General features: G+C 35.7%; 4 protein-coding genes and 1 long non-coding RNA gene across 5 annotated transcripts; 4 read left to right on the top strand and 1 right to left on the bottom strand.

The window, feature by feature from the left end:
* The first annotated feature begins 666 nt into the window (after window positions 1–666).
* Window positions 667–12,183, top strand: LOC132548945 (uncharacterized). The gene is made up of 8 exons (XM_060212848.1): window positions 667–756; window positions 3,921–4,122; window positions 5,169–5,204; window positions 7,640–8,332; window positions 8,445–8,660; window positions 9,730–10,056; window positions 10,953–11,285; window positions 11,943–12,183. The coding sequence occupies exons 1-8, from the start codon at window positions 718–720 to the stop codon at window positions 12,098–12,100; spliced, it is 2,004 nt and encodes a 667-aa protein (XP_060068831.1). The 5' UTR covers window positions 667–717; the 3' UTR covers window positions 12,101–12,183.
* A 3,754-nt stretch (window positions 12,184–15,937) lies between these two features.
* On the bottom strand, window positions 15,938–25,560 carry LOC132548944 (uncharacterized). The gene is made up of 8 exons (XM_060212847.1): window positions 25,537–25,560; window positions 21,896–22,216; window positions 20,461–20,680; window positions 19,801–19,923; window positions 19,392–19,517; window positions 17,969–18,091; window positions 16,589–16,690; window positions 15,938–16,260 (listed from the first exon to the last, which is right to left on the bottom strand). The coding sequence occupies exons 1-8, from the start codon at window positions 25,558–25,560 to the stop codon at window positions 15,938–15,940; spliced, it is 1,362 nt and encodes a 453-aa protein (XP_060068830.1).
* Window positions 25,561–41,762: 16,202 nt separating this feature from the next.
* On the top strand, window positions 41,763–89,649 carry LOC132548943 (myosin-7-like). The gene is made up of 38 exons (XM_060212846.1): window positions 41,763–41,796; window positions 42,132–42,247; window positions 48,880–48,969; window positions 50,292–50,378; window positions 50,798–50,894; window positions 51,257–51,444; window positions 52,893–53,009; window positions 54,790–54,963; window positions 55,680–55,802; window positions 56,455–56,655; window positions 57,447–57,629; window positions 58,993–59,099; window positions 59,485–59,648; window positions 60,281–60,513; window positions 61,090–61,254; window positions 62,231–62,380; window positions 63,055–63,201; window positions 63,737–63,928; window positions 64,179–64,325; window positions 64,622–64,795; window positions 65,846–65,925; window positions 66,824–66,935; window positions 67,352–67,507; window positions 67,645–67,875; window positions 68,191–68,331; window positions 71,262–71,412; window positions 72,151–72,316; window positions 75,471–75,594; window positions 76,118–76,282; window positions 77,254–77,457; window positions 78,068–78,247; window positions 79,025–79,069; window positions 80,678–80,772; window positions 81,453–81,564; window positions 82,635–82,750; window positions 84,223–84,312; window positions 84,485–84,757; window positions 88,400–89,649. The coding sequence occupies exons 1-38, from the start codon at window positions 41,763–41,765 to the stop codon at window positions 88,659–88,661; spliced, it is 5,592 nt and encodes a 1,863-aa protein (XP_060068829.1). The 3' UTR covers window positions 88,662–89,649.
* A 4,945-nt stretch (window positions 89,650–94,594) lies between these two features.
* LOC132548937 (aldehyde dehydrogenase, mitochondrial-like) lies at window positions 94,595–119,551 on the top strand. The gene is made up of 14 exons (XM_060212842.1): window positions 94,595–94,718; window positions 105,712–105,816; window positions 107,577–107,717; window positions 107,901–108,027; window positions 109,666–109,727; window positions 110,235–110,363; window positions 111,404–111,517; window positions 111,633–111,705; window positions 113,878–114,062; window positions 115,301–115,465; window positions 116,216–116,373; window positions 116,978–117,052; window positions 117,376–117,415; window positions 117,695–119,551. The coding sequence occupies exons 1-14, from the start codon at window positions 94,668–94,670 to the stop codon at window positions 117,725–117,727; spliced, it is 1,458 nt and encodes a 485-aa protein (XP_060068825.1). The 5' UTR covers window positions 94,595–94,667; the 3' UTR covers window positions 117,728–119,551.
* Window positions 119,552–121,746: 2,195 nt separating this feature from the next.
* Window positions 121,747–124,202, top strand: LOC132549028 (uncharacterized). The gene is made up of 2 exons (XR_009554164.1): window positions 121,747–121,814; window positions 123,604–124,202. It is a non-coding gene; the product is annotated as an uncharacterized LOC132549028 (long non-coding RNA).
* The last annotated feature ends 1,834 nt before the right edge of the window (window positions 124,203–126,036 follow it).

The raw sequence follows: 126,036 nt of genomic DNA, 5'->3' as shown, positions 1-126,036 counted from the left end.
TGCATGTTTATTTGAATCAACAATTCCTTTATTTCTTTCATTTTCTCATTCCTTTCATAGCCATTATTCGCAAGTGATCTATACTATTTTAACCATGATTTCTAGAATATCATCTACAAGCCATTCAATGTAAATTTTTATTCTATTTGATGTAAATTTAGAGACTCGATACGATATTTGATGAATGTGGTAGAGAATGAATATGATGTTTGCTGTAAATATAGAAACTGCTTATTATATTTGACGTAGACATAGAGGCTGTTATGATGTATAGAGACAGTTTGGTGTAGAAATAAGCCTGTATATAGTATTTAACTATTGTATGTAGTGAATGAATATGAGGGCTATTTCAGGTATTAGAGATGAGGCTATATATGATTTACATACTCAGTTGGTATGTTTGATTGGTTTATCATTCATTTCATATTTTTTTTTATATAACAGGCCTATCTTGTTTTACACATTGTCTCGAATTTTCTGTGAATAGTTCTTTCCGGACACTCGATTGGAAACAGATGACCACTGCCAGAAGGGGAACACACGGTGTACACCAGATTAACGGTTTAATATAATTCATAAAAACATAATCTTGGAGACGATCACTTGTCCAGAGGCTGTGATCAGTGGGGCGTGACGCTGACCACTGCACTGACTGCCTCCCTAAGGAACTACAGACACACAGATGGCCTCAACTAAGTATATAGACTGACCAACGTCATGGTCAAATCGGATGTAACGAACGATGTCTTCCCGATGGTAAGTAGTCATATGTTGAATAACAATTTTTCTTGAATTGAATTTAAGTGTTACGTTTAAAAGAATGTTTTTCTTAACATCAAATTTACGTCAAAGTATATTTTACATTAAAGTTCAAACATGATTTAGCCGATACACCGGGTATTAGTTTGAGGGGGCGCAATCGGAAGCAAACTGCATGAGTCAACAAAACTAAATTTACATGCTTTATAATATCAATATAAAAAGGAACGCAACATTTTTCTTGTTTTCAAATTGGGTTGTCAAAACAGAAATAATTTGAAATCAAAACGACAGACATGTTACATTATATATTCGTTACTTTCACATTCATTTCTACTAACTACACATTATATTTTCTTTATTAAGATATTATCCATTAATGCGAATGATTGCCAGTGTTGCTTTCAGCAGACCATTGCGCCACACATTTCTAATTTCCTTATTATGTCCCTTTAATTAGGGATTTGAATTGATTAGAGTTCATGGCTTGATACAAGAATTTAAATCTTCTCCGTTTGTTGGATTTATCGTTCCTATAATAGTACGTGTGATGAAGTTGATTTCCTCTCCCGTCACCTGTCATGCCCAAGGACGCAACTACGACATCCCTACATTCTTTATAACGACCTTGGCTATCCGAGGTTTAACTAAAGCTCCGCTTATTATTGATTAGGTGCTGGAATCAACCATAACTAATATTATCTATCAATGTATATATTCTATATCTACCTGGAAGCTTATTATCATTATTGTTTCTCGGATTTTACTTATACAATGACGGCCTTTCGGCGGACGATTTCTGCTGGAAGCTAGCGAGCCTGCATACATGTATTATTGAACTGTATTAGAGATGTGTCAGTAGACCCGAGGGGCACAGTGCCTGGTCAAGCGTGCAAATTGTATTTCAAACGATTTTATTGATACCATCGATAAAAGTTTATGTAACTTTTGTGATTTTTCTTCCCATTCAAATGTGGAATATATGTATATGTACATGATTTTTATATAATACATTACAAAATGATGTACTGGGCCAAGTTCTCAAACAAAGCCAAAACATAATGATAATGTAACGCTCGACGTTTTACTTCATTCTTGTTGAATTCGAGAAGAATGTTTAAGGCAACGTAATGTCCATTTTAACACAGTATTAAGTATATGTACGAAGGCTGAATGATAAGGTAGCAGTAAACAGTTAATTTGCATTTTTCCTGAAATTATTTGTCATGTTTGAGATATACAGGTATAGCAGATAGGTTATGAAAAATACATCATTACATGTATATATATTTATAAACTGTATAACAATTACATTAACAGTAGAGAGATGAAATTTGTGTAAAAAAAAATTCCTCTGATTTCTGACATTTGATTGTCATGGTTACCTACTGAAAAAATGCTAAAAATGCAAAAATACTGCTAATTCCAATCCAACACTACAACTTTCTAGGAGAAATTTAATTCTAATCACCTATCTTACAATCAACAACACTGTCATGGTAACAAAGTACTTACATTTCAGCAAATTCCAACTCGGAAATTCTTCATAACATGACCACATGTAAACACTATGAAAATTTCACTTCCTGTAAAGCTAGTTTTTGGTGCGTAGACACAGATTCGAGACTGCCCAAATAGTAATCTCCAACACAAAGCTAAAATATTATCCTGAAAAAAATGAAACCCCACATTGTCCACTTTAACATGACAGGACCAATTTTAGCAAGGATTTTTTTTTCATTTTTAATTAAAACCTTTATAATGGGGTAATCTAATGAGCAAAAAAATCACCCATGGCCACACCGAGAAACTGTGTACTGCTACCTAAGATGTGAGCCTTGTATTGAAGACGTTAAGCAGGGATGTCCTTTTTTACGGCTGTATCCCTGAAGACTGGTATCATTTGGTCAGTTAATGTTGAAGATGTAGCACTCTAAAGTAAATAAGGCAAGTGACTTTTATCAAAATTGACGAAATCGCTAAAAGATAAGCGATTGAATATTTGTATGAGAAAGGTCCAATACCTAAGAATACCCATACTGATATGATAGCAGTTTAGCCTAACAGGCAAAACCGTAGAGGTCACGCCCGTCTTGGAAGGTCTGTCACTGTTGCAACCCCAGAAATGGTCAACAGAGTCCACGATATTGTTATGACTGACAGGCGAGTTACAGATATATAACCAGTACAGTTTGGATTTCACTGGAAAGAGTACATTCCATTCTTAGGGAAGATCGTGCAATGAGAAAGCCCTCACTCATTGGGTACCAAGACTTCTGACAGTTCATCAATAGCACACCAGGTAGATTTTGTCGCGAGCTAATATAAACTTTTAGAGGCAATTCCTGTTAACTTTTTGCAGAGGTTTGTGACTATGGATGAAACATAGGCCCATCATTTCACCCAAGAGGCCAAACAATAAGATAAAAATGAAAAGCATTCTGGTTCATTCCCGTCAAAGAAGGCAAAGACTGTCCATTAGCTTGAAAGGTTATGGTCGCGGTTTTCTGTGATGCTGATGGTATTCTGATAGTCTACAAAAGAGACAAACAATCAATTGCACATACCATGCATCACTTCTTAGACAGTTAAGAGAAAAGGTTAAACTCAAGCGCCTCGGAAAACGCAGTAAAGGTGTATTGTTCCACCAGAACAATGACCCTGTTCACAAGTATGTCATTGCCATGTCTGACATTAACAATTGTGGTTTTAAATTGATTGGGCATCCGCCTTATTCGCATGATCTCTTTCCATCAGACTTGCATCTATATCAAAAATTGAAAAATACAATTTCCGGTACCAACTTTCGGTCAGATGATGACGTCATGCATGCATTTGAGGACTCTCTGAACGGCCAAGAAAAAGTCTTCTTTAAAAGAGGCATTGAGGCCCTTAAACATCGCTGGCAGAAGTGTATAGATACTTTAGTGGATTATAATGAAAAGTAATGCAATATGTCCGCCAAAAGTCAAACCTTACATACGAGGCTCACAACTGATCTATAAGCCCTCTTATAACTGTTACAGCACTAAATACATATATCAATGTTAACAACATACCTGATATCAGTTTTAGTATGGGTTGATATGGTAAAAACGAGTACTGATAGAGAAACAAATGATAACCGAAACTAATATACTATGTGTATTTCTGTTCTACAGGACATATGGGGGAAATGTGACACGCATAATGTGACGACATCACAAACACAGCTTCCGGTCAGTGGGTGGAAAAGAGCCTTCCGGAAGCCACAGAACAAATTCCGGTGGTACATCATCATCGGAATCAGCGTTCTCATCACATTGTTGGTCGTGGTTGTCATCGCTCTGGCTATTCATTTCACAAACAACACCGACAGTCCAGGTTGGTTTAATTAACAACTTACCTACCAACCTGCTTCTTTTTTTATAAATGCAGATCATATCTATAGCACAAATCTCTCCACCTGGTTAAACATAAATTACAAACACCTCATGTGAAATGGCTCGCGTCACCACTAACAAGCACGTTCCGACTAACGATACAAAAACGTACAGAATTAGCTTCTTCCCATTTGTGAAGGGTTCTTACACTTAATGTAGTATTAATTATAATAATACCGAAATTCATTGAAATAGAGTCATAAATAGCCGAGACATGTATGTACTTTAAATTCATTCCAATATGTGTTTATACCGATTTGCCTAGCACACCAATATGGGTTATTGTTTGGCCAATACTTTGATAGAGGTGTGCTAGAGTCGCATCGGATACTACAAACATCGCACTCGGAAGACTAGTAAAGATTCAGCTTGGTGAAAGTTGGATCACAAGTCAGGAGGGAAGCCTTTGCGAGTTTCTAATCAATGAACTGTTAAGATTTCAAAGACCGTACCCCGAATCATAATTCCGAAGTGGTTGGGAAAGAGAACTCCTCTCATGTTGAAGCAATGGGCTTGTTCCGAATCGAGATAAAGGGACCCTGAGATGACCCTTATGTCAGACCATATACACTAGACAAAAACGTGTTATAACCTTCGGTCGGTTTGTACCTTGTTAGAGCTAGCGTACCTTAGAAGTGTAGCCGAGTCCACCTGAACTAAGCTGCTTTTTGCTGTAAATTATTCGCAATCAAGTGTACACGACACACGACATGTCGACTTGATTCACCGGACTGTAAAGTTCCGCAGTAATCGTCGGCACGCACCACACCTTTATATTATCTTAATGACTGTTAATACAGAAGAGAAGAATGATTCTATGTCTGTGAACTGTTCAGATTCCAGCGAGATGAAGGTACATAATTTATGTTGTTTAAGTGTATATTGTAGGTTTATCATGATACGAAATTTTCAACAACACTTTTAAATAAATAATTACGTGAACACAATGATATATGTATGACATTGGATGTATGTTATATTTTGTAGAGAGCCTTGCTGCTGCACCCATCAGAGATGGAGACGGTACGTTTACCATATATCTGATCTATTCTGTTCCATGCGTGTACCTCGACAAATTGAAGTCGTGATGTTCAACAATACCGAGTGTTATACACATTAACATGAACAAAATCGTGTTCAATTCTTTTTACTTTCACTTTCCATACAGATTAAATGATTAGATAAATGGGGAGACATTGTTAGGTTTATCCAGTCTCTGTCAACAATAGGGAGACCATATTATGTTTATCTAGTATCTGTCAACAATAGGGAGACCATATTATGTTTATCTAGTATCTGTCAACATGAGGGAGACAATGTTAGGTTTATCTAGTCTCTATCAACATTAGGGAGACAATGTTAGGTTTATCTAGTCTCTGTCAACAATAGGGAGACCATATTATGTTTATCTAGTCTCTGTCAACATGAGGTAGACAATGTTAGGTTTATCCAGTCTCTGTCAACAATAGGGAGACCATATTATGTTTATCTAGTATGTTAGGTTTGTCTAGTCATCAACATGAGGTAGACAAAGTAAGGTTTATCTAGTCTCTATCAACATTAGGTTAGGTTTATCCAGTCTCTGTCAACATTAGAGAGACAATGTTAAGGTTATCCAGTCTGTCTACATGAGGAAGACAATGTTAGGTTTGTCTCGTCTCTGTCTACATGAGGGAGACAATTTTAGGTTTATCTAGTCTCTATCAACATGAGGTAGACAAAGTAAGGTTTATCTAGTCTCTATCAACATTAGGGAGACAATGTTAGGTTTATCTAGTCTCTTTTAACATTAAGGAGACAATGTTAGGTTTATCTAGTCTCTGTCAACAATAGGGAGACAATGTTAGGTTTGTCTAGTCTCTATCAACATGAGGTAGACAAAGTAAGGTTTATCTAGTCTCTATCAACATTAGGGAGACAATGTTAGGTTTATCTAGTCTCTGTCAACAATAGGGAGACAATGTTAGGTTTATCCAGTCTCTGTCAACATTAGAGAGACAGTAAGGTTTATCAAACATTAGTAAGGTTTATCTAGTCTCTGTCAGCATTAGGAAGACAGTAAGGTTTATCTAGTCTCTGTCAACATTAGGGAGACAGTAAGGTTTATCTAGTCTCTGTCAGCATTAGGAAGACAGTAAGGTTTATCTAGTCTCTGTCAACATTAGGGAGACAGTAAGGTTTATCTAGTCTCTGTCAACATTAGGGAGACAAGGTTAGGTTTATCTAGTCTCTATCAACATTAGGGAGACAATGTTAGGTTTATCTAGTCTCTGTCAACAATAGGGAGACAATGTTAGGTTTGTCTAGTCTCTATCAACATGAGGTAGACAAAGTAAGGTTTATCTAGTCTCTATCAACATTAGGGAGACAATGTTAGGTTTATCCAGTCTCTGTCAACATTAGAGAGACAATGTTAAGTTTATCCAGTCTGTCTACATGTGTTAGGTTTGTCTCGTCTCTGTCTACATGAGGGAGACAATTGTAGGTTTATCTAGTCTCTATCAACATGAGGTAGACAAAGTAAGGTTTATCTAGTCTCTATCAACATTAGGGAGACAATGTTAGGTTTATCTAGTCTCTTTCAACATTAGGGAGACAATGTTAGGTTTATCTAGTCTCTGTCAACATAAGGGAGACAATGTTCGGTTTATCTAGTCTCTATCAACATGAGGTAGACAAAGTAAGGTTTATCTAGTCTATATCAACATGAGGGAGACAATGTTAGGTTTATCTAGTCTCTGTCAACATTAGGGAGACAATGTTAGGTTTATCCAGTCTCTGTCAACATTAGAGAGACAATGTTAAGTTTATCCAGTCTGTCTACATGAGGAAGACAATGTTAGGTTTGTCTCGTCTCTGTCTACATGAGGGAGACAATTTTAGGTTTATCTAGTCTCTATCAACATGAGGTAGACAAAGTAAGGTTTATCTAGTCTCTATCAACGTGAGACAATGTTAGGTTTATCTAGTCTCTTTTAACATTAAGGAGACAATTCTAGGTTGACCTAATCTCTATAAATATCAGAGAGACACATTTCGGTTTATTCAGACTCTGTTAAAATTTAGAAGATAATTCTAGCTGTATGTACTCTCCATTACCATGTGTTCTGATATCACGTGCTGTTATTTCGGACGTTGATTTACTGACGACTACTGAGATATCTACACCAAATGTATGTTTGTTTGACAGATAATGGCGGATGTCAATGTAAATGCCATAAATTTTGTGACGTTTATATACATTATCAAATTTATTTCTGCAATTTGTATTTCTATAAGAATAATACTGCTGTATGAATGAATCTTAATTACTACAAGAGGGGGCATGGTTAACCTTACCTTATGACTGTGTCCTATTGTACGGTTGTGGTGTCTGTCCTTCCATGTCCTTGCTGTAAAGAGTACTTCCTACCGTTAGATTGCTGTAAAGTGTATGTCCTACAATGTGATTGTTGTAGAGTGTACGTCCTACTTTGTGGTTGTTGTAGAGTGTACGTCCTACTCTGTGGCTGTTGTAGAGTGTCTGTCCTACAATGTGATTGTTGTAGAGTGTACGTCCTACTCTGTGGTTGTTGTAGATTGTACGTCCTACTCTGTGGTTGTTGTAGATTGTCTGTCCTACAATGTGATTGCTGTAAAGTGTCTGTCCTACAATGTGGTTGTTGTAGAGTGTCTGTCCTACTCTGTGGTTGTTGTAGAGTGTCTGTCCTACTCTGTGGTTGTTGTAGAGTGTACGTCCTACTCTGTGGTTGTTGTAGATTGTACGTCCTACTCTGTGGTTGTTGTAGAGTGTACGTCCTACTCTGTGGTTGTTGTAGAGTGTACGTCCTACTCTGTGGTTGTTGTAGATTGTACGTCCTACTCTGTGGTTGTTGTAGAGTGTCTGTCCTACTCTGTGGTTGTTGTAGATTGTACGTCCTACTCTGTGGTTGTTGTAGATTGTACGTCCTACTCTGTGGTTGTTGTAGAGTGTCTGTCCTACTCTGTGGTTGTTGTAGAGTGTACGTCCTACTCTGTGGTTGTTGTAGAGTGTACGTCCTACTCTGTGGTTGTTGTAGATTGTCTGTCCTACTCTGTGGTTGTTGTAGAGTGTATGTCCTACTCTGTGGTTGTTGTAGAGTATCTGTCCTACTCTGTGGTTGTTGTAAAGTGTACGTCCTACTCTGTGTGTTGTTGTAGAGTTTCTGTTTTAGAAAGAAAACTAGCATATTAATTATATATTACACATGAACGTGATGTAAAATAATTACTTTTAACCAACAGATTCAAGGCTTACTGACCAATCGACTTCAGGTACAGCGTCGATGATGTCGCCCACAACAACATCAAGTGAAAATGTAACAGACGTCATGCAACATACTTCGAGTGCACCGACGGCTAGCACAATCAACAGTACGTCTCCAGAACCAAATGGCATCACATCTTTTGATCCAGCAACGCCGAACAATATGTCTGGTATCACTTCTCCGTCCAGCCCAAGTACGTCTTTTTACACCTACAAAGTACACTGGCATTATAAAAGATATACGTTGTGCCAGATAGGAAACACGACGAAAATACTAAGATAATCCATATAATTACTTGCCATTAGTCCAAACCTTGTACAATCGTTTGTAAAAGAGCGGTTGACACCAAGGGAATATCAAGTCTGTAGATATAAACGTTCTATTGACATTGTCACAAAGCATCCCATTGGTACACGTGTACTTAAAAATCTGTGGGATGCCATCGCTATTCTTGTCTATTTGAGAAGAATACACACATACTATATACCACTTCAGATAACCTATGAAAGATCGTATTGACATTGAGACAGACTAGGTCTGCTAACTTTGGTGTTGCTACAGAAGACATAAAGTCCTAATAGAAAGCTAACCCAATACAACTGTACAACTCGCACCCAATATCTATACGTCTACTCTTCCAGATTTTGTAAAAGCCGTGAAATCAAATTAAAACCATACCTATAAATGAGATACTAAGGTAACTTCGAAGCGTATAATCGAGTTATTTAGCTTTAAAGAGGTGGTATTCCTTACTGTCTGTGAAACAACTGAGCAAGACTTGGACTGATGACCGTTATCTGGTAACTATTCATAGTCTTTCCCCTGTCGTGGTTCGCTTTCGCCTTTTCGTCCGATCCATGGTACATTGCCGGTGATACACCAAGATCCAAAGATTCGTTTAGAGCTGCTATTTCATCAGGTCAAACCGTGAAGCTCCTAAAAAATTACAACGGAGTAAACTGGCTCGGATGACTATGCTTTTCGTCCAAGCGACTGCAACTGTTTGGAGTTTTTAGTGGAGAGGGAGGGACCTTCGCGAAAAGACTATTGCCAGAATAAGGAGACATATATGTCTAATGTATTGGTACCGGTACCATCTTACTATTAGACACAGACGGAATCTATTGATCAATGAACCAATATATATTGTCTAGGACAATCCCCCCTGTCGAGGAAAGCATCCTTTACGTATAGTACGATATTTCAGTAATTTCAAACCAACAGATAAATCCGCAACTACCCAGATGTGATCTTAATTTCAGGGTTAACCTTGGTGGCCTCCGACCTTACCGTCGAGAATAAGAAATTAACCTTGACCTGTGAGGCTATGAATATGGACGGATGGAGTGACCTTTACATTCTACGTCATGGCAACGATAATCCCAGGACTGTTGGTACAGTAAAGGCAGGATTTCAGTACCCATCTGTGTCTATCCTGGACGCAGATTTCAGTTCCCAAATTTCATACAAGGACGATGCTATCGTTTTTGTGTTGGAGTCCGACATTCCCTACTGTTCCAAGGAGGCCAATTATACGTGCATTGTCAGGGCACTTCCGGGGACCTTCACAGCAGTCACAGAGGTCAAAGGTAAATATTTCAATATATCAGTCATACAACTGTTAACGTAATACGAAGGCGATTGTGCAAGATCTGTATCTGATGTTATGTGGAATTAAATGCTATATTGGCTAATCTACAAACATTTTAAAACACTGGTCATGTGCTCTATTTATTATTCTGTAGACAATGAATATCTCACGACACTGACCACTGATTCTATTTGTTATACTTTCTGTGTAAAATAAATATTCTGAAACACTGCCATATATTCCGTTTGTTATGCTGTATTAAGATAGAAGTAGTATTTTGGAATCTTCCACATTTTGAATTAAAGTTTTTTGTTTTGTCAACTATGTAAAAACGCACGCAAATATGGAACCAAATCTTCCGCAGAGAAATGAATGATGCACTTGCAGTACAATGGCAATTTCATAACGGTTTCTAGATAAGCTTTATAAATCCTAAAATCGTAGTCACGTATAAACAACATCTTTAATGCAATGGTTAGATAACTTGAATTAATAAAACAAACAAATTAATACACACGTTGAAATAAAGATATTCCATGTGCCCTTCGGAATACATCTATAATATACGTCGAGTGTATGCGGGTGTACTCAAGACAGTTACGTGATATGAGATATGTTGAAAATTCTTCGCACGCACAATTCCAAGGGAGGTAACCACTGTAAAAACGATACCAATCATTTCTTGATAGTACTGCACTATTTTATCATTTAAATAATTTGAATACACATATAACATTTCGGATGGAAACATTACTCGGGATATAATTGTGATGCATTTAAATAACTGCAAAGTTTTATTTGATCCTTTCTCTAATTCTTGTGAATGAAATACGGTTCAAGTCACAGAGTCGCGATGTTCCACGTCGAATGTTTCTTGTTTGTCTTACATTTCAGTAAAACAAATAGAACCTACGATTAGTGTACCCAAGTCGGTTATTGCGGAGAGGAATATAACATTGCAGTGCTCTGCCGACATCCATGGACAAAGAGGCAACCTCAGGTGGAAAATTCGTCCCCCTGGCATGCAGTCTTTCTATGACTTAAATACTACTCCTGTCACGTCACAAAAGTTTTCAAACTGCTCAACATCCATCAACAGCACCTTAATATTCCTCCCGAAAGCCTCCGACAATGGATCACACTTCCGGTGCGTCATTGAAGGAGCTGACGGTGCAATAGACAATGCTGATTACCCTAAAACGGATGTAGAGTTCCACGTCATCCCGGGTAAGTAAAAAGATAAGAAGTTAGAAAGACGATAACGGAATTGTATGAATAAGTAAGCATGTCAGGTGGGGCACTGCTAAATCTGCTGACCACTTGATTAATTGGCGGCGTTATGTCTTTGCAGCAGGTCATGCAGCACGGAGACTGCATTTTTGAATTAGTGGCAGTATTCAATAGCAAACTAGAAAGTTATCGGACAATCTATTTTAATGGTAAACATATGCCGATTTATCAAACCATAAACTGTCAATTGTCTGATTGTGTTCATGTGACGGCGAACTAAACACATACATACATTACTTACGAATTTAGTACTGTAGCCCTAAATAGGATTTTTTTCGCACAAAATTCAAACGGGAGTAATTCCATGAATTACATGCATTATAAATATATTAAACAAAACGGAATTTTACTCTCGAAGGACCTAGATATTTTCACCGTGGTATTATCACGTGTCCGTGTAATGTCGTAGATAATTATAGTAGATAGGAGGTTATTGATCAGTTTTGCAGAAGGCAGATCTTGACATTTCAGTGTTAGGACACTTTTAGTTGACCATTGATTGGCCATAATTTACGAACTTTCTACCTTTATTCATTACGGTTTAATTCCTTTCACTTTGCGTTCAGTGTATTAAAACTTGTTTCTCTTTCCCAGCAACGTTCTGTGATGATAAACCTGCGTACACCATTCACACACATCCCTACTCGCCATGTAATCTCGTCATCTACTGTTTCCAGACCGGCCCACTCGTGTACGAAATTAACTGTGATCCGGGCACCTGCTATGACAAAGAAAGGACGAAATGTGTCTAATCACTTGCAATGTGATCGGAAAGGGTTGTGCTTTCTGTATTTCTGGAGTTTTACAACAACAGAGAACCTTTGATTTCAGCGCTTTACAGAGAATGCAGTCAATGAAATGAAATCCAATTTTTGTGTATCCTAAACTAGTCCCCAAGATTTTTGTGTTTTTACTGACACTAACGTTTGATCAGGAACGTGAACTGGTGAAAGGTTCCTATTGTAACACAAGAACACATACCCGTGCACTTCAAAGCAAAGTCTATTATTTGTTGTTCAATCGTGGTACTGGGTCTAGAATTTAGTCATGTCTAACTTCTAGAATTACCTGTATCACTATCTAGACTTTTTCTGTCAGTTCATATATTGTTTGCATTTTTCTTTTACTTTTTCTCCAGTCATTTTGATGTGGTCCTTAAAATTTCAGGTGTTTGGCGCCGAAGTACATGGATCAAGCTATTTCACACCTAAATTTATAGCAATCACTACTATCCTAAAAGGGAATTCGTGTGAAACATCACAACGTGAAATGTGTGGCAACTTACGCAAACTTTATATAATAAATCAATTAAATATCAAAATGAAACATTTTCGCTTTCATTGTCGTAGGTAACATGTATATGGAATGGTTATATGAAGTATGGAATGTCAGATCTGGTCATAGTGACCAGGTATGGAATGTCAGATCTGGTCATATTGACCAGGTATGAAATGTCAGATCTGGTCATAGTGACCAGGTATGGAATGTCAACTCTAATCATAGTGACCAGGTATGGAATGTCAGATCTGGTCATAGTGACCAGGTATGAATGTCAGATCTTGTCATAGTGACCAGGTATGAATGTCAGATCTGATCATAGTGACCAGGTATGGAATGTCAACTCTGATCATAGTGACCAGGTATGGAATGTCAACTCTGATCATAGTGACCACGTATGGAATGTCAACTCTGATCATAGTGACCAGGTATGGAATGTCAGACCTGGTCATAGTGACCAGGTATGGAATATCAGACCTGGTCATAGTGACAAGGTATGGAATGTCAGATCTGGTCATAGTGACCAGGTATGGAATGTCAGATCTGGTCATAGTGACCAGGTATGGAATGTCATATCTGGTCATAGTGACCAGGTATGGAATGTCAGATCTGGGCATATTGACCAGGTATGGAATGTCAGATCTTGTCATAGTGACAAGGGTCATAGTGACATAGTGACCAGGTATGGAATGTCAGACCTGGTCATAGTGACCAGGTATGGAATATCAGACCTGGTCATAGTGACCAGGTATGGAATGTCAGATCTGGTCATAGTGACCTCGTATGGAATGTCAACTCTGGTCATAGTGACCAGGTATGGAATGTCATATCTGGTCATAGTGACCAGGTATGGAATGTCAACTCTGATCATAGTGACCAGGTATGGAATGTCAGATCTGGTCATAGTGACCTCGTATGGAATGTCAACTCTGGTCATAGTGACCAGGTATGGAATGTCAGATCTGGTCATAGTGACCAGGTATGGAATGTCATATCTGGTCATAGTGACCAGGTATGGAATGTCAGATCTGGGCATATTGACCAGGTATGGAATGTCAGATCTGGGCATATTGACCAGGTATGGAATGTCAGATCTTGTCATAGTGACCAGGTATGGAATGTCAGATCTGGGCATATTGACCAGGTATGGAATGTCAGATCTTGTCATAGTGACCAGGTATGGAATGTCAAATCTTGTCATAGAGACCAGGTATGGAATGTCAGATCTGATCATAGTGACCAGGTATGGAATGTCAGATCTGGTCATAGTGACCAGGTATGGAATGTCATATCTGGTCATAGTGACCAGGTATGAATGTCAACTCTGATCATAGTGACCAGGTATGGAATGTCAGATCTGGTCATAGTGACCAGGTATGGAATGTCAGATCTGGTCATAGTGACCAGGTATGGAATGTCAGATCTGGTCATAGTGACCAGGTATGGAATGTCAGATCTGGTCATAGTGACCAGGTATGGAATGTCAACTCTAATCATAGTGACCAGGTCTGGAATGTCAGATCTGGTCATAGTGACCAGGTATGGAATGTCAACTCTAATCATAGTGACCAGGTATGGAATGTCAGATCTGGTCATAGTGACCAGGTATGGAATGTCAGATCTGGTCATAGTGACCAGGTATGGAATGTCAACTCTAATCATAGTGACCAGGTATGGAATGTCAGATCTGGTCATAGTGACCAGGTATGGAATGTCAACTCTAATCATAGTGACCAGGTATGGAATGTCAGATCTGGTCATAGTGACCAGGTATGGAATGTCAGATCTGGTCAAGTGACTGGAATCATATAGTGACCAGGTATGGAATGTCAGATCTGGTCATAGTGACCAGGTATGGAATGTCAGATCTGGTCATAGTGACCAGGTATGGAATGTCAACTCTAATCATAGTGACCAGGTATGGAATGTCAGATCTGGTCATAGTGACCAGGTATGGAATGTCAACTCTAATCATAGTGACCAGGTATGGAATGTCAGATCTGGTCATAGTGACCAGGTATGGAATGTCAGACCTGGTCATAGTGACCAGGTATGGAATGTCAGATCTGGGCATATTGACCAGGTATGGAATGTCAGACCTGGTCATAGTGACCAGGTATGGAATGTCAGATCTGGTCATAGTGACCAGGTATGGAATGTCAGAATGTCATAGTGACCAGGTATGGAATGTCATCATAGTGACCAGGTATGGAATGTCAACTCTGGTCATAGTGACCAGGTATGGAATGTCAGATCTGGTCATAGTGACCAGGTATGGAATGTCATATCTGGTCATAGTGACCAGGTATGGAATGTCAGATCTGGTCATAGTGACCAGGTATGGAATGTCAGATCTGGTCATAGTGACCAGGTATGGAATGTCAGATCTGGTCATAGTGACCAGGTATGGAATGTCAGATCTGGTCATAGTGACCAGGTATGGAATGTCAGATCTGGTCATAGTGACCAGGTATGGAATGTCAGATCTGGTCATAGTGACCAGGTATGGAATGTCAGATCTGGTCATAGTGACCAGGTATGGAATGTCAGATCTGGTCATAGTGACCAGGTATGGAAGGTCAGATCTGGGCATAGTGACCAGGTATGGAATGTCAGATCTTGTCATAGTGACCAGGTATGGAATGTCATAGTGACCAGGTATGAATGTCAGATCTTGTCATAGTGACCAGGTATGGAATGTCAGACCTGGTCATAGTGACCAGGTATGGAATGTCAACTCTAATCATAGTGACCAGGTATGGAATGTCAACTCTGATCATAGTGACCAGGTATGGAATGTCAGATCTGGTCATAGTGACCAGGTATGGAATGTCAGATCTGGTCATAGTGACCAGGTATGAATGTCAGATCTGGTCATAGTGACCAGGTATGGAATGTCAGATCTGGTCATAGTGACCAGGTATGGAATGTCAGATCTGGTCATAGTGACCAGGTATGGAATGTCAGATCTTGTCATAGTGACCAGGTATGGAATGTCAACTCTGATCATAGTGACCAGGTATGGAATGTCAGACCTGGTCATAGTGACTAGGTATGGAATATCAGACCTAGTCATAGTGACCAGGTATGGAATGTCAGATCTGGGCATATTGACCAGGTATGAATGTCAGATCTGGTCATAGTGACCAGGTATGGAAAGTCAAACCTGGTCATAGAGAGCACACGTCATAATATTTAGTCTACCTCTTTACACTTTTACCGCCTTTAGAACAATGATATATTTCGATACTCTTGAACCACAAATCCCTTCTCATATCTTTAGCTATCAGTGTGTCACTCCTTGATTTTCCTCAATAGGAATACCCAATACCATACGACACTGGACTATGGACAACTGTTTCCGGTAAATCTTGTCTTTCAACATTGTTGTTTAGTCCATCTTCTGGAATGCGCTGTTCTTCAGCTCTACAGCATAAAGTCTTATTATACCTTTGCAGATGTCTATTCTTAACAAATTGTTTGATGTTGACCAAAATTAAGATGGCGATAGCTATAGATATGAGAATAAGCCACATCACAATGACCGCGTCAGAATTTAGATTGTGCTTTCTATTGTCGTAAGGAGTAGCGTTCTCCAGTCGGACATTTCTGGTATAATCCACGCCAAAAAGTGCTGCAAAACAACAAAATGTCAGTAAACTCTTGAAGCTTACAGAACTTAAATATGTTATCTGGCCTCATACAATTCTACAGACATAAAATATATCAATTACGGATAGCTTTACTATTGCTTCATTTCACTCCTCTCAATAATAGTATCCTTACCCTTCATAAAATGTGATACAGATAACCATAATAAGATGATAATAGGATGATTTGTTATCATGCTGCTATGACCAAGACATGTGACAAACTCATCAACAATATTCAGACATATATAACAACTTCCATGAATATGTAAGCAGATATAGACTGAATACATAATGTTAACTTTTACTTACGAGACTTCAATCCTAGTGACAGTCCCTTACATTGGTAAGAACCAGGGGAGTTGAAACAAGTTCCCTGAGTGCAGGCGGAGGAGTTCAGGCATTCATCAATGTCTGACAGAAAAAATATATTCTTTAAAGTTTCGATAACTTGATTCAAATGAAAGCTTTCTAAATTGCTTGTACCGACTAATCTATTGTTATAGCTAGGTATACTACAAGAATTTTCCGAGTGGCAACGAATATGTCATTCGGATAAAAAAGAAAAGAAACCACCAATGTGTGGACAAAGTTTGAAGTAAAGAGTGAAAAAACAAATAAAAGAAAGTACACAGAAAATAAGGTCAGGTCCCAATTGCTCAACTGTTATAGTTAACAAGTGGTCAACGAAAAAAATTATAGTTGCCATTGAAAAAAAAAGAATTTAAATGTGACAGCCAGGGTCAGGTGTTGTGGAAAGTCTGTTCCATAGAGACATTTTTACCCGTAAATACAGTGATTCCCATTGAAATGAGATCGTACAACAACCCTGAAAGTTCTTCCTATAATCTACATCAAATAACTTCCTCAAACCCATGTTTTTTTTAACTGTTCCCGCCAACAGTCAATCAAACCATCTTATCAGAAGCCATCACCGAAATATCAATATTGGAAATAAATCCTAGAATATTGAACAAACTACGACAAGTAAACACTATTGGTGGGAAGCAGAAATGTTCATTTTACTCTGAGAGTGGATAAAGATCACACACAATCAATGCAATCCATATATCAATATAGGGATGGAAAAAAACACTCGACAGCGTGGGATAAAGGATTGTACAAAAGACACACAGGTGATTGAACAGCATCAAACAACTGTTTTGTCCTTCTTGAACTCATCGGGGATGCTTTCAGTCAAAATTTAAGTTAATTTTTAAACACTTTTAAACAAATCATATGGATTTCATTCAGAAATCTGATTACAGTAATCGGTGGAACTGGAAATGAAAAAGTTTTTGTGAAGCTTAAATAAAGAGCAGAGGAGACAAATACATCTAACATGAGAATGATATGAAAGATCAATCCATTGTCGTATGGAATAAAAAAAGTTTAAAAAGTTCAAATACAAATATTTATTACTGTTTGCCGCTATCATGCCAGCTTTGCTGTGTGAATCACTGGAAAATTATATCAGAAACGACGAAACAGACCCATATAGTCACATCTGTTCTCAAAGGTGATGTATTGTTCTACCATTTAAATGTATATTTGAATACCTATCATTTTTAACCATTTTTTGGTCATTTTTCTTTAAGAAAACTTAGGTTGCTGTTAAACGCGTAAAGAAATGTAGTAAACAGAACTAAGTAAAGCTAATGGTAAATTAGTCTGGGCATTAATAGTTTTTACCCAGACATGAATGGAGGTTGTCCGAGAGCTGATAGCCTTCCCAGCAGGAACACACCATCCCTCCATCCGTATTGGTACAATTGTGTTCACAGAATCCATTCTTCATCAGGCACTCATTGAAATCTGAAACATCATGTGAAATATCACGCACACTTTAAAGAGTAAACGCAATTTAATACTAACAGGCATAAATTTTAATTACCGCACATTGTAGCTTACATTTGTACATATCTGTCCTGTTACATCCTTGTTCTTAATCACAAATTATGAGTCGTTTAAATCAAATGGAACTGGAGATTACTCATGGCCAAAAAAAATGAAGAGGACCATGGGCCTTAACAGTCATCTAATTATAAAGACCTTTACATTATAGTGACCCAATGGGCCTGAATTGCTCACCTGTTCTACAGCTTACAAAGAAGACTTTGTCCTTTCATCAAGTCAATTTCTACAAACTTTAGATTCCATTCCTCATTCATACTACACAAATATGTTAACCCAACACCTTCTGCTTGTTGAAAAAGAAAATTTTCATTTCTCAATTTCTCAACACATTTAACTCCGATGACTTTGAATGTGGATCAATGTCAGTGATTTGAATCATTTGGTAGTCCTTCATCCAATTTTGTTACAGAACAGCTATAAATAGCCTGGACCTTTGGTTATTAAAATTTTTTTCAAGAACTTTATGCACTTGACCTCTCTAAACTTAAAAGTGGGTCAAGGTCATTCATACCAGCATGCTCCAGGAGCATTATCAGCACCATTGGACTTTTAGTTACCAAGTATTGAGAGGAAGTCATTTAAAGATTCATTTTAAAAAATTTGGTAGCCCTTTATCTCAGCATGCTACAGGCACAATATCATGAAGAGGTTGTTCAAAGATTTTAATTTGTTTATCCCCTGTGACCTGCAAAGTGGTTAAAAGTCATTTATTTGAACAAACTTGGAAGCCCTTCAATTCATTATGCATGCTACAAAACTGATATCAATACCCATGGTCTTTTGCTTATAAACATTTGACCTCTGTGACTTTGGAAGTGTTTCAAGGTCATTCACTTGAGTGAACATTGTAGCCACTCATCTAAGCATGTTGCAGGCTCAATATCAGCACCAAGTGCCTTTCGATTATTGTTACCCTGAATGTGGTTAAAGTTATTCATTTGAATGCATTTGATGGCCCTTTATTCCAGCGTGTTACCGGCCTAATATCAGTACCCTGTATCCTTTGGTTATTGAGAAGAAGCGACTTGAATGAAATTTTACACAATGCGCATAGAGGCTAGACTGGAAAATTCCCGGTACAACTGGCCTTTAGGTAAAGCCAAGACAGGAACTTCGCCTACAAATGTTGCCTTTAAGTATTTCTGAGACTGGAATATTACCTGCACAACTTGCCCTCTGATAAAGCCTGAAAGCTTACCTATACAGCTGCCATCAAACTGTTTCTCGTAGCCGAAATCACAGTCACAGACATACCCTCCGAAAGTGTTACGACAGGCAGCATTAGGCGGACAGGAGAATGTGTTAGTGACACACTCATCTACGTCTGTTAACACATAAATGTACCTGTACAGACCACATTATGGCATACCTGAATGCTAAGGGTTCAACGATAAACTAGTTTAATTTCAGTTTACGATTGTACAGACAAGTTAAAACTTTGCTCTATAACTTTCAATGAAAACCAAGTTACGGCTATTGTTGTTTAGAGAAAAAGCAAGTTTGTGTTTACTTAAACAGCAAGTTATAACCGTATTTAAATAAAAGTAAAATTGAAATTCTATTCCTTTGGTTTAGTATATGGTGTATTTATTCTTGTGGTGTCATACCTGTGGGTAATGGTCCTATGGGTCCTGTGGCTCCCACTGGTCCTACAACACCTTGGACTCCCTGGGGACCTGTGGACCCGATTTCGCCCGTCATACCTGTGGCACCTGTCCTCCCCGGAATTCCTGATTGGTTCATATGACATGTATACAAATTCAAACAAAATTGTTATAATAAACTATGGCATACCAGGATGACTGAGTGACAGTCTAGTTAAGTGTTGGAACCATCAAAAGGTCGGGAGTTCCAATAAACAATCACAAATCTGTTCGTTTTTGTTGGGTTCTTGTTTTCACCATTTATCGCTATACTGAGAGAAAGAGAAACAAAGGGAAGTAACTCTGGGAGATCAGAATGGTTTTGACCACATCTAGTTTTCAAACACGATTTAGTAAAGAGCTGCAATAAAAGAAACAGATATTGGTACTTTAATCTAGTGGTAGCTACATAATATTTGCATTAAAGAACAAACTAACATGCAAATACACTTATTAAAGCCAAACATCTCTTTAGTGTAAAAAAATCTTGTTTTTACGTTAATGAATATGTGAATGTTTCTATTTTAAGTATATTTAGAAGTATGAACTGTTTTGATAAACATGACAATCTGAGTGTTCTAATAAATCCCCCAGCAAGACTAACAAGCTTGAGCAAAAACTTACGTATGTCCATCTCGACTTTAAAAGAAGGGACGATGAAGAAACTGGTAAAGATCAGGTCCACAACACTATTGACAACTGGTGTGACGGCATGATTGGCCGAAAACCCAAACTTCATTCCAGAAAAGGGACTCGCATAGTCAAACGGGATACCTCCAGGAGATTGTTCAAATGTCAGACCTATGTATGATCCTTGTGGTACGTAAAAGTAGTCAGGAACAATCTGAAAGACAAAACATTGTAATCTATAACAGGTATATAAAGTGAGTATATGTAGTTTTTAACATTTTGCAGTTATTATTGAAATGTGTCAAGTGTTGATATACATGTATATTCTGGCATGACACTTGTAAAGACGAGGAATAACTGATAGCATGTGACTGAAACAGCCAAAGAATCGTTATTCCCCATGAAAACCTCTTTTAAAGACATATAACTGACAAATCCCTTTCACACATCTCTATGCGATACTATTGTAAACAACAATAACAACAGAACACCCCTCATAATTTATAGCCGATCTGACGTAGTTGACAGTTCGGTTTGTATAAAAGTAGAGGTGAGGTTCCCACTCTGTTTAGAAGGAATCATTACAAAATCTAAAGTTGTGATAACTTGCTGTTGTGCAGATAATACCATCTCAACAGTCTTTAACAATGCTTGATAGCTGTGATCTCTTTGACAGAAATGGAAGCGAAAGAGCAAAAACAAAAACAGATAACTTTCAAATGAATTCATTAATCACCTCTTTTACCTAAAACAAGTCAAATGGCTTTAGATTTTTCCTGAATGACATGTTCTAAGGATTTAGTGCCACAGCAGGAGAGCCGTAAATGTATCCAGAGACCCTTCTATCTTAAATATATGTCAACCATAAAGTTAAAATATCCTGACCTTAAGAACAGTTTGAATGTATTGAAAAATGTACAGTTTAACTTATATTCATGTTGTCCGCTTCTGTGAGACTGATTTACATGAAATTCCATGTCCCTTTGTCTCTGTCTCCGTGTAATTTTGTAACTTTTCGTCTTGTCAATATATATTTTGTCAAACTTAATAGGGAGAGGGCTTAACATCAGTTGGAAAACTTGTGCCCAATCACATTGTAATTGTTACAATAAAATATGTTTAAATCAAAATTCAGAATGAACAGGAAGTCCTATGGGCCTAAACGGTAAAAATGGTACATAGTAGTACTTAATCTGTAGTGATAATGGGAACAAATGTTTCAAAAAGTTTTGAATTTTAGCAGCAACTCTGAAAAAGATATCAACACAAACTAACCCGACCAATAGCAACAGTAGGTCAGGCTATCTCTCAAACATTTCAGGCAAGTTTGAGCTGGACCCCACTGGTAAAGCTTAACAATATCAAAGCTGTTGAATGTAGTGTTTATTGTAGGATATCTGGAAGTGACAAATTGGAGCTATCTTCTCACCGATATATTTTGTTGTCCATTGGCTAAGGTAATGCGATGGCTATATAGCAGTCTAAATTGCACTGATGTGATTTTCTCCCAGATCCCAAAATATACAAAATCAGTTGGTCCAAGATTGGCGTCCGCAGCATAGGTATGAAGCTGACTGATGGTACCCGAGGGTAGGGCTGTCATCAGATCGATGTAGGTCTTCTTCTGGAATCCATTCACATTCCTCGGGATGACGTCATTTCCATAAAATTCAATGTAGCTGTAGCTATTAGTAACCAGTAACGTGTCTAACAGCACAGACATCCATAGTAGTAAAGCAAACCCATGGTTCTGAAATTAAACAATAGGGCCTATAGCATGTTTCACTCCTATCAGTATTACCAGTTTTCTCGCAGAACAATTTGGTAGCTATTTAGCACCAACCAAAGTTGGCATTCCCTAACCTGAGTTGTCGTTTCTTGAAAATCTCTACTCTGTGTTGTCGTTTCATTATATAATGATATTGATAGGCTTTAGCACCAACTCTAACCTAAGTTGTCGTTTCTTGGAAATCCCTACCCAGTGTTGTAATTCATTATATAAACAGAGATTGATAAGTTTTAGCACCAACTCTAACCTAAGTTGTTGTTTCTTGTCAATCCCTACCCAGTGTTGTCGTTCATTATATAACTGAGATTGATAGGTTTAGCACCAACCCTAACCTAAGTTGTTGTTTCTTGTCAATCCCTACCCAGTGTTGTCGTTCATTATATAACTGAGATTGATAGGTTTAGCACCAACCCTAACCTAAGTTGTTGTTTTTTGTAAATCCCTACCAAGTGTTGTCGTTCATTATATAAAAGAGATTGATAGTTGTTGTTTCTTAACAATCCCTACCCTGTGTTGTTGTTAATTTTACATGTAATATAAGTCAGGCAGTGCCTGGATAGTGCAAAGCTTATATATTACAATGACATTCTCTAAAAGTACTTAGAAAAATAAAACACCCAGAAATGCTGATAACTGGTTAGTACTTCTAGAAATTGAAGACTTTGTCACGCTTCAGTGAATTATTGATCATTTTGTTGTGTGTGATCATGTGACATTATCGTATTGGTTTGCATGATAAACCAGGTACATGGAAAGGAAATAAAGAAAGATTAATTCCGGCCTATTTCATTGGTGTAAAACCATATTCAAGTTAAGTGAAAATTAAAAGTAAGTCAAATGAATTCCGAAAAGTGAGAGGTCTTTCTTCATGATATGAATTTTCAGTGCGGACAAAAAAGTTTACACTTCTTGGAATTGATTTTCATGTAGATTTGCATAAGATTCCTAACATCAATTTTGACAAAAAAAACTTATTAAGTTTAAAGCTATTATTAAAAATTGGAATAAGAGAAATCTTAACCCAATAGTGAGAATTAGTATAATTAAATCATTATTAATATCACATTTAAATCACCTTTTCATTTCTTTACCATGCGAAGATATGAATTTCATGAAATAGCTTAATACAATTATTTTTAATCTCTTAAGGAATGGTAAAACTGATAGAATTAAAAGAGATGCAATAATTAAAAACTATTTAGAGGGTGGGCTTAAAATAGTCAATCTGATTTCTTTTATAGAATCTTTAAAAATAGTTTGGATACGAAGGATTTTTAGATCAGAAGGGAAATGGTTAGAAATCTAAAAATCTCAGGTAGATCTACAAGTTTGGACTTATTCTGGTAGTGAATACTTCAAACAAATTCTGAGTAATTATAAAAAACATGTTTAGGAAAGATGTTTTCAAAGCTTGGTACAAACTTGGGACACGAGAAAATCAGTACAAAAAAATAAACTTTCTGTACTTAAATCACCTTTATGGTGTAATAAGAATATAATTCTTGGTAAAAAACAGTGTTTTTCGAAAAATGGTTTAAGAAAGGGATTACAATAATTAATGATCTAGTTAAGGGCATTACATCCTGTTCTTTATATTCCTTTGAGGAATTCTGTGATTTGCATGGTAACATATCCAATTATCTCCAATACCATGGCTGTTAAAAAGTATTAGGACTTATCTTAAAAATTATGACATTTTAAACAAACCTCTACCTTAACCAATCATACCGTTAGACCTAGAACTCATTTAGAAAAAGAGAAAGGGATGTCAGGACTTCTATAGCATACTTAGTAGACATAACACCACTATTACTGAGCAAAGTAAATGGGAAACATTCAATTTTAATAATGATATATTGGAAAAAATATTCTCCCTTCCGTTCAGGACAACTAACAATAAAAAATTTCAATGTTTACAGTTTTGTATAAACCATCACATATTAACTACTAACTCTTGTATTTACAAGATAGGTCTTACAAATAATCCTCACCGTACTTTTTTTATGACAGAAAGGGAGACAATTACTCACCTTTTATAGAAATGCAATGAGGTATAAAAGTTACTAACAAGTTTTGAAACACTATTAGAAGATGTTACTATTAACTTTTCTGTAAATAAACAAACAATAACTTAATATATATGATATATGAACAAACAGGTCTTTACAACAGAATAGATGCTGAAATTATTTTACTTATTAAACAATGTATAAAACCAGATGTTTTAATAATTCCCAAAATGTTATGGTATTAGCTAACCAGATCAAGGAATACTTTAAAGTCTAAAAATATATTACTTATGGTAAAGGAGAAGACTATCTTAAAAAATTTAATAATAAATGCAAGAAATCGATGAAACTTGTTGAGCTCGCCTAAATTTTAATAATTTTATTTTTTTTTATTATTATTTTTGTCTTGTACTATACTTCTTATGAAGATAATCTGAAAGTCTGACCACTCACTATCTTCTCGCTTCCACCCCCCCTCTCTCCCTCTCTTTCTCACCGCTTCCCCCTCCCCCTCTCTCTTTCTCCCCGCTTCCCCCCTCCCCCTCTCTCTTTCTCCCTGCTCCCCTCCCTTCCCCTATTTCTCTTTATTCTCTTTCTCTCCCTCTCTCTATCACTCTATCTCTCACCCTATATGTATGTATTTTATTTGTCTTCTTGTGGTACATATGGATAAACAAGTTACTATAGGTGAAAGTGTGTGTGTGTGTGTGTGTGTATGAGCTGTAATAGTTTGATGAGAGGACATATATGTATTGTAGATGATAATAACATGCACTAGAGATACGAGGATGTATGGTAATGAAGGTGATTATAATGACAATGAGGTGAACAGGGATGACAGGCATGTCGTCTGATTATGTCTTTGAAGACGAATTGGTGGATGGATGATGGATGGATGTCTTGTTTTCTACACTTGTATCAAAATCTTTCAAAAATGAAAAAAAAAAATTAAAAAAAAATCCTACATGGTATTTGTATTCCCTTTTTTTATCATTATCTTTATATAATTCCTGTTTTCTTTGTGTGAAGACTTCGTCAAAGATACGACTGAGGAATACTGGCGTCTGCTGAACACTGATAACAAACAATTAGTTACAAAAGTAGATATCTGGATATACAATTGTAGCAAAAATACTATTATACGGAAGTTTATCGCTATTTAATAGCACAATAATTACTTCACATGTCTTCAAAAAAGAGACTGACTCCTGTGGCGTAACAGCTTCTACAATTTGTAAGAATTCATTCTATTAACATTTTTTCGGTACATACCTGTCGAAATGTTGATATCGTCATTATGTTTACTTTGAATACCCACGTCAAAATGGCGCAGGTGCCCGAGCAAAGCTGGTCAGAATTTTACAACCGCATATACCTGTCATGCACGTGTTTTTCGCGCGGATTTCAACATATCATCACGACACTTCCAATGTTATGTAGACTTGTTGAAATGTCTGTTAATACAATATTATGTAAACGTGATTTCTTAACTACTTTGCATATCAAATTTTTTTATTAATACCGGACGTGGCAGACATTTGGGATAGTTCTGCACATTTTACAGACTGCCCTCAACAAGTTAACCATTATGTTGGGTCTTTTCTACTCAGACTTCTCAATTAATCACATGTGCCTTCCAGTGGTGATATGGTTTATGGATCTAGACGAAGGCAAGACATTCACTCTTGAAAGCTGACAACATGATACAATTTATTTACACTTAGCTAATTGCAGATACATGTAATTAAATAGTCGTCTAGTGGCTGATATATATATAGAGAGATTTTAAATTGTAAACTGTACGTTTTCTCCTGTCGGAAAGTTCATGACCTTGTTTTTAGCTTAAACTTAGTACATTGCTTCTAAAATAAGCATGAGGTTGGACACAAGTTATGACAACTTAAGGAAGCCCTCTCAACAGTCAGTTCGACAATGTGACAGCAACAATAGACATATATGTACAATTTTATACGATAGAATGAATTTCGGAATCAGAAGAGTGAAGGAAGAGACATGATGAAAGTGCAGGGAAGTGACAAGAATATCATACAGCAATTCTTATCATGTACAACAGCATATATCGCACAGTAATATATCTGCCTGGCTCCTACTAGCTACATATTCTAATAACTTCCTTTATTCAAATGGTCCATGTAAATGTTCATGCCTTCCTCTAATGTATGTTCCCGCTCCTATTAGGTACCTTTTCAGTGTGCAAGACAGACAAAGAATATACGTGACATCAGTTATGGTACAAAAATTTACTTATGACACGATTTTCTAGAAAAGGTCGCGATACGATTGGGTAGGTTGAATAGAAAGACATTGAATGAAAGGATAAAATGTACCCTTGTTACATGTAGAGTCGCCGGGTGCATGGTTTATTGGTTGTCAACGTTCCATTTAAATTTGTCCAGGACATTATTTATGTACTTTTTAATACAAGTACTTCATTAATTCCTACTGGGCTTGCTATGAAGCACATTTCAGAAATGAAAATAGAATGTGTGCGCTGGAAGTTGAATTTTATACATGACATGATATGATTTGGTAGTTAAATACTTGTGAATAGAAATAAAAAGATACAAAAATAAAACACACACACAATAAAATAAAAAGAACAAAACAAAAACGTTTAGCATAAGAAAAAACAGAAAAAACAAACAAAAACTGCAAAAACAAATACGAAAAACAAAACTAAATTTTGGTGTTTGGATCTCGGCTGAGCGTCGAACCTCATGAACAAAGACTGTCGTCATTTACACATAAAAATATGACGTCACCAATAAACGCTGACGTCATGAAAGGCGGTGCACAAATCTGCTATTTGCAGACGAAAATCAAAAAGAACTTACAGGTAATCAGAAATTGTACAAGTCGTGATACATTTGTTTCAGCATGTTTGTACCACTGACGTGTATATCGTGTATATATCTGTCTAGGAATTTTGATGACATTCGTTCTATGATGAGTACTGTAGAATCCATTTCACTCATTATTATTTCTGGTGTTTAGTGAAACTTTTCTTGTTTGAATGTTCTTAGTAGACATTTACTTCGACACGAGAAGCAGAAATAACTTTGGTATGCTCACATCATAGCTTCATTTCCTGTCAATGAGAGATTCCGATTAAAAACGTGAGCAGAAGGAATTGATCGTCGCCATCCCTCTAGACTTCGGAGGGTCCCAGTTTCGAACCCCGTCGTAGCCATGCATTGATCCGCTCTTGTTGCAAAATCGTGCATTTGGCCACAGAAATCGGACTTCAGTATGTGAAATGTAGGAACGTATTACTTGACACTCGAGCCATGTGATACCGTGTAGTAATTATCTACAATACACGTCCGGTTCATGTGATGTGACAAACCTTGAATAAGCCTTTGCATGACTGGCATGAGTCATCGCCTGTGACTGGCTACAGGCGGTGTTGTTGTTTATCAAAACTTAATTGTGTTTGTCAGTAGTGTGTTCAGGCCATGTTTGGCTCATTGCTAACCTCAAGTTAAATTTGGCACTGTAATCTTATCATCCAGTCACGCTTGTAACTGTCTGCAAGATGTTTTGTATCGCATATATCATATTTAAGTCTTTGCAAGAATTGCTGATGATGAAAGTTGGCAGAGATCATTATTATACTGTAATGTCTGGGCCATGTATAATATTTTGCATTAAGGCCTCTTATCTGGGAATCTGCAACACTTTTGCTTGTAAACAGTTCTGGTTTGAAAGTTATGCACCATGCAGTAAGTTACTTTGAAAGGCTAAGGGTAGAACCATATCAACAAATTTGTCAAAATGAGTTCAAATCTGGCACATGAAGCCTTTTAAAGTCTTTTGAAAAAAATAGAATGATAATATTACAAGCATGCTTAATTTTAAAAATTATCTAGCATCTCAATAATCTAAAGATAATTAATTTATTTAGACTTCTGGTGTATACACTCAGCATCAAAGAGTTGAAATAAGAGTAATTAGACAGAGATCAAGGTTCATGGTTCTTGACGTCCTTGTAAGCATACAAGGTTTTTTATTGACACATCTTGATACTTCTTCATTTGGACTTCGTGGTGTAACACTGGGATTGGTAAAAAATAATTTGTATGTACTTAAAAATGGATAAAAGGCTGTTTGGGTATTTAGACCAATGTTTATTTAGTCTTGATTTAAAACAGGTAAGGAAAGGTGTCTCAAGTACATTGTTTGGTAGAGAATCCCATGTGTTTACAACTCTATTTCAGAATGCATGACCACTGATATCAGTCCTAAATCTGTTTTTGTATATATTTTTTCATCATTTCTCCATGTGTTTTGATTATGCAGTGCAGACAAAACCCACTGGTTTATTAGATCTATAGTGTTGAAATTTTTATAAGCTTCTGTCATGTTAGTCCATAATCTTTTAAACTCAAGTGTTGGTAGACCTAATTTCTATTCATTGAGGGTGCGAGGGATCTTGTTCTGATGGAACTAACTTGGTTGCACATCTGAGAACTTTCTTTCAAACAAACTTGCCTTTTTGGAGCATTGGTGACTGTTCAGTGGTAGTAGTTTCAAAGAATGGGTGCACATGTGATTTATAAAATGATAAAAACTTACAGCTGAATGTTTTAATTATGCAAATGATTAATGAAAAGCCTACATAAAAAGTTTAGTCATGACTTTTTTCAAAGAGCAGTTTATCCATGACATTTTATCCCTTTAAGATGATGCTACCACTCCAACTTGTAAATGGAGGATGTGGGTTTGATTTGATTTTTAACATCCTATTAAAAACTGTACGGTCATATAAGGATGACCTACGTTGTATGTGAGGTGAGTGCAAATTGGGTATGAGGTATCCTTTGGTGAAGTTATCGCAGTGTTCTAAGGAAAATGTTAATCTCTTGAGACAGAGCAAGAGCTGAGGGTCCTGGAACCCAAAGATGGAAATGCAAAAGATTGAAAATCCCCTTCCTTATATACTGATAAGGAAACTTTAACCAAATTAGCAACCTTGATGAAGTGACTTAATGTTAAATAAAGTGGAGGTGTGGTCTTCTGGTAGTGAAAGGTCAATGTCCACTTGGGAAAAGTCGGATAATAATGTTAACATTTCAATCCAAATAACTTTGAATTATCTTCGGTCAGGAAATGAAATGTCACAATAAAAATACTGCAGTTTGATTTCTGAGAAGTGGAACCCAAAACAGGGTTTTTAAGGTTTGTAATATTACTATTACTTAATAATTAATCTTGACTAATTTTCAGAGAGAAAAAAAAAATGTGTTAAGATTAAAAAGAAAATAAAAAATTGAAAAGAAAATTAAAGATCAAGAGGCCCAAAATCTTGATATTTAACTGTATGTTTAGACAGAAATACCAGATGTCAAATAAGTTGAACATAACCATACAAAGAAACTTTTTCGAAATAATTCATTTGCAAGAGGACACAGGTGTGATTAAGAGCTATCAACAGTGTAATAGCCACGCATATAAAAGCTGCCCTCATACTCATGTTCATTGCTGTTGGATGAAAAACAGATGGCAGGTTATTAAGGCTTGCTGGACCTCTTGTTTTATAAAGGATGCTGCTGATATATAATAGGTATATGATTGAATATGATTAAATACAGGTGGTCAAGATTTTTTTATGAATTTGTTATGTGAGTTTTGAAGGTGCAATATGTTTTGAGACAGAAGAATTACGCACATACACATGTACACAGGTTTCTCAGTTCAGTCTCATTACATTATATTTCAATTTCTGCTCAAGTTCGCTTGATTCAAATGTTCATAAATTTGATCATATTAAATTTGATTTGAGCATATGAATACATCCTTTACAGATTCTGTAAGGAAAGAGAACTCTTATACATGTATGCTGCTAAACTTTAAATAAAGATTTGCAGAACATAAATTTATAAAGATAATGGTGTAAAATAACAATTGTAAAATAGATCAAAATGTGATGTGGTAATTTTTATCAGAACGGATTTGTTTTTCACATTTTGATATCTCAATAAGGCGTACAATGCTAGATAAAAGATATCCTAATCTGGGCTGTGAATAGAACTTTGCGTCTCCGATAGAAAAGACCAAGGAAATGGTAACTTCATTCGGTTCGATGCTAATTCGGATGGACCTAGGATCGAGCCCAAGTCTGACTATGCATTTCCCCGCTTCTGTTACAGGTGTAAACTACACTGGAACATCATTGTAGTGGTATTTTGTGGAAATTGCGCCAAATGGTCGACTTTCTGGTTGACAATATCTTCATGAGCTGAGGTGGTAAGATCAAATCAGATAGGTCCATAAATGGCATAGTAGCAAATTCAACGAAGTTTTTAACTCATGACTGTGTCTCTACCTTTGGTGACTTGTTTTTATTATAATATGAGGTTGCATTTACCCAAGGGTTCATCACAACAGGTCACAAAGACATTGCCAATTCCATCAGATTCACTATTAGATTTGCCGATGACTTCCCGTCATTAACATTATCATATATATACATTAATATGATGTAGAACGTGACTGGTACATAACCCCACACATCCCATTCACCTGTTGTCAAACATATTCTCGCGTCGTTTGATGGAGCAGAAAGACTCCTGGTCCTTTTTTATTTATCTGGTAAAACATACATTGTATTACATACATACACATACATGTATTGTAAAACAATTCATGTTTTAACCAGGATAACACAGTAAAGTCAGTGGACTTATTTCCACTGTGGTCCTTAACATAAAAAATTACAAAACAGCACTGGATACAAATATTATAACATAAAGTTAAACTATTCCTAGAATATAATGTTTATAAAATAAACTAAAATTATGTTAAATAAAAGTGGCAAGAACATTATAATATCACAGAAAACAAAACATTCTTCATGCATTGTCCTGTAAAAAACGTCGAACACGGTTTTGAAAGTTTCGTTTGTTATTAGCTGCACGAATGTCTGCAGGAAGCTAGTTCCAGGACTTGTCTCCATTAAAATAAAATGTTTTAGAAACGTGACCTTTACAAGAAGGCACATCAAAATTCAATGTACCGTTTTCGGTACCATAATTATGTCGGTCACAGACCTTTCTAAACTTAGATGACATATAACTTGGGCACGTTGAATGAAATACATTGTACATGTGGTTAAGACATGATTGTTTTGCTCTGTTTTCAACATTCAATATCTTCAAACTGGATAAGAGATTTTGGTTTACACTTTCTCTAGGACCAAGGTTACAAATAAACGTACACATCTATTTGGGGCAACCTGTAGCTGAGGCCTCGTCTTTTAGGTAGTAAGACGCAGGAAATGGGGACAAGTAAATTCCTCACGTTCAACAGATATATTTAGAACATGTAAGGTTTACTCGAGCAACACCAACTGAGAGAAAAATAAGTGTTCTGGCTCCACAAGTTGTTCATCCCTCGTTTACAAATAACATGACAATTACATTATTTCAGTGAATAAGATATGTTCAAGGTCTGAAAGCAAAAATGATTTCCAAAACTGACGGATTCAATCTGAGTTTTGTTCAGAATGTAGCTTATATGGTTTTGATATTATTTAAATTCAGGGTGTTTTATTTCGTCATTGAAAGGCTGTAATAGTGGACGTAAAACCCATTGAACATATGTATAAATAGAAGTAAAAGTTGTCTGTGATTATGATGTTTGGTAATTATCTTTTTTATGCCTGGCTTCACGACAAGGGGAGTTTTGTCTGTTCTTCGTCTTCGTGACGAATACTCGCGATATACCCGTTTAGAGTGTGGCAGAGTCGTTTTTGTTATTGATAATCTCTCCATTTGGTTTGTTGATCTCTCTGTATAGTTGACATACCAGGAACGCTTGTCTTTGATCTTACATTAGGCAACCAGAATAACTTCGGATTTGTTTTTTTGACCGATGTTTTTCTCATTTATGTATTTTGAGTTTCGGGTTTGTTTACGGTCGTTAGCTATTAAGCTATGAAGTATTGAAAAATTATCGGTATTCCAATTTTAGTAAGTTTTTATTCCATTTTTCAAGTTTGTTTTTGCTTGTTACAAAGTATCAATCACGACGGACATAAAGTGTTGTAACTAAGCCTATCAGTGCAAGTGTTGGCGCCGATGTCGTAAATATATTTTTACTGACACTACAAAAATAACACTAAAGCTTTATAAAGATTCAAATTTAAAAGGCTCAATAGATTGATGTGTTCATTGAAGTTTTATATATTTACTTCTTACCTATTACAGCGAGAAATATATTGTCGTAAAATATTTTTGTTCTGCTCGACCATTTTGTGGCAGTCAATGTTTACCGATATCCAAGATGGAGGGCACTGTCTGAACAAGTTTTGATGTACGCATTCTTGTGCGGATTTGATTGTTTGATTTGTAAGTATTACTGATTCACTTCCTTCTAAGTATTCTCTCTTGGTACTGCTATTTTAAGAAAGAGAATAATTCAATCTCCGAGAGCAGAAGTAACCTTTGAAGGCGTTAAACGTTAAATTCCACGATGATCGAAGATGAAACCCGTAATTCTACGGCAGATGTACTCATGCATCTTTGATGATCATCCAACGGTACTGTAGAGTATAAATACCATGGTGTCCGAGAGTTATCTGTCTGTATATGCCTTCATATTTTGCCCCTTTTTTATTCAACCTAAGTAAAGCTTGTATCGAGAAAAGAAATCGCTACCCATAATGTTATACTATATAATAGTCTTCGTAGGGATTCACAGCTCCTGCAGTGTTTACGATTGTTCTACTCAGGGACTTGATGGAAAGGGATTATTTACAGCGTCCCCTATAAAAGTAAAAGGATAAAAAACTGTTTAAGTGTGTTTGTGTGTGAGCTTCAATGAGGTGGGGGATATATGTGCCATGGATTTCTTAGGTGTAGTGTATTGTACTACTGCTACATAGAGGATTTTCTGTTGTTTGATTGTCTGTGGAAAGAAAGAGTTTTCGTCTATGTGATGGGGTGAACATGTCTAGTTCTTGGATCAGCTGGGGTGAAGATACAAGGAAGGTTTATTGCAACTATATAGGCTGCACCCTGAGTGTTTGTAGTGTCGGCCATTTAAGTTGATGTAGTGTCTGTGATGAACTGGTATTGTGATTTTTGTTGTCGACATAACATGCTGCTCTGCATTGTACAACATTGAGGTATATCAGCTCTAATACTGGTGTGGAAGTTGGGAGTATGTCGTCTTATTAGCTTTGGCTAGTGGGAATTTCCCTTTAGTCAATGTGGTGGAGTGTCCGGCTAGAGACTGAAAGGTTGCTACTTCGAACCCTGGTAAATACTAGCTGCAATATACTGGTCAGTTAGAGAGAATTTATCTTTGGCTCGATGGTTTAGCTTTAGACTAGTAAGCAAGGGGTTCTGTGTTGGAATCTTAGCAGAGGCATTGAAATAAATAAAGACTTCTGTTACATTGGCACCCATGTAGGAACTTGGGAATAATACTGATCATTGTCCCTCAGACGTCATTGTAGCCCCTGGAAACTTGAGGATGAGTTCCTTCCTGAAACGAGAATATGAAACCCTGGTAAATACTAGCAGTAAAGCCCTACTCAGGGAAAGAGAACTTTTCTGAAAAGTGTACTCCTCTGAGAAGTAAAAAGAAATACACTATTTTCACGATGATTTTTTAAACATGTGATTTTAGAAAAAGATTAAAAGTAAAAAAATCATTATGTTGCTGCACTACTTTTTCCAGTAATTCAATTCCACATATAATTTTTAACTATATCCTCTGTTATTTACATTTTCTTTAAATAAAATTTCGTCTGACATTACAAAGTAAAAGTATTATATTTGGATATTATGAAAAAATCATGTGAAAATGCTAACATTACATTTCATTTAACAGGCTTTAATCTCCACAACAACCAAAAAATTAAGCCATCACAAAATGTAGTCCACGAGTGAAATTCTTCAAAACGTCATAAAAAACACCTGTCTTCAACTTAGAAGTATAACTGCAGATGCCAAAGTATATGAAAAGACAAAAGTCCAAAATATTATGCTGGAATTCATTTTATATTTAATTATGTCTTACTTCCGGTCAAAACACCAGTGGAGTACATCCTAACACTGGATCTGTTGAATGTCAAACTAGTAAGCTAGGTTCAAAACCTAGCACAGGCAATGAAATACATTATGACCTTTTTTGCAGTTGAGAATCTTCCTTGGAGATTTTTAATCAGTGTGAAATTGGTGTTTAAGGGTATTTTGTTTATTCTTATCATTATTTTTCTTGCAGACCCCCAAATGTAAAACTCTGTAAATTTAACAGAACATAGGACACGTTCCTGCCCTAGCTGGAATCAAACCATACTCTCCACTCATCCACAGTTCTATCAAGTGAGCAAAATAAGCATTCTCTGTCTGACAGCTGAGTGACAGAAACATTATTTAAAATATAGTTGTATTTACATGCCATACCTATACTACTCTATAAATCTCAATCTGAAACCACATCACTGCACTCTGTGGGATTCTGTTAGTGTCAGCTTCAGAAGAACGAGTAAAAATACTATTCTGTCAAGTGACCCATCAGGCATCTCTAAGTGATTGAGAGACTTCATTTGATGTCAAACACTATGACAATATGCACACATATTTGTCCAGAATTGAGAAAGGACTTTGACAATATGTTTACAATACCTGTTAAGTTTTTGGCTGTTTTGATCGTTGATATAATTTACTGCTCACACAAATTGTTCTGATGTCTAAGGAGCTTTAAACATTGTGTACAATGTGAAGTCATTTATCATCACGGAAAATATGTAAAAACAGAACTGTTACTGTCTTAAATATTGGAAAGATCCACTGAGAATATTAGATGGTTGTGTGTTGTATACCATATTTTATGAGTATTACAGAATGTGGGTATTTTCGTGAGTGTGAAAAAATGATAGAATGTTAATCTCGAAATAAGTTACCTAAGATATTGTCATTTATGAAGTATTATATGAAACATCAGTTACTAAGTCTCATAAATTAGAAGTAAAAAAACTATTAATAACATATGTGTATTATTTGTGAAACAAAATAAAAATGTATTTTATGATGTAACAGACACCGATAATCAACTTCACAAGAAAGACATTGTTGTTCTAAGTGAAGTGAGACAGTCATCATGTTGACTAAACCAATATACAGATACTACTTCAGTTTTGCAAATATTCGGTACTTATTGGCTACTTTTGAAAAATCAGATCTATAGTGATCTCATTGTGTCACTCATAATCGATATCTTAATCTTCAGTTGATTCCTATTACAAATTAACTAGAAATATTTTTTTCTAAATGTACATATTAACAGAGTGAATATGGCCCCATGGCTAGTGTACACTCACCTGAACATATGGAGCCCAGATACAATTTAGTTGTGATGATGTTCTCTTATGATACAGAAACAGCAGTGATATTACACTTTTGTATGTCATATATATCTTACAGACTTGATAAAGAATGTGTAAATTCCTATGTTGTATGATAAATCCTTGTTTCTAGGGAGAAACACATTCACTGTATATCTGGCTGGCGAAATTCATATCATACCAGATTATAATGTGATAATCCTACATAATGAGCAAGAATTTAAGTTATAGAGTTCAATTCTGTATAGCCATGTATAATCCCATTTAAAAGGCACGGTAGAGTGAAAACAGTCTGTCAAATGATTATGTGTCTAGTTATTGTTTATAAATATCTCTTATATACAAATTTTAACTTTTATGTAATTAGATGTCTATAACCTTTTTGTTTTGTTTTGTTTTTATCTATATAAACAAACAAAAGAAAATGCAATAAAACAATATTATGTGAGCGGAACTGTTAAGATTAATTACTTCAAACCAAGTTAAACACCTTTATACTGGTGTTTAACACATATCTTTCCTGCCTATACATGTATAATGTATTAACTACATTCTGGTATTAAAAGTTTTAGATTCATTAAAATTAAAAGCTTTACGAATACTTAATTCCTGTTGTCAGAGTGTGTAAAGCTTTGATAGCTTGCATTGACAAAATGAAGAAAATCTCTTCTAGAACGGAAACATAAAAAGACAAATATACCCATTGTTTTTGTCATTGATATTGAATAATATTTTGTTTGTTAATACAACTATGTTCCTGTATATGATTAAGAAAGTATTCATGGCTCAGATATTTCAAAAGCATGAATGTAAATTGGCTCCTGGGTAGATAATATATTGTCAGTAATCTGTCTCACAGCTGGCAGTAGTGGTAATCCCTCTTGGATTTGTTACTAATTAAGAGTGGTATTAGGTCTTGTTATTTGGGAATCATTTCACTGTGTGGCATTTATTTACAAATTTGACCACACAACATTTTGGAATGTGTTACAGTTAGAACGACTAAGAAATTAGGGTCTGTTTGGAGACATTATAAGTCTTTGGAATGACTGATGCATTTATTGACTACGTAATCCTGAGATGAAGTCACAACTGGGGATCTGGAGATGTTTCCAAATTTTAAATCAAACTTATCACATTGATATAAGTGTTTTATGACTATGTGATACACCTTTGAATGAAGAAGTATGAGCTGTTAAAAGTGAGAGGATTATATCATTGATTTAGACAACATGTATAATTCCTTACACAGGACAAGGTAGGTTCCTATACATGGATTGCTGTGGAAATTGTAGTTGTCTGTGATCTTGTGTAGGTCTATTAAAGTGTTTTTTATTCAACATATGAGGAAAATTATCGGTGAAACAGAATGTCACACACATGGTGGAAGAAATGAGCCACAGGAATTATGTGTGGAATTTACATCTACTTTGTATATCCTCCCTTATCATGTGAGTTACATGGAAAGTACCACTATCATTTGTAATTATCTTGCACCTTGCAATTGGTTGAATTCAAAAACTGCTTGTAATAACTGTCAGTATAGACTGATCAAAGGAAGAAATTACTGGGGGTGGGGATGGGGGTGGGGGTTGGGATGGGGGATGGGGGTGTGGGATGGGGGTGGGGGTTGGGATGGGGGATGGGGGTGTGGGATGGGGATGTGGGTGAGGATGGGGGTGGGGATGGGGATGGGGGTTGGGATGGGGGTGGGGGTTGGGATGGGGATGGGGGTGGGAATGGGGATGGGGGTAGGAACCATGATATGCAGATCTACATAGGGAGGACATGTAAATATCACTTCATTATTAATTTGGTTGCAATGGATGCAGCAGATTTAGTTGAACTTCCCACACAAGTCCCTTGTTAAAGGAGATTCCCACTTAATTTCTTTTTTAAATGAGGTTCCAACTGAAGTCCCTTCTTAGGGGAAGCTCCCACATAATTTCCCTGCTAAGGTGGTTCCCACACAAGTCCCCTTTTAAAGGAGGTTCCCACATAAGTCTTCTTTTAAAGGTTCTCTTCTTAGGGGAGGTTTCAAAATAATTCCCCTACGAAGGAGGTTCCTACATAAGTTCCCGCTTAAAGTTGATCTCCTCTTTGAGGAAGATCCCAAATGAATTCCATCCTACTTTCTTACATAGGTTTCCCACATAAGTAAGTCCCCTTTATCAATGGATTTGCTTCATTTTAGATCATTTGTTGACAACTTTATCAAAAACAAATGTCAGTTTTTACATAGACGTTGGTTTTATGACCATCACTATAGACCGATCTTATACCGACTCAGTGTTTACACTTTGATGATCTGATTGTCACTGAAGAAGAATGTCAACATCATTTTATTGTTGTGTAGTATTTGAAGATCTCCTGTTAAAGTCCGGTAAATCTCAGCTCATTTCTCGTTTGCCAGTTACACATAGTTTTATAGCAGCCTTTCAGGACATAGTTTTTTTCTCTCACTAAAAGGATTAGGACTTGAACAAGTGCTGGTTTCTGATTGAATTAACTAAGGCATGATTACCCAATCACATACTTGAGTTTAAACTGAATTTCAACTGTGGCATACATTTTTCATGTTCATGTACTGATATGCACTGTATGTAGTACATTATGATGTACAAGAGCTGGCACAATATAACAGATTACTGTCTGCACAGATTGAGGTATAGTGAAAGTAGAAAACGCGTACAATCTTGGCCAAGTGTTTGTAGGAAACATCAGTACATTCATCCAGATGTGGTAAATTTAAGCTTTCCTCTACATACCTTTTATAGACAGAGATCTTTATCAAGGAAATCTCGGATTCCATCAGTGTACAAGTACTACCAGTAAGTTTGATTCTTGTGTTAGTTGTAACTGTGTATTTATATAATTATTGATTTTTTTTCCTTACTTGATCGGTTAACATTCATGATCAGAAACTAGTCTTCTATAATAAAGATTACATTAATGACTTTTGTAAGTGTTACAAGGTATTTGTAAACTGTGGAAAACTATTGATTAATTTTAGTGACTTCCAAAACTTTATTGATAATGTACATGTACATTATGTCAAAGTCACTTTCACTTCTCTTCAGATCTCCACAGAGTCTTTATTTACTTGTGTATGGTACAGCTGGTGTGTATGATACAGCTGGTGTGTATGGTACCGCTGGTGTGTATGATACAGCTGCAGCTGGTGTGTTTGATACAGCTGGTGTGTATGGTACAGCTGGTGTGTATGATACAGCTGGTGTGTATGGTACCGCTGGTGTGTATGATACAGCTGCAGCTGGTGTGTTTCATACAGCTGGTGTGTATGGTACAGCTGGTGTGTATGGTAGAGCTGGTGTGTATGATACAGCTGGTGTGTATGATACAGCTGGTGTGTATGGTACCGCTGGTGTGTATGGTACCGCTGGTGTGTATGATACAGCTGCAGCTGGTGTGTTTCATACAGCTGGTGTGTATGGTACAGCTGGTGTGTATGGTAGAGCTGGTGTGTATGATACAGCTGGTGTGTATGATACAGCTGGTGTGTATGGTACCGCTGGTGTGTATGATACAGCTGGTGTGTATGATACAGGTGGTGTGTATGGTATATCTGGTGTGTATGGTACAGCTGGTGTGTATGGTACATCTGGTGTGTATGGTACAGCTGGTGTGTATGGTACAGCTGGTGTGTATGGCACAGCTGGTGTGTCTGGGGTTGAGGATAAATTTTGGGATCTAGATACTGCTTTATTGATTAACAGTTCTGTTATTGTCTCAATATTGACCTAATATTACCTGATCTTACCTAAACCCCTGGATCAATACAGACTGATAATATTGCTTGTATATCTTTTTGTTGTTAGTAATGAAATATTCATGTATTTCTTCGTCAGCAAGGGTCTCAGATACCTGTAGTGTGAGACATTTTTCTCAATGCTAGGTTATTCACGGCTGACTTTTCATTTGTTCCATTTCTTGATTTTGTCAAATGAAAATTTACTTTGTTTTTTCTTTTATTTAAAAAAAAGTTGTTTCGTCTTGCAGTAGTCCATATAGCCAAACCCACCAATATGGCAGCAGCCCAGGGCTGTCGACCTCAGCGCCTCGGTTAAGTGGGTACAGTCTGACCCAAGGGGTAACCGGACTTTATACCATTTCAGAAAAGGAGGAAGAACTTGTTCAAGGTACAGTGTACATGATCACATATATAGATTTTAACATTTTACATTGTATATAGTTGCTGCCATGTCCGTCCGTCCATCCTTTCATGTCCAGAGCATAACTAAACCCAAAATTAAGCAAGGATCACAAAACTTATATATTGTACCAAATTTGGGGCCCGTGACCCCTATATTACAGAGTTACTGTTCTTTCTTTAAATTTTGTGTCCGGAGCTCAACTTTGCTTGCATTTATGATAGGATAATGTAGCTTGTTGTATACATTGATCATGCGAAGATGATCTACAGTGTACCAAATTCAGGACCCACAGTCCCTTAATTAGAGAGTTATTGTCCTTTGTTAAATTTTGTGCTTAGAGCACAACATAAAATTGCTTGCATTTAAACAAGGATAATGACACTTGATGATACATTTATCATACTAAGACAATAAGCATTGTACCAAATTTAAGGCCCTCGAGCCCTTAGTTATAGAGTTATTGTCCTTTGCTGAAAATTTATTGTCAGGAGCATAACTTTAATCACACTTAAGCAAGGATCATGAATTTAATGTATACTTTGATAATACTAACATCTACTACTGTGTACTAAATTCAGGGCCCTCGACCCCTTAATTACAGAGTTACTGTCCTTTGTTAAGAATATCTTGTCCAGAGCATAACTTTGCTTGCATTAAGCTAGGATAATGAAACTTGTTGGATACATTGATCATATGAAGACAATGTGCAGTACACTAATATTAGGGCCTGCTATCCCTTAATAACAGAGTTATTCCCCTTTGTTTAAATTTTGTGTCTAGGGCATTACTTTGTTTGCATTTAAATGAATTAGATTATTGAAACTTTAAATAAACATCATGCAGTCATACAAAAACAAGGTGCAATGTAGAATGTAGCAATGTCAAGGCCATGACCTCTCAGTTACAGAGTTATTGCCCTTTGTTGAATTTTTGTGTTGTGAGTATGCTTTGCTTGCATTGAAACTAGAATCACGAAACTTGGTGTAAACCTTTGTCATACTGAGAAAATGTGCAGTGTACCAAATTCAGGGCCTGCAACCCCTTAATTCCAGAATTATTGCCCTTTGTTAGAGTTTTGTGTCCAATAGTTTTCAGAGAGCATTCATCAGTTTCACTGATACTCATTTTCCTTAACTTTTTGTTATAAAATAAAATTTGTAAGGATAAAAATTGGCAGAGAGGTTGTTACCTTGAATTAAAGCAAATATAGCTTATTATTTCTTGAGAAATCTATTCATTAATTTGATTTAATAAATGTCCACACAAAAAAAGTAAAAAAGAAGGGAAAAGATCCAACTTGCACAGAAGGAGACATCAAGGATATTGTGTCATAGATACTTAAGGATAATTTTATGTGTAGATATTTCCTAAAGATACTGAGTATTAAGATTCTGAAAAGTTTTACAATATGAGCAGTCAATGTATTTTTAGGACTTGTGTGACATAAAATATGTAGGATAAGGAATTACGATAAGTAAGTAAACAAGAATGAAAAAAAAAAATCTGTTAGACATTGTCTTTGAGAAGAAGAATATATTACATTAAAAGGCTGTATTATATGTGTGTGATATGTTTAATGTTAGGCCTGATGAGTTGACATGGCTGTAACTGTTGATGTAGAATTCGATAAAATGATAGACACACAAAAAAAATACTGTACTTAATTACTGCACTTGTACATACAAGTACAAGTCAAAAACAGAAATTAAAATTCTTTTGTTTACTCCTTCCTTGCTGACAACTCTGTCTATCTTTAAGGAAGCAACAAAATTTTGTGTTTGATTCCTCATGTCAGTCCTGGCTGTTCACTCCAGTAATATTGGTGATTAACAAGTCTGTGTTCACCACCTGTACATAGTACTTGTCATGATAAAAATGGATTACGTGCTATTTATCCGAGTTTTTTTTCTTACATAGGGAATGCATGTAAAAAGAAATACAAGTTGACAATGAGTGCTGAACGTCAACAAAAACACGTACCAGGTAAGAGTGATCACTGCAGTTACAGCTCAATCTAGGAAGGAAGAGAATTGTCAGAAATTAGAAACTCCGGCAATCCTTATCATCTAAGTATTTATTCTGAATCTCAGACACTTCTAAATCTGAATCATAGTCACAAGAAATAATATTACGCCTGCTAGAAAAGAAAATAAAAGAAATGTAAAAAGACAGATACAGGTGAAAATCTTCACTTTTTTGTTATGAAAGGAAGTTTGGTCATTAACATATAAGATGAATATTTGATTTACATAAGTTTCATGCTGACTATGGAATAAGATACATTGTTTTTACATAATGTGTTCTATTAACTTAATCAGGTGACACTGGTCAAGGTGCTGCATCTACATCTCGGATCAGCTCCCTTCAGAATCCAGAGAAACATGGTGTTCCATACGGATCAGCCCCAGATATCACATCCTCTGGTGTATATAAGGTAGAGATGTCCTTATTTTCAGAAGTCGGCTACCTATATATACTTTTATTTTAATGGCCTTATGTAGTATAAACATTCTACCTGTTTGCTGTGAATAATTCTAACTTTCTTTATGATAATCTGTATGCTGTGAAGATACTTTTCACTAGAATGGGAAACTGAATTTTTGTTACAGAGGCTGTCAGCGATCAGTATGATACAAATTCATGTTTACAAGTAATTTTTCACTGACAAAAACGACCCCTCTTTTTTCAATTTTACTGGATTTCTACATCTCTGCATGCATTGATTATCATAGAAAGTATAAGTGTCCATAGGCTTCATAGGAATTTAATTGATGTGTGATTTTGTGATGAATGTGTTAGTAATCAACATCCTAATGGTTATAACTTCTAGCTGTAAACATGAAGGATCTTTCATCGACTCCTCTTGTTGAACGTCAGATTGAGATGAAGTAAATAAACTCCCAGTTTTTAGTATGTTAGAGGAATCACTACAGTGTCGTCCTGAAGAAGTCTGACACTTTATCATGATGATTAACTGATAGACATACAAATGAACATCTGAAGAAGTGTAAATAACTGGTTCCGAATCATCTTGTGTTTTACTCACTGTCTCTTCAATCCTGATGCCTGCTTTGTGTGTCCAGTTAAGCTGGAGGTCAAGGATCAGTTTATACTTGGTATAAACTACTGAAATGTTGGCTCCATCTCTCATCCTAATCTAGTTATGTTTTCTGGGATTGGTCAGTCAGATAGCATAGACACACATTACTTCTGAAGATGGAAACCATCAGCTGTTTTTTTATTTTTATTTTTGATTGGGTTTAAGGTCGCAATCATTAGATTATTAAATAGGATCTGTATGTATAATGTATACTGTAGGTTACATCTGTTTAGCTCTTTATGGATATGAAATTAGTGTACTCACATAAACTTTCAAATCATTCCACCATCTGTCACTGGCACAATATCAGCTATGATGAATGCTTAGTGTACAGTCTATTAAATTGATGAGCTAATTTTATTTTTCTTTTACAAATTCCCTGCTAAAGCTCATTATCATAAACACAATAATAGTCTATTTCTTTTTGGTTGTGTTGATATCCAGGCATTAAGTTTATTTAATTTTTTCCTGTATAAGCAAAGAAGTCAAGCCATTGAACATGCATGCCCTATTCACCCATAATTCTTACTATTTGATCTTTCATCTATCACATACCAATAGATTGGTTTTATTAGCACTGCATGTTTGTCTTGATTCCTTGTACTAACCTTTAGGTAAAGGATGACAGTCAGATAATGATGTCACAAACAGAGAAACAAGACTGTACTCCAGATGGAGAGATCCTCATGGAAGTCAAGAATAAGGAAGGGGCAGAGAAAATAACATCTCTCTGGAGTCTACAAAAGAAAGTACCAAGTACCTCTGACATTGGCACTGATCCAGAATTGAATCCAGCTGTGACAAATGACCCAAGTAAGGAGGAAAACCTGAAAGATAATGACGGTCAGGCAAATGATACAGCACTGCAGTTTGAAACAGATAGGTTAGTGGAGCACATATCAATTGCTTCTGCCTTGCATGAAGATGAAGATATGGCTGAAAGGAAGCTGGGAAAGTTTTATAGTGTGGGGGATTTCGATTCTATTGAAGAACTGATGAATGATCAACCTATATCAACTTCTACCCCAAATAATAGTCTAGCAGACTGCTTTAATGATTGTCAAGAGGAGCTGGAGGCAAATTATACTAAAGATGGAATTGATTCATCTGAGAATATGACTGGAGCAGACACCAATACCCAAACCAAGGTTACATCAACTATAACTAATGACACAGTCAACCAGTCTGAAGCTTGGGAAGATGCTGAGGATCACATGACTGGAAGCGGAGCTGCTGATGGAGCTAGTAATAGTTTGGATAGGACCCTGGATGCTGAAGAACTCCACTTTGCTGACAACAAACACTATTCAAGAAGAATAAGTGATGTCTCTCTTTCTGACTTTAAAGGATCCAAGCCGACACATAAGCATCGGCCACTACATGCTAAAATTCAGCGCAGATTGAGTCAAGACTTAGCAAGTGAGCTGGGACAAGACATCACTTCAGAAAATCGTGATGAAATTGGCTGTGAGAGTGAACCAAACATGGAAGACAGTTACTCCAAATATGGTATTCCAGCTGTTGATTATGCTACAGGCATCAGCAATGTGTCTCTTTCTGATTTCTCGCAGAGAAATGTTCGCAGCAACAGACCAAAGTGCACCAGGATCACACAAAGTGAAAATCAGCATAAAGTTGGAACTGACTACAAAGGTACCCAAGATAAAGATGTATCAAATGCCACACCCACTTTGACAAACAACTTCAAAACAGCTTCCAATCCACCAGATACGGGTACTGATGATCAGGATAACTTAGCTGGAGGATTTGCTGCTGGAGTCAGCATTAGAGAAAGTGAGATTTCAGAAATCCTAGATGCAGATGCATCAAAAGTGAAATCTTCCCTTTTCACCAGAAGAAAAAGTGATGTTTCTGATGAACTCTCTCGTAAACATCGACCAAATCATGGGACAATTCAACGAAGGTTATCTTTGAGTGGAATAGAACATATACGTGATGGTGCAGGTCTTACAATGGAAGATGTCTCTCCTCAGGCCTTATTGAATCATGATTCTAGTGTCAAATTCAGTGATAAGGTGACAGTCAACATCTTTTCTGCACGTGATTCTAACTCTTTATCAACAGCAACTGTTCTCAATGATACAACCAGGGAAAAGGCTGTAAATGGAAACCAGGACAAATCATGTTTTGATGCGACATCTGTTGCTCAGCCAGCTCTAGTTTCATGTGTGAGGAAGGATAGTGTTGTCAAAGAGAAAAGACCAGCGGACATTATCAAAATAAAACAGAAAAAACAAGCAGAAGCCATGCTGTATAAAGACAAGTATTCAAAGCTGGCCCAAGAGAGTAAGCCACCAAGTTCTCACGATATCAAAGATAATGTTACTGAAGGACTAGCTGCATTTCCCAGAGATGATTCACCAGGTAGCAATCTGCATCAGACATCTGCTGAAGAAACAACTTGTGATGATTTGGGAAAAGAGCAGTCACTAGGAGATACTGGTTCTTCCTCCTCGTCATCATTGAATGGTCAATTTAAAAGTTATGGCGATGTTGACTTCAATGACCCTTCAGCTCTTTTGGAACATCTGCGTGACACAGACTCGCAGCTACAACACAATTTGATGAATTGCGATTATAGCACTCCATCACAGATTTGCAATGAAAGTCCAGGACAAAGTGTGACTAGTCGTCAGTCCAAGACATCTGAATATGTGAATCAAGATCAAACATCATCCCAGCTATTCACATCTTTGAAAGAAGTTGGTTCTGATGCAAATGGGAAAAGCAAAGCAATACAACCTGCAGTCGCTTTCAGTACCAAAACAACTGATACCAGACTGTCCCCTGCCATGGAAGTAGAGTGTGATTCCCAACATAGGGCAACATTGAAAAAAAAAAGAAAAGCTGGCTCCCAGGCAGAATATCCTTCATCCTCAGCACTGCATCAGACACTAAATGACAGAGAAATTACACAGACAAATAGTCTGTCTCCTGGATATGGTGGTCTGGATCAAACCATCCCCTCAGATTTGGTGATGAACAGAAAGAGGAAAGGAAGCTTAAAAGATGCTACAGATCTCAAGTTCCCTACTTCATCAGAGTTGTTTAAAAAGAGAATGGACTTGGAATTAGTAAATAAAGACTTGAAAAGTTCAAGGGAAGAAAAAGTGGATAGTTTGTATGGGGCAGTAGGGGGTGTAGACTACACAACACCTTCCAAGCTGCTGGCAAGGTGTCAGGACAGAAAGACAACATCTGATCAAACCAAATCTCCAGGATACACTGCATTAGATCACACAACACCATCAAGGTTGTTCCAAAAATGGTTAAACTTCAAGCAAAAGAGAAGCACAAAACCAAAAGATGACCATTTAGATTCATCCATTACAACACTGCAGAGGAAAATCAAAGACAACGATGATACTACATCATCAGAGCTGTTACAGGAAGGAGTAGATAGAGAAAGATCAAGACGTGTTCTTAAGTCATCTCCAAGGTATGATGAATTTCAGCAAACAGCACCTTCTGTTTTACAAATGGAAAAGAATAAAAAGGAAAGAATTGAACAGATGTATCCAACTTCTTCTCAGTTGTTCCAGAGGAGGAACGACCGTGAAATTACAGAGAGAAATGTGAGGTCGCCTGGCTATGGAATGTTCGACCATACTACACCTTCTGGACTTATTCAACAATCACAAAACAAGGAAGAGGAAGACGTTCTGTATCAAACATCGGCAGAATTGTTTTGGAAAAGAGTAGACACCGAGAGATTGAACTCAAAGTCCCAAGGACAGAGAGAGAGGGTGAATGGTCCTCTTTCTCTGAAACTTTTGTGTGCAGCAGACCTGGACCACATTCCACATTCAGAACTGAAAAGTGAATGTATGGTAAGAGATGGTACAACTAGTCAGCAAAAAATAGATAAAGAACTGAAGCGTGAGAACTCATCTGGATTGTACATTCAGCAAGTGAAAGATGTCCAGAAAAAGTCTCCTGAACGTGTAAAGAAATTCAAGATTTCAAGGCAAGGAAGTATGCCTGAAACATTAAAAAATAGCATCAAATTACGGAACGGAAGTTCAGAATCTGTACAGAGTGGCAATGATGATGAAAACAGGATGGACACAACGCCATCAAGGTTGTTTCAGAAGAGGAAGGATAGAGAAATGACATCGGAGAATCCAAAGACTCCAGGTTATGATAGATATGTAGGTGGTACAACGCCTTCAGGGCTCTTAAAGAGTCCTAAGCAAAGATCAAATGGAAAAAAATCTGCAGAACAGTTTATGGTTAATGGTAGCTTTACTTCTGGTAAACAAGAGACAAATGTTACCACAAGCAATGCAGACAGAACACTGTCAGATAGTGGCAACTGGACACTACCTAACACAAGTAATATCAACATTGATCAAATGAACTCTGACCCCTCGTCTACAAGATCTCATAGCACATCTAGTGGAGTGAGTCAGGAAACTTGTCAGACAAAGAAAACACAGCAACAGCAGGAGAATTTTTACAACTGGAGGACATTAAGTGATATCACTACTTACTACATTGAGTTGTCAGATTTTGTCTCCAAGATGGCTAGAAAAATGAGGATGAAAAGTGAGCCTCACTTCATAGGCAGACAGGACACAACATCTGATATATCAACAGGAGGAATGGAAGATAAGTATCCTTCTCAGTCTTACCCCTCCGAGGAAAGCAGTGAGGAAATGATAGAACCAAGTACAATCCAAGGACCTAGACAGAATGTTGAGTTAATTAAAACAAGACAAGATGGTGAACCTGACTCCTGTGACACCTCTGGAGAATCCTTCACACAACATTCCTGTCTCTATGATACAGACAGTGAACACATGTGGAATTGGCATGGCAATTTGATTGGAAAAAACACGTCTATCAGCACTGCATATCCAATGACATCCAGTGATGAAGCAAGTTTTTCACCCTTGTTTAGGAAATCTTCCATCAATTCCAGCTTCACACCTTTTTCTGATTCTTCATCATCTGAGGAGGAGTATCAGGCAGTGTCATCCACAGATACTGAGAGAAAAAACATGTCCTCTCCTGGTTCTGATCGCAACGCCAGGTCTGTGAATGATAGGTGGTCATTCTACAAACCAGACAAGAGACCACACAGGAAGTCAAGCATTGCCTCCCTGCTTTCTTTGTACTTCACCAACAAAGCCCCTTCATCCTCTTTGTTTGACTTCTGCACTGACTCCACCTCATCTGTAGCTAGCACAGCATGTCCATCTTCGGCTAAGCATGTGAAGGTAAATCAAGCATGATCATTGTCTTGTTCCTTCTGTTCCTTTTGTTCAGTTTGCATGAACCAGAGTTTGTTCTAATGCCTGTTCATGTTTTACAGACCTGTTCAAAGCAAAGCAACTACTTTTTTTCAATTTCATATCTATGATGAGAATTATTTGATTCAGCATTTGCCATTGTGAATTCTTCATTAATTTTTGAGATAGATCTGCTAGGGGAGGAAGGGGAGTTAACTATTACTTAATCCTCCAACAAAAAAACTTTTAACACAGCAGTCATACCCTGGACATAAAACCCACAACAAACCCACAAGTTATGACATATTTGTAAAATACATACCACTGATAATCCTTACAACATTTTAGCAGTAAGTAACAGAACACAAAACATATCTCATTGAAGGCAAATGGAAATGAAAATAAGAAATGAAGTCTAGAATTGATGTTACACAGTATTTTCTTGTAGTACTACATTCAGTAAGAATGTACCATGACAGCTCAAGTTCTAAAGTTTGAACTTTAGCTTGAAACCTTATAATTGATCAGAAATATTATTAGAAATGAATATTAGCATGTTTATACTTCAGAATATTTTTAACTCATTAACAATACTATGCATGCTTTTACCTAATTTATTTAAATCAACTAATTAAATACATCATTGAACAATAAATATGTTGTGTATGAACTTACCTGGAAAATTTACTGATTAAATAGAACTTCTTACAGACTTTGCCCCCGAAAGGGAGGGTCCAACATGCCCGAACAAAAAATGCATCCCGCCTGCCCCGTCCAAAACCTGGCAGGGTGCGGGAGATGGTAGGTAGTCTGCTGTATCTCCTACTGTGGAAATTGTGTACAAGTACATGTCCCTCACTCAGCTGTGAAATGCATGCATCACTGACCCTTTCCTCATAAACTTCTACCAACACACTAGGTGCCATAGACGTATCTACGTGGAAAATCTGTAATCCTATGTTGTCACTTGGTTCATATGCAGCATGTTTATAATTTCAGATACAAATTTGTATCATCACCGACTATTGTCGGCCAATGTGATGCTGCATGGTCCATCTTTATTTTAGCCGATGCTAATGTTGTTATTAGCTCAGAAGACTCATTGAATGACAACAGCAATGATAAATATGCCATATTGTAGCAATTCACTTCATGTAATGTCCCATATTTTACAGCTGCTTCATCTGAAAAAGTGAAACACCTGATGGGACAACCTTCACCTTTAAAGTTACAAGATCAAAAGTTTCAAAATGCTAGGGTAGTGAAAAGATGTCTTTTTGCTTAAATAAAACCATGACACATTTTCAAAGTTGTAAGCGTCAGTCAGATTTTACCAAGAGGCCTCGACTCCATTGATGTATAGACTTCAGTACAGTCATATGAAATGTTAACAAATGTGTTTACTAACTGACCATAACTAAACATTTGTTGTTGTTAGTGTTATTTCTCTTAACTTTGTTGTGTATTTCGTTTCATATCCTGAGAAGATAAAGTGTATCGTAAAATGTTTATCCACTACACATTAAATATCACCTAATTACACAGTAATTTTTGTTATCACTTGTTGTACACAAAATAACGAGGTTTAAGCAAATATGTAAAGTTGATTTCAGGTAAATTACTGCATGCATGTATCACCACAAGCTGACACAAAAACTTTGTTTTTAATGATCTGATTGGATCCAAGTGTTGTCGTCAAAATTTTCATTGTTCATTATGAAACAGATTATCAATTTGTTTTAGAAGTATGTTGTAATGTGTATGTTAGAAATTTATAGGAAATTCTCTTTTGTTTCAAATTTGTATTTTGTGTTTTGTGATACAGCAAGGCGTAGTAATAATTATGAAATGCAATTGCTATCATTTCATACTTTCACTAACATTTATGAATGAAGATGAATGACAAATTCATCAATTTTCATATTTACCAGCATATCCAAAGAAAACACAAACAAGAGTATAAACATTTATTATCTAAATCTTAATCTAGATGCTGTACAGTACGGCAATGTGTATGTATATGAATATTAACACTAAACATTTTTCACAGTCCAAGGTTTCATCATGGGCACACTACCTCCTCAAACCTTTTTAGATAATTATTGTGTCTATATGTTGTGTAGGGACGCTATGAAGGGATGCAGAAGAAAAGGAACCTCCCAAACATGAGAAGTGCTACACCTGATGGGAGGGGTATGATGATGGAGAAGGTAATACTACTCTGGCTGTCATAGTCCAGGTTATATATACAAAACACGGTACAATTATGACACGTAATTCAGATCAACATACAATACAAAACATTTATATACAGGGATATGCTAATAGTTTCATATTTGATAGCATATATATTTCAAAAGTATGACAGAATATCTGTATTTTTTATGAGTGAGAAGCATTGGTATATCGTAGATCAGGAAAACAGTATTACGGTGTTCACTCAGGCTTAAATATGATGTCATCCTATCTGTAAGACCAATCAAATGTCCATAAAAAGTTTCAAAAATAATATAATGGTATGCTATACCTGACAGACTGGTGTGTAATGTAGCCTGATTATTTACCAAATGTTAGTTTGGACTGTTGGGATTTCTCAGACATTCAATGCTTACTCTTTTTTTGTGAACAGGAGATGATGGAAAGCCAAAACAGAAAGCTTCAAATGGAAATCTCCACTCTACAGACAGAAAATAAACTTCTTAAAGACAAATACAACAGGGCTTCAAGTATGTGTGGATATATACATTGTGTCATATAACAAGTTCTCAACAGGTCTTTAAAGGTGTTATCACTGTTATTAGGGATTTTGTCCTAGGTACAGAGATGATTCAATTCAGTTTACACTTTCTGTATATTAATGGAGGTTGCATATTTCATCAGATTTTTTTTTCTTACATTTTATAACTGCCAGTTGATGATTTTAGATAGCTGAAAAATGGATTATAAGTAATTTGATGGAATTTTAGCTTATTTTCACCGTTACTATATAATTGATTCAGGAGATTGACTAAATACAGTATCATTGATTTACACTGTAGATTTGTTGGTAATGCCATCTGTAAAGATTAAATGTAATTTTTTGTCACAGCAAAAATCAGCCACTTAGAAGAACAGTTATCAGAATCAAAGGAACAAATAGAAATTCTCCATGGAAGCCTGAATCAGGAACTCTCCGAGGTGGAGAGGAGGAATAAGTCCCAGGCCAGTCAAGAAGTGGATCTATTACAGACAAAAATCCTGACACTTACCAAGGAAAACCAAACTATGAAGAATGAGGTTCAGTATATTTTGTGTTCTATGTGATTAGGTAAAAAATAACTATGAGAAGATATTCAGAAAAAGAAAACTATTAGTCAGGAAATTCTTATTTAGGTGTTTATATGATGGTTACCCTAGGCATTTATATTTTTGTTACCCTAGGTGTTTATATGTTGGTTACCCTAGGTGTTTATATGATGGTTACTCTAGGTGTTTATATGTTGGTTACCCTAGACATTTATGTTTTTTACCCTAGGTGTTTATATGTTGGTTACCATAGGTGTTTATATGTTGGTTACCCTAGGGGGTTATATGTTGGTTACCCTAGGTGTTTATATGATGGTTACTCTAGGTGTTTATATGTTGGTTACCCTAGATGTTTTAGTAAGGTGTTTATATGTTGGTTACCCTAGGGGTTATGTGTTGGTTACCCTAGGTGTTTATATGATGGTTACTCTAGGTGTTTATATGTTGGTTACTCTAAGTGTTGGTTACCCTAGGTATTTATATGTTGGTTACCCTAGGTGTTTATATGATGGTTACTCTAGGTGTTTATATGTTGGTTACCCTAGGTGTTTATATCTTGGTTACACTTGATGTTTATATGTTGGTTACCCTAGGCGTTTATGTTTTTTACCCTAGGTGTTTATATGATGGTTACCATAGGTGTTTATATGTTGGTTACCGTAGGGGGTTATATGTTGGTTACCCTAGGTGTTTATATGTTGGTTACCCTAGATGTTTTAGTAAGGTGTTTATATGTTGGTTACCCTAGGGGTTATATGTTGGTTAACCTAGGTGTTTATATGATGGTTACTCTAGGTGTTTATATGTTGGTTACCCTAGGTGTTTATATGTTGGTTACCCTAGGTGTTTATATGTTGGTTACCCTAGGTGTTTATATGATGGTTACTCTAGGTGTTTATATGTTGGTTACCCTAGGTGTTTATATCTTGGTTACACTTGATGTTTATATGTTGGTTACCCTAGGCGTTTATGTTTTTTACCCTAGGTGTTTATATGTTGGTTACCATAGGTGTTTATATGTTGGTTACCCTAGGGGGTTATATGTTGGTTACCCTAGGTGTTTATATGATGGTTACTCTAGGTGTTTATATGTTGGTTACCCTAGATGTTTTAGTAAGGTGTTTATATGTTGGTTACCCTAGGGGTTATATGTTGGTTACCCTAGGTGTTTATATGATGGTTACTCTAGGTGTTTATATGTTGGTTACCCTAGGTGTTTATATGATGGTTACCCTAGGTGTTTATATGTTAGTTACCAAAGGTATTTATATAATGGTTACCCTAGGTGTTTATATGAAGGCTACCCAAGGTGTTTATATGATTTCTTACCCTGGCTAGTTTGTGTGTTTTTTTTCCTCAGCAGGTCTTTTTTTCTAATATATATGTCAGTCATGTTATGTATGAAGTTTTGATTACTTTCAAAGTTTGTTCTGCTTTAGGTTTTGTCCTTGGAAAAACAGCTTGAATCTGCTCACAAGAATATGGACAGGGCCCTGCTTAACTCAGAGAAAAACCGAACACTTGATGCTCATAAGTTGGAAATCGCAACCCTGAAGGTAAGTTTTTATCCATCATTTAAAAAATGGAAAAAGCAACTTTTTCTTTTTGTTGAAGTTGTGTCATGGAATTTTAGAAGACATGTCAATATGGCCCATGGGCCAACAAAGATGTGGTATAAGTGTGAGATATGCAGAAGGACCTGTGATAGGGAGAATAATTACTAGAAGTACTTAAGACAAGCACACCCAGGATATGTAATAGAACCACAAGTATTACAGGATAAACAAGCACACCCAGGATATGTAATAGATCCACAATATTACAGGATAAACAAGCACACCCAGGATATGTAATAGAACCACAAGTATTACAGGATAAACAAGCACACCCAGGATATGTAATAGAACCACAAGTATTACAGGATAAACAAGCACACCCAGGATATGTAATAGAACCACAAGTATTACAGGATAAACAAGCACACCAGGATATGTAATAGAACCACAAGTATTACAGGATAAACAAGCACACCAGGATATGTAATAGAACCACAAGTATTACAGGATAAACAAGCACACCCAAGATATGTAATAGATCCACAAGTATTACAGGATAAACAAGCACACCAGGATATGTAATAGAACCACAAGTATTACAGGATAAACAAGCACACCCAGGATATGTAATAGATCCACAAGTATTACAGGATAAACAAGCACACCAGGATATGTAATAGATCCACAAGTATTACAGGATAAACAAGCACACCCAGGATATGTAATAGAACCACAAGTATTACAGGATAAACAAGCACACCCAGGATATGTAATAGATCCACAAGTATTACAGGATAAACAAGCACACCAGGATATGTAATAGAACCACAAGTATTACAGGATAAACAAGCACACCCAGGATATGTAATAGAACCACAAGTATTACAGGATAAACAAGCACACCCAGGATATGTAATAGATCCACAAGTATTACAGGATAAACAAGCACACCAGGATATGTAATAGATCCACAAGTATTACAGGATAAACAAGCACACCCAGGATATGTAATAGAACCACAAGTATTACAGGATAAACAAGCACACCCAGGATATGTAATAGATCCACAAGTATTACAGGATAAAATCAAGGAAGAAACACAGAAACCTGACAATGAGTAACCTTTCGAGGCTCTCACCAAGGACCAACTTGATAGAGTTAAGTTCAGGACAATACTGACACGCAGCTTTATTGCTGGTCTAGAGTTGTACTGGATACAGCAGTTTAAAAAACGATTTTAAACTCCGCAATGATGTTGGTAGCACGGCATCAGCACCAAATACATTTGAGTCGGAGAGTTACAACATATGTAGATTATAGATTACCAGAACCATTGTCGACCGTTTGTCTTCTTGAACATTTACATTTGTTGCATAATAGAAAATTACTGTGATGGAGAGTGTATAGAAGGCTAAATGGAACGTAATTCAAAAGATAACAGAAAAATGGACATTTTGTTAACATAGAATGTATTGTTTAATTGTCTCATCATAATGCATAATATAAAGCTGCCCACAATTTTAGAACCTTAGGGAAGAAATTTTACAATACTGTGTCCTGGTGAAACCAGTAGAAAATACCTATTAAATTACTAGAAATCATCTCCAGCCTGTTGTGATTGAATCCCCTGATTTTACCTCACTCTATTACATCAACCTGCTACATACCATTAGGTATCCAGGCAGAAGGCCTAGGATTATATTGTAAAATTGTAATACTGTTAAAGCTATGCTGTTATTTGATGAATGCAGTCACTGTTACTGTCTGTCGTAATTGCCAGGATGAAGTCACCCGTGTCAAGTCATTGTTAGAGCAGAGTGAGCGCCACCTACAGGAAGAGGACTCTCGTTCAAAGGAACTCAGTCAGCAGGTCATTAAACTGACTGAGATGAAAAACCTGCTGCAGCAGCAAATTGAGATGGGAGGAGGTGGAGCTACAGCAACTGACAAACAGGTTTGTATAGCATAGATATGGGTAGAGGTGGAGCTACAGTGACTGACAAACAGGTTTGTATAGCATAGATATGGGTAGAGGTGGAGCTACAGTGACTGACAAACAGGTTTGTATAGCATAGATATGGGTAGAGGTAGAGCTACAGTGACTGACAAACAGGTTTGTATAGCATAGATATGGGACGAGGTGGAGCTACAGTGACTGACAAACAGGTTTGTATAGCATAGATATGGGACGAGGTGGAGCTACAGTGATTGACAGGTGGGCGGTGAGGGTTGGGGGAGGCAGAGCTACACCAACTGACAAAGAGGTATGTAGCAAAGTGTATAGAATAGAAACTGGTGGGTTGAAACTACTGAACTCTGAGACGAGGATAAGTGGAACAAATGTACATATGACAATGAGACTTGATTGGATGTAGCTACAAGTATGGCAAAGACTGGTCTGGAGTGAAGGGAGCTTCACCAAACTGGTATGACAGACACTAGAGTGGATGGAGCTATTGTAAATAAGTTTGACTGTGAGACTGGAGCAAATTGAGGTACTCAAAACAGATATGAAAGAGACTGGTCTGTAGTCAGTAGAACTTCACCGAACAGGTGTCATAGAGACTAGAGTAGGTGGAACTACAACTCACAGGTATGATCTGATATCATTTAATATACGTGTGCTTGTTTCAAATAATACCACTTTCATGTTCATTTCTCTTCTGACAGATCAAGTCACTGGAGAAACGACTTCGAATTACTGAAGAACGGCTACACCAGGAGCGGGCTGACCGGGCTAATAATTTGTCACAGGTTGAGGACAAACTCCTCACAGAGAATGCACGCCTACAGGTAGGCTTGTGTCAACAATAGAACCATCATTTCCTTAAGTTTGACAGTTATTAACAGTAAGTCTCCCATTTTTGGGTGTTGGTTAGCTAGTTTAACCATTTGGCCTTTTGTCCAGTGATTTCCCTCATGTAATATTCTCGCCTATGTCACTTGTGTAATATACCATTTTTTTTCTGACTGGGCTAGTCAGAAACTAATCGTGATGTCATAATATGGACGATGATGCTACATCATCAGTTTAAAGTAGTGCAACAAAATGGCTTTGATTTTGTCCTCTACATTTTGACTTTTAAACTTGTAAAATGTAGCTTTTCTTAGCTATTTGATAAAAGGGTATATTGAATTTGTTTTCATTTCATGTGAAATTTAAGTTATGGACCTTTTCTGGGTGTCTTAATGACTTATTTTTGTGAATTGTCATATGAAATGAAAACTTATTTAAAATCCTGTATGTTCCACATATACCGGTAAGCATTAAAAAGAATGATTACTATATATGAATTTAAAATCAAATGAGGTACATTATCAAAATAAATAGGTAAAAACATGATGTTAAGACATATAATGTGCATGGGTTATATCTTACATCAATACCAGTCACAATTTTAGACATTCTGTTATTTCATAATTAAATACCTTTCATTGGACGTAGGCCACAGAAAAAGAGTTAAATAGGCAGCTCCACCGTGAGAAAGATAAGAACCGCAATCTTGAGAATAAAATCAAGGATACTCGCGAGGACAATGAACGTCTGCGTTTGTCCCTCCCTTTTGATGAAGCAGCCCTAACAACACAGAAGAGCTATGACATTCCATATGGTGTACATGCATCACAGCGCCAGGAAACTGTCAAGGTCAGTATCACGCTAGTACCTATATTATAGTAGTAAAGTTATGCCACTGATAAATAATTGGGTATGCATCAAGAAACTTAAGTATTTTCGGTGCAAAAGAATTTTTAATTTGAATTTTTGAATTGTGTTTAAAAAAAAAAAAGAAAAAATATTTTGGTTGATTTTAGAGACAATTTTTTTAAGAATGGGAAGGATCTGTTTGCAAATTGCATGGTATTCACTGATAGTTAGAGAATGCTTCAAGTGGTGATCGTAAGTCATGTTGTAAACTGCATGTTAATTCTGAAGTCTTACACTAAGGTATTTACTGACACTAAATATTACGGAGACTTAGAAGCATTATACAGTATTTTACAACCCTGGTGGATGGTATTTTGACTTGTTTTTCTGCTACATTTTTACTACCTTCAGATTTCAGCAACGTATTATGTAATACCAGTTATCTCCATCAGTCTGTCATTTTGAGATTAGTCTGAATTTGTTTTTAAATTTTGGACATGTTTTGAGACTTAACTCTTTTGACAAAGTTTTCAATCTTTAAAATTACAGTTAAGATTTCACCCTAGTGGGGTGTTACTAGGATGGTTGGTTTCAAGAATGGAAATACGACAGCTCAAATATCTAGTATAGAAAATTTTCACTGGGGATAGGTGGATATATCATGTTTGTGGTGCTCATGTTCTGTGCATGATGCAATGTATGATTGTCAACAACTTAGGACTAACTTTGTTTTCACTGCATAAATATTTGTTGTCTGTGTTCACGTATCACCTGCATGTGTCCTCCTGCAGAAGGACTACCGACAAATTCTCTCACAGCTTGAGACTGAGGCAGGATTAAAGGCAGGACAGGAAAAAGACATGATCTGTCAGTTGTGGAACACACGGCAACAGACATATCACCAACTAAGACAACTGGAGATTACCCTCCAGGCACTGAACCTCAGGGATAACAACATAGCTGAGGGGCTCAAGGTACACCAATGGCATAACTTATACCAACATTTGTTGACAAAATCAGGAATTATATTAAACATTAAAACCTGCTTAAATTGATGCAAAAACCAGAGCTGGTTAACAGCTTGTTTGTGTTGTAAATTGCATGCTTTGTTGTAGTTAGTTGTCCTGGAATGTGTGAGATGTTACTGTTCTTTTCATATTACCGTATATATATCTATGATATGCTGGTTCCAGGCCCTTAGCACTCCATCTATCTTCACTGATTAAATACAGTTTCCATGGCATGTATTTACAATAGAGTGAAAATTGAAATGCATTACATTATCTCAAAATAATTTTGCTTCCATGAAAAGCCTTGAATTAAATGTAATTCTTGTTAAATGTAACTTTTGGCTAACCAGCCTTTTGGTTATGAAGCACATTTTTGGCAAACCATCCTTTGATGAACCACATCTTAAGTTAACCAGCCTTTGATTAAGCACGTCTTTGATTAACCAGCCTTTGATAAAGCACGTCTTGGATTAACCAGCCTTTGATTAAGCACGTCTTGGATTAACCATCCTTTGATTAAGCACATTTTTGATTAACCAGGGTTATTTCAATTCCTTTAGTTAATCAGCCTTTGATTAAGCACATCTTTGATTAACCAGGGTTATTTTAACACCTTTAGTTAATCAGCCTTTGATTAAGTACACATTTGGTTTATCAAGCATTTGATTAAGCACAATTTTACTAAACAGGCCTTTGATTAATCACACCTTTGAGATTAATCAATGGTAAGACCTAGAGTTTGTCAGGACTAGCTATCATTATCTCATGCTAGAAACAGATAACATATTCAGGACTTTTCATCCAATATATTTTGATTAATATGTCATAAATCCCCCTTATACCAACTTCAGCAGTGAGGCATCATGCTGCTCAACAACAAATAGCTACTGATAAGTCACTGTAATTCTCATAAATTTAAATGATTCTCACTGATCCAAATGGGATCTAGGTTTTCTTTTTTTGTTTGGAAATGGTCAGCTTAAATGGTATTAGTAAAAATGTTTCAAATCAATTTTTTCTAAAATATACATGTTTTTGAAAAAAAATGTTTCTTATCAAAAAATAATCTTTAAATTGCTGTCGAAATGTTATATTCTTAGCATACTTTTCATGAATTTGTTGTTTCTTCCTGAAAAATCTTATATTGCTTTTCTGTAATTATTTGGTTCTCTTATTATAAAGCTCTTCGTCCTAACTCATTTGTCACATCTATCCTCTACACATTGTTTCTAATTTTATCTCCTAATCTTATAGTTTTGAGGACTTGTAGTCCTATAACCTGTGCTTTCAGTTTGACCTTTGATGTATTTGTTTTAATTTTGTGCAGAACTTAAGAGATGTGAAAAGTCATGCCGACGCACAGCTGAAACAACTACAAGAACAATTGGAGGATGTGAAGTTGGAGAAGGAAACCCAGGAAACAACGTACAAGGAGTATGTGGACACTACAGCACTTCTCTTTCTATATGTTATCAATGGGAAAAATATTGTTTATAGAAAATTTATTTGTAAAAGATGAAATAAACTTAAACTTATAGAAAAGGGTGGAGAGTGAGGGCGATGGGGTGGGGGTGTACATATAGTGTAATCCATATCATTATGACATCAGCAAGTTCTACCCCTTATATTACTGTCAATTGTCAAGGTAACATAGCCAATGTCACATTAGAAAACTTACACAAACTCATCGAAAAATTATACTTATCTGCTTGGCAAAGGAGCATTGATGTCTGATCAACAGCTTTTTAACCTTGTTTTATCACACCTTTACTGATACAAATTGTACAGAAGTTAATGGTGCCTGTCTTGTATTTAACAGACAACTGACTCTGCTGGTGAATGAACGCCATGATGCCTTTGCTCGCTTGAAGACTGCCGAAGATTTGATGGAGGCTATTCGCGGTGAGAATGAGATACTGAAAGCCAGTCTGTCTGGAGGTGGTGCATCAAGTCTCGGAGCTTCCCTTAGTCTTGCCACCAATGGTAAGTGAATTTTCTTAATCAGTTACAAAGAAAAGAAACTTAACTTGACAGTGCTTCACAACCATAATAAGTTTTTTTTATCTTTCTTTTTTTTTTTTTTTTTTTTTTTGAATTTTCAAAATTATACCTCTCCAACAAAACAACTTCCAGTTATACCAGGAATGTTGGTATTGAAAAAAAGGGAAAAGTTGACTTAGGTTTTAGCGATATCACTCCATACTGGCCAATAAGCTGTTAATTTAGAAAACAAAGAATGCATATTCTCAGTGAAAATATTGTCTTCATTGAGGCAGGAATCTTATTTCTGGCTCAGGTGGTTGGATGGTGCATTGGTAATGCACTGCATTTCACATACATATTTGGGGTTTGATTCACAAAATGGACACAACAAAGTATGGAGTCTCCTGTTGTCTTGCAATTGTTGTAAAATAAATAAAGTTCATTTATTTATAGGAACCTAATATATCAAGGGGTAAAAAATGGGCTTATTGTTTGGAATGATTTTGTTTTGTCAAAGCAATTCTAGCTTATAGATATTAATAGTTTAGTGTTCAATTTTCAATACTTTGTGTTCTTCTAAGTCATATGTTAGTGTAAAGTTATTTGATAAATGAGCCTCTGTCTCTGTCCAGGGCGTATTGAAGCTCTGCAGGCTCAGACAAAGGACTTAGAGAGCCAGGTCCAACAGGTGACTAGGAATAATCACCTGTTAAATGGTGAGCTGTCCACACTGCGAATACAGCTAGAGGCGAGAGACAAGGCACTGGAGGATGCTCAAAGTGAGTTAGATCTGGCACGCTCACACCTAACAGGGGATGGTTATGAGGACCGCAAACAGGATAAGATCGACAAACTCTCATTACAGGTAAGTAATTCATTCAAACAGGTATGTAGTCTACCTTGTCAGACAAAATGTCATCACTCGTTAATTTAGTTTCTCTTGGTTCGAGGATTATTTTGATGTTACCACAATGGTGGCAGTGAACATCACAGATATTCCATTTTCTTTGTTGATTAAATGTTATGGCTTGTAAGTGTGAAACTTAAACTTTAATCTGTATCTAATCATTCATTGACCTCAAAACACAGAGTAAACAACAACACGCTATCATAGTCCCTTTATCAGTTAGCACTGTTTGTTTAAATGTGTGAAATTCTATCGCAGGGCAAAAATACCAGTACAGTACAGGTAAACAGTCCCTGAAGAACTATGATTCTTCAAAAGATTGATTTATTAAACTTTGATTGATTCAGGTGTTCGCGAGTACATGTAGTAATATACAGGAATCAAATTCAGGTCAAGACAAAACAGATGATACATTTAGAAATTTTGAATCATTGAAGTTCGACTTATAGAAGTTTGACTGTATTAGAAGATTTTTCGTTGTAATGTGATATCGTCAGCAATCTGTTGCTAATATTTCTAAACTTTCATTGTCAGATAAATGAACATCAGGCTGAAATCAAGCTCCTTCATGATAAGGTTGCATCCTTAAACACAGAAAAGTCCAGGCTAGAGAGAGATCTGGAGGCTTCCTTCAGAGAGGTCAGCCTAGCCAAGGCCAAGGTCAAGGAAACCAAACATGGGGAAATGACTGACAATAAGGTAAGCTGATTGGAACTGGTGTGGAAAGACAACATTATGTATTAAATAGATAGAGGATATTCCTAATTTTGAAGTTAACTGAATACACTAGCTATGTCTATATGTGTGCTGCATATAAAGGTGGAAAATACATGACATGAAACACAATTATTTATTAAATTAAGATTGAGTAGAGTTGATACATCAGGGTTGTCATTTCTGAAGTCTGCACTCTCGGAAAGTCAATATTTACACTGCAAATGTTGTGATCTGATTTGTCAAAAAGGAGTGAAAATATGAAAAAATTCTTATTTTCACTCGATGGAAAATATATATATTTCACATCAGAACTTTATATTTGTTTGTGAAAAATGGAATAAAAAAATAGGATTTATATACTAATTTAATTTGGATAGATAATGTGTGGTCCAACACTCCTGATGTTGAACTTTGATCCATGTGTGGATCCATCCCTGGATTCTATTGAAATAAAGGAATATTAGATCCACAAGGATGTTTTGTGGTGTTTACGGTGACAGCCTACATGATGTGGCCTGCCATGAGAGCCAGGCTGAAGCATATAGACAAGAAATAACACAAATCCACTTTGTTGTATAGATATTCCTAACTGCTGGTATTATAGTTCATAGATGTAATAATGGTTAAATTTGTCTTTTACATTCTTTCCCTGTTGTTATATGTATTGATTGTATAAAGAAAAAATGCAAATGTTTCCCAGGTATATTTGATATTTGATTAGTGCATAATATTTTTTCAAATGCCACCTTCTCTTACCAACATTCCTTTCTACTACTTTATATTGATGTACTATTACTAGAATTTGTAGTAAGTGTTTATGTTGCTATTGTTCAATTTTCTCTAAACAGAGCTTTATTGTAAGTCATGAAATCCCAAGTAATCTTTGTGACTTAAAACTGTGAATCAATTGCTTGATGACACTTTCTGGAACTCCATTATTTGTTATGTAATCTTGCAGCAGTCACAGATGTTACGAGAGGAGCTGGAAGAGAGAGACAGAAGACTTGGCAAATTGAGTCAGGAGTATGATGCTCTGGAAGCAGAGCTGCAGACAGCGCGTCAAGATCTTTATGCTGAACAGATCCAGTCACAGGACTTTGAAGCGCAGGTATAGATTACTCTCATTTCTACGTGTAAAATATTGGTCTATCTAGGAAAATAAACCCAGGTTCGTTATTCTTTTATACACACCCACCCATGTAATACAGGCACACATGCACAGAAATGTGAAATGTTCCTTCCCAACTGACGTCATCGCCTGATACATTGTTTTATACTTATTTGTGTACAAATGGTTATATGCAATGACTGTTTATATTTTGTTTTAATTTTCTAGGGCAATTCTTTTTGCCAAATTTAGGGACAGAGAATTCATTTTCTATGTCAGTTTGTCAACTTCTTGCATAATGAAAAAAATTGATTTCAAACATCGAAATACTTTCTGATTTCTGATTAATGATCTGCAAGGTTTGGATGTCAGTCTTGTTTCTAAGTTTATTTTCTAAATAACTGCTGAAATAAAGTTCTTAATGTCTTGTTTGATATAGAAGTTCCTACCGTAAAGCTTTTCGTAGAAGAATTGTGTAAAAATCACATACTGTATCAGTATGGTATGGTCATATTTTGAGGTGTGAAAGACATATTTGTTTAAGAGTTCATTGATAAAGAAAACAATCCAAATTTTGTTTACTGGTATTTAACAACTGTAAAAAGTTTGGCTGTGATTTAGTTATGTTACCAGTGACATCCATAATGTAGCTTTGTATACATGGTTGGTTGTAGATTGAAAGTTACCAGAGTCAGATAGAACAGAGAGGCCAGATCCTGGACACCCTTAGTGGAACAGAGAAAGAACAGCTTGCTCAGTTCCAGATCCTAAAGGAGACACTGGACTCTGTCAGTCAGGAGCTCAACCAGAAATGTGCTGAGGTATATTAGATTGGGAGTATTTATCTCTGTTTACTTTTGTGACAAAGGACAACGATAGAAGTGACAATTTGCCATTAAGATATTTCCTTTATTCATTGTTAAATCAATCTGTTTGTTTATAGTGTGTTCTCCTTATGAGAAATATGCATACCTTATGTCTCATTTCTGATTGCTGGTGACTTTTACTGCACAGTTTTGCAAATCAGCAAGATCATTGAATTTGCAATTAAGGGGTTGACCTCAAGTTTTCTTGTCGCATAGACTATTCCTTATAAGGGGACAATTTTTGTAGTAAAAATAATAAACATGATTTTACCATGCTGTCAAATGACACTAGATGTTTTAGCCTTGGAAAATTACTTTTACAAGAGCAGCAAGTTGATGAAAAAAAGTCTTTCTGTTGCAAGTTGATTGCAAAGACTGAGATACTCTGAAAAAGGCTTAATAGGGAATTGTGAGTGTATTTATACTGATGAGTGGGCCTATACCACAATGGAATGTGAACTAATTTATCCTAAATTTTTGGATGTCTTAGATGAAGGTGTTAAATCTTGAGATGAGCAAGGAGAAGGACAGATATGAGTATATGGAGAAAGAACTGACCACTTTGAAGAGGGACAATCCATTGAAGGTTGACGATCAGGCAGGGGAGACAAGTCTTCCAAGCCACATGCTTCAGATCCGTGAACTCGAGACAGAAAGAGACCACCTGAAGATTGAGCTTATCGTATGTCAGATTTCAGAGGAAATTTCGAACATTTATTTTGATCATGGAAAACTAGATGTTGTATCATTTTTTTAATGATAATGGTGAACTAGTCAAATATTACAGATAAAAGATAATGAAAAAGTGTCATTTTTGATAAAAACAAATATTAGGGTTGTGTATGGTTGTAATACCTTCTGTCACTTAAGATATAAAACATCGGTATTACGGTTGTAATACCATGCGCCATCATCATCTGTATATTTTGTAGGAGATGACTGATGCATTAAAACAAGCCACTGAAGAAAATGGTAATCTTGACAAGGCCATTAAACAGATGGAGCAAGAACTGATGAATGAGAAGTCGTCTCACCTACAGACTAGTGCAGAGAGAGGAGAGCTCGAGCAGCATTTAGAGGTCTGTCAGTTGTATTATAATATGAACATTTTGTAGTTGTGTAAATTTTTTTTTTTATTTATTTTTTTTTTTTCAGTTTTTGAAAAGGTTTTGTGTACTGTATTTTACAAAATCAAGAGATTAAAAAGAATTTTTTTTATATTTGCCTTAATTTTGAAAATTTGTGTTGAAATCGAATTAATAATATCAGACAAGAATTGTGATTATATGTGGATTCAATCACTCTGAGGAAATGAGCCTTTATCATTTTACTAGAAATCATTTTAATAACATTGTAATGCCTGTTGGTGATATAGGAAATTGCAGAGGAGCATGATGCTCTGTCCCAAGAGCGAGATCAAAGTGAGGAAGATATTGTTAGACTCGAGACCAATCTCAAGGATATTGTACACAAGTTTGAAATGGAAGCTCGTAAAAATCATGAAAACTTTGCCTCCAAGTATCCACAAGTACCTGCTGAGGCTCTCAAGGTAAAAGGATCCATCTGTTTTTATCAAAATACTGAAATTAATTTTTTTTCAATTTCAATTTTAACCAGTTTTGTTGACAAAAAACAAATGTCAGTAGGGTTGGACATCAGGCATTGCCTATTTTAGTCATCTTTTTATAGTGACAACAGGTTGTACAGAAAAAGGAAAGAAAGAAAGAGATATATAACATAATTTTTGTGACAGAGTTAAGGGGAGGTAACTGCTTGATGTTTGTAGATTAGGTCAATTACATTACACATATATAGTAATCCTTTTAGTAGGGATATTTGATTTGGTCAATTTATGAAGACCATTACATGATTCATATTATCTGCATTACACAACGTACATGTTTTACTGATATGCATTTGTGGTAAACTATTAAGTATAGATATTTGGTGATATTGGATTCATCCCCCACCAGATACAGGCCATACACAGTTCATACATATAACACAATGGTCATACACTGTTGAGGATCAGAAGTCAATTTATCAAATAAATATGTCTAATGTTAGTGTTACACCAACTCCTACAAGTAATATGTTACTTACTTAGTTTATTCAATAGAAATTACTTCCTTATTACATCAACATGAGTGAATAATAGCAAAAAAAACAAAAAAACTTCTATGGTGCACAGAATTTAAGTGGGGGTTTTGTATATATATATTGTATATGTATATATATATATTATTCAAAAAAGATAAAAGCTATGAAATTGCTAACGTTTTCCGGCATTCGGGCCTGAAGATGGCCAATAAAACGTTAGCAATTTCATACGATTTGATTTGCCATGTTAATGTTTTGATTTTCTATGTATGATGATTGTACTGTTATACCAATTTATGTATTTATTAATTTATTTTAAAATTGAAAAAAAAAAACTCTGTATACCTTAAATACACTTTCACTTCGTATCCAATGCATTTTGATATGATATCATATATAAGAGACAAGAGTATATACCAGTAATACAGACAATCTGTAAAGGTCATTGTTATTTCTTATTAATCAATATTTATTTTGACATCTAAACTGTATGTGACAGATGGCTGGGGAACTAGATAGCTTGAGGGTTCTGATGGATGCAAAACACAAGGAACATGAAATGTTGAATGATAAAATCAGGTATGTATGATTTGATCTAGGTGTAGAAGTTCTGCTAAGTAATTTGATAAGTATGAGTAATCTCATTTCATCCTCAAAGACATTGTGACCTAACAGTTATTGTTTTTACCTGTAATAAGGATAGATGAAGCTGATACACTGTAGATTAGTGACCAGAGTTCTGATAGGAAAGAGCTCATAATCAAGGGCATCTACTCAATCATTGTGGTGATAGGAAAGAGCTCATAATCAAGGGCATCTACTCAGGTCTGTGTGGTGATAGGAAAGAGCTCATAATCAAGGGCATCTACTCAGGTCTGTGTGGTGATAGGAAAGAGCTCATAATCAAGGGCATCTACTCAATCATTGTGGTGATAGGAAAGAGTTCATAATCAAGGGCATCTACTCAGGTCTGTGTGGTGATAGGAAAGAGCTCATAATCAAGGGCATCTACTCAATCATTGTGGTGATAGGAAAGAGCTCATAATCAAGGGCATCTACTCAGGTCTGTGTGGTGATAGGAAAGAGCTCATAATCAAGGGCATCTTCTCAATCATTGTGGTAATAGGAAAGAGCTCATAATCAAGGGCATCTACTCAGGTCTGTGTGGTGATAGGAAAGAGCTCATAATCAAGGGCATCTACTCAGGTCTGTGTGGTGATAGGAAAGAGCTCATAATCAAGGGCATTTACTCAGGTCTGTGTGGTGATAGGAAAAAGGTCAAAATGGAGGTCATCTACCTCTGTTATAAATGTTTCTGAAAATCCAAATGTGTGCTTTCAAAGAGAAAGAAAAAAATGAAGTTGTTTTTAAAACAGTTGAATGTTACAAAGTATTTCTTAAAAAAAGACGATTTTGCATATTATGATACAAAGTTTATAGTGATTTTAAAAGAGAATATATAACTTTTCTGTGTTAGTCGACAACAAGTGGAGATGGACTTCCTCAACAGACGAGTTGAACTACTACATAACGAGAACCAGTGTAACAGGGACGATATTGCACGACTCACTTCCGAAGTGTCAGCCAAGGTAAGGAGGATTTTGCTCAACTTTGTCAGCAGAGTTGACAAATAAGGATAGATTGTACAATCATATTTGTGAAGTGCCAGCTAAGGTAAGGGCGACATTTTACGACTCTCTTCTGAAATATCAGCCAATTCAATATAGGGATGATATTAAAATTCTTAACTGGCAGTCAGGGTAAGGATGTCCTTACATGATTAAGTTTTGAAATGTCAGCTAAGCTTAGGATGATCCTGAAGGATTTACTTCTGTAGTGTAAACCACTAGGAGAGTGGTACAATGTTACAAATTCAAGACATACTGGTTGTGTACAAGTAAGCATTGATTACATATTTTATTAAAGCAATGCTAGACAAAAATGACCCAGATAGCCGATATAGATACTGTAAGATTTTGAAGGATTCTTTGATTGTCTTTGTCAGATAAAGGAAGGGGTGGCTAATAGGGAAATGAACCAGTTCCTAGTGAAGGAGAGAGCAAGACTTCAGAAGGAGAATGCCCAGCTCAGTGCGAGCGTGGAGAAAGAGAAAGGCATCAAGGAGCGGCGACGAGCCGAGATCGCAGACGTCATGAGGAAGGTAAGGTTAACACATATTTTATCAAATATTTCTGCTGAAACTTTAAGAGTGATTTCTTTCAAATATGAACAGAGACTGGAATATTATGGTTATCGTACTCACACAGTACTCACACATACAGTATTATGGTTATTCAGGTGGAGAGGACTGAGGAATCCACTAAAACAACATCCCGAGAGGTGCTACAGAAGGAAGCCATTATCGCCAATCTGGAAGCAGAGCTTGGCCAGACCAGACAGAATTGTCAGTCGTTAGAACTGGACAGGTCCCAGTTACTTGGAAAGTTAGACAACCTACAGCAGGATGTAGACAATAAAGCAGTCCTTACCTCGACTCTCGAGACTCACCTGGAAACAGAAAGGGGGCGGGTCAGTATGCATTCCAGAACTCTTTAAAATATTGTTGATGGTTTTAACTATAAATTTCTGAGTTGGCATCAACTACACTACAGGAGTTTGAGTTGACAATGGGTACTTTCATTAAAGATAACTATCTGTATTGTAATGTAAGGGCATTCATGCTTACTCTTTTATAATTTTTCTAAGCAAAATTTTATGACACAATAATGAGATTTTTGTTCAAACAGAAGTTATCAAAAAATAATTTTTTTCATTATTTTACAGAAGTCACCAGTTGGTTTCTGTAAATAACTTAAGGTTTTATTAAGATAGGTAATTTTTCAGCTGGAGGAAGAGAAGTCAAATGCGGCCAAAAAACAAGATGAGCTTGTATCTACATGTCATGAGCTTGAACGACTTAGACATGAACACGGATTGTTGTTGAACAACCTTAATCATGAAAAACAAACCGTGGACAATTTGAAAGTTTGTAATCTTCTGCTTCATAAATGGGCACTAATTGACTCACTATAAGTCTGTCACTTTTAACTGGATTGGGTCACTTTTCACTGTCACATGTAGTTTATAGGAACTAATGGCACTGAATGTTGTAAAATAAAGATAAACATCTACCTACTCATATTTTCCATCTAACATTGCTGACTCATTTCTGTATCAGTTCTCTGTGTTATGATTCCAGTTAGTTGGTGTCCTCCAATTTATCTCCTTTGTTTTGTTAATATTGTCTTTCTAACATTAATTTGTGCTCTTTCTAACATATATTACAAACATTTATATAGGGGTTGAAAGGTAAAACAGCTCTACCACCCTAAAGGTTTAACAGTAGCCTTTCAATCTTATGTATATAGAGGATATTTAATAGTCTTCAGTGAAACCAAAATATATATTTCACAAGTGTGTCTAATATTTCAGTATCTTTCATGAGTATGCAGCACAAGTGAAAATAAAATAATATTAGAATGTTACATTTTCACATGAAAGAGTCAAATTACTGGCATATTTAGAACAGATATAAAAGTAGAAAGCTGACTAGGCTTTTTGCGGACACTACCATATTTTCTGGGTTATAAGCTGCACTCGTGCAGAGCTAATTTTTACCGATTTTTTCGATTTGATCCTCGTGTAAACCACACCAGAATATAAGCCACGCCCTTTCTTATGATATGGTGACCACTATTGTTGACGTTTGATATACCAATAACAGATAACGGAAGGCAGTTCTTACGAAGTGGTAACAGTTATGTCCACCAAAGTTTGTTGATATAAAGGACAATAGAAAGCAAGTTATCAAGATCGTCGATGAAACATTAAATAAAGTTTGCAAATGAATTATACACAGATAATCCTTTATTTTATTGATGTAGTGTAAAAACAAAAGACAGCAAATATTGAACTTGTCTGGCTGGGTGCCTTCATAGATTATCTACACACAGATATAGGGGCCTTACGTTATGTACGATTTACTAAACATTCTCTCCATTGGTGTCTGTACGATTAAATATTAACAAAGGTCCTTGTATGCTGACCAAATTCTTATAGTCCCATATTTTTTTTTTCCTGTAAGTTACACTAAGCCATTCATATTGTAAACAAGCATGGTGGTTGTTCTAGAATTTGACCTATTACCAGATGACCTATCAATCCCAGGATGCTAAAGGCTATTTATTGTATGCTTTGGCTTTAAAGCAACTTTGAAGGTCAAGAAGATATTACTGTTACTCATTTTAAAAGGTATGATAAATTAAATCCACAAGAATGTTTCTTTTATTTCAATCTTCAAATCATCCTGTATACAATTGCAATTGACAGTTCTAGGCGATCAGTTTCAGTCACAAACATGTGAGGGGCAGGTACCCATCAAAAAACTCAGTAACATCTCTACTCTATTAACGTTAGAGGATTTACACAGCCAGGAACTTATGACAGTCGCAGTCAGCACAATAATAACAGATAATAAAACAGCCGACCACTGGCCTCTTATGTTATAGGAGTATACCTTCTTGGACTGGAGTACTTGTATGCTCCCTGCCCCACAATCATATTTTTTCAAAATTCTTTTAGAAGGCACACTCTCTGTCATTATTTAAATCCTCTCTGCTCTAGTCACTGTAGTGATATCATTAAATATGACCAGCAAGTTTGTAACATATCATTTCATTATCCTTTAAGACTGTCAACACTCAGGTCGTTGTAAGGGTTCATGTACAAAATGACAAGATGTATCCCAGTGGACCAGTGAACAATTGTCTGGTTGTATGTTATTGTCAATATGAATGCAATATGGATGAGAGATAAACAGAATGAAATCCATTACAATTGTTTATGTTAGATTTAGGACTTTTTTCCCGCTTATGTTTATTTTCTGGTTGTTTTCATGGTTATGTTTATTTTCTGGTTGATATAGAGCTACATTGTGTGTTATCTAAGTCAGTGTGTAAAGCACTGACTTAACATTAGTCAACCTGATGTCAACATGACATATCATTATCATCTAGAATGTGTCTGCATCCCTGTGACTATCAAGATAAGCCATGAGTTTAAAAAATTGCAAAATGTAAATGTATGAAATGTGATTTGATAACATACTTATATGATGATGTGACAACGTGAATGAGACAAAATTTTGTCAGTTTTTATACAAATATATAGTGTTCATGTAGATTAATTAATTTTAGATGAATGATGATTAAAGTGTTTTACAACCAAGATTTCAAATGCAATCTTTACCCAGATCTCAATTTACCTTAAAGTTCTTTTCAGAAAAAAACTGCAAAAATCGAGTGAGGTGTCAGTTTGTAGGATGTAGAATACCAAATGTGACTGAATCATTTGAATTTCGCACAGGGTTATGTTTGATATTTTAATTATTGTAAGCCATCATATAATTGGTTATGGTAAGCTGCTATCACTTAATGATGATTTATACAAATCATTAATGTACATGGTCTGATGTCAGATTCATCTATAATGTGCAAAGTAAAATGTAAAAAAATGTCAAATGCACATAAACTTTGTTATATAGTAAGTAGATTTATTGTCTGATCATTGTTAGACAGCTTACAGTGTTTTGTATTAACATCACAATTTATACTGTTTAGCTACAGTGTTTAAACTCTGTACCAGAAGAGTGTAGATAGATTGTTTTACTTATTTATATACTACAATCTGACTTGTCATCACTTACAGCTGGATATATATACTTATCTTAATAAATGTTGAGACAATATGCTGAAATTGTCCTCTTTACTTTTGTGATAAGTCTATATATCCCGTACCATTACAGTTATACATGTGAAAATTGTTGCATTTGTCGGTCATTTTTCTTGCTTTTGCAGTAGATTTGTTGTCTCAATATTGAACAATCTGTTCTAGAATGTATACTACATGTTGTACAGGGATCTCTGGATGTCCAGCAGCAGTCATGTGCTGAGTTACAAGATCAGGTGAATGTTCTGACAAAGGAGTTAGAGTCCACCCAGAGTCAGCTGACCACTAGTAGGGAAACTGTTGAAGGTCTTAAACAGGACAAGGGTGCCATCTACCAAGGTATTGATTTAAACATATTTGATTTGTTCAAATTAACAAATGAGATAAGGTATACAAAACTTGTTGGATTTTCACACGATGAATAGATAATCGTCTTCACTGCAGTGATGATGTACATGCAGTTTTGTCAAATTCATAATTTGTGATATTTCAGTGTAAAAGGTGTAACATTATTGTTATGCCTTTAACCACCTAGGCATGTCCATCTATGGTAATCACTTCGTAATTCTGTGTCTCAGTGTTTATATCTCTGATAGTTTCCTGTACAAGCTACCTCATAAACTCCTAAACAGAGTTTGTTCATATTCGTATCACATCACCAAGATCTACACCTGATTAGATTTTAATTGTCAAGGTTAAAGGTCAAAGGTCACCTTTGACCACTTTGGAAATAAAAGGCCAAAGTGCAAAATATCTCCGAACAGATTTGGTTCCAACTCACACCACAGCATCACAACATCAATGTCTACATATAATTAAGTTTTAAAGTCAGTTAAGGACAGAACCCTTGATACTTTGGAAGTTTAGGGTATATCAATATAAATATATATAAATATGTGAGTCCTTGCTCTCTTTTATTGTATCCAAAATGTTGGTCACTGTATAGTACAAGTGTGAGAAGACATAACTCACAAATTCCTTCTAATTAAAAGACGTTTTCACTGTATTGAAACTATAGGTAAAAGCATGACTCAGCAGTCCTGGCTATCTTATATAGAGTGTGTTTCATTTTTACAGAATATGATGCTATGATCAAACGACTTAGTGAAAGGGACCAAACGATTGCTGAACTACAGAACAAATGTGACCGCACGGAGCAGCAAATGCAGAAGGAACTGACACTTCAGAAACACAGTCTGGAGAGGGAAAACTCATCAACTGAACGAGATCTCGAAGTCACGAGGTACATGTCATACAAATAGTGTGTATCTAATTATCGATGTATTTTAATGAAGTATGGAATCAGCATTAAGTAATCATACAGTATAGGGGCAACTAAATAGGGAAAAAATCAGTAGCATCTCCACCTGTTTATGCACCTGTCATTTTACCCTGTAGGTAGGGAATGTGTTGGGTTATACCTGTCATCAGGAATCTCCACAGTCTGTCTGTCCTACCCTGTAGGTAGGGAATAATCTTGTCACATCCTGTCCCGTCCTAACCTGTCCCTGTTATACAGTCATCAGGAATCTCCACAGATAGAGATATCTCTGTCCTACCCTGTCCCACAGATATCCTGTCCTACCCTGTAGGGAATGTGTTGGGTTATACAGTCATCAGGAATCTCCACAGATAGATATCTCTGTCCTACCCTGTAGGTATGCCTTGGGTGATAGAGATATCTCTGTCCTACCCTGTAGGTAGGGAATGTGTTGGGTTATACAGTCATCAGGAATCTCCACAGATAGAGATATCTCTGTCCTACCCTGTAGGTAGGGAATGTGTTGGGTTATACAGTCATCAGGAATCTCCACAGATAGAGATATCTCTGTCCTACCCTGTAGGGAGGGAATGTGTGGGGTTATACAGTCATCAGGAATCTCCACAGATAGAGATATCTCTGTCCTACCCTGTAGGTAGGGAATGTGTTGGGTTATACAGTCATCAGGAATCTCCACAGATAGTTATCTCTGTCCTACCCTGTAGGTAGGGAATGTTGTTCATCAGGAATCTCCACAGATAGATATATCTCTGTCCTCCCCTGTAGGTATCTCCACAGATAGAGATATCTCTGTCCTACCCTGTAGGTAGGGAATGTGTTGGGTTATACAGTCATCAGGAATCTCCACAGATAGAGATATCTCTGTCCTACCCTGTAGGTAGGGAATGTGTTGGGTTATACAGTCATCAGGAATCTCAACAGATAGAGATATCTCTGTCCTACCCTGTAGGTAGGGAATGTGTTGGGTTATACAGTCATCAGGAATCTCCACAGATAGAGTTATCTCTGTCCTACCCTGTAGGGAGGGAATGTGTTGGGTTATACAGTCATCAGGAATCTCCACAGATAGAGTTATCTCTGTCCTACCCTGTAGGTAGGGAATGTGTTGGGTTATACAGTCATCAGGAATCTCCACAGATAGAGATATCTCTGTCCTACCCTGTAGGTAGGGAATGTGTTGGGTTATACAGTCATCAGGAATCTCCACAGATAGAGATATCTCTGTCCTACCCTGTAGGTAGGGAATGTGTTGGGTTATACAGTCATCAGGAATCTCCACAGATAGAGATATCTCTGTCCTACCCTGTAGGTAGGGAATGTGTTGGGTTATACGGTCATCAGGAATCTAGTTATCTCTGTCCTACCCTGGGTTATACAGGTCATCAGTGTTGGGTTAATCTCCACCACAGATAGAGATATCTCTGTCCTACCCTGTAGGTAGGGAATGTGTTGGGTTATACAGTCATCAGGAATCTCCACAGATAGAGATATCTCTGTCCTACCCTGTAGGTAGGGAATGTGTTGGGTTATACAGTCATCAGGAATCTCCACAGATAGAGATATCTCTGTCCTACCCTGTAGGTAGGGAATGTGTTGGGTTATACAGTCATCAGGAATCTCCACAGATAGAGATATCTCTGTCCTACCCTGTAGGTAGGGAATGTGTTGGGTTATACAGTCATCAGGAATCTCCACAGATAGAGATATCTCTGTGTCCTACCCTGTAGGTAGGGAATGTGTTGGGTTATACAGTCATCAGGAATCTCCACAGATAGAGATATCTCTGTCCTACCCTGTAGGTATGCCTTGGGTGATAGAGTTATCTCTTTCCTACCCTGTAGGTAGGGAATGTGTTGGGTTATACAGTCATCAGGAATCTCCACAGATAGAGATATCTCTGTCCTACCCTGTAGGTAGGGAATGTGTTGGGTTATACAGTCATCAGTCATCAGGAATCTCCACAGATAGAGATATCTCTGTCCTACCCTGTAGGTAGGGAATGTGTTGGGTTATACAGTCATCAGGAATCTCCACAGATAGAGATATCTCTGTCCTACCCTGTAGGTAGGGAATGTGTTGGGTTATACAGTCATCAGGAATCTCCACAGATAGAGATATCTCTGTCCTACCCTGTAGGTATGCCTTGGGTTATACAGTCATCAGGAATCTCCACAGATAGAGATATCTCTGTCCTACCCTGTAGGTAGGGAATGTGTTGGGTTATACAGTCATCAGGAATCTCCACAGATAGAGTTATCTCTGTCCTACCCTGTAGGTAGGGAATGTGTTGGGTTATACAGTCATCAGGAATCTCCACAGATAGAGATATCTCTGTCCTACCCTGTAGGTAGGGAATGTGTTGGGTTATACAGTCATCAGGAATCTCCACAGATAGAGATATCTCTGTCCTACCCTGTAGGTATGCCTTGGGTGATAGAGATATCTCTGTCCTACCCTGTAGGTAGGGAATTTGTTATACGGTCATCAGGAATCTCCACAGATAGAGATATCTCTGTCCTACCCTGTAGGTAGGGAATGTGTTGGGTTATACAGTCAACAGGAATCTCCACAGATAGAGTTATCTGTCCTAGGTAGGAATGTGTTGGGTTATACAAAAGGAAGCACAGCTGTAGCAGTAATGTTGGGTTACCCCACAGATAGAGTTATCTCTGTCCTACCCTGTAGGTAGGGAATGTGTTGGGTTATACAGTCATCAGGAATCTCCACAGATAGAGATATCTCTGTCCTACCCTGTAGGTATGCCTTGGGTGATAGAGATATCTCTGTCCTACCCTGTAGGTAGGGAATGTGTTGGGTTATACAGTCATCAGGAATCTACAGATTTTAGATATCTCTGTCCTATCCTGTAGGTACAAATTTGATAAATCCAATGTAGTTTTAGTTAACTTTAATTGTTAAGTCTGTATATTCGCAAATATGATAAGTGGATTTTCAAAACATGTAATATTTGTTGATGTCTTGATTTGAAAATATTCTTTTACAAAATTTAGAGAACTTCATTTGGATTATATGATTGGAATATTTTATGTGAATTGTGAAACATAGGTACATACATATCAGAAATCAGAAATGTACTGTTTGTTGTATGTCATAGGGAAAAAGTGGAGTTGGATGGTAAGCTGAGGCACATGGAGAGTACAGTTGGTGACACAGATCTGTTGACACAAGGTCTTCGCAAGGAAACCATTACTCTACAGGAAACGATTGCCAGACAACAGGTCATTATAGAAACAAACACCTGTTCATGAGCACATCTGAACCTAGATTCAATAGTCTGGGTGCTGAAAATAGTGTTTTGGTAGCATAAATTATCATGGTGAATTTTTTTTTGTAATGTACACGCACACGTACATAAAACTGTTTTAGCATAAATTATAATAAGACATCTACTTAATGGGTGGACCTAGTTATTTGACATCTCCTGCTTATATGAAGCCTTCAGCCAAATACTTTCCAGAGCTTTCTCTTTCAAGATTTATCAATAGAATGAATTGTCTCTGAATATTATCATATCACTCACTTCTTACCCTCACCTACAACTTACACAGATCTCTATTTGGATCGGCTTGCTCCTGCCCATCTGATGGTTCTCAGACTTGTTTAAAATTCTTGAGAATATCATATCTGCACAACACACCAATAGCTTCAATTTTCAAAAGTGACAAAAGTGATTTCCTTTAAAGTATGATGATTACTATTTATTTTTTGTAATATCATTGATTTCCTTTGTCTGTCCTACAGGAAAGTCTCTCCACTCTTCAGTTGGAGCACTCAACAATGCGGGATAAAATGCGAATACAGGAGGAAAAATTGACAGATCAGATCCTTGTCCTGGAAAAGACGAACAATGATCTGCGGAACCAGTATGACGGGGAAAAGTCTTACCTTAAAGACAATCTGATGCAGGTAGTGAAACTTATGCACGTTGATGTAAAATCATGGTGTTGGACATATACTGGTTCTGGTTAAATAGTAACATAGCTATGTGGTACCTCTCAAGGCCAGCCTCAATCTGATTCAGAATTGCCTCCCTGCATGCCTGCAAAATCTTTCTTCACTCATTACACTGTCACTTTCACCATCCACATTTACTCCATGGTTTTGAACTTCAGTCTTATTTTTCAAGACAAACATCAAATGAATGACCAATTCTTTATCAGTGCAAAAATGTAATTTACAAGTGAGTCTTATTACATGTTCATGAAGATTGATGGTTTTTCTAACTGGTTTTTTTTTCAATGAAATGTTTTTGTTTAACTGTATACTGTTTAAAATAGTTTTTTAGTTCCTTGTCATTTGAAAGTAGGGCCATTTAAAGCATTGTAAAGTGTAACCCCTTATCTGTCAGTATCTCGTAATTTTGTTTCCTTTCAATATGACATTTACTCTTTTACAGTTACAGTAATAGAACTGTATGTAGTATGCAGGTTAATCTGATTTGGTTATGGCCAATTAATATTTTCCAGAGTTATGGCCATTTAACTTCAAAAATTTTTTAATTTGTTAATTTTTTTTCAGAAAAATGGTGAGACCAATATTTGATAGCCTTGCCTATCTTCACCGAGAATTTAAAAAAAAATCTGTGGACAGAACTTCAATTTTATTAAATTGGTCTTGATTACACCTTAACTTAACCAAAAACCTTAGTCTTATAAGTTCCTAACTTCTCCATGGTTTCTGGCAAGGGTATTTTGTTGCGCAGATCATAACTTGGCCAGTTGTTTCTGTTCCCATTGTGTCAGGTCAGTAGACATTTGTCCGGGGTAATGCTGATGTTAAGTAACACCATGACCTGTACCAAAGTTAGTCTATATTCAAACATGACTGAGTTTCTTATCTGTAACCTTTCATTTATTCTTTAACTGTTTCAACTTCAGACACAGTCTAGAGTTGCATCTGTTGAATCAAGCCTTGCGTCAGCCATTGACAGTCGCGACAAACTTCAGGTCAGCAATAGAATGCAGGAGAGATCACTAGAGGAGACTAAAGAACGCCTTCAGGAGGAGATCACTTGTCGAAAGGTAGCAGAGCAGAGGGCAGAGTCACTGCAATCCCAGCTTCATGAGCTACGAAAGGATAAGGTAGGTTAATACAAGGGAAAATTACCATTCCACATTTTACAAATTTTGAATATAAAAAGAAAATAAATTCTTGTTTAGTTTATCATTTTTTACTACGTAATTGCCATAATATTGAGGATGACAGAGCATGCAGTACATTATACTGAATGATGCTACTTTTAGAGTATTTCATCAGAATGCTGGACTGGTATGTTGATGGAACATCTCTTTATTCTATGTTCATCTCCCTTTCTGAGAAGACATTTGTATATATCTTCATATTGGACCTTAATTACTTGTGAACGTATCCCTAAAAGCAGACTGTTTATATACACACACAAATTTTAACATGATAATGATAATTAAGTCAAGTTTAAAATAATTGTAATCTGCAGTTCCACGTAATTTTTTGCAACTTGAGACAGCTGAAAAGCTGAAAATGGCAACATTGCAAATCAGTGTAATGGCTGTTTCTAATAGCCTGACAAATAAGACAGGTAAAAAGATTTTTACATAGAGAAAGTAAGATTTTAATTCACAAGAAATCCTAGCCCTACTTGCTATCACAATTTTCAAAATGGCCTACCAGCACATAATTTTGACTGAAATTTGGAAATTTTGTGTATTGTAGTTTTTATCTGAAGAAAAATTGAATCAGATGAACACAGATTTGACCAAGACAGAACAGATGATGAAAACGGAGAAGGACCGGGCCAAACGTCTGTTGGACCAGCAACAGGAACTGGAGGCCACAGTTTATACACAAGAGTCAACAGCACAGGCTAAACAGGAACAGATTGACCTTCAACAGGTATCTTAATATGCGATATCTTTAGGGCTTTAGGGCTACAGGGCTTTAATAAAACACCTCTAAATGTTATTATACCCCTGTCTCAATAACAATAGAGTTTTAGGTGTTTCCTTAGTCCATGCATGTGTACATAAACAAATCTGTGTACTTTTCTGTGAGACAGTTTCCACATTATATCTCAGCCACTGTTTGATGTGTTGACTTAGAACACCAGATTGATCACCACAAGGCACTGTGTTACATACCAAATTGAAGTCATAATGACCTAATTTGACCTTTTGAATTAACATTTCAGTGAGGGTACATGTACATCTCTGAAAGACAATGAATCACCAAAGTTAGGTCGTTCTGACCTGTAAGCTGACCTTTGAACTCTGTGGTATATCTAATATGGATGTAACCAGTAAACCATGAACACACTGCTCTTAAAGTTATAAAATGACTTTCAATCCCTAAATATTGAGATGAATAACATCATGTACTTGACAGATATGATTTTTTCAAAAGATTAATGGAACAATGGTGAAAATCATAGTGAATATGTAACAAGGGAAAGCACAATTAAGTGGGAATCTATTGAGTTACATCTGGTCTACACACAACATTTTGACACTATCATTCAGTGAGGTGGTAAGTGTGTATCATCAAGTTTCCAGTTTAACTTATTAGGTATATATTTAATCCAATCTTCAGAACAAAAAGAAGATCAGTACAGTTACAATTAAATGGTGTATTAAGGTTGTTTTTGTCAGTGATTGAGTGTGTTTCTTTCTGTAGGAATATGAGATTGATGAAGAGGTCCTACAACAGCTTGTCTCAGTGGTACACTATCATAGTAGCTGTGTGTGTGACACGTCTGTTGTCGTTGATGACCTTCTGTGTTGAAAACTGCTGTTTTAGTGTTACTAGATTGATCCTGTGATGCTGTTTTACCTTGCCTAGCTTTCTATTTTGCATTTGCTGTTTGTTTGCTTCCAAACTTCTCTCATGAGATGTTACAGTTAATGAAACAACAAGGACAGATTATAAGTTAACTGTACATTGCAAATACTTTTTGAAGGGAGACAATCAGGTATCATCCCATTCGAAGTTACATGACCTACCGTTAATCTTATATGATACAGATATTTTACACTTTCCCATGCTACTGTCAAAAATATTAGAGATGCAGACAGTCGTATTATACTAAATGAGGCCGCAGGCTGAGTACCATATAGCACATGGTCAATTACAAGCACTGAAGGGCAAATATTTCTGGCTAATACCTTGAAAAGGCATTAAATATCTGTCTTATTACATAATTATGGCCTTAAAACAAATCTACACTTGCTACAACAGCTGTTTTGCAACTTCAGACATAATGGAACTCTTTCCAATTGTCTTTTGTTATGCTGTCTTGCTTTGAAATGTTTTGAATCTTCCCAAGTAACACAAAATGAAACCTTTTTTATTTTCCCTCAACAATTTTTATGACATCACCATTACTGACATCTCATTACCAGTGGCTGGTTTATTGCATGGTCAGATGACCATGTACTGTGTAATATGACTTTTTCAAAAAAAAAATGCAGAAAATAGCTGATTCCAGTAAATATAATGGTACATGCCTCTGTTACAATGCATAGAAATCATATTCATCTTTATCACAATATATAAAAAATTCTACTTGTCTGCTATTCTGGTTAAGTGTGTTCAAGTTTACTTGTTCCTTTTCAACAACCTGTAACAACTTGAAGTGGATAACATATTTTAATCAGTACTGATGTTTTTTTGTGATGATGATGTGAAAATAGTTTACCTTGTAAGAGGTAATACTACCTAAGTGTGCTAGATGTTTCTAACAGGTACATGTTATTCTGTCCTGTAATCATGTTTATAGGAGGGGGGGGGGGGGGGTGGGTTTGTTTGTAGATAATTATTACTTTATATCTCCAAAATAATTTCTTCAGAAACATAACATCCTTCAATTCAAATAGATTTCATAGTAACCTGCAGAAACAAGTTAAGCACAAACCTTACCCATCAGGTGTGACACTAGAGTATGCTCCAAGAGCCACCTTTACTGTTGTGGTTAGAATGTTCAGCCAACAGCTGATAGGCTTGCTGCTGCTGATTTAAACAGTAATTCCAATGGACAGAATGCAGAAAAGTTGTCTATCTAAATTAAATTCATATTAGAGGTTTTGCAGACAAATAATTGAAACTATCACCAAAAAATATATATTTCTTTGACGATGAATTCTTGGTGATACTGTTGTCATGTGTATATCTAGTATTGATTTCTAACAACTTATTTCTAATGTCATGTCTACTACTGGTCATAGTTCTAATTCTTATCCTATTTAAGCATACTTAATATACACCTATTATCTCCTTATTAAATACATGTGGTTTCCTCTGTGTTGACATGTTTTTTATTTTGTGTTTAAGAATGAAATGAGTAAACTTCGACAGATACTGGAGAGCCAGAAACAACAGCTGAATGCCAAGTTGAAGAAAACTACAACAGAGCTAAAACAACAGATGTAAGTACTTTGACATATTGTAATGGTGTGTGGTCTGGTCTGCTCTGTATACAAATTGGGTATTTTACCTTGACATATTGTAATGGTGTGTGGTCTGGTCTGCTCTGTATACAAATTGGGTATTTTACTTTGTCATATTGTAATGGTGTGTGGTCTGACCTCCTCTGTATACAAATTGGGTATTTTACCTTGACATATTGTAATGGTGTGTGGTCTGGCTTACTCTGTATTCCTTTATTTAGGTATTTTACTTTGTCATATTGTAATGGTGTGTGGTCTGACCTCCTCTGTATACCTTTATTTGGGTACAGATATTGGGATGATAAACATTTAAGAAATTTGGTTTCTAATCCTGACAATTAAACACAAATTGAAATGAATCCACAATATCATTTATAATGTTTTGATATTGTCATTATATTTGACTTTTGAAATAAGTTCTTGATTGCAGGTTGTAATGGATTTGTAGTTAGAAGTATTGATGTGTTTCAAGAACTTAACAACAATTACCCTGAAATAGACTTATCTGATGAAACTCTTCATTTACATACTGAACACTTGATCAAGCTAGTTAGTTCCTCAATTGTATTGGGTGAAGATTTATTATAGGATACTTATGGTTGATACATTCTTAATTTTGAAATACTGTGACAATGGTGAATTCTATTTTGATTTGTTAGTGAGATTATAGAGGAGGATCGTGTCCGAGTTATCCAGCAGAATCAGTCATTGTCTGCCGATGTGGAGAGAGCCAGGGACCAGCTAGCCATGAAAAACAAGGAAAATCTGCGGGTAATTTTCATTTTTATTAAAATAGATGACAATGTATGTAACACTGGACAAGGTATTCTCTGAAGTAAACGTTCATGAAACTCTCCTGCGAATGGTCTGACACAATACGAAACAAAATACAAAATAAATGGAATAATAACCAATGTTTTAAGTAATGAAAAAATAGACGTCCTGTCACTCAAAAAAAAATATCAAAATACTGGCCATACTCTATAAATGTACTATATAATATAAAAACTTAATTCATTTTTCAATTGTGAAATAAGTTATAAGCTTATATGAATCAATTATTGACCTGAATATTAGCATGAATGTGGTCTCACTGTGGAAGTAAACTTCAGGTGAGCTGGAGAAAACCTGTATGGTCAGTCAGGTAACCTACTTTCCTTTTCACATCTGCTTCGGGAATCAAATTCGGATGCCTAGGTGATGGCAATGATCACCAATACTGTTATTACTGAAGTCTCTATATCTCAAGAGTCATAGAAATAATGTTCTTAAGGGTAACAAAAAGGGCAATCATCAAGAATGACAAAGAATACAACCCATAAGGATGATTGTTAATTTGAATTCTATTGTATTTTATCAATTTCTATATTTTGGATCAGTCTGTTCAAATAAGGAGTTTTTAAACTAAGTTTACAAAATGATGAGATTACTTAGGGTATCAATGGTACTTATTGTGTAATACAATAACTGTCACACGGTATTCTGTGAGAGTATGAAGCAGAGTAACAATGCTTATTGTGTAATACAATAACTGTCACACGGTATTCTGTGAGAGTATGAAGCAGAGTAACAATGCTTATTGTGTAATACAATAACTGTCACACGGTATTCTGTGAGAGTATGAAGCAGAGTAACAATGCTTATTGTGTAATACAATAACTGTCACACTGTATTCTGTGAGAGTATGAAACAGAGTAACAATGCTTATTGTGTAATACAATAACTGTCACACGGTATTCTGTGAGAGTATGAAGTAGAGTAACAATGCTTATGTAGGAATATATTAATCAATAACTTGTGATTCACACGTTCTTCATTACTGCTTTCTCTGTACCTTACAGCTTCAGGAGACAATTTTAGGTCAAGAAGATCAGCTCAGGGAACACACTCTCCAACTTCGTCGTGCTGAGGACGCTCGTAAAGCTGAGGAGGAGCTTCAATCAAAACTCTCTTCCAAGTAAGTCTTGCTGGTACATACACGCATCCTTATTTGTCCAAGAAAATTAGATTTCCGTTGCTAGAGATGTAACTCAGGACTTCTAGCTGACCAGTTGAACCACAGAATGCAGCAATATGTAGTATAAATTGTGATCAATGCAGAAAATGATTTATTTCATGTCTTCTCATAGTGTGACACAAAATGCCTGCTCCCAAAGATCAGGGAGCAGGCTGTCAAAGCTTAGGCTCCACTAGACAATGAAACAGTGTTGTTTGAATTTTATATTCTCATGTTGTCTTAATTTTATATCAAAATGTCCGATGTATTATTGTTAACACTTACTTTAGTTGCGTAGACTGGTTTCTAGCTGTAAGTGTTTCAATAACACTCGAAATTATAGGTGTCTCGTCCCATCCCAAAACAATATAATTACTATTTAGCAACTTTATTCCTTAACGATTTTGTTCAAACTTTATACAGATGTCATTACTACTAAACTATGTAGGATCAATTCCTGCTTTAGGCTTTCTAAGTTCAATGTTACTATTTATAGATAATCATCAAGCATTTTCAGAGTGTTCCTCATTGAAAAGACTTTTCTATAAAGGAAATTCTAAAACTTTTATGATAAAGCCCTCTATGAGAAAACCCGAGATTAGTTTGTGTTTTGGGGTTCAAAAGTCAACATCATAGATACAAACAGAGGCCATTTGTGTCTGTAATACAAACAGAGGCCATTTGTGTCTTACAGAGATTTTCTAGTGCCTATATTTCTAAATGAAGATGAAGATTAGATTGTAAGCTTGCATTTACAACTGTTCAGATTGTGTAAAGCTTTCAATATCGTGATTCTGGTTTGTACTTTCTTAATAGTGTAATACAACTTTACACTACAGCTGTTAAGTATGCATATCACACTTGTATTAAGGCTGTGCATCAGGTTATCTTCCTGTAATAGAAGTTCTAATTACATAGTCAGTAGAAGATTTCAGTGTGATGTTTTGATGACTACACAGTCACTTCCATCAGACAAATGACCAGTTTTAAGTGTACTGGCTTTGATACATATATAGAATGAGATGGTAAGGAACCAGCCAACTTTTTCTACTGTACTATAATCCTATATACATTAAGGTAGAAAATCTTATATATTACATATGTTACAGCCACTATGACTGTATAGTCATTGAATTGTCAAACTGAAGTCTTCTACTGGTTGTAATATAAGAACCTCTATTCTATCAGCATTACCAACTCACAGAAATATTTTGAAATATATAATCTTCCTGTACATAAGCTGCTGATTACTATAGTAAAGTTTTAGTTATATTACATGTCTCTTTAATCATTCGTTTGTCCAAAGTTTTATTCTGAAAATTGTCTTAGAATCAAGAAGGAAAACTTTTTTTGAAACCTACCTTCCTTATAATTATGTAAAGTTGTGTTATACTACGTTCTCTTACCCCAATACTGTTGTGATGCTTCTATAGATTTGTTGCTCAAGAAGAGGAACTGAAGAGAATGAAAATTTACTTGTCCAAGAAGGCAGAAGAAGCAGGAGACAATGAGAAATCTATGTGGTAGGTTTCAAACCAAAAATATATATATATTAATATTCTAATTTAAAAAGATCTTAAAAACGATTTAATCTTTGTTGTTTAAAGAGATAACTACTAAATATGACTGTTCTGTCATATATCTTCCAAATAGTATCTCTGTTTTTGTGTCATTTCTGTAATATTCTTGTACCAGGATGGACCTGAACCGTTTGATTCAAGACATGAACCGCCAGCTCCACGAACACATGGAGTCCCAGAAATCTGGTGGACATGACTCTAAAGACCGGGATGTGAAGCAACTGAGCAAGTACAAGAAACGAGTCATAGATCTCGAGTCTGAGTTGAGTACAGAGAAAGCAGTTCACCAGATAACAAAATCATCACTTCAGGCACTTGAGGAGGACAACCAGAGATTGCGACACCAGTATCATGCCATGCGGCGCAGAGACAATGTTACCTCTGACAAGTAGGTCTTCATCTGCCCTCATATTTCCTTACTACCTTACAAATTCTACCCCAACATACTCCAAACCTCAAACACCCTGTCCCCACTCCACATACTCCCATCACTCATATACCCTACCCCATCCCCATATTCTCCCAACACTAATATGTTGAACCCCCTACATACTATATACCCTCATATACACTAACTCCCCCCTCCCCATTTTAATAACACTCATTTAGCTAGACCCCACTCCATCCCCACATACTCCCTACACTAATATACCTCACCCACACATACTCCCAAACATCCATATACCCAACCCTTACTCCACCCCCACATAATCCCAACACTAATATACCCCACCCCTACATACTCCCACCCCTCCATATACCCAACTATCAACCCACCCCCACATACTCCCAACACTCATATACCCCACCCACACATACTCCCAACACTCATATACCCCACCCACACATACTCCCAACACTAATATATCCCACCCACACATACTCCCAACACTAATATACCCCACCCCTACATACTCCCAACACTAATATACCCCACCCACACATACTCCCAACACTAATATACCCCACCCACACATACTCCCAACACTAATATACCCCACCCACACATACTCCCAACACTAATATACCCCACCCCTACATACTCCCAAACCTCTATATACCAAACCATCAACCCACCCCCACATACTCCCAACACTCATATACCCCACCCACACATACTCCCAACACTAATATACCCCACCCACACATACTCCCAACACTAATATACCCCACCCACACATACTCCCAACACTAATATACCCCACCCCTACATACTCCCAAACCTCCATATACCCAACCATCATCCCACCCCCACATACTCCCAACACTAATATACCCCACCCACACATACTCCCAACACTAATATACCCCACCCACACATACTCCCAACACTAATATACCCCACCCCTACATACTCCCAAACCTCTATATACCAAACCATCACCCCACCCACACATACTCCCAACACTAATATACCCCACCCCTACATACTCCCAAACCTCCATATACCCAACCATCATCCCACCCCCACATACTCCCAACACTAATATACCCCACCCACACATACTCCCAACACTAATATACCCCACCCACACATACTCCCAACACTAATATACCCCACCCACACATACTCCCAACACTAATATACCCCACCCACACATACTCCCAACACTAATATACCCCACCCACACATACTCCCAACACTAATATACCCCACCCACACATACTCCCAACACTAATATACCCCACCCCTACATACTCCCAAACCTCCATATACCCAACCATCATCCCACCCCCACATACTCCCAACACTAATATAACCCACCCACACATACTCCCAACACTAATATACCCCACCCCTACATACTCCCAAACCTCCATATACCCAACCATCATCCCACCCCCACATACTCCCAACACTAATATACCCCACCCACACATACTCCCAACACTAATATACCCCACCCACACATACTCCCAACACTATTATACCCCAACCACACATACTCCCAACACTAATATACCCCACCCCTACATACTCCCAAACCTCTATATACCCAACCATCAACCCACCCCCACATACTCCCAACACTAATATACCCCACCCACACATACTCCCAACACTAATATACCCCACCCACACATACTCCCAACACTACATACCCCACCCCTACACACAATATACCCCACCCACACATATACCCAACACACATAATATACCCCACCCACACATACTCCCAACACTAATATACCCCACCCCTACATACTCCCAAACCTCCATATACCCAACCATCAACCCACCCCCACATACTCCCAACACTCATATACCCCACCCACACATACTCCCAACACTAATATACCCCACCCACACATACTCCCAACACTAATATACCCCACCCACACATACTCCCAACACTAATATACCCCACCCCTACATACTCCCAACACTAATATACCCCACCCCTACATACTCCCAAACCTCAAGATACCAAACCATCAATATAACCTCATATACCCCACCCACACATACTCCCAACACTAATATACCCCACCCACACATACTCTCAACACTAATATACCCCACCCACACATACTCCCACATACTCCTCAACCTCTATATACCAAACCATCAACCCACCCCCATACTCCCAACACTCATATACCCCACCCACACATACTCCCAACACTAATATACCCCACCCACACATACTCCCAACACTAATATACCCCACCCACACATACTCTCACACACCCACACATACTCCCAACACTAATATACCCCACCCACATACTCCCAAACCTCTATATACCAAACCATCAACCCACCCCCACATACTCCCAACACTCATATACCCCACCCACACATACTCCCAACACTAATATACCCCACCCACACATACTCCCAACACTAATATACCCCACCCACACATACTCCCAACACTAATATACCCCACCCACACATATACCCCACCCACACATACTCCCAACACTAATATACCCCACCCACACATACTCCCAACACTAATATACCCCACCCCTTCATACTCCCAAACCTCTATATACCAAACCATCACCCCACTTCCACATACTCCCAACACTAATATACCCCACCCCCACATACTCCCAACACTAATATACCCCACCCACACATACTCCCAACACTAATATACCCCACCCACACATACTCCCAACACTAATATACCCCACCCCTACATACTCCCAAACCTCTATATACCAAACCATCACCCCACTTCCACATACTCCCAACACTAATATACCCCACCCCCACATACTCCCAACACTAATATACCCCACCCACACATACTCCCAACACTAATATACCCCACCCACACATACTCCCAACACTAATATACCCCACCCCTACATACTCCCATATACCAAACCATCACCCCACTTCCACATACTCCCAACACTAATATACCCCACCCCCACATACTCCCAACACTAATATACCCCACCCACACATACTCCCAAACCTCTATATACCAAACCATCACCCCACCCCTACATACTCCCAAACCTCTATATACCAAACCATCACCCCACCCCCACATACTCCCAACACTAATATACCCCACCCCCACATACTCCCAACACTAATATACCCCACCCACACATACTCCCAACACTAATATACCCCACCCACACATACTCCCAACACTAATATACCCTACCCCTACATACTCCCAAACCTCTATATACCAAACCATCACCCCACCCCCACATACTCCCAATCCTTACTAATATACACATCCCAAACTTCTTGTCCCTGTAGAAATTGCTCCACTACATAAACCCACTCATTTCTCATCTCCATCCACCTACAAACACCTCACACACAATACTTTAAATCTCCTATGGTCATACACGGTAATATTACTGGAGGTTGCTGTTTTATATGAAAGCATACATATGCTTCAAGATCAATATCACTTGAAATGAGTATGAATTGTTATTAGGTACATGTATCATTTTAAAAGTTTCTTCAAGAATCTTTTAATGAATTCATATAAATGTTGATATTTGGTTTGATGCCAATGTTTCATAACAGAAAATTGTGTCACCACAGGAAATACAAATCACGGATGGAAGCTATCAACGAGATCATTGCTAAGTCACAAACCCAAGCCCAGGCCATGTTAGCAGCCAGCGGTTACTACGACGACCCACAGAAAAGTCTGTACTCCCCAAGGACAGACTACAGGGGCTCCCCGGACAATTCCCTTGCCAGTGACATGTCCTTCAACAGCACTGGCCCAATAGTGATTCCTCCTTATACAGGATCCTCTCCTACCAAGGTCACAGCTGGGGCAATGTCTCCAAGGAAATAGATACTGAAATACACGTGTGTGCGATTCATTTTTATGCAAATTACAAATGGCAAATACAAGAAAGATAAATTTGATACAGGTCCTTCAGTGGTGTTCCAGGATCATTGAGTCAAATTATTTGTACACATCAAAGTTACATGTGATTACAAGAGGACATGTGTATTCGATGTTCCATCACCCTATCATATGCAATGCAGATGCTTTAAAAACAACAAGTAATGTATGTCATGAATTTGGTACAAATGAATAGGTTTTTTATGTAAAAAGGAGATTTTTCTGTATGTGTGGAAACTTGATTTATTTCACTCAGACACTCAATCATCCCATAATCTAACGTATACCTCCTTGATTTTAAAACTTGCCTGATCTGTATTACATACTATTGTGATATAATCTGCTTCACAGTCTATCTTCCTGTATCAGCTGTCAGAATGAGATCATGCAGATAATTAACTGTTTTTTATTAGCGATTTAAATCACATGTCCTACCTAAATTTGGTGTTCGGAAGAAAGGCCAGTTTGCATTTAACATTAATTGGATACTTAAATCCTTGAACATCAATATATATATATAGACTTATGTCTTCCTTTTTTTTATGTGTTCCTCTGTTAACACGGATATACTAATCACTGTGATGTCATCGTTTTATATCTTTATCATTTGTATACTTCTGACTCAATTTAATTTACGAGTACAGCACAGTCAGAGATCATGAAGAGTTCTATATTTAGAAAAGTTTTATGATATACATTTTAGTATTAATGTTCACATTATATATTTAAGAGATATACACATTCAGCATGTGTAGTTTATATAATTATACATCTTTCAGTCATAGTTTACATTCCATTTTAGTTGTGTCCTGCTGTCCTGCTCATATAAAGCATTCCATAGTGTCCATCTTGGCACCACTCTAAGTCTTTTCCACAATTTTAAATTTAGTATACATAAACTACTATGCATTATTTATTGTTCTGTCATAACTCACATTACCAGATCATTTTCTTTTCTGTGATTTTAAGTAATATTTTATCTAATTACTTACAATTTTTACTGGAAATGATAATATAAAAAATGAGATGAAATATAACAGATTTTACTTCATTAAAATATTACAAATTTCTATCACAATATATATGCTTTTAAAAAGGACAGAGTTGTGATGTGTGAGAAGACACCTTCGAGAAGGAAAGTAATTTTAATTTTAAAATTTTCTTGTTATTAAGTGTATTTCCGTCCATATTGTGATAAAATTGTGATAAATTAACAGGACATCAGTTTCTGTTACTAGTTATACACATATGATTAATATCATTGTTTATTTATAATAATTTATATTTCTAAATGAGAAGATTGATTATTATTATAAAATCACATGCTTTGTTCATTTTTTCAGAAGTATGCACCTGAAAGCTTACTGTAGTGTCCTAAAATGGCCTAAAAATCACAGCTGCAGTCCATTTTATTCAAAGTTCAATAAAATAACTGATGTCTGTATTCAATTTTTTCATAATGATCTTTTCTATTCCACTCAACATGCTTGTTTCTTTCTTGTTTTGGTATAATATACTGTAATGTATTTTGGAAAGAGACTACTTGCTTAAGCCTACTCTGTATTTGAATCTGAAATACTGATGGTTGATTGGTGGGACTGATAGGAAGGTTTCAGAGTTCAGGCAGTATCTGTATTGGATTAAATGTAACTGAAAGCTACCATCAGCACTCAATATTTTTGTAGCTCAGTTTGTGTCATTCATTTTCATCAAAAGTAAAACACAAAGTTTCATTTACTTAATTATGTATAAACATGTTGATAGTTGTTTCTTTCACTTTCTCTTGTAAAATGTTTGGGGCAATATTATCCTTCTTTTCTGGAAGTGGTATCGAGATTTTTTAATGTTTCAAAAGAGGCATGTTTTTTTCAAGCAATTTTTTCAATATTAAAACTTGTAGAATTGTTACCGTAGACTTTCAGAAGTAACATCAGCTGATAATCCAATGGATGATAGAAGTAGATTAACTAGCCAGTGTAGGATATTTTTACTGCTTAATTAGACACAAGAAGCAAACAGAACTGAAAATTTGCAATATTGCATGTGTTCATCTGTCTCTGTTTTCATGAAACATATCTCTTGTTGTCAGATGGATGACTTTTGTCATGTTGAATGATAAGTATTAGATTTTGTGTATATCATTGTCAAATCCGTCCACCATCCCTAGGGTATTTGTGCAAAACACAGTCTACTCAGTTTTTGTCTTGTTAATGAAGTCACATGTGAAAGAGTCCTATTATTAAGAAACACATTTGTGTTGTACAAAGAAAATTCACCATTAAGTTTTACAATCATAAATATCAGAGTTAGTGTGCTTGAGAATAAAAGTGTAAGATTTTGATAATTGGGGATTTTTTTGTATAATTTTGATATTCTTAAAGGAACTTGCCAGAAACAGTTGTCTTCCAATAAATTTGTTTTAAAATCAAAAGTTTTTCATATTGCACAAGCTTATGTTGCACTGTTTATTTTTAGAATTCACAGTCAGATAAAAAAACACATTATTGTTATAAATACTGTTCAGTAGACACCAGTATCAAATTCACTACACAACATTAAGATATTTACAAATGTCGTAATATTAGGGATAAGTTTGTAAGCTGCTGTACTCCTATGACTTGGAGTACAAGGTAAATTGAGTCCTATTGAACTCCAATTACAGATTCTGATTACCAGGTAAAGTCATACTTACCTCACAGACTTCACATATTATGAATACCGCATGGATAAACTCCAGTTCTGAATTCTGGGTCAACTAATTTCAGACTAAGCACACTAACTACAGGTTCTGGATATCAAGTCAGACTAACTGCATTAACTACAGGTTTTCTTCACCGTTAATATTTTTTACACGTATATGTTGATTACATATATATATATACAATAAAGTATACTTGGTAAATAGAACACACTGAGTTGTTATGTATTCTTGTCCTCGTGTTATGTACAGGAACACTGAGTTTATGAAATCTGATCCCAAGGAACCTTTTAAAGCCTTGACTTAACATGACGACATCATTACTGGTAGAAGAAGGGTAGGACAAATGTGGTAAAATTCTCATGTCTTTTCCCTTGACCCTGAAAGCCAAGTTTCATGGTATCATGACAGGGAACTACTGAAAGTTATTGAAGTAAATGATTTGGACTTATGTTACTGTTAAACCAATCTCCCGTGCCCTAAATGTATATCTCTTCCAGTACATAATTAGGAAATGATGGATGGCTATCAGACTGGTTCTTTTTGTTGGACAACAACAAGAAAATACCAATAGGTCAACAAGATCATCATCCTAACTCAAATTCAATAAAAATATGAATTCGCCATCTAAATCTTGGCCGACCCAAGTAAGAAGTGTCATGTTCTCAAATGAGAACAAGGTATACAACAACAGAACCAACCAGATGCCATACCAGATGTCTGGTATGAATTGTTTGACATGAGTGTCTCTATACAGATGTATGGTATACAAATGTCTTGTATGAAAAGTTTTGTTATCTATGTTTTTATTTAAACATATGGAGGAGTGTGCTGTGAAATTCTGATAGCCATCATAAATGTATAACCTGAATATATCTGATAACTGTCCCCACGATACTTTTCTGATGTTCACCATAAATGTATCCCCCGACCCCCCACCCCACCCCCAATATATCTGATAATTGTCCCCACGATACTATTATGATGACCATCATAAATGAATCCCCCCCCCCCCCCACCTCCCCAATATATCTGATAATTGTCCCCTATTTACTATATCTACAATACTTCAGTTTATGCCTTCTTTCATCATTGCTATTAGATAATGTATGTATAATACTTTATGCCATAAACTTTCGACTAGAATCAAAAGATGATATTTTTCTGGTTGTCCTATATATATATATACACCAATCCCCTGATGAGCTGCCAAACAACAAGATTCATTGATATTCTCTTGGGTCTGTCTTCTATCATTCCCAACTCCCATTCCCTCCCATATCTATTAAGTGTATATTATTGCAAAATTTAGAAATAATATCTTAATCCTATACAAGTAAGTAATTACCTACAGGTAAACAAGCTGTTATTGCCTGCTAATTTTAATGACCTTTTAATTAGAGGTCAAACTATATTCATGACATGTTTTAGTCAGTATGGGTCATTGGTGATATAAGCAATAACTTTACAAACTTCATGTGCAAATATCCTGTACTACTGCCAATCATTTTCCTTAACCTGTCATTTGTCCTGATATACCTCCAAATAATCGGAACTCAATCTGATATACATGTATATCATTAATAGGTCAATGCTTCTTAAATTGACCTCAAAAGAGTTGTGGTCAAGCAAGGGCAATGCAACCCCAGAATGTATTCTCAATCCCTCTATATTGTTTGATCCCTATGAAGGTACTATTTTACCTATGAGGGGAAAAATATTTATTCTTTTTTTTCTGTTCAATTTGTTTATTTTGTAAGCCTCATATAAACTTAATTTGTTCTGCAACAATTGTGAAACAAGTTATTGCAACTTGTAATTGTTGGAAACTGGAATACCCAGGGAAAACCCACGTAGAGAGACAGGTCAGATGAAATGTGATTCATTCTTACTATGACACCATGAATATCACATAAAGCATATTGTCTCGTCCACTTTCAACATTTAAAGCTTACGAGGGATGTTTACAACTATAAAGTATACATCATAAGGTCAGGGAACCATCAGTATATTGTTATGTTTAACTATTACAAACTCTATAATGTTTATAGATTATGTTCACAATGTCTTCATAATGTATCACCATACACTGATTGTAACTTTTACAGTCTGAACATTGAATTTGGTTTTCTGGTTCTCAGATGACCATCAAGACCCCGAACGTTAGGCCTTAACGTTTCAACATTGTTTTACGGAGTGATGCTGTGAATCTTTTTATACATAGATTTACAGGTTCCCTTTCCCATGTGCACACAGAATTAATACAATCACAGTTCCTGATGCTGAAGATTATGACCAGGAATGTTCCAGCTGTAGATAGACGCTATATAACCATCTCACCCAGCTCCCTGCTCACTTTAACAATCTTGTATCTCCCTTGACTCATCTGTTGTGATTCTTTAAACACAGTTATTGAGTCAATCAATGTATAACAGTTATTCTGAAGCAAAGATGTACAACATACATTATGAATGGACTGCAGAACAAAATCCAGTTGAATGGGATCAGAACTAGTAGAGAAAGACAAGGGCTTCTTGATGTTGTTTGAGTCAGAACATTATAGAATTAGACGATCATCATGGAATCAAAGGCTGCTATTACAGACAGAATGACAACCACGGATATATTTTCTATCTAAATGTAAATACACTGTAAAGGGAGGAAGATGGTTGTCTCTTATAACAAGCACTCTCTCCAAATTATTGATGTTCTGTCGACGTTTTTATATATATATACAGGGACTATTATACGTCCCTGATACATATATTCACTACATACAGTAAGTAGGTCATCGGACAACAGGGGAAACTCATCCGAGTTATTCCATATATATCCTTGTCCCTCATATGTAGGGATAACATGGTTAGTAAATGATATCTATTTGTATTCAGTAGGTGTTCTCTGTATGGCAGGTTTTGACAGATATGTCTAAATGGTCTTTTGAAACTGTTTATATCATTCAATTATGAACAGTATCTAAAATTGACAAAGATTAATCTTTAGTTTAGTACATTGTAGTTGGTATAATTTTGCTTCGACTCTAATTTCTTTCTAAAGAACAAAATAACAATAACCAGCCTTTGATCAATCCTCGTCTGTACGATGCTCATCACCCATACAACTTATACAGTATGTGTTCGATGCTGTGATTGTAGCCGATCTGTCACGTGACTTGGTCAGGTTAGCATACGAGTTGCGACCGAGAAGAGCGAGCTGTTTGTCAACCGGCGAGATAAAGGTTTGGACAGAAGAAAATGGGAGAACTACCAGAACCAATTCGTGAACCAGAGATCAAATTTACACAGGTATGCGCTATTGAGTCTTTTAGTTTAAGTTGTCATGAAAGCAGCATGCAAGAGCATAGACCTAGATTCGCGTTCAGAGTGAACACCGTAAATGCTTCGTGCGTACGTGTGTGTTATTATGAAAGGTCTAGATTATCAACCTGTCATTTTTTTCGTGTTCATGTCAGTACACCAATACTATTTGTTTGGGTTGAGGAATGGTCATGTACACGTAAGTGAATATAAAATTTCTCGTACTTATAATGACACGGGCCGGTGACACCATGGCTTGTACATCATGCACTGATGATAATGTAGAAAAGAGTGTGTTTTTTTCTCTCTCATTTTATTAAATTATTATCAGTAACATCAAAACCAGTGGCCCAATTTAATAGTGCATATATAGTGTAAGGTGTAACATTAGTGGATTAATTATAGGACCTTTACCTAGCTGGAAGGTAAGACAGGGAAATCTCTCTGGATTTTCTTACTCGAAGCTTTACCAATGGTTAGACTGTCAGGAATTTCCTCCGAAGGGAGATATTTCTCTGTCCTACCCTCAAGATATGCATTGATACTTTTTCTACCCCATTTCCCCTTAAAAATAGATAAGAAAATAAATATACACGTGACATCACAACCATCGGTATAGTCATTTGTATTTGAAGTCCTGATCACAATTGTTAATGACATTAATGATTACAACTGACTCCGGCACGTCATAAAAATGACGTCATAAACAATTATACATAACTGAAATGTCACTTCCTGTATGCTCGGACGGTCATACATTCAGACTGTCTTGCCACGGTAAGATAAAGATATGTTACTCTCATCGGAAGTGTTGAATTTCTGTCCGGTGAGGTGAAATTTAAAATCTTTTTTTGCAAGACGCTTTAATATTGTAGTTAGGTTGTAGGTCCACTAATACTGACCATCATCACAGGGCCCTGTGACACAAAGGTTTACGTATACTCTACAATCCTCAAGTTTTCTGCTTTATTTTCAATCTGCAATAGTAATCAGAACCAACCATTTTTACCAAACCGCATAGAATGTGCAATCCTATTGCACAGTGTTCAAAATGTTAAAATGGGTCTGATTCCATTACAAAAAAATTACACCTGTGCAAAGAACTGCAAACAAATATGGTGACTTAAAAGATTCAAGCTATTTTTCAAACAGTGCATTGTATTTACTGTATGTGTAGGTAATATGTTAGAGATAGTCACACTGTAGAAATTATCCATATTTACTAACTATGTCGCTGGATCCGACATCATGTTTCTAGTATCATTTTAAAATCATCATTTAATAAAAATGCTGCATTCAGATGATCTGACTTTAAATTTCTTTCAATTTTGTTTGTGTGAACTGACTAATGATGATGACAATACTATGGAAAGTCATAAGGAAGGGTCTTTTAAACAGTACAGAATATGCAGAAATTGGTTACTTATCGGGAATGTCTCTTTAATAGTATAACTAATAAATCAATATTGTGTTAAGTAATCAATTTTCAACACATTTAATCTTTCTTTACATTTCATCATATTTGATGATAGGAAAGTTTTGTGGAAAAATAATCAGTCATTGTGTGAGGTAGACATATACATTGGACATCTCAAACCTCAAGATAAAATTTTCTACAATTAAATTCTGCAAAGCCTCATATCTGAAGCTTAAAGAACTTGCCCTGATGGGGTCGAAACATCTCTGTCTACATCACACAGAGGTGAACATTTCTATTACCCTGCAAAGACCATTTGGTCATGTGATAACTAGTTTGTCTGAGCTTAACGTGTACCCTGAGTGAAAATAGAAATTAATGTAGTATTATAATTTATGATCCAAAATGAAAAAATGTTAAAATCTGCATGAAAATCAATCAACCCAGTAACAAGATATTCATGTGTAAAGTGTAAGATTTTCAGCTGTCCTACTACTAATCAGCATTAGGAAGACTTCTGCTGAATGGGATTCTAATTGGCTGTGACTTCACAAGTTTAATGAATAGTAGCAGCCACCATAGAAGGAATAGACAAGATTGGGAACAGCTTTGCTTTTACAACGTCAGATTGTAAATTAATGTTTTATAGTTTTAAGGAATTAGATAATTTTGACAATGACTTAATAGATGGTAGACAGCTTTATGAAATTTGCCAGAATTTGTAGACAGTTATCAATTTCCACATATTTATTTTCAACCTTAGAACAAGGGATGGGAAACAAATTATTGCAATTTTACACCTTTTTCCTTATGCACACAGGAAAAACAATACCAGGGAAACATGGATGTATCTACAATAATTATTATTATGAAATAATCACAAGTGCACACAAAGTATAATTTACTAGCAAATTAACTCAGAGACATATATACTTGTGTACATGTTATGTATACATATCTTGTTTAATTGAAACCAAACAGGACTCAAGGGTATTGAAGCCTGGCAGCATTGTATACATTTTTAGAACACTAATGAGAGATAGGCCGTATTTTGTGACAGAATTTCTATTTTCGAAGGATATAACCATGGTACCACTATGGTCCAAAAATACAGAAATGTATCAATGCAAAATATTTAGGAATGACTTCAATTTTGGTGTCTGCTGTTTTTGGTTAATGAGATGTATGGCGTATTACATGTGTCATAATGACGTCATTGTGATTCCTTATTTTAGGTTGATAATTAAAACATTTGGTATTATTTACAGTACTTATGTATAAGATGTTAATTATATCACAGACTTTGGTAAAATAATTCTGTTGTTATAATTTTCTGGAAAATATTCTTCATATGCATGCAATATACACAAGTTATGATTTAGTGTCTTAGTTCATTAAATAAATCACTCCCTTATTTTACTTAGGTGTGAAATATGTGTACATATAAAAAACACTAATCAGTCTTGTGTGACGTGGTGTCGAAGCAAGATGCCAAATATATATTTTTATACCTGTGTCAAGGTTTGAGATCAATAAATGGGATGTCTGCAGGGGGGTAAGGGGTAATCTGATGCTTAAGTTAGTTTGTGAATTGTTGCTGGTTATGCATGTTCAGATTTATCAGTTTAAAACAATGTCCTCTGTCATGGTAACAAGGAAATGTATTTTAAGATGAATCTGAAGAAAAATGTCATTGATATTGTGTAAGCCTGTCAGATACATCACTTATCTTTGAACGGACAGTTCTCCCTCTGCCAAATTACTGAATTTGGTTTGTACATTTAACGCATGTCAACTTCCTAAAATCACTCTATTGCATAAAGCTAAAAATAAAGTTATTTTCACCACATACCTCATATAAATGCAACTGTTGAAGCCAACTTCTGTCACAACTACTACATACTTATTCAGATTGCTTTAGGCTTTTATTACTGCAGATTAAAACACGTGTTGCTGCTTGTTTTGAGTACAGATTTTGTACTGGTGTTTTTGTACCAATAGTAAGTCTGATCCTAAGGTCCCAACATGTATCATGTGATATCTCGAAAGCCTGAGCCAAAAGTCAACTGCATGGATCATTGATCATGTGATTTCTAGTAAGTCTGACCCTAAGGTCCCTGTTTGGATCGTTGGTCATGTGATATCTAGTAAGTCTTAAGCCTAAGGTCCCTGTTTGGATCCTTGGTCATGTGATATCTAGTAAGTCTTAAGCCTAAGGTCCCTTCATGGATCATTGATCATGTGATATCTAGTAAGTCTTAAGCCTAAGGTCCCTGTTTGGATCGTTGGTCATGTGATATCTAGTAAGTCTTAAGCCTAAGGTCCCTTCATGGATCATTGATCATGTGATATTTAGTAAGTCTTAAGCCTAAGGTCCCTGTTTGGATCCTTGGTCATGTGATATCTAGTAAGTCTGACCCTAAGGTCCCTGTTTGGATCGTTGGTCATGTGATATCTAGTAAGTATGAGCATAAGGTCAGAAACAAATTCTGTTACATTCACAGAGCCAGAATGTATGTATAATGACTTGGCTTATAAATGTGAGTCAGCAAGGAATAGTTATACAACGGCAAGTTGGTGCCAGGATATTGCAAAACAAATATGCTGTCCTTCCTCCACTATGTGGTGACATTAGATTAGATCAATTGTGATGACATAACAAAACAGACATTTTTATATACTCTTGTAACTTTTAAATACTAGTTACAACATACATATCTATTATATACTCTTGATATCAAATACTAGTTACAACATACATATCTATTATATACTGTACTGGTAAATACTAGTTACAACATACATATCTATTATATACTCTTGTAACTCTGGCAAATACTAGGTACAACATACATATCTATTATATACTAATGTAACTGGTAAATACTAGTTACAACATACATATCTATTATATACTGGTAAATACTAGTTAAATACTAGTTACAACATACATATCTATTATATACTCTTGTAACTCTGGTAAATACTAGTTACAACATACATATCTATTATATACTCTTGTAACTGGTAAATACTAGTTACAACATACATATCTATTATATACTCAACATACATATCATGTATGTACTAGTTACAACATACATATCTATTATATACTCTTGTAACTGGTAAATACTAGTTACAACATACATATCTATTATATACTCTGTAACTGGTAAATACTAGTTACAACATACATATCTATTATATACTCTGTAACTGGTAAATACTAGTTACAACATACATATCTATTATATACTATACTCTTGTAACTGGTAAATACTAGTTACAACATACATATCTATTATATACTCTTGTAACTCTGGTAAATACTAGTTACATACATATCATATATACTCAAATGTAACTATACTATATACATATCTATTATATACTGGTAAATACTAGTTACAACATACATATCTATTATATACTCATGTAACTGGTAAATACTAGTTACAACATACATATCTATTATATACTCTTGTAACTGGTAAATACTAGTTACAACATACATATCTATTATATACTCTTGTGACTGTAACTGGTAAATACTAGTTACAACATACATATCTATTATATACTACTCTGGTAAATACTGTACAACATACATATCTATTATATACTCATGTAACTGGTAAATACTAGTTACAACATACATACTATTATATACTATTATATACATATCTATTATATACTCTTGTAACTGGTAAATACTAGTTACAACATACATATCTATTATATACTCATAACTGGTATACTAGTTACAACATACATATCTATTATATACTGTAACTGGTAAATACTAGTTACAACATACATACATTATATATATTATATACTCATGTAACTGGTAAATACTAGTTACAACATACATATCTATTATATACTCATGTAACTGGTAAATACTAGTTACAACATACATATCTATTATATACTCATGTAACACTGGTAAATACTAGTTACAATATACATATATATTATATACTCTTGTAACTGGTAAATACTAGTTACACCATACATATCTATTATATACTCATGTAACTGGTAAATACTAGTTACACCATACATATCTATTATATACTCATGTAACTGGTAAATACTAGTTACAACATACATATCTATTATATACTCATGTAACTGGTAAATACTAGTTACAACATACATATCTATTATATACTCATGTAACTGGTAAATACTGGTAAATACTAGTTACAACATACATATCTATTATATACTCTTGTGACTCTGGTAAATACTAGTTACAACATACATATCTATTATATACTCTTGTAACTGGTAAATACTAGTTACAACATACATATCTATTATATACTCTTGTAACTGGTAAATACTAGTTACAACATACATATCTATTATATACTCTTGTAACTGGTAAATACTAGTTACAACATACATATCTATTATATACTCTTGTAACTCTGGTAAATACTAGTTATATATCTATTATATACCCATGTAACTCTGGTAAATACTAGTTACAACATACATATCTATTATATACTCTTGTGACTCTGGTAAATACTAGTTACAACATACATATCTATTATATACTCATGTAACTGGTAACATACATATCTATTATATACTCATGTAACTGGTAAATACTAGTTACAACATACATATCTATTATATACTAATGTAACTGGTGTAACTACATATCTATTATATACTAATGGTAAATACTAGTTACAACATACATATCTATTATATACTATGTAACTGGTAAATACTATTATATATCTATTATATACTAATGTAACTGGTAAATACTAGTTACAACATTATATACATATCTATTATATACTATTATATACTGGTAATGTAACTGGTAAATACTAGTTACAACATACATATCTATTATATACTAATGTAACTGGTAAATACTAGTTACAACATACATATCTATTATATACTAATGTAACTATCTATTATATACTAATGGGTAAATACTAGTTACAACATACATATCTATTATATACTCATGTAACTGGTAAATACTAGTTACAACATACATATCTATTATATACTCTTGTAACTCTGGTAAATACTAGTTACAACATACATATCTATTATATACTCTTGTAACTCTGGTAAATACTAGTTACAACATACATATCTATTATATACTCTTGTGACTCTGGTAAATACTAGGTACAACATACATATCTATTATATACTCATGTAACTGGTAAATACTAGTTACAACATACATATCTATTATATACTAATGTAACTGGTAAATACTAGTTACAACATACATATCTATTATATACTAATGTAACTGGTAAATACTAGTTACAACATACATATCTATTATATACTCTTGTGACATATCTATTATATACCCATGTAACTGGTAAATACTAGGTACAACATACATATCTATTATATACTAATGTAACTGGTAAATACTAGGTACAACATACATATCTATTATATACTCATGTAACTGGTAAATACTAGCTACAACTGACATATCTATTATATACCCATGTAACTCTGGTAAATACTAGTTACAACATACATATCTATTATATACCCATGTAACTGGTAAATACTAGTTACACCATACATATCTATTATATACTCCTGTAACATAAAACTCCGCTAGGGAGAACTTTAGTTCAATCAATAGAGTTTCAGACCAGTAAGCTGGGGGTCCATCAGGTTCAAATCCTAGGATAGCATTGAAATAAAATGTTGACCTGTTACATTGGCTGTTATGCATATAGGGATTCAGTTTAAGATTTCTGCAAAAAAACAGATTTACATTATGTAATAAGATATTTATCATTTTATAAATAATATATATTTAGTATATCAAATTTTAACTGTTTGCTGTAATGTTTCTAACACATGTTTACTCTGAAAAGGTAGGGATATGAAAACCAATTAGAAAAGTTTTTGTTACAAGGAGTTACAGACATTAAACATTTCACTGACCCTGACTTGTTATATGGTTCAAGGTTGATTTATGGAGATGCCAAGGTTTTGTAGGTAAACAAAGTCACTTATTAGAAGTATCTCTTATCAATAATAATGTTTTATCTACTTAGCTATGTCATCTAAAACAGACCATGAATAAGGATTTGATAGAACATTCAATACTTACAATATGGGTTTCATTTAAAATACATTTTTCTATTTTTATGGATTTTTAGGCCCTTCTAAACAAAACCAGTTGTTTCATATCCATGAAAAGGATCCTTGAGATAAAACAGCATTTTTGATGGGGACATGTGGTGTTGCCAACTCACCTGTCGTCAGGTGAACCTAATATCAGCCATATCATGACCTACTTAAATAAGAACAGTTAGGATCACCTGATATTTGTTTACTTGTGAGAAAAGTTTTTAAACTGCACAACAAATTTTCATACTCCTGCAAAATTCTGATAAGGCATGCTATGGTATGGCGTTGTCTGCCCATCGTAAATTATTTGTCTGGAGATCCCCTCCCTCTTTCTTACAGATCTTTTTCAAATTTGGTAGGCAAAATCAGCTTGTTATGAACTAGTGTTTTCCATAACGGCAGTTTGGTTCAACTATTTGGAAAGGTGACTGCTCCATGTTATTTTTCACTATGTTAATCTTATCTGTATATCTCCACACCCAGTTTTCAAACTTTGGTTTGTAAAACTTTTTAGGCTATCAAAAATTTAAGCCTAGATTTTTCAAAATACCACATGTCATTCTCAGTACAGGCTTTAAAAACATTACATACAATTTTGTTTCCCTTAATGCTATCATGATTTTATAAATTTTGGAAGGGATGTGCTCTCTAACAATTTTATCTTGTCCAAATATTTCCTCCCATGGTTTGTAACAAATTTTTTAAGCTGGTAAGCTTTCCAGGGTTTTGGCCATGAATTTTCATAAAGCCATGTTCAAGTCTAAAATGATTCAATAATGTATGAAGTCTGCGGTATCATGTTTCTCTCACATTACAGATGGCAGTGAAAGCTGGTTCTATCCCATTTAGCTTAGTCTGGTGAATATGCATATTTTATTATTGTTAGGTCATGTGATATACCAGATATCAAAGTGTGACGATAGAGAGACTCTACATATTTACATAATAAGACTGCTTCACAGGTCACATCTTTATTCATTTACAAATTGTTTAAAATTATTTAAAATTGAAAACCTATCCTCAAATGTAGTGTCTTGTTTACGTAATGATGTATGACATAAAGATATAAGTCAAAACGGGGCATGACTATGAACCTGTTACATACACAAAGTAAACAAAATGGAACATGTTCAGAATCTATTGTCTGCTTACGTCACCTCTGTACACACATACATTACTGGCATGTTAAATATAATAATGTGCCTGTGTTACTGAATATCATTAATGTATGATATTTCAGTATGGATTTTCCATTCATTTTGTTTTAATTAAACAGTTTGATTGGCTCATGTTTTTCTACAACATTCTGTAGTGTTTATTTAACGTAGAAAATTTCACTTTCAATTAAGGGACCGTGAAAAACAAGATCAGATGAAAAGTGTCTGCCTACTACACTACTGTTAATGTATTAGATATAGTCCATCACAGTTACGATTCGACATCACCTGGACCATATTACTGGTCACCTCATGATATGTATCACTCATGCGTAACCAGTACGTTTGACCACTTAAAAAGTGGTATCGGGACATATTTGAGCAGTATCGGATGGTAGTGCTATTTAGATTATGATGTAACAGAATTTAATAATTGTGGCCAAATTAAAAACAACAACAAGAGATTGTGTTCTTGTGAACATTTTAATCTTGTCCAGAGTTTTCACCCATCTCCCTGTTTTGAAAATATTCAGCATTTTTTTCCAACTTCCCATTTTGGCATCATTACCATTTCCATATATGGGGTCTTTTATATGAAATAAATCATGAATATTTCTTCTGCATGGGATGGTGTTCTTGTTCCACCCGTGGTACTCTTGTTTTATTGAATACAGTCAAAATGATATTTGGGTGCTGGGGTAGTACAGTGGTAACTTGGTTTTCACCAAGACATCTGGAGTTTGGCTTGTCGAACAGACGTGCAAAGGTCACCTGCCTAACCATATCGGTTTTAACTGAGTACTGTGTTTTCATCCCATGGAGATTAACGGTTGTAAAATAAATGTAGTTTATGTATATATACATTTTAGAGAGTATTCAAACGTATGCTTTCATCTATTATAAATATTCAATAGACATGATGAATTTATTTTTCCTGGAAAAGCCTTGAAAGCAGCCTGCCACATTTGAATTTTAAGGGCTACCATTGATTGGATGACAATAGGATAGCAACAGTTCTGTATAGCATCACTGTCTATGATTATATAAGTTCTGGTGTCATAATTAAGGAACAACAAACAATATGAATTATAATTCATATGATCCAGAGGTCACAGGGAGTTAACATATACCAGCTCCAAAGGTCAAAAAGGATAAACTTTTATTATTTGGACTGGTTTCACCCACACTTGGCTAATCAGGGCACTGAAACATACTATTTAAAGTCCTAATTCCTTAAAACAAATGGTTTACCACATAGCATATTATCAACTGTCCATTGCTAATATGTCATTTTAACTCATTTACATGCCCTTTACAAATATATGTTACCCAGATTAATTCTACTGTGTATCATTAGCCAGTCTCTTCTACTTACTAATCCTTACAATCTGTTCCTTCCAAAAAGTATCCTGGTTACCTGTGTGTGATGTCTCTTCTAAGGTTCTGATACAGTGTCATCAGAGCTGGCATTGCTCAAAAACCAAATCTTGGTTCCGTACATCCATTGATTCTTCTATACTCTTGTCTGATAGGGTTTGAACCTACTGTGGTGGTGATCTCAGTCACAGGCCTTTCAATGAACTTCACTCTCTACCAATTCTTTTGTTAGAGTAAAACTTGAAAGGAAAGCAAATTTCACTCTCTACCAATTCTTTTGTGAGAGTAAAACGGTATTTGTTGCATAGAGTCTTTGCTGGTATGTTGTATTAATTTCCCATTTCTGGATCATAGTTTCTCCATCTTTTTAAGTGGACTTCCTGCATACCCTTGTGGTATCTGTAAGCACTGACGTTGGCTCGCCCTTTGAGTTTTAGATTATAATCCAAATAATACATTTTTTTTGTTAGTTACATAATGGTATCATCATGTCAAACATTTTGGGAATGTCAGTAATCTTTTATCGATAACAATCAGAATAATTCTTAATACAAATCCCACGTAGTCTCACCTGAATCACACTTTTCTATGTGGGTTAGATGTGTCCAGTAATGTCCTATGTATGTGATCCTCAAATATTTCTGTCTTTAAAGTGGGATATTTACGTTAATGTGTTGATTATACTATTCTCATATTAGGTATGTTGATATATCAGTATATGTACATGCCATTTTGAATTAATAGAAAAAAATCATTACATTCTAATTTAGCACAAAGCTTTTTAAATTATTGTCAGGTATGCAAACTTTAAATTCTATAAGTGAGAATTAATACTCATGATGTCAATAGTAATTACTCATTTTGTGTTATTTAGATCTTTATCAACAATGAGTGGGTAGATTCTGTGAGTGGTAAAACCTTCCCAACCATCAACCCAAGCACCAAACAGAAGATAGCAGATGTACAGGAGGGAGACAAGGTAAGACAAATATTACATGTCACAGATTCATATACTCAGGGGATAAAGAAACTCAGGGTGACACTATTGCATTGTTCAAAAACACTGAAAATTAGTCATGCAACTTTCTAGTTTACAGTGCATGTGGTCTTATATCAAATGTTGTGTTATTGTATTTGGTGACAATGTCTTCTGGGGAAAGAACAAAACAGGAAATCTCATGCACAGCAGTGTTGTAACATTGAGTTACATTAGGTAGTCTTCATAGAAACACATCATTTTCCATTATTTTGATGAATTTCTGATGGCATTAAATAATGGCATGGCTGATGGAAGTTCAGAGGGGTCAGGCCATTGCGATGATTATGCATGGTCAAAGGCAAATACAGGTTTCCAGACATTTCAGTTGCTGATAGACCTAGGTCTTGGCGTCCATGCGTGTTGTCACAATGTCAGGACTGGTTAATTAGTCTCGCACATTTGCGCAATTGACATCTTACGGTCACTTCATGAATGTGCCCTTCATATCATAGGTACTCATAACCATCCTATCCATGCAAAAACTGTAAGGAAATTATTGCGGGAAGTTGGTCTGTGGGCTTGTCACTTGTAAAGTATTCAACTTATCTCATACTTGCTGTGACTTACTACTTCTCTATCATTGTTCCTATTCATCAGTGGCATTGTATTGTCAGGCAAGGGATATCAGAAACCTGATCAAACCTTAATTACTCACGATAATAGAGAAAGTAATTTGATATTTTAATCCTAGACTTAGTTGGATGAACAATATCTTGTCATTTGGTCTAAAGTGCTGTAGCTATTATTCACTGTAAGGGATGCCTGGGGAGGAAATAGATTTTAAACTACATGTGTATACATTAGTGTATGTTCTTCTATTATGGCTGGATGGACAGACCTGTGATGATACTTACTGTCATCCTGACAGGTAAATACCTAGTAAAACTGTTTACCTGTACAATAAGCTCTCTGTGACACAGATAAATCCTACAAAGTAAATGCAACTACTTCATTTAGTCATAGTTAAAGCATTTTGTACAGTCAGGATAGTCATCGCTTAACATCCATGTAATGGTTTTGTATTCAGATGAAAAGATTGCAAAAAGATGACAAATGAGGAAAAAATGTAAACTAACACGGCTAGATCAAGACTTGAATCTGAACTCGGGAATTGAACCTGAGATCTCTGAACTCGGGAATTGAACCTTAACCTGAGACCTTTGACTTCAGGAATTGAACCTTAACCTGAGACCTTTGACTTCAGGAATTGAACCTTAACCTGAGACCTTTGACTTCAGGAATTGAACCTTAACCTGAGACTTTTGACTTCAGGAATTGAACCTTAACCTGAGACCTTTGACTTCAGGAATTGAACCTTAACCTGAGACCTTTGACTTCAGGAATTGAACCTTAACCTGAGACCTTTGACTTCAGGAATTGAACCTTAACCTGAGACCTCTGAACTCAGTAATTGAACCTGAACAAGAGACCTCTGAACTCAGGAATTTTATTGTTGAATAGGTTTACAAGGTTATCATACTCATTTAAAGTCTATTAATAGTTTGTCAATTAAAACATTACAAAAAATCATTAAAATGATGACTTGTAGTTGTGTTTATCATGTTTTTGTACCAAAAAAAGAACGGATGAAAACATGCAAAGAGCTAAATCATTTTGATAGGTCCGTGAAGTTTGAAAGATCAGTGACTTAAAGAGATATGCACATGATTATATACATGTAACTATTTTATCCAACATAGGCAGATGTGGACAAGGCTGTCGCAGCAGCCAAGGAAGCCTTCAAACTTGGATCACCATGGAGACGAATGGATGCAAGCAAGCGTGGGAAACTAATGATGAAGTTTGCTGATCTGTTAGAAAGAGACGCTGTTTACATAGGGGTAGGTGTTTAAACTTTCAATAATTAATGGATTAGTCAATATGCATGGAATCCGTATGATACATTTTAAGGTTGACATGATCGCACTACAGGCAGAAGTAGATAGTTTCATGATCTTGATTAAGCCTAAATATAGTGTGTAAATACCTTTAAATATAGAAGTTTGATATTTTTGTCTTTTTAGAGTTTAGAGACTCTAGACAATGGCAAACCATTCAAAATGGCCTATGGTGAGGTATTCTTCTCTGCTGACTGTATCCGATATTATGCAGGCTGGGCTGACAAAATACATGGCAAAACCATCCCTATTAGTAAGTAAAAGTACTGTGTACTTTGTTAAACCATCCACATCAGATCATGATTGTATGTTATATACTGTTGTTACTGTCCTCACAGTGGAATTCTTTACCAACGATCTCTGTTAAGGTTAACAAAACATCTCAGTTCGTGATTTACACAAATTATCTCTTAATGACTCACATATCTCCGTTAGTGACCTGTAAGGTAATCTGACTTAAATGATAGTTTGTACATCATCATACACTGTGCACCCTATGCCATACAAGAACTTTCCATTCAAATGACTTCTTTTCAATAATCAAAAGACCCAGGGTTCAAATATTTGGCCTGTAGCATACTGGGTTGAAAAGCTATAAAGTTTGGTCAAATGAATGATCTTGACGAACCTTTAAGGTCACAAGGATCAAATCCGGCAAAAACCAAAAGGTCTGGACTATTGATATCCATTCTGTAACACAATTACCAAATTTCTTCTTTCAGCAAGCATCATCCCTGTAAGTGACTTATACAAAACATCCCTGTAAGTGACTTATACAAAACATCCCTGTAAGTGACTTATACAAAACATCCCTGTAAGTGACTTATACAAAACATCCCTATAAGTGACTTATACAAAACATCCCTGTAAGTGACTTATACAAAACATCCCTATAAGTGACTTATACAAAACATCCCTGTAAGTGACTTATACAAAACATCCCTGTAAGTGACTTATACAAAACATCCCTGTAAGTGACTTATACAAAACATCCCAGTAAGTGACTTATACAAAACATCCCTGTAAGTGACTTATACAAAACATCCCTGTAAGTGACTTATACAAAACATCCCTGTAAGTGACTTATACAAAACATCCCAGTAAGTGACTTATACAAAACATCCCAGTAAGTGACTTATACAAAACATCCCTGTAAGTGACTTATACAAAACATCCCTGTAAGTGACTTATACAAAACATCCCTGTAAGTGACTTATACAAAACATCCCTGTAAGTGACTTATACAAAACATCCCAGTAAGTGACTTATACAAAACATCCCTGTAAGTGACTTATACAAAACATCTCTGTTAGTGAAATATACAAAACATCCCTGTAACCGACTTATACAAAACATCTCTGTTAGTGACTTGCACAAAACATCTCTGTTAGTGAATTGCACAAAACAACTCTGTTAGTGAAACATACAAAACAACTCTGTTAGTGAAATATACAAAACAGCTCTGTTAGTGACTTGCACAAAACATCTCTGTTAGTGAAATATACAAAACAACTCTGTTAGTGAAATATACAAAACAACTCTGTTGGTGAATTGCACAAAACATCTCTGTTAGTGACTTGCACAAAACATCTCTGTAAGTGACTTATACAAAACATTTCTGTAAGTGACTTATACAAAACATCTCTGTTAGTGAAATATACAAAACATCTCTGTTAGTGTCTTATATTTTTTAACATCTCTATTAATACCTTATATAAAACATTTGTGATTGTTTTTTCTACAAACTTACATAATGTCACATAGACTTTAAAGACTTTATAATTAGCAAATTCAAATCTGCTCTAGCATAGATTTCTATAACAAAATGGAAATGTTTGTGATGATTTTATTATGTCTGTAGTAAAAATCAGTGATGAACATTTGATTACAGATGGAGATTTTTTTAGCTTCACTAGACATGAACCTATCGGAGTCTGTGGTCAGATTATTCCAGTGAGTAGCAGAATCTTTTGTTGGCAATAAATGTTGTACCTGTTTATCAATCAAAAGCTACAGGACACATTGACTGACAGGATGGACTTGTTACAGGATGTTTAAGAGCAACTTTTGGATACATTTTCAAAAAAAACCCCAGAGGGCCTGCTCTGGCTTATTACCTGACATTGGCAGATAAATATTATATGTATTAAACACATAAGTGTGGTCTTCATTCTGTCTTGGACAAATTGTGATGTTTTGACTGTTCAGAGAATGTTACTTACACAGATATAATTACTTAATATTCCATTTGCTTTCAAGTTTTTGTATATCACTATGTGTACTTTCTGGTCTGGCATTTAAAATGAAATTATGATATAACAATTTATCATTTAATACTAATATTAAATGGATTGAAGACCAATGGTAGAAATTGTTCAATTCCAGTATAAATTATATATACTTGGCCAAGACTGGCTTGTTATACATAAATGATAACGAAACTGTTTTAAATGTTTTCAGTGGAACTACCCAGTGCCCATGTTTGTGTGGAAGATAGCTCCAGCTTTGGCCACTGGTAATGTGGTGGTGGTGAAGCCAGCTGAACAAACCCCTCTTACAGCCTTGTATTGTACACAACTACTTATGGAGGTTTGTACTTCAAATTGATTAAATTGGAATTATTTGAAATTTCATCAGCATGGCTCATTTGTTGGATATATGAAGAATACTCATAAGAATTTAGTTGTTACTCTTTCAAAATTAATGACAAGGGACTCAGTAAATTGACCACTGCTGTATACATACTGCGTAAACAGGATCAAGCTATCATGATGGGTTGATTATATCACAGGTACTGTGGGCTATTCAAATCAAAGAATTGAATGGAACTTTCTCATATTGTATATGTAGGTTCCTCTTGGTCCCTAGTTGTGTGTGTTTGATTTTGGGACTGATCAGAAAATAAAATGGCAGACAGGCGGCCATTGTGAACTTTTCAATGAAATTTGTTATTCCATTTCTTGGAAAGCACTGGATGGATCTTTCTCAAATTGCATATTTAGATTCCCCTTGGTCCCTAGTTGTGCCCATTTAATTTTAAGACTGATCAGAAAAAGTAAATGGCTGGAAGGCAGCCATGTTGGATTTTGACAAAGAAAGTTTGTTATTGCTATTTCTTAAGAAGAACTTAATGGATCTTTCTTAAATTTCATGTAAAGGTTCCTTTTGGTCCCTTGTTTTGACCGTCTGATTTTGCTAATGATCAGAAAAAACAATGGTCCAAAAGCGAGCATCTACAATTTTGACTTCAAAATTTTGTTATCAGTATTTCTTTAGAAGTACTGTATAGATCTTTCTCAAATTTCATATGTATGATCCCTTTGGTCTCTTCGTTTTCCTGTTGAATTTTGAAATTGATAAGAAGAAACAAATTGGCTTCCAGGCAGTCATTTTGGATTTGGCTGGTAAAGATTATCAGCACAATTTCTACAAATGAATGTTCAAATGTCTTAGCATTAACAGGAAAGAGAAAAGAAGGAAAAGATCCAAAGAGCAAATGAAGATCAAAGTGTGGTGGGCACCAAGTTGTATATATAAACGATTATGTAGATGTGTATAGAGATTATTATATAGATATATATACAGTGTTTATGTAGATGTATATAAAGATGATTATGTTATCCATACAGGCGGGTTTTCCGAAGGGCGTTATAAATGTCGTGCCAGGCTATGGCCCCACAGCAGGGGCAGCGATTTCCTCCCATATGGATGTGGGCAAAGTGGCTTTCACAGGATCAACTGAGGTAGGTATTCAGTGTCTCCAAACTTTTCCATTCTCCAGTATCCATTGGTTGATGATAATTGTCATTAGCATTATTCCATTGCATCTGACAATAGTTGTTCTTGTCCCGTTGACAGGTTGGCCAGTTAATTATGCAGGCGGCAGGATGTTCTAAACTTGGTGGCAAAAGTCTCATTTTCTCTGATGCAAGCGATCACGATTTAATTATATCTCTCGAACTTTAATTATATCCTTGGTGGCAAATTTAATTATATCCTTGATCACATCATTTTCTCTGATGCAGATTTAATTATATCCTTTATCACGATTTTAATTATATCCTTTATCACGATTTAGTTATATCCTTTATCACGATTTAATTATATCCTTTATCACGATGATCACGATTTAATTATATCCTTGATCACGATTTAATTATATCCTTTATCACGATTTAATTATATCCTGATCATCACGATTTAATTATATCCTTGATCACGATTTAATTATATCCTTTATCACGATTTAATTATATCCTTTATCATCACGATTTAATTATATCCTTTATCACGATTTAATTATATCCCTGATCACGATTTAATTATATCCCTGATCACGATTTAATTATATCCTAGATCACGATTTAATTATATCCCTGATCACGATTTAATTATATCCCTGATCACGATTTAATTATATCCCTGATCACGATTTAATTATATCACGATTTAATTATATCCCTGATTATATCACGATTTATTATATCCTTTATCACGATTTAATTATATCCTTGATCACGAATTATATCCTTTATCACGATTTAATTATATCCCTATACGATTTAATTATATCCTTGATCACGATTTAATTATATCCTTTATCACGATTTAATTATATCTCTGATCAAGATTTAATTATATCCTTGATCACGATTTAATTATATCCTTTATCACGATTTAATTATATCCTTTATCACGATTTAATTATATCCTTTATCACGATTTAATTATATCCTTTATCACGATTTAATTATATCCCTGATCACGATTTAATTATATCCTTTATCACGATTTAATTATATCCCTGATCACGATTTAATTATATCCTTTATCACGATTTAATTATATCCTTTATCACGATTTAATTATATCCCTGATCACGATTTAATTATATCCTTTATCACGATTTAATATATCCCTTATCACGATTTAATTATATTTAATTATATCCTTTATCACGATTTAATTATATCCTTTATCACGATTTAATTATATCCTTTATCACGATTTAATTATATCCCTGATCACGATTTAATTATATCCTTGATCACGATTTAATTATATCCTTTATCACGATTTAATTATATCCTTTATCACGATTTAATTATATCCTTTATCACGATTTAATTATATCCCTGATCACGATTTAATTATATCCTAGATCACGATTTAATTATATCCCTGATCACGATTTAATTATATCCTAGATCACGATTTAATTATATCCCTGATCACGATTTAATTATATCCCTGATCACTATTTAATTATATCCCTGATCACGATTTAATTATATCCCTGATCACGATTTAATTATATCCCTGATCACGATTTAATTATATCCCTGATCACGATTTAATTATATCCCTGATCACGATTTAATTATATCCCTGATCACGATTTAATTATCAAACAGTTTAGAACAATTACATTCATGGTGAAAGCAATGCGAGAAAGATTTAGAAAACTTATTTAGTTTAACCAAAGACTTCATCAACTCTAAAACCCCCTACTTATGTAATCACTTTGTCTGTGTGCAGTTATTTTTTCAGAGGGTTCTGTAGCCCAAATATGGGCTGCATTCCCAATTAATTATATATTATAAAGCGGTAAAATTTAAAAAAAGATAGTTTCCTCCTTACAATTCCCTTTCCATTTGATCCCTAAAAAAAGCCCTTTCCCAAATCAGTGATCAATAATCCCTGGTGTGTCAAACTGTCATGCAAAGCTTGTACACAAGATATCTCCCGAACCTAAGTCCAGATTTAGATCACTTCATCAAGTTCTATGCCTGAGAAAATTTTGAATGTCATCAATCAAGGTTAAAGGTCATAGGTCATCTTTGACCAATTTTGAAATCAAAAGTTAGTGAACGAAATTTCTCACAAACTCCAGGACACAATATTGTCATGCATACCATAGCATCACACTTTTAACACTTCATTACATTTTGGTGGTCACCAGTCAAGGTTAACTGTCAAAGGTTACCCTTGACCACTTTTGAAATAGAGACACAAGGTACACAAGGTATTTTATGAACCCCTTGACAAAATTTAACTTACTTCATCTGCCTTGACCTTTGACCTGCCTCCTTTACTTGATCAGTGACTAGTGCTGTGGACTTTGCCCATGAGGCTGTGATGACTAACATGGGGCAGTGTTGTATTGCTGGCAGCCGAACCTTTGTGCAGGAAGATATCTATGATGAATTTGTCAAGATGAGCATTGCGAAGGCTGAAAGTCGGAAAGTCGGAAACCCTTACGACAAGTCAACACAAAGTGGACCACAGGTAGGTCATTTCCTGTGTCTCAGTGAGCCCCAGGTAGAGCAGTATCCTATTAAGTCGTAAGTAGATCAATATCTGTTGCTTGTCCTCATAAGTCTCAGATATGCCACGTCCTATTTGTAACATAGAACCTCAGGTAGGTCATTTTCCATTTGTCTTGGTAAGTTGAATAAATCTCATGTAGGGATACAATGTTTATTGTCCCCCGAGTGCCCACAAATAATATTTAGCTCATATGGACTGAAGCATTGATTGATTTATGTCATGGTCTGTTGTTGTCAGGTCACTGGCAATTTTTCCCTTCAGAGGACTTTTTCTCAATAACACGAAGGCCTGCAACTATGATATTTGCCTAAAAAGTTCCTTGGATGAAGTCTGACATATCATGTCAAAAGAATTGACTGTGACCCATATTCAATGTCACCGGGGTTCAGTTATATTAAAACCATCCAACTACTTCCTCTCATAAGCTAAAATGCCTTGAATTAAGATTATAGCTTGAAAAAGTTTGTGAAAAGAAATGGCAATGACCAACATCCAAGGTCAGGGTTGTTAAAGATGTTTAAACCTTTAATGGCTTCTTCTGCTGAAACAAAAAACCCACACTCATGATTCTTTTCTGACAAGTTTCTAGGTCAAAGAGGTCAAACTTGCTACAACTTTCAAAAGATGACTTTTCATAAACCAAGTTGCTGAATGTCAATGATGTGAACTGTTAATTGATTTTTGAAAAACAGTTAACACTTACTGGGCATTGTAGGCCCATTTGGCATCTTGTTTTAAACCTCAAAAACTGCTGTACCTATTTCAATCACATTTTGTGTATGTGGGGTATAAATATGCATAGATAACATAAAACCATATGAAATTTCATTCAGAACTGCAAGTTATTCTCCTGTTCTCTTTCCATCTTATATAGTACAGGTTAATGGAGCATGGATATATTACTATACAAGTATCTCTGGTCTGTCCTAACAAGTATATCAGTGGTACCAGGCAGTGAAGTTGGAAATTTTGGCAAATTGCATTTAAGTTGATTAAGTTGCTGAAAAATGGAACCTCACGGAAGTGACCCTTCTATATGATATAAACATTGGTTAGATTTCCTGTGTTAATGGTCTATATGTTGAATGCTATTCCACACAGAAACATACATCTCAGAAGTAGTATACATCTGCTATATACATATTATACATATCAATTAGATGAACAGCATCAACAAAATCACACCTTCCTTGCAGATTGATGATGAACAGTACAATAAGATTTTGGAGCTGATTGAATCAGGGAAGAAAGAAGGAGCCACCTGTGAGTATGGTGGTGCAAAGGATAGTGATGAGGGATACTACATCAAACCGACAGTGTTTTCAGGAGTTCAGGACCACATGAGAATCGCCAAGGAGGAGGTAACTCCAGCAGTTCCCTGGGAAGAGTTTCAAAAATAAGCATTTAAATTTCAAATCCCACAAAGTGCATGTATTAGCCTCCTTCTGACACCAAAGACTTTCTCTCTGTTGGGCTAACTATCCTCTAAATCAGACAGAAAGAGGATAGAGAGTATCTTCACCACAATCGCCTCCTTGGAACTATTTTTAGTCCAAGGTCAAGGTCACTGATGTTGTGTAGCTACTATCTATCTTAATAATATACTGACAAGGTGTTTTACTAGACCAATATTTCTCTTTCATCGTAAAAACAAAGTGTTTACACTGTGGTTGCAGTGCTTGTCTAGGTTTCATAATCTTCACTATGCTGCTTTCAAAAATGAATAAACAAATACTATTCTGCACTTCCTCTGTTAAAATCATGAAATCTAATGTAGATTACAATCATGGTTGTCAGATATTTAATGTTTTCATTAGAAATAATCATTAACCAGACGTCTGATATTTCAGCATAAGGATCAGAGAAATCCATTAACATGTCGCTTTAAATATGGCTATGTATTTGACAAGATTTGATTTGTGCAGTATAGATTTAGCTTGACTTATTTTACATTTGATACGCTGTGCAATTAGATTGATAGAATAAAATAATGGTTTAATTTCTTTTAATTCTTCCTTTATAATGAATATTTTATCAGTTTTCCTCCAGCTTCTTTTGTTTTGTAGTTGTGACCATTAAATTTAATACATGTAAACTGATCTCATTTTCAGATATTTGGCCCAGTCCAGCAAATTTTGAAATTTAAAGATATGGATGAGGTGCTAGAGCGCGCCAACAGTACACATTATGGCCTGGGTGCAGCTATCTTTACCACTAATATTGATAAGGCTATGACCTTTGTTCAAGGGGTCAAGGCCGGGACTGTGTGGTAGGTTTTTACTGAAGTTAATAATCACTATTAAAAAGAATTGTATTTTTAATTTCATGGAAGCAATATTGAAACCAAAGAATTACATTTTGATAATAGCTTTATCTGACAGCAGGTGTAAAATGTTTTAGTGTTTCCTAGATTAGAACCTCCATCACATATTTGAACCTCCCTTACAGATTTTCGCTTACAGATTTGAAGTGCCCTCACAGGTTTGAACCTCCCTTACAGATTTAAAATGCCCTCACAGGTATAAACCTCCCTTACAGATTTGAACTGCCCTCACAGGTTTGAACCTCCCTTACAGATTTGAATTGCCCTCATAGGTTTAAACCTCCCTTACAGATTTGAACTGCCCTCACAGGTATAAACCTCCCTTACAGATTTGAACTGCTCTCACAGGTTTAAACCTCCCTTACAGATTTGAACTGCCCTCATAGGTTTAAACCTCCCTTACAGATTTGAACTGCCCTCACAGGTTTAAACCTCCCTTATAGATTTGAACTGCCCTCACAGGTTTAAACCTTCCTTACAGATTTGAACTGCCCTCACAGGTTTAAACCTTCCTTACAGATTTCATTTGATTCTTTTTTTTTTTCTCCAGGGTAAACTGTTACAACGTTGTGAATCCCCAGGCTCCATTTGGTGGTTTCAAGATGTCCGGACTTGGCCGGGAGCTGTAAGTGAACTAAAAGAAAATTCTTTCTGGTTGAGTTTAGATTTTAGTCAGTAGATTGATTTCTGGTTTGTTGGTAAGTTAAATGTTTTGTTATTTATCTGATATAGTTAAAAGGTTCCATGATATTGTGATTAGAGAGAGAAACAGAGATTTTGTCCAGTTAATTAACAATATCACTGCTGGAGCACCTAATTTAATGATTGTCTGGAGGATAATCTGTAGTAGAGGATAAAAAAAGCAGCAGTGATACTTTTTAAGGCCTTTTTAGTTCTAATTTTGATAACTTTGACAGTTAAATTCATGAATGTGTATCATTGTTTTAGGGGCGAGTATGGTCTACAGAACTATTTGGAGGTGAAAAATGTAAGTAAATCACAAATTAATGACAACAAACCAACAAGATACAAACCATATTCTTATTAATAACCTCACTTTTCTTTATTTGAATTTTTGAATATCTTGAAAATATATCTTTTTAATCGCATGTTTGTGAAATATCAATGTATTTATGTGAACCATAATATTCATTGATTGATTAAGTTACATTCATTTATCCTATAGATTTGGTAAAGATCTGATGAATACTGATAGTTTAGAAACCTGTTTCTGTGATCACAAGGATATTCTGGGTTTTTTTTGTAGGTTGTCATGAAGGTCCAAGAGAAGAATTCCTAGACATGTATTGAATTAACGAGTTCGCTGAAGCAGAATCCCTTTTTTCTGATGATTTAGAGAATAAATCTATTTTTATGTAAAGCAAAACTATGAAATGGACTCATATGATTTCATAATTTGAAACATTATGAAAACATGCTTTATGATGTAAATTCATTACAATTTGTTTTTATTAATTAGCACATAAAATTGAAAAAAGGGTATTTCACAGATTTAGATTACTTAACATTTTCTTTTGTAGTTACTGTCAAAAATGGTACAAAAAAGTAGTTATTTAAGTCATAACTGTTGTGAACCTGTTTCCTCGTCTCCCTTCACAAAATGTACATTTTCCAGCACATTTTGGTCCCCGGTGTTTCGCATGCATAATTTTGCGACCATGTTAAATTTTGACAATTGCAATGTGTATTTGTAAGAAAGTGTACTATGTCTTTAGAAGTCATGGATGCATAATTCAGAATTATTTCCTAAATTTCCTGAGTAGATTTCCTTTGAACTCATGTCATGCATAATAATTTTCCAACAGTGAAGGGTGAAGGCTGTAGTTGTCTGTCCTTCTGTCCACTTCTTCAGGCTGTATGGCCTTCACTGCTTGTCACTGTACCTTGATACTTACCACCTTGATGAGGCGCTTCATCATGTATCAAAAGTAGGTCATTCCGACCTACATTTGTTCTTTGACCTACATCAGAGAAAAAATGTTGATCTGAGCACTTTTTCCTGTAAACATCTACCAGTAGTCACTTCTTGGGGATGCAAGTTCAAATTGGTTAGATGATGTTTCGTTGGGAAATTGTATGTAATTTGCCAACTTTTCTTGTTAGTTTTGGAACTTGATAAAGACTGAATGTTCAACAGATAAGCAAATAAAAGGAAAGACATTAATGTTGTATGTAGAACAAGTGAAGATCATGCTTCAGTAGACAGTGAGGTCCCCTTTAGTGGATTCTATTGTTATATACGCATTTTAAAATCATGTTTAAATGTATCTTATTAAGAGAAGTGTTCCCTTTCATTTTTTTAATTTACATATATATATATATTGTCAAAATGCTTCAGGTAAACAGATTATAAAACATCAAAATTCTATTTGTGCAATGATTTAATATGATTTACACACTACGACAGTCACAGAAATCAAACAGAATTTACCTCATTTTGTAAGTCTTCATTTTTAATCATATAAATGGAATGTTTATGATTCAGAACCAATTTTGAGACATTTATACTTATTTAGTGCCTTTTACATACTATTCTAGAACCTACATGTATTACGCAGTTGTATGTGTCCCATAATTTTCTGTATTTGTTGAAAGTTAAATTCAATATTGTTGATTTTTTGCAGATATTGTGAGTGCTATATCAAATTTCACATTAAAAATGATGGTGTAGGAGTTTTGTTTAGAATGATGGTTATATATTTCTGTAGGTAAATACTTCATGCAGTCAGTACACTGGTATATAATGTTGGTATAGGAATGTTGTGTAGACAGACGGTTTTATAATTCCGTTGGTGTCAGTCAGTACACTGGTATATAACGTTGGTAAAGGAATGTTGTGTAGACGGAGGGTTTTATAATTCCGTTGGTGTCAGTCAGTACACTGGTATATAACGTCGGTATAGGAATGTTGTGTAGACGGAGGGTTTTATAATTCCGTTGGTGTCCGTCAGTACACTGGTATATAACGATGGTATTTGGGTGTCTTGGTATTGCATTCTGTAATATTGTTGGCAGTGGTCTGCGATACATATACAGTATTTAGGTCTGTACCAAGAGTATCATGGCTAGTTACATATTTGTGAAATAAAGGTTTGTTGAGTAACTTGACTTGTTCTCTTTTTTCATTTGTGATTTCAGTTATTCTAAAATAATTTACATGTATATTCAAGTCAGAGAGTAGTTTCAGAAGTTTTTCAACATTAAACTCTCTAGAACATTTTCAACCAATACACATCTAGTATACATAACAGAACGGATGACATCCAACCATCAAAGATAGTATACAAACTATATCACTGAATGCAATAGACATATCAGTCTTATTCAGCCCAGTAAGTGCAATACAGAACTGACAACAATATTAAGTTACCATACATGAAAACGCATAGAATGTTTGTGTAAACTACACTGCATAGAAATGATGAGTGCATATGGGTGTGTTAAATACACTTTAAAGACACAATAAATGTGTATGACAGTGTAACTACACTTTATAGACACGATGAGTGTGTATGACAGCGTAACTACACTGTATAGACACGATGAGTGTGTATGACCGTGTAACTTCACTGTATAGACACGATGAGTGTGTATGACGGTGTAACTACACTGTATAGACACGATGAGTGTGTATGACAGCGTAACTACACTGTATAGACACGATGAGTGTGTATGACAGCGTAACTACACTGTATAGACACGATGAGTGTGTATGACCGTGTAACTCCACTGTATAGACACGATGAGTGTGTATGACGGTGTAACTACGCTGTATAGACACGATGAGTGTGTATGACGGTGTAACTACGCTGTATAGACACGATGAGTGTGTATGACAGTGTAACTACGCTGTATAGACACGATGAGTGTGTACGACAGCGTAACTACGCTGTATAGACACGATGAGTGTGTACGACCGCGTAAATACGCTGTATAGACACGATGAGTGTGTACGACAGCGTAACTACGCTGTATAGACACGATGAGTGTGTACGACCGTGTTACTACGCTGTATAGACACGATGAGTGTGTACGACAGCGTAACTACACTGTATAGACACGATGAGTGTGTATGACAGTGTAACTACACCGTATAGACATGATGAGTGTGTATGACAGTGTAACTACACTGTATTAGACACGATGAGTGTGTATGACAGTGTATAGACATGATGAGTGTGTACAACCGCGTAACTACGCTGTATAGACACGATGAGTGTGTATGACAGCGTAACTACACTATAGACACGATGAGTGTGTATGACAGTGTATAGACACGATGAATGTATATGTAAATGTTGCTTAGAATTGTCATACAAAGTTGGACATATCATACAGGTAATATCCTGTTTTTAATTATCTCATCTATGAGTAACAAAAAGAAAAAATGAAATTTAAAAACATACAAATCCTTTAATTCTGATGTATTAATATTTACACTGTACAAAAACGATCCTTAAGATGATGGAAGCCGAGATCAGAGCTCTCCGTGTTGAATCTTTGTAATTATTTCTATTGTCACTGATGTAACCTTACCGTCTTACCCCCATTATCAACATCATTACTTTAATCCCAAAGCTAGTATAAACCCCGATTTTGATACATGATATACCACAATACGTAAGTTAGAGGTAGATCGATTGCGAGTCGCCGTAGCTCGATATCATTCGCCTTCTGTCTGGTTAATCTCCTCCAGTACCTTATATCACCTCCGACATTTTTTCAGTACCGTCATGCAGTTCTTTGAACTCGTTTTCCTATTGATGGCAGTAAATAATTATGCTAAGAGCATTTTCAATGCTCTTCAGCATGTTGCTGTCGCCCCTGGCCCTGAGTATCAGTACTTTGTTTTCATTGGTTCATAAATCGAAAGTTTACTCCTACTCCATCTGCCGGACATTACCGTAATCATTGGATTATCGCCCCTACAAGTTGCTGATCCTAGTCATTAAATGAAACAACCTTATCGACATTTTCTTCATTACTTGTACATCAAGAAAACGTTTTGTGTTGTGTATTAATGATAATCAGACATCGAAATTTGTAAATACAGTGACGAAGACTCACGTTTTATGGTGGTAAATTTTGCGAGGCGATGCCAATATGGCGGCTTAACTTTCTTTTCCGCGCGATGCATTGTGGGTGTCATATATCTTTCTTTTTTTTTTCTTTTTCGAAAATTTTCATCCCGTTTAATACTGTTGAAAACTTTTGAAAATACTGAAATATGTAGGTGAAAATAGGAATGAAACTAAAATAAGAATGATTTAGAGTAGCATAAAATTTTGACGGAAACAGCCGGGGTGCTCTTTGCTGCTGGACCCTGAAAGAAAACGGCGGCAGAAAGAAGATGGCGGGTATTTGATGTAAGTAAGTTTCACTATATATATATATAAGCTGAATTTAAAGTCAATACTTATACTGAACTAGCAATTGCATTTTTTGCAAAATACTCATTTGAAATGAGCTATCGCATGTATTGAATTTAGGCTCGACGGCGACGCGCAAGCTGGGCACTGCCGCCATGGCACTTTTTTCAAAATATTTTCAAGACTTTTCCTTTGAAGCAGTATGCATTTGAAAAATGTTATGTAAGCATCTAGCACATTTTTGTTGCTTCCGTAAAGTATTTCAGTGTTTTGAAATAAATTTATTTTTGAATGATCGTGAGTAGCCCAACAGATCGGAAATTAAACAGAAAAAAACTTATCCGTAATATTGTACTGTACTACTTACGCTACCTTGAATAGATCTAGGAATCTATCTGTGTAATATATCGATTTTACTTTAAAATATCGGTCACTGTCCGTGCTATTGTAGATCTAGCTCTTTCAAATTTCTGATCGGAGATAATTTATAAGTACCCCAAGTCCAGGGTATGAAATCGTACGGGAACTCTACAGCTATGCCAATTGAAGTTTATATATATAGTTTTAGCTTAAATTTAGTTTTTGTCTTTCTGATGTCTCGTTGATTCTGTTGAAGAGTGATGCATGTGAACGATTACAATATGAAGATTGGGAATAATGAAGATGTCAATTAACATCTGAATCCCGGAAAGTGTTTTAATGAAGATTAGGATAAACCTAGCAAAGTGTTAGGTCCCATTGGTACAATTCTTATTATGCCTGAACTTTTAATATATGTACTGTATTTGTTCATCTCAGAAATTTCAGTATTATGTCAACTGCGTCAACTTTCAGTTCAACACTTGATTCATCAATTTTACACAGCCCTAGGCTCAATATTTGTCATTAATTGTCGACTGTTTTTAAGCATTTTAGAGTTTTGTTTCCATGGTGAATGGAATGAAATGGGATGAATAGTCTAACCAATACCCCTCGAGAGCTTATTAAGACATTGCAGTATTATCACATTGGGCCTTATTAAAAGTCAAATTGAAACTTTAAGAAACTCAAGTGACCGGAAGTACAACAATGAGATGTTGATAATCAATGAAATTGATTAATTGAGAGGACATTGTCTTAGTACAGATAACCAGGCTTTGTAGTGGTTTGTTCAGAACTGTAGTTCTGGTTAAGTAACCATTAATTATGTCCTTTCAGCTACAATGACGTACATTTTTGAAATACCTCTACTGTAGCTAAATGTGGCATTTGTAATAGACATAGCCAAAGTTAATTTTGTGATAGATGTAGCCAAAGTTAATTTTAGGATCAGTTAGGACAGCTACTGTTTGTAACAGGCATGGGTTTAATTACATGATGATGTAATTAATTAAATTACAATTACATTATGAAAATGGCATTGCCATTACAGGTATTTTCAAAATAATTAAATAACCATTACATGACGGTCCAATGTAATTAATTAAATTACACATTACTTTTCAAGTCAAAATGATTTTTTTTTTAAATACAAACGTCGAAATAAATTATCATACTGCACAGATTTATCACACAAATTTAATTTTATGATTCAATCTCTGTATGACCATGGTCAAGATATTATCATTTTGCTAGCTGTCCATCGCTTAATAATTTGACAGTGCTGAATGTCAAAGTAATTAATTACAGTATATTTAATATAGACTCCTATTGGGAAGACTATAAGCTTATACAGAAGTGTATATTTCTTGCACATAATCATAGCAATAATGAAATATAGTTATTTATTTCCCTTACTCTCTTTCAGCAAGTGGATGTCCCTGAAGAAATGAAATCTGGAATGGTAGAAGGTGTCTCTATTGATTCTTCTAAGTTGGAATTGGCCATGGTGACCAACAATGGATTTGAGGACCTTATGGTGGAGAAAAACGTCCTTCTTTCCGGCCTCCAATTAGATGTTGAAGATGATTAATCACTTGAGGAGATGCTAACAACCATGTTGCCTTTTAATGTCACAGTACTCTCTAAAGGCGGAAATATATTTACCATCACAAAAGAAGAATCAACAAATCGCGGAAACTAAAAAAATGTGGAAAAGATCATTGTATACTGCATTTGTAGTAAATTTGTATACAATCTTCAATTTACTTGAGTAGAAAGATTCACTAGTTATACCAAGTTTGTCTAGAAAAATCACTGTATACTGAACATAACACGACTTCTGTTTAAAACCTTCATTTAAACTTAGGCATGTATTTTTTTATGTATCTTAAAAGTCTACCTACAACAATTTTGTGTATGCAATCTTGTACTAGGATATTGACATGACAAGATTACATTGCTGATCAAAGCATGGGAAGAATACTGTATCTAAAAACTGAGTAAAACAAGATATAAGCATCTGTATCATGTTTTTTTATTATTATTTTTCCATAATGTCTGTCCACATGGAATTTGTAAGCACTCTTGTGCATTCTTATACCACCAAAAGGGTGGGTAAACTGGAATCAGGTTGTCTATCCGTCCATCCATCTGTTTGTCTGTCTGTAGACACATCTTGTCTGGACAACTCCAATGAAACTTTTCAGTAATATTCGGGACAATGTGCAGATGTGCATGCACCATTTTCCCTCGAAATATCGATTGCCATGGCAACTGGTCAATATAGACGGGTTTTGCTCGTCGGTCAACTTCTAAACCTGTGGACCAATTTCAACAAAAAATTGCAGGAATGTTGGGGAACGTGCACATGCCGCTGTGTTTCAGAGGATGTTTCTGTGCAAAAGGACACCATGGGGAGATAGCTAAGGCTGTGGGTGTTGGGGGTATTAGTTATCATTTGGATTACAGTTTCAGTTATCCCTGGGCAATGTGGAGAGGATATAGTAATGATGTTGAGGATTGAATGTAGAGGTCACAGTACTTGCATAAGTACTATATGATTACCTTGTAAATGCATTGAGACTAAGACAGTATACCTTAATCAAATTTGGAACATGTATCCCTTATGAGAAGTCGGTTTCTTTAGAAATTCAGGGTCAGATGTCAAAGATCAAGGTCACAGTCAAAAAACGGATAGATGCATGGGGGTGTTCTTTGCATTACCCTCATTTTTCTATCAAATTTCACAACCTAAAAGATATTCACATCTTGCAAATTTCAAAGTTCAAGGTCATTGTTAGTATGTAAAAATTATAATACAAGAGGAATAAAATATCTTGCGACAAGTTTTAGAGAACAAAGAATATATAAACATGTCAACAGAATTGTAGAACCAGCAAAACAAGTGTAAAATTGAAAGAAAGACAATATCTACTCAAAGATTCCCTGAAAAAGTACAAGGAGAATAAGACCAGGTGTTCCGAAAGAACAGGCATCTTTTATTTTAAGACAATCTGGAAAATGAAGCTGCCCAATATTTGTATGTAGCATGTTATTTGCATGATGGTCTAACTAATGGTCATAAACCAATAAGATACGCAGTCTTTAAAGTGATAATATGGTGTCCAAGATCAACATTTCCTACAATGTATCTAAAGAAATGGACAACTTCCCTATCATTTCATCTTGGAGCCTACTTTGGGACATGTATTACATAAGTAATACTACTGTGCTTGTTATTTCTGATATCTGCTGGTCATTTTTTATGGGCTGCAATGATTTACTGCTTGCATATAGTTGGTTTCAGTATATAGCAAGCTAATAACAAAGAATTTATTTTTTTAATGGTCTTAGCATACCAGTACTTTCAGTACTTTGATTTTTTTTTTTAGATTTATTAAACTTTTTTAACGTAAAAGATTGAAAGGAATTGCAGTCAACCTGACGGTAACAAATTCCTAAAACTGTTCAATTCAGTCGTAATATGTTTCTGAAAAAAATATTATGAAAATTAAAATGGAGATGGCTTTGGACTCGTGTTAATGAGCTTACATTCAAATAGAAAATCTCGAAATTTGTAGTACAATATTTGTATGGTGCTGTCATAGTCTTTAGACTGCTAAAATATTTCTACATGAGCAAATTATCACAGCAAACCCCGTTTCGATGCCGAATTCAACAATTAGCTCAACTTTGCGAAGGGCTAACAATCGTTTATGACCATATGAATACTAATATCGTAATACAAAATTCTAGTATTTATGAATTTCGCGAGATACTTGTCACGGTTAGACCCTATTCTATACGCCATTCCTTATCAGGTACACGAGAATGTCGAAACAGTAAACTTGACAAAATG

Source organism: Ylistrum balloti, unplaced genomic scaffold (assembly GCF_031769215.1).
Source record: "Ylistrum balloti isolate Yb309-2 unplaced genomic scaffold, AGI_CSIRO_Ybal_v1 Utg370038, whole genome shotgun sequence".
In the NCBI taxonomy this organism is placed as follows: domain Eukaryota; kingdom Metazoa; phylum Mollusca; class Bivalvia; order Pectinida; family Pectinidae; genus Ylistrum; species Ylistrum balloti.
This window is presented reverse-complemented; position numbering and strand designations above follow the sequence as displayed.

What these genes read in the sequence shown, in the direction of transcription:
- LOC132548945 (XM_060212848.1), top strand. Translation starts at nt 718, where the DNA reads ATGGTCAAATCGGATGTAACGAACGATGTCTTCCCGATG. An exon ending in CTCTGTGGTTGTTGTAAAGT is followed by an intron (nt 8,333 to 8,444) that starts GTACGTCCTACT and finishes TTTAACCAACAG; the next exon opens with ATTCAAGGCTTACTGACCAA. An exon ending in AGCAGTCACAGAGGTCAAAG is followed by an intron (nt 10,057 to 10,952) that starts GTAAATATTTCA and finishes CTTACATTTCAG; the next exon opens with TAAAACAAATAGAACCTACG.
- LOC132548944 (XM_060212847.1), bottom strand. Translation starts at nt 25,560, where the DNA reads ATGACGATATCAACATTTCGACAG. An exon ending in TAAAGTCGAGATGGACATAC is followed by an intron (nt 19,924 to 20,460) that starts GTAAGTTTTTGC and finishes TGAACCAATCAG; the next exon opens with GAATTCCGGGGAGGACAGGT. An exon ending in CATAGGACCATTACCCACAG is followed by an intron (nt 19,518 to 19,800) that starts GTATGACACCAC and finishes ATGTGTTAACAG; the next exon opens with ACGTAGATGAGTGTGTCACT.
- LOC132548943 (XM_060212846.1), top strand. Translation starts at nt 41,763, where the DNA reads ATGAGTGCTGAACGTCAACAAAAACACGTACCAG. An exon ending in TTAAAGACAATCTGATGCAG is followed by an intron (nt 76,283 to 77,253) that starts GTAGTGAAACTT and finishes TTTCAACTTCAG; the next exon opens with ACACAGTCTAGAGTTGCATC. An exon ending in GACAATGAGAAATCTATGTG is followed by an intron (nt 84,313 to 84,484) that starts GTAGGTTTCAAA and finishes TTCTTGTACCAG; the next exon opens with GATGGACCTGAACCGTTTGA.
- LOC132548937 (XM_060212842.1), top strand. Translation starts at nt 94,668, where the DNA reads ATGGGAGAACTACCAGAACCAATTCGTGAACCAGAGATCAAATTTACA. An exon ending in CAGAGATCAAATTTACACAG is followed by an intron (nt 94,719 to 105,711) that starts GTATGCGCTATT and finishes TGTGTTATTTAG; the next exon opens with ATCTTTATCAACAATGAGTG. An exon ending in TCCGGACTTGGCCGGGAGCT is followed by an intron (nt 117,053 to 117,375) that starts GTAAGTGAACTA and finishes TCATTGTTTTAG; the next exon opens with GGGCGAGTATGGTCTACAGA.